This window comes from Pantherophis guttatus, chromosome 7 (assembly GCF_059756535.1).
Source record: "Pantherophis guttatus breed Tessera chromosome 7, ASM5975653v1, whole genome shotgun sequence".
NCBI lineage: Eukaryota > Metazoa > Chordata > Lepidosauria > Squamata > Colubridae > Pantherophis > Pantherophis guttatus.
The window spans coordinates 24474503-24618327 of NC_142069.1; the positions used below are offsets into that span (position 1 = coordinate 24474503).

The 143825-nt window shown below is 38.9% G+C and overlaps 6 protein-coding genes across 16 annotated transcripts in view; 3 read left to right on the forward strand and 3 right to left on the reverse strand.

Annotated features, from left to right (window-relative positions):
* Positions 1–330: 330 nt before the first annotated feature.
* On the reverse strand, positions 331–6421 carry UQCC6 (ubiquinol-cytochrome c reductase complex assembly factor 6). Of its 2 annotated transcripts, none has more exons than XM_087873790.1 (3): positions 6270–6421; positions 3537–3654; positions 331–1727 (listed from the first exon to the last, which is right to left on the reverse strand). In XM_087873790.1, exons 1-3 carry the CDS (start codon positions 6395–6397, stop codon positions 1629–1631), a joined length of 345 nt encoding a protein of 114 aa, XP_087729916.1. In that variant the 5' UTR covers positions 6398–6421; the 3' UTR covers positions 331–1628. The 2 variants fall into 2 exon arrangements, with proteins under 2 accessions (XP_087729916.1, XP_034258686.1); XM_034402795.3 differs by having other exon boundaries at positions 6236–6418.
* A 2871-nt stretch (positions 6422–9292) lies between these two features.
* On the forward strand, positions 9293–23559 carry TDG (thymine DNA glycosylase). Of its 2 annotated transcripts, none has more exons than XM_034402793.2 (10): positions 9293–9383; positions 15118–15260; positions 17936–18174; positions 18862–18931; positions 19509–19644; positions 19727–19809; positions 19894–19988; positions 20251–20422; positions 20741–20869; positions 21561–23559. In XM_034402793.2, exons 2-10 carry the CDS (start codon positions 15170–15172, stop codon positions 21695–21697), a joined length of 1152 nt encoding a protein of 383 aa, XP_034258684.1. In that variant the 5' UTR covers positions 9293–9383; positions 15118–15169; the 3' UTR covers positions 21698–23559. The 2 variants fall into 2 exon arrangements, with proteins under 2 accessions (XP_034258684.1, XP_034258683.1); XM_034402792.2 differs by lacking the exon at positions 9293–9383 and adding an exon at positions 9425–9584.
* On the reverse strand, positions 23446–39278 carry GLT8D2 (glycosyltransferase 8 domain containing 2). The gene is made up of 10 exons (XM_034402794.3): positions 38887–39278; positions 37612–37654; positions 34056–34154; positions 33014–33182; positions 29773–29890; positions 28150–28234; positions 27815–27927; positions 26601–26767; positions 25938–26050; positions 23446–24099 (listed from the first exon to the last, which is right to left on the reverse strand). Exons 2-10 carry the CDS (start codon positions 37628–37630, stop codon positions 23927–23929), a joined length of 1056 nt encoding a protein of 351 aa, XP_034258685.1. The 5' UTR covers positions 37631–37654; positions 38887–39278; the 3' UTR covers positions 23446–23926.
* A 3606-nt stretch (positions 39279–42884) lies between these two features.
* Positions 42885–74690, forward strand: HCFC2 (host cell factor C2). Of its 4 annotated transcripts, XM_034403425.2 has the most exons (16): positions 42885–43083; positions 46357–46505; positions 48771–48931; positions 49630–49838; positions 50823–50907; positions 54671–54774; positions 60389–60577; positions 61315–61500; positions 62679–62725; positions 63673–63790; positions 64312–64491; positions 66466–66530; positions 67899–68039; positions 68835–69020; positions 69746–70031; positions 72386–74682. In XM_034403425.2, exons 1-16 carry the CDS (start codon positions 42918–42920, stop codon positions 72409–72411), a joined length of 2298 nt encoding a protein of 765 aa, XP_034259316.2. In that variant the 5' UTR covers positions 42885–42917; the 3' UTR covers positions 72412–74682. The 4 variants fall into 4 exon arrangements, with proteins under 4 accessions (XP_034259316.2, XP_034259318.2, XP_034259317.2 ...); XM_034403427.2 differs by lacking the exon at positions 64312–64491 and having other exon boundaries at positions 72386–74690; XM_034403426.2 differs by lacking the exons at positions 62679–62725; positions 63673–63790 and having other exon boundaries at positions 72386–74681.
* Positions 74691–79624: 4934 nt separating this feature from the next.
* On the reverse strand, positions 79625–92321 carry NFYB (nuclear transcription factor Y subunit beta). 5 transcript variants are annotated; one of them, XM_087873793.1, is made up of 8 exons: positions 91212–91907; positions 90938–90997; positions 87769–87862; positions 86366–86496; positions 84774–84971; positions 83829–83910; positions 80902–80981; positions 79625–80739 (listed from the first exon to the last, which is right to left on the reverse strand). In XM_087873793.1, exons 3-8 carry the CDS (start codon positions 87860–87862, stop codon positions 80707–80709), a joined length of 618 nt encoding a protein of 205 aa, XP_087729919.1. In that variant the 5' UTR covers positions 90938–90997; positions 91212–91907; the 3' UTR covers positions 79625–80706. The 5 variants fall into 5 exon arrangements, with proteins under 5 accessions (XP_087729919.1, XP_034259658.1, XP_034259657.1 ...); XM_034403767.3 differs by lacking the exons at positions 90938–90997; positions 91212–91907 and adding an exon at positions 91994–92321; XM_034403766.3 differs by lacking the exon at positions 90938–90997 and having other exon boundaries at positions 91212–91973.
* An 8078-nt stretch (positions 92322–100399) lies between these two features.
* The window catches only part of TXNRD1 (thioredoxin reductase 1), a 61123-nt gene continuing 17697 nt past the window's right edge, over positions 100400–143825 (forward strand). The window contains exons 1-10 of one of the 2 annotated variants that reach the window (XM_034403852.3): positions 100400–100756; positions 106134–106235; positions 109329–109489; positions 112779–112839; positions 125549–125658; positions 131936–132055; positions 137478–137550; positions 138824–138943; positions 139536–139681; positions 141886–142001. In XM_034403852.3, the coding sequence (XP_034259743.2) occupies positions 100678–100756; positions 106134–106235; positions 109329–109489; positions 112779–112839; positions 125549–125658; positions 131936–132055; positions 137478–137550; positions 138824–138943; positions 139536–139681; positions 141886–142001 (1088 nt within the window). In that variant the 5' untranslated portion in view covers positions 100400–100677. The remainder of the gene's footprint in view (positions 100757–106133; positions 106236–109328; positions 109490–112778; positions 112840–125548; positions 125659–131935; positions 132056–137477; positions 137551–138823; positions 138944–139535; positions 139682–141885; positions 142002–143825) is intronic. The other variant, XM_087873794.1, reaches the window with a different exon arrangement.

The window sequence follows — 143825 nt, forward strand, 5'->3', positions numbered from 1 at the left end:
GTTCACTAAATGAACTGTTGTAAGTCGAGGACCACCTGTATTGTCTACTAAGTAGTTCTAATAACTGCAATGCAAAATACACAGAAAATTGAGTCATATCTTTACAATAAAATGTTTCTAATTAAATACATCGGATTGTGTATTTTTGAATAGATTGGAAGAGTCAGGCCCTTTTGCAGTTAATGCTGATGCTGAATAAAAACTTTGAAATACATAGCCCAGCTTTCCCCAGCCTAGTGTCCACCAAGTGTGCTGACTACAGTTCCCATAAGTTTCCAGACAAAAAGAATAGTGAATTATGTCTAGAAATAAATTAACATTTACAGAAACTATATTTAAACACTGCATTTAATATGAAAAGTTGATTGTGAAAATTCAAAATAGTCAACAAATATCACTGAAATAAAATTGCTAAGTTATTGACATTGAATGCCTGCTTTGCAGAAAACCATATTGCAGTACAGTAGTGTGGGAGGCTAAACCTAATCTTTACTTTTACTTTTACTTTTTACTTTTATTAGACTTCTATACCGCCCTTCTCCCGAAGGACTCAGGGCGGTGTACAGCCATATTAAAACACATAAAATTTACAAAATTTAAAAACCATTAAAATCAAATATACAAAAATTTGGCCCACAAATTAAAAACTAACATACACCCATTAAAATTCATATTCATGTTAGGCCAGCCCGGCTTGTTGAAACAAGAGGGTCTTCAGGGCACGGCGAAAGGTGCGCAGGTTGGGGATTATACGCACATCTAGGGGCAGCTCATTCCAGAGGGCTGGTGCCCCCACAGAGAAGGCTCTCCCCCTGGGCGTCGCCAGTCGACATTGTTTGGCCGACGGCACCCTGAGGAGCCCCCCTCTGTGGGAGCGTATTGGCCGGTGGGAGGCTGTCAATGGCAGAAGGCGGTCTCGTATATACCCCGGTCCTAAGCCATGGAGTGCTTTAAAGGTGGTAACCAACACTTTTGAGTCGCACCTGGAAGACCACTGAGAGCCAGTGCAGCTCGCGCAGGAGAGGTGTCACGTGGGTGCGACGAGTCGCCCCCATAATCACCCGCGCAGCCGCATTCTGGACCAGTTGGAGCCTCTGAGTGCTCTTCAAGGGGAGCTTCAAATGGATACCTTGTTTAATTAACTTATAGCAAAACATGTTTCCAAACATTTGCTTTTTAAATGGTAATTGAACTAATACAGAGATATCCCAGCATTCTCCAAAACATAATATACCCTGCAAAGAATTTTTAAGGGGAAAAAACTGACATAGCTCTGCAACACTGAGAGCAATTGTAGCGAAGTAAAGGTTACAGGTAGATACAGAAACAAAAGCAATGGCTGAGGAGGAGGTCACCTTTGTAAGGCGGGGAAAAAGGAGCAGACCGTAGGAGAGGCAGTCTTGGACTCAAGAAAACAATACAGATACAAAATAAGTCCTTATAAATATTCATGATTTTCCAGTTGTACGTGTTCAGATTATAAATCCTACTAAGGAACACTTTATGGAGGATGCAACATTTATTTATTTATTTATTTATTTATCAAGAACGTATTAGGTAATAAGTATAAACATGGATTGGATACATAAAATAGATACAAATAGAGGAAACATTAGGACAGGCATGTTTCATGATCGTGGTTGTAAAGGTTGAACTGGCTCATTCGTATTTTTTAGACTTGGCATTTCTGTTCTGAGCTCCCCAGCTTCCAGAGGAATATCTGATGTCTACAAATAAATAATATCCAAAAACAAATCCATCACATGTCCATGTCAACCCACACATTTTAGAATTCAGATTATATTTAGCACTCTTCCTAAACAGCGACTATTCATTCTCAGACTATGACAGTACCACTGCCAGGTGGGTTTCTATCTGGCTGACAAACTCAACATCTAGTTCTCAACGGAACTACATCCACATGGAGGGAAGTAAGTGGTGGGGTACCCCAAGGTTCCGTTTTAGGCCCAGTACTCTTCAATATCTTCATAAACAATCTAGAGGGAATTGAAGAGGAACTCATCAAATTTGCAGATGATACAAAGCGTGCAGGAATAGCCAACATGTCAGAAGACCTCAAGATCCAAAAAGATCTTGACATACTTGAACACTGGACCCTATCAAAATGAAATTCACCATAGATAAAAGTAATACTTTACACTTAGGTAAAAAAAAAACAACCCAACTGTATAGACTACTAGGTGAAACTTGGCTTAATGCCAGTAACTGCAAGTGGGATCTTGAAGTCCTAGTGGACAATCACTTAAATATGAGCCAACTGTGCTGCAGCAACCAAAAATGCAATCCTTGGCTGCGTTAAGAGGGATGAAATCAAGATCACATGAAGTTCTAGTACCACTTTACAAAGACTTAGTAAGATCACACTTAGAATGCTGCATCCAGGTCTGGTCACCACAATATAAAAAAGATATTGAGACTCTGAAAGAATTCAGAGAAGAGCAACAAAAATGATTAGGGAGCTGGAGGCCAAAACATACAAAGAACGGTTACAGGAATTGGGTATGTCTAAGCTAATGAAAAAAACTAGGGGGGGATATGATAGCACTGGTCCAATATTTGAGGGGCTTCTACAAAGACATGGGAGTCAAACTATTTTCCAAAGCACCAAAAAGCAAGACAAGAAACAATGGTTGGAAACTACCCAAGGAGAGAAGCAACCTAGAACTAAGGAGTGAGAGCAATCAACCAATGGAATGGCTTGCCTTCAGAAGTTGTGGGTGCTCCATCACTGAAGGCTTTCAAAAAGAGACTGGACAACCATTTGTCTGAAATGATATAGGATCTCCTGCTTGAGCAGGGGGTTAGATGACCTCCAAGGTTCCTTCCAACTCTATTATTCCATGTTCTATGTTCAATGACTAGCTCCCAGAAGCAACTTGAACTGAAAGTGAAAAATCACCTCAGCTGTGACCACTTAAAACGCTTTTTGGTGCATCTCATACATAGAGAAAATGGAGCACGCCAGGCATCTTTAATAAGCTGTCGACGTCTGAATTGAAAAAAAAAAATCCAAGCTACCAATATTTTCATTTATAATAAAACCATTAATTTATTTAAAAATTGCTATTTCTAGATTTTACAGCCATATTTGCCAAGTCTAGTGCTGAGGGCCAGTTTTGCATTCCCAACCAACTGCTTCATAAGGTTGTTCTATGGATAAAATGGTGGCAGTTCCCGGTTGTACTGCTTTGACCTCCCACTGAAAGATACAGCATATGCTGTCAACTAACACATAAGTAACTTCAATGACACATTTCCAAGTTCTGAGTTTTAAAAAAAAAGGGTGTTTATTTTTTAAAATAAATCTGGATAGAGGTCTAGGGAGAAGAACCTATAGCTAAGCCACAAAAGTAACCTACTACAGACCTCTCATCTCTGCAAAAGACAAAATTGCAAGTAAGGTAAGGCAATCACCAAAGAGCTATGCGATGTATCCTAAGTGGTAGAAGAAAACACCAATTGTATCTGAAGCAGAAGACAAGACAGCAATCAAGAGGAGGGGGAAAGGCACTTACGAGGTCAGGTTTGTAAAATTTGTGGACGGTTTGTGCACCAGCAAGCATGGACAAGAAGGCTGCAGTAAGGATTTTCAAGTATTTGGGCCAACTTACACCGGCAGGCATGGTTCTGGACCTTAGAAGAAAAAAAAGCACGGTAGAAGTTAAGATATGCAGGAATCAAACTTTTAACTAGCCAGAGTTGGGGGAGTGTATAAGAAACTTGGAGAGAAAATAATATTTCAGCAGTCCCAAAGCAGAATTGGGATATATAGATATAGAGCAGACCACTGAAGTCAAAGCAACAATGGACCATGGCAAGAACATATAGTAATCAAGATGGTTTTACAAATCAGGGCTCTTTCTCACAAGCTCACAATAGCACAGAGATGCCCGATTAATCATTTTTAAGAGACATCTTCATGAAGCAACTGTAGTGTTTATTCCCAGCCAACCAAAGGCATACAAAATGTGTCATAGCTGCTAAATAAGGGTTTTCTATCCTCCTCCAGCACTAGGTAGACAGACAGACAGACAGACAGACACATATATATAATCTATAGTGCAGCATTCAGGAACTTGGTGATGATGAGATCAGAGGCTGCAATTTTCTATTGGCTGATTGAGGAGCGATTGGCATGGCCCTTCCCTATGGCTTGAGATGAAGGAAAAGACCACACACCTTGTTTTTACAGAACCTGTAGAATCTGACCTATGCCTTCAAGAGAGTCACTCAGGTATTTTATTTCATTTATTATTTGCTGCTCACCCTGTTTTGAAGTGACTCTGGGAAGCTATATTATTATATGGGATCTTTTTGTTTTGTTTTGTTTTTTGTTTTTTTGTTTTTTCGATTTGATTTATATGCTGCCCTTCTCTGAAAACTCAGGGCGGCTTACAATGCGTTAAGCAATAGCCTTCATACTTTTGTATATTTAATACAAAGTCAGCTTATTGCCCCCACAATCTGGTTCCTCATTTTACCTACCTTAGGTACCTTACCTACCTTAGAAAGGATGGAAGGCTGAGTCAACCTTCCATCCTTCTTAATATACAGGACATCTTCAAGATATACCAGCAATTGGGACAGGGATTGCTGTAGCTAAGTAGTATGGTCATGAAATGCAATATCACATTGCTTAGCAATGACAATCCCAGGACTCCTGCTTACTGTTGTAACCCAAATACGCCTGGTTTGTTAGGCTGTAAATGGCAGGAATCCAAGCACGGGGTGCCATGCCAGGCTGGATAAGTGTCTGGATCATAATCCTGTGATCAGAGGGTTGCTGCAATGTCTGCCACTTTATGATCAGTTTTATGACCATACTTTCAACCCACCATAACTCTGAACAGTTGCTAAACAAATGGACACAGGCCGAGGTCTACCTATAAACTAATGCATCCATCTTTTGGAAGGCCAAGAAGGGTTTCCATGCTTATGTTTTCTACTATTTTAATTACTGGGTAGGAGTATCATTTGCATACTTTAAGGCAGTGGTGAAATCCAAATTTTTTTACTACCGGTTCTGTGGGCATGGTTTGGTGGGCGTGGCAGGGGAAGGATACTGCAAAATCTCCATTCCCACCCTACTCCAGGGAAAGGATATTGCAAAATCTCCATTCCCTCCCCACTCTGGGGCCAGCCAGAGGTGGTATTTGCCAGTTCTCTGAACTGCTCAAAGTTTCCGCTACCGGTTCTCCAGAACCTGCTGGATTTCACCCCTGCTTTAAGGGATATTTGCAGGTCACAGCCAGTTACTGTCAGCACTCTATTACTCTTGGATCACTGATGGACCAGGTTACAGACAGATCATCACAGAGAAAATCTAACTATGTTGTTGCCAAGACTTGATACATAATCAATCAACTAAGGAGCTGGAATATCTGGGAACTGTAGTGAAACAGACAAAAGTTCTATCAGGTTCTATCAGAGCCAAGGCGGCACAGTGGTTAGAGTGCAATACTGCAGCTACTGCAGCTGACTGCTCGTTCAGCAGATCAAATCTCACCGGCTCAAGGTTGACTCAGCCTTCCATCCTTCCGAGGTGGGTAAAATGAGGACCCAGATTGTTGGGGGCAATATGCTATTTAGTTACTGTCTTTGGTGTAAGCCGCCCAGAGTCCTCAGAGAGGCGGCATAGAAATATGACTAATAAAATAAAATAAATAAGTTTCCCCTTCTAGAACAACAAGTGTAAACCTCTATCCCAAAACAGAGATAGGTTTAGCAAAGCCCCAAAGAAATAGGTTTAGTAAAGCACAGGAAATCTTAGCATGAGCTAGGTAGGAGATAACATCCTAGCATGCTGTGACTGTTCCCTCAACACCTGGCCCTGCATTCTTCCCCTGTCAGATGGACTATATTTGGACAAAGAATGTCACTATATAGCTGTGTTAAGAAAGAGCCCAAGCGATCGATTACAAAAGCAAAGTATGAAATTTGAAAAGCGAAGTATGAAATTAATATTAGTAAACTAAGTATTGCCTCGGGTGTAAAGATAGCTGAGTGACCTTGAGCCAGTCACTCTCTTAGCTCTAGGAATGACGCATTGGCAAGCCACTTCTGAAAACTTTACCAAGAAAACTGCAGGGATTAGTCCAGGCAGTCATCAGGAGTCAAGATTTACTAACACGTTGATCGACACACACACACAGTTGTGGATTATTTCCCGCCTCCCGCCGCGAAACAAATATAATACGATAAACTCAGGTCCTACCGAGCAGATTCTCCCTACAAAGGACGCCAGAGACTTGACACGCATCAGCGTTCCAGATCCCCGCAAGAATGAATTCCGAATCCCCGCAAGAACGAAAGAGAGAAGGATCTGCGGATCCCTCCAGGCGGCCAATCGCAAAGGCGGAAGCCAACTTTGCAACATGCAAAGCCACGTGCCAGAGGAGGAGACGTCACCTCTGGATAGACAAAAGAGAGCAAGGAAAGAAGAGAGAGCCGAAAGCGAGGCGGTCGGTAGCGAGAGTTGTGAAGCGTGGATTTTTTGGTTTTAAAGCCGCCTGTATTTTTCTAGATTTGGTGAAAAGGAATACTTGGAACCCTCTGATGTATCAATCCGAAATTGCTCCGCTGTTGTTGACTGTCGTTTGGCTGCCTCTCAATTCAGTGGGTTTTTTTTTTCCCCTTCAAACTTGGGAACTTTAAAATGAGTGGACTTCAACTCCCAGAATTCCTCAGCCAGCACTTCTGCGGTACGCTTGGCTGGGGAATTCTGAGAGTTGAAGTCCACCCATCTTAAAGGGCCAAAGTTTAAAAGAAAAGCACACATTGTTTTAGTTGGTTGCCTTTACCCACAGGCTTCTGCTAAGTTTTCAGGTTATTGTTATAGATTCATTATTCTTCACCGCAGTAAGTCCAGTAGAAGTGAGCCTGCCTACAGAAATCAATGGAAAAATTGGAATGTTATAGTAGTAGTTCTAATGAACTATTATTAGCGGCTGTCTAATCAAACCGTAGGGCCAATTTAACTCGGGTCTCTTTTCTCCTATAACAGTGTTTCTCAACCTTGGAAGCTTGAAGATGGGTGGACTTCAACTCTGAATCCCCCAAGCGCTGCTGGCTGGGGGATTCTGGGAGTTGAAGTCCACCCATCTTCAAGCTACCAAGGTTGAGAAACACTGCCCTATAACATATTGCTTCTTTCCCCTGCGTTTGAAAATAGCCTTTGCATTATCCATCCAGTATCATCATCGTTTCCAAATGTGTCAGCGTGTATTTGCCGCGTGTGAGAGCTTGACGCTGTTCAAAACCATGATCTTCCCCACTTATTGAGCAATGCCTTATTTCTAACTGGAACTGTGCAGGCAGTCCTCAATTTACGACCACAATTGAGCCCAAAATTTATGTTGTTAAGTGAGAATTTGTTAAGTGAGTTTTTGCCCCATTTTACAACATTTCTTGCCACAGTTTTTACTGCAGTTGATAAGTTAGCAACCCAGTTGTTAAGTGAATCTGGCTTTCCCATTGATTTTGCTTGTTAGAAGGTCGCAAAAAGTGATCACCTGACCCTGGGATGCTGCAACGATCATAAGTATGAACCAGTTGCCAATCATCTGAATTTTGATCACATGCTCATGGGGGATGCTACAAAGGTTGTAACTGTGAAAAACAGTCATAAGTCATTTTTTTCAGTATCTTTGTAACTTTGAACAGTCACTAAATTAACTGTTGTAAGTCGAGGATACCTGTATTGTATATGTTTGAACTGGCCTTTCCTCTACTTGGATTGCGAGATTTCGATTTCAACAATCCTCAAAGAATTGGTAGTACAGGGGTTTAAAGCACCCTGTTATTAAGCTGGTTATTAAGACCAGCTGCCTGCAATTATTGCAGGGTTCGAATCTCGCCAAGGCTCAAGGTTGACTTAGCCTTCCATCCTTTCTAAGGTAGGTGAAATGAGGACCCAGTTTGTGGGGGCAATAAGCTGACTTAGTATAAATATACAAAAGGATGAAGGCTATTGCTGAGCACATTGTAAGCCGCCCTGAGTCTTCGGAGAAGGGCGGCATATAAATCAAATTAAAAAAAAAAAAAAAAAGAATGACCAAATTTAGAAGGGAATTATGGGATTCGGAAAGCCGATCCATTTGGAGGTAGCACCTTGAGGCAGGCTCTTTTAAAACTTCCAAGCGAGGAATTCAACTTTTTTTTTTCTTCGCCCTTCATTCACCCTCTGATTTGGCTTCAGATCCTGCCAATATTTCGCTCTTGAATTATAGTGTTGCCTTCCTTGTTGTTAGATGCGAAGTAGTGTCCGACCCATCGCGACCTCATAGACAACGTTCCTCAAGGTCAGGGGTGAAATCCAGCAGGTTCTGGAGAACCGGTAGTGGAAATTTTGAGTAGTTTGAAGAACCAGCAAATACCACCTCTGGCTGGCCCCAGAGTGGGGTGCGAATGGAGATTTTGCAATATCCTTCTCCCAGGAGTGGGGTGGGAATGGAGATTTTGCAGTATCCTTCCCCTGCCATGCCCACCAAGCAGTGCCCACCAAGCCACACCACGCCCACAAGCCACGCACAAGCCACGCCCACAGAACAGGTAGTAAAAAAAATTTGGATTTCACCACTGCTCCAGGCCTTCTTGTCCTCTACCATCCTCTGGAGTCCATTTAAGTTCACACTGACTGCTTCAGTGACTCCATCCAGCCACCTCATTCTCTGTTGTCCCATTCTTCTTTTGCCCGTCAATCTTTCCCAGCATTAGGCTCTTCTCCAGTGAGTCGCTTTCCTACCATGAAGTTATTTTATTTTATTTTATTTTTAAAAAAACAAGTTTTATTGGTTTTTTCTTTTCTCCTCTCCCACCTTCACCCACATTTTTCTTTTTCTTTCTTTTTTTTGAACAGAGTGTTGGTCGTTTCTTATTTTATACAATTAGTCAAATTCAAATACATTTTACTCAGTTACAGTTTTTGTCAATATCGTCTTCCCCCCTTTCCTTTTTTTTAAATATACCTCAGTACTTCTACACTTGCATACGTAAACATCTTCTTCATTTATCCCTAAATTCTAACTTTACTATTTATACATAGTGGTCCTATTTTATTCTTAAATAATTCATTCTTTTCCTTAATATATTTATATTTGTCTGTTCAGAGCTGCCTTTCTTCCACTTCGTGTTTTTTTCTTTTTTAAAAAAAGCTAGGTTTGAGGAGAAAGATTGCTGTACAATTTAAAAAAACAAGGTGAAGTTATTTTATTTTTATTATTTTATTTTTTTTCCCCCTCCCTGAGGAAATCGGAACTTTGCTTTGGTGGACCTCTCTTCCACTTTCCTATCTCTATTGGCTGGCTTAGTCCCCGGCGTGCTGAGTGAGAGTTTAAGGAGGGCGCGCGTGGCGGCGGCGGAAGGTATATATATATTTATATATATAGCGCGGAGGGGGAAGGGGCGCGCGGAGGGGCTGTGCGGGGAGGGGGGCTCGGCTGGGCTCGGCGCTTCTTTCCCGGCCTTCCCCCCGACAGAGGCTCGTTGGCCGGCAGAGCGGACGGCGGGGTGGTGGTTATGATACACCAAAGCTCGGAGATGGAAACCGAGGAGCCCGGGACCAGGTATTGCCTGGGAGTGAACGGGGAGGGGGATATTAACGCTGCTGGGGAGGAAAGGAACGGCAACCTCCCCCTCCCCCTCCTCCTCCTGTCGCCGGGTTGGCGGCTACTACAAAGGGCTTCCGGCTGAGCTCCAGAGGAAGGCCGAAGCCTGAATTTCCTGGGGTTTTTAGGAAGGGAAAAATCCGGACGGTCATCCAAGGGAGGGCAGCCTCGCCTCCGCGCTTGCTTCCATTCCTTTGCTGCTCTCCAGGGCGGCAGATAAATTTTATTATTGTTGTTGTTATTATTATTATTGGTCGCAGTTTGTTTAGACTGGATTTTGCAATTTATTAATTTTTTTTATTTTTTTGCCCGTTGATTAAAATCTTCCCCAGGGATAGGCAGATGTTGTTTAATACAGGGGTCTCCAACCTTGGCGACTTTTAAGCCTGGTGGACTTCAACTCCCAGAATTCCCCAGCCAGCAAAGTTTAATACATATTAAAAGCTTTGCTGGCTGGGGAATTCTGGGAGTTGAAGTCCACCAGGCTTAAAGTTGCCAAGGTTGGAGACCCCTAGTTTAATACACTGCTCAAAAAAATAAAGGGAACACAAGCAGAAGACATCCGAGATCTGAATGAGTGAAATAGCCTTATTAAATACTTTCTTCGTTACATACAGTACTTTTGTGGTCCCTTTAGGTGTTTGAGCAGTGTATAAACTACTGTATGTAACGAAGAAAGTATTTAATAAGGCTATTTCATTCATTCAGATCTCGGATGTCTTCTGCTTGTGTTTCCTTTATTTTTTTGAGCAGTATACATATTAAAGGGATTGTTGCAGGATGGAAGCTTAATACAGGTAGAACTACCTCCTGCAATTGATTTTGTGGCGGATTTTGTCAATGCTAATGATGTTCAAAATGTTTTGGAATGGCACCTAAGGCATCTATTTACTTGTTGGTACGATCTTTGCTTTCTTTTGCCATAGTCTTCTCTTTGCAGGTCTTTACCTCCAATTCTTTCTCCTCTGCAGTATTTTGCTGTCTCCAGGTACAGCAACATCCACTATCCAGACTTTATTTTTTTGTCTTTATCAACATGGTTAAGCGTGCAAACTTTGCGCGGCAGATGCTTGTTGGTTTGAATTCTAAAGTCCCAGAGTACCTCCAGCTTCTTTGTTCTCTATAATCTTGTTTGTTTTGTGGTCCTACCAGTTCTTGCTTGCAGACAAATCCTATTTCTTAGGAAATGTTCCGATGCATCCTTGTGCTACTTTGCCCATGCCATTGTTTGTAATCATTCTGCAATTTTCTTGCAGGTTTCAGCTAGGTGGCCCATCATTTCTTCAGCTTCTTTACATTTGCTGTCTGTTGCTGTCTTCTCAATTCTAGTTTTATATTCATTTGGTTTTAAGGCTTAAACCAGAATTAGCCCCTCTTGCTTGTTTTTTCTACTTTGTTGCTGTTAGCCATTTTCAGGTCTTAGTGTTAATCTATTTTGCGTACTAGGTGTTTTTTTTTTAAAGTACTTATTGGCCATGTAATACTGTGCCTTGCCATGTCTCGTTTCTCTTCTTCATTTTAATTAGGCCAATTTAATCTCTGATATTCAGAAAGCCTTCATGGTGTACTAACTTCAATGTGTCTTCTTCTACATATTTTGCCAATGCTTTTTTTTTTCTTTACCTGTCTGGTGTACTTGCAACATCCCATGGTCATTTATGCTGTTTGATAAATAGTCTGTCAACTTTGCTGTGTGACTGAAGGACAAGATTTATTGTAGTTATTTTTCTGGGCTTCTATTGTAGCTTGAGTCCAGTCCACTATTCCAGGTGTGTGTGTTTGTGCTTCTGTGTATTTTCAAAGGTGTGTGTGTGTATGTGAGAGAGAGAGAGAGAGGAGCAAGTGAGGGCAGGGAGATTACTTTTTAAAGAAAGCTACTGTTATGATTTTATTGTGATTTTACAGTAATGTATTGAAAATCACTGTAAAATGTTTTAAGAATGGGATAAATATCTGACATATGGTCCCTGTAAATCTTGCTAATATTTCAGATCTGCTTTCAAATAGCAGATGATAAAAAGAGTTTACCCTGTATTGCTGATGAGAAATCATTGTAAGAAAGATGAAATATAAAATATAAAATGTCATCCACACCAGACATACAGCTCTCTGTGGAATCTGAGCATCTACTGAAGGTTTATTCAAAGGTGTTCTTTTACAGAGTTTACTTAAAACAAATACCGGTACTTCTCTGGGTGATATTTTTAAGATATTTTTAAGATAAGCTAAGGTAGATGACAAATCATTTTCCACTAAGTATCCTACTTAGGACGCAGCCAGAATAAAGGAAAAAATGTTGACTACTTCTTGGAAATCTTTTAATTCATTCTTCAGGTTTGCACTCTGGTGTACTTACCCGTAGATGATTGTAAGTTTAAATTTTAAGGTTGAGCAGAATTACTCCAGTTCCAGTAATTCCAACTGAATTACTGAACACAGTTCTGGATAAGACTGTCCAACCTCACACAATAACTCTACTAGCTTGATTAAGAAGAGGCTTTTTTCCTATTTTCTTTATCCATACATAAATTGGTGGCAGGAAGTGTTGCCCTTTCTTTCCTCCTTTGCACATTAGGATACCGCTTGCAGAACTTTTACTTTATAACTGCTCAGATTGGTGTAAATCAAGGGTACCCAAACTTGGCAGCTTTAAGACTTGTGGACTTCAACTCCCAGCTATGCTGGCTGGAGAATTCTGGGAGCTGAAGTCCACAAGTCTTAAAGCTGCCGAGTTTGAAGACCTCTGGTGTAAATCATTGTACATGTTCATCATCTTTTTTCCAGAATAACTGATAAAATACTCATAAATTATGTAAGTTATGTATGTATAGTAGCAAATTTTTTAATTAATTTCAGGAATTCATTCTGAATACAGGTAGTCCTCGACTTACAACAGTTTGTTTAGTGACTGTTCAATGTTCCACTGGCACTGGAAAAAGTGACTTATGAATATTTGTCTCACTTACGACCATCGCAGCATCTCCATGGTCATGTGATCAAAAGACACTTAGCAATTGACTCATATTTATGACACTTGCATGTCCCAGTGTCACATGATCACCTTTTGCCAACCTCTGACTAAGTCAATGGAAAAGCCAAATTCACTTAACAGTGTTACTAACTTAACAATTGCAGTGATTCACTTTATAACTGTAGCAAGAAAAGTTGTAAAATGGAGCAGAATTCATTTAACAAATGTTTCGCTTAGCAACAGAAATTTTGGACTCAATTGTGGTTGTAAGTCGAGGACTAACTATATTTTCTAACATTTTTTAAATGGTACTTCAGGATGCATTATCTTCACCTGATAGGCTTACAAAAAGCTGACATGTAATTAATAAATTTCATTAAAACACAGCACAAGCAACAATAGCTTAGTTTTCTTAATATTGACTTCTTGGATTTTTTTTAAAAAAATGTGCATACTGGAAATATGTGTCCTCATTGGGTTGTTGCTTAATAAAGGCATTTATGTCTTGCTGGGGGAAGATTTGATAAATATGAAACCACTGGTGAAAAAACCCTAAGGCAGGAATAGGCAGCTGGTGCATTGTCCAAAAACTGCTGACCTACAATTCCTAGTATGCATTGGCTATTGTTCATGCAGTTAAAGCTGTTGTGAGTTGTAGCTCAGCAGCATCAAGAAGGTAGAGAGAGCCTCTACTGTTTTTAGCCTACATGCAGTATTCACCAGAGGGATGGTGAAAAGAGCCTAAACAGTATTTTTAATGCTTGAATAAACTTTTGGTTAGATATTTCTTCAAATAATCCTTTCTCAGTACCCTTAGCATTGCAGTCCAGAAACAAATAAGCAACTAAAGCTAATGATATGAAATAAGTGTAATATGAGCTGAATATGTAGTTTCATCCTTTGGTATCGGTTGCAGTTTCCAAACAGTTCCCCACAGACTGTATTACTGTCATCCAATCTGCATCGATAAAAAAAACAAGCATCTATATGACTCAATTTTTGCTATGTCATATTATCAAGCCAACCTAAGCTGTTGCAAAATAGTCTGGCCGACCAGAATGACATGTGTTTTAATAGACAGTCCTGGGCATAGATGCTGGGAGGGTATCTATATTGAGACTTAAACTAGGTTTACGAGATCTGGGCTGCAGAAACTGGATGGCAGTAGATCTTTATGTCTTTACTGTAGCACATTGTAGACATTTGTATCTATGCACCACATTGAATGGTGATCTAGTTTTTGCAGCCACATCTGGTAGGCTTGTATAAAGCATGTTGACTTCCAAATTTCACTATATTTGTGATCCTGTAGCAGCAAGGATTGTGAGTGTTAATAAAAAGGTAGGGCAAATGAATTAGACCAAGGGTGTCAAACCCAATCACATCGTGGTCCATATTGTGATGTATCGATCCATATCGTGATGCATTGGGATGTTTTTTGCCTTTGCGGAGTTGGGATGGGCATATCCTGCCTGCAGATCACCAGTTTGAAGGCCTGAATTAGACAGTCATGTTACTGGGTACCATTCACATACTGGGTACCATTCTCATCTATTCTCTGTATGAAAGCATGCACATGTTGATCCAGGGGTGGGTTCTACTTACCTTTACTACCGGTTTGCAACGGGATCGCGCATGGTCACTTCGCACGCGCATGCACCTTGCTTCTGCGCATGCGCAGATTGCCAATGACGACATCTGGGGCGGTGGGTGGGGCCTCCCACCGGTTTTACTATTGGTCCGAACCAGGGGCAACCCACCACTGGTTTGATCCCTATCTTACTTCACTGAGTCCCAGCAGTCTTATCCTCTGTGAGTTGGCCGAATACTTAATTTGACTCAGTTACAGGTAATGCTCAACTTACAATTGAGACCAGAATTTCTGTTACTGAGGCGGTTTTAAATGAGTCATGGCTAATTTTTGCACTCTTGTAATAGTTGCTAAGTGAATCACTGTAATTGTTAACTGAATCATGTGGTCGTTAAGTGAATCTGGCTACCCCTACTGACTTTGCTTATCGGAAGCCAGCTGGAAAGGTCGCAAATGACGATCATATGACCCAGGTATACTACAACTATTGTAAATACATGTTAGTTGCCAAGCACCCAAATGTTGATCACACAACTGTGGGGATACTGGGTTCGTTATCAGCATGAGGACTAGTTGTAAGTCACTTTTTTCAGTGCTGCTGTAATTTTGAAATGGTCACAAAACAAATGGTTGTAAGTCAAGGACAACCAGTATTTAGCCACTTGCTGTTACTGTCAGGAGAAAACTTTTTCTGCCCATTGGCTGACCTGCTTGTAAGGAGAGGGGTGAGAAGCTTTCTGAAGCTGGATTCTTTTTGGTTGTGGGCTCCACACAGTTTTTTGGGCATTCCTGATCTAATATACATGGGTTAAGAATTATACACCATATGAAATGTATTCAGATCAGCTATGCAAATTTATGTCCAATACTATGGGAATTTCCTCCTTAACTTACTATTTAAAATATTTTTTTCTTTTTTTTAAAAAAAGATACTACACTCCTCTTCAACCAGCCTTTTATCCCTTTTCCTACAACCAAACGATGGCTGCAGCTCCTAATCTGGAGTTGATGAATGAGCATGAAGATCTTCAGGAAGACTTGGAACCAAACATTGCTCAGGAACCTATTCAAGGTATCTTTGTTTTTTTTTTTCCACTTGAAATATTGAGCGCAAACTTGCAACAATAATTTCTTCTGGAATTTGTGAAAATTGCAGGATTGTTTTCTTCTCAGAAATGATTCAGTTGTGAAGAGATTTTCTTTAAGATAAAATGTGTGCTTAAATAAATGAACCCTGATGTTAAATGTACATTTTTTATTACCCTTGAGAAACAGCAAGCTATATGGAACATACTTTAAAATAGCACATACTGAATTTTGCCTTTTTTTTCTTACCGAATAATGATATTCCAACAACATGACATTCAAAAATGAGTTAGTTACTTCAGTTAAGATGGTTTCTCATTTAAAAGTTGCATTCGTGTACATATTTGTTCTAAAGAAAGTCTCAAGGGGACTACATTTTGTGATTACCTTGTAAATCTGTTGTTTTCTATGCATATTTCCCAACTGCCTTTCATGTTAGTAGTGCAGTATAGAATTTCATATCTACTAGCATGATGGGGCTTCTCATTTCTCCCATCCCTTACTGAGGTCTTCTCAGTAAAGCTGCACAGGGAATCATAGGTTATTAATTGAAAAGGAAATGTTAATTCCTCTGTGTCCTCTGAAATATACAACTGAGTACACATATCATGCTAAATCACAGTTTTCACTCAAGAAATCACAGGGGCTGAACTCACACAATACATTGAAATTAATGCAATCTTTAAATCAACCACCATTTAATCAGCAGGACCAATTCACTGGATTTCTCCCATGTGTCTCCTGGAAATAGTGATGATACTCTGCCAAAAGTTAAACGGCAATCTTAACCATTCTCCTATTATATGAAAGTAATAGGTTATGATAAAGGTAAAGGTAAAAGTTCCCCTCGCATATATGTGCTAGTCGTTCCCGACTCTAGGGTGCGGTGCTCATCTCTGTTTCAAAGCTGAAGAGCCAGCGCTGTCCAAAGACATCTCCGTGGTCATGTGGCCGGCATGACTAAATGCCAAAGGCACACGGAACACTGTTACCTTCCCACCAAAGGTGACCCCTATTTTTCTACTTCAATTTTTTACATGCTTTCGAAGTGCTAGGTTGGCAGAAGCTGGGACAAGTAATGGGAGCTCACCCCGTTATGCGGCACTAGGGATTCGAACCGCTGAACTGCCAACTTTTTGATCAACAAGCTCAGCGTCTTAGCCACTGAGCCACCGCGTCCCTAGGTTATTGTTAGCTTGCAATTATTGTGCATTATACACATTTTAATAACATTCCATAATATTTTCTAGTAATTACAGGTAGTCTGAGTTACGAATGAAATGGAGCCTGCCCATTCCATTTGTAACCCAAGGATTTGTGGGAGTGAATCTTGTACCTTGAAAAGGATCATTCCCTCCTTTTGCCCATGCATTCACTAATCAAATGTGAGTCTCGTGAAGTGCACATGAGGTATTTCAGGGTGGGGAAGGCCATGGGGGAGCCTACTGATGGAACAGGCCATCTGCCTAAGACTACAGAAGGCCTCCCCGACCCACTGAAATACCTCATGCTCCCCACAATTGCTTCCCCCACCCCCAAACTGCTGTGCCGTGTCATTTACTTTGTGAAAAACTAGCAAACAGTCTCCAGCCTCGTGCACCCCTTTGCAGTTTGGTTCGGGCCTTCGTAGACCTCGCCTGGCAGGTTGGAGCTTCTGATGGGCAAATCCAGCCCTCCGATGCTCCAGACCTCCACAGGCCTCCCCCAGCCCATTGCAAGCCGGAATGGAGCCTCCAGGGGCTGGATCCATTTCAGCCTGCAACAGCCAGGGGAGGGCTGAACGGAGGGTTGAATCCAGCCCCAGAAGCTCCATTTTGGCATGGCAGGGGGAGTCCCGTGGAGGGCCGAACAGAGCGTTGGAGGGACGAATCCCGCCCTCGGAAGCTCACTTTCAGCCCATAACGTCCCAGGTGAAGCCTCTGGACAACTGAAGCTTCTGAGGAGCAGATCCGCCTTTCAGAAGCTCCATTTCAGCCAGCAACATGCAGAATGAATGCTGCAGAGCCTCTATGGTTGTTCATAAGGGCGAACAAGTGCCATGGTACTGCAAGATTTATAATTTTGGACCTCATTCACAAATGCTAGGGGCCGCTTATTGCGTAACTTTGAATGTTCGCTAAGGGAACGCTCGTAACCCAGGGATTACTTGTATTAGTTGGTTTCAGAGACATTTTCAAGGGTGATTTGACTCAGTTGCATTAAAGTTTATGACTTGCCAATTGCCAGTATTTGGGACAATTTAAAGATGACTATTTGTTTGATTAGGGATAAAGATGTGGTGGGGAAGGATCAAACTTTAAGCTTCTTCTGTCCTGTATAGATTTTTTTTAACCTTAGGGTGTGGAAGTTCTTCAAAACACTAAAGAGATTTTTGAGGGATTTTGAAAGGTAGTCCTCTAAGGAATTGTGGTAGGGTGGGAAAGCCCAAGAAATTGTGTATTGAAGACACTGATGAACAATGTAAGAACATGTGGGAGAAGCTGTGTGGAGAGACAATGAAGTTTCTGGTTAGATCTGTGGACCAAAATTTCTCCATTGTTATGTTGGAAGTTGGTAAATTTAACTGAAAATTTTTTTTGATAAATTTGAAGAACATTTCTAAACTTAAAACATACAATTATTCTGCCTTCACTATTAAATAAGATGACTCCTGTCTTTCAGCAACTGCTAAAGGAAGGAAAAGAAGAAATAAATCTACTGAACCCAAAAAATCTGCTGCTAAGCCTAAGCCTAAACCTAAGCCTAAACCTAAACCTGTAAAATCCAAAGGGAAACAGGAAAAAATCACAGATAGTTTCAAAGTCAAAAGAAAAGTTGATCGCTTTAATGGTGTTTCAGAAGCTGAATTGTTGACCAAAACTCTTCCCGATATATTGACCTTCAATTTGGACATTGTAATTGTAAGTCAATTGTACAAATGGTTTAACTGTAGATAATGGTTATGGTCAATTAACTAAGCAATTTGTTGATAAATTCTTGAAGGGTCTTCATGATGCGAGTCTTGGATATGTTTCATTTTTATATGGAAGTATAGAGCTCTACATTGATATTTAATGACCTCCTTATAATATATCATTTCTGGTTTTCCCTTGCTATCTTGAAGAATTTATAGGACTGATTGACCAGACAAAACAGGTTATAATTTGTGGAGATTGAAACTCATGATTCCTTTATTAACTTTGAATTTTAATATACTGTCTTAATCTAATACCCTGCTTTAGGAAACCTAAAGTTATATAATAAAAGGACTCAATTTAATGGAATGCCATTTAATGGATTTTCAGTGCAGCAGGCAGAATTTCCATCTGAGCATGTCTAAAATAAATACAGAATTCATTTGGATGATGTGGACTGGACATGTATTAATTTATATGACAGTATTTCTGTAATTTGTATCATTTGCTTAATGATGTCTTTATGCAAATTATATAAATCACCATGAACAGATGCATTTATTGGACAATCATGAGTGACAGATCCCTTATTTATCCAAGTGGTTTACTTATGTTGTGGTTGTTCTTTTCATTACATCTAATACATTTTTATCATGAACAAAATTATGATTTAATTTATGTATTCCTCCCTAGATTGGTATAAACCCAGGTTTAATGGCAGCCTACAAAGGCCATCATTATCCAGGACCTGGAAACCATTTTTGTGAGTATCCCTTTTCATGAACTCTGGAAATTTTCTTATAATCTAGAATTTTATAGTTGTAGTAACAGAAAGCAATAGGTTATGATTGTAATCAAGAATTGTTATTGCTAGAACAGATTAATCAATATGTTCATATGTCAATGAAGGTAACTCAAACATTTCTTTTGCATAAATTCAAAGCAAATTATGTAACGAATTGCCTGTTAGGACATATAAAAACAAAGCTGAATTTGTTGATACCTGGACAGGGGACCAGTAAACTGGACCACTAAATGAAAAAATATCTTGAAGAGTGCAAAAACCTACCATCAGGTTGACAAGAAAGCTGCATAGATACAACCATGTAGAGACCATCAGTTGAGCTTGATTCAAGAGAGACTTCATTTTTTTCTTTAAATAATAATAAAGATTATGCCATATTATGTTGACTAGCCTCATTTTGCATGATTATTGTTAATTTGCTATTTTTGAAAGTAAAAATAAATATAATTTAATAAATATAATTTAAAAAGAAAATTATAGAGTTTTGATATGTACTGTCCAGAAAATATGACAAATACATTTTTTGGCTCCATAGGGAAATGTCTTTTTATGTCTGGGCTAAGCAACGAACAATTGAATCATATGGATGATCATACTTTGCCACATAAATATGGTATTGGATTTACAAATATGGTGGAAAGGACAACACCGGGTAGCAAAGACCTTTCCAGGTAGGTTTTTTTTTTATCATACAGTATTTATCAGAAAATTATGGTCCTATTTTTTATTTGTGCTATTTTGTCCTCTTTTCAGCAAAGAATTTCGGGAAGGAGGACGTATTCTAGTGCAGAAATTGCAGAAGTATCAACCCAAAATAGCTGTTTTTAATGGAAAATGTAAGTTTTTAAAAATGAGACTCGGGCATTTTGTTGTGGTTAAGTATGTATTATAACTGATGGATGTATTTCCAATTTCACTAGGTATTTATGACATTTTTAGTAAAGAAGTTTTTGGAGTGAAAGTTAAAAAATTAGAATTTGGACTACAGCCACATAAGGTTCCAGATACAGAAACAGTAAGTTCTTATCTTGATTGGAATATAAATTTTTCCCATTTATGGAAGGACTTTTTAAATATATTTATTTCAATATGTAAATCAAACATCTTGCTGTTTAGGATATGAGTCTTCATTTAAAATTACTGCTGTTCTCTTAAGAGTTTAAGTTTTCAGAAAATCTGCCAAAGATCAAAAAGCTCTGTAACAAACAATTTTAGTATTTGAAAATAACCAGTTTGATGACAGTTGGTTGCTTTTTTTCTCCTATTTTTTGGTACAGCTTTGTTATGTCATGCCATCATCCAGTGCAAGATGTGCTCAGTTTCCTCGTGCACAGGATAAAGTTCATTATTACATAAAGCTAAAAGATTTAAGGGATCAATTGAAGGGGGTTGCATCATCTGCTGAAGTCCAGGAAGTACAGTATACATTTGATTTGCAGCTTGCACAAGGTATTCCATGTGAAATCAAAGTAGTAGTTATGAAATACGTAATATGTCAAATCTTCAAAAAGTAAATAAAAGTAGACCCAGACAGTTAATTCGTACTATGAACTAATGGTTTACAGTTCTTACATATTTCAGATTTAATGATTACACAATAATGCAAACTCCATTGTGTGACTTCTTCTGCAAGGCAATTCTTATGGATAGAACAGGATATTTACAAGTTTTCAAGCTGTGATTTGATTTTATTCTGAGATAGGATAACATTGACAAATGGTTCTGTGTTTAAGAACAATTTCAACATTGTGAGTCTGGTTTATGCAGAGGAAGCTAAGAAGATGGCTGTTAAAGAAGAAAAATATGATCCAGGATATGAAGCAGCCTATGGAGGAGCTTATGGTGAGAGAACAACCTCTGAGAATGAACAGTGTATCTTCCCCACAAATGGAACAGGTATAGCATGAAAAAATTCAAATTACGTCTTTATTTTAATCTATTGTCCCCAACTGAGAAGGCAGTAAAATTGTTTCTTGGGCAAGCTGTAATTAGAATGCTCTGATCTTCATGACCCCCATTGACTTCATAATCCTTCTGCCAGTACATTGACTGAAGCGATGGAATAAAAGAAAGCAAAAATAACTCCATTTGTCAGTTTAAGAAATATTCATCTTCTGCATTGTATGCAGTGGGAAGGTATTTATTTAGTACGAAGGGTGGCTCAAAATTTTCTTGTGTTGAAAATATATAAAGCAAGTACAAGAGATTTGGCTTTTGAAGCCAACACCACCTCTAGTTCTGTTTCTTCTCTACAGTGTGGGAATGAGAAAGAGTGCAAAAATATCCTCAAGGAGAGAGAGCAGGAATCTTGGATTGCCTCTTCTGAAATTGGAGCTTTCTTTCCAATCTCAGAAGAGGAATTCCAGCATAGTCTTTGAGGCTTGAAATTGTGTCCCAGAAAGCCAGATTTGCTTAATTTTTTTTTAATCCTTAAAAATAAAAATGCATTTTGAAATTACTATAAACACATGAACAGCATAAATGCTATAAAATATGTGCTTCTATATTCATGTATTTTGCATGTAGTTATGCTTTTTGCTCCCTTAGTTTTAATAGCAACAATTGATGTAGGTTTCTTTTTATGCAGCAACCAACATGGAGTACAGCAGTGGTTCTTCCGCTGGTGAAGTGCCTAATGGACAGTGGATGATGCAAACTTTCACAGATCAGATTCCTGCATTTAGCCTCTCAAGAGCACAAGAAGAAGGAAGAGTCAGTACTTAGAATCAACTCTATATTCTACGGTCATTTTTTTAATGCAGTGGTCAAGAATGGTACCTCAGTTCCACAACTGAAGCATTTGAATAGCATTGTACCTCTTAGTTTTTCTTAGGGTGAGTCATTCTTGGTAGATGAATTAGATTAATTTTAAAAAGTGTCCTTTGTTAGAGAAAATCCCCATTCTTTCTTTTTTTGGTACAAAGTTTCATAGCTAAAATTATTCCATTTTTGCAGTTTTAGCCAAGTGATTTCTCGTTTGTGATGTCCAATGTCTTGTTTTAAATCCATATTTTGTAAGATATTCTGTGAAGTTATATTTTTAAGATATCCTTTCCTGGGTGTTGGGATATACCCTATGTGTGCTCATTTATATGAATTAAAGGGCGGAAATGTTGATTTAAAATTATCAAACAGTAACAATACAAGATAGTAGAAATGCAAGCCTATCCATTAAGAGAAGTAACTCAGACAGAACACCAGGTCCTCTCTTTCCCCAAAAAGGACTAGATTCCTAATTCTCTCTGGGTCTTGTCGCTGGTAATCAAATGTGAAAACTGCCTTTTAAAAAATGTGGGATTTGAGCCACATTTACCTTTAAATTCAAAAATATTTTTCAGGGACCCAAGTCTGTATTTTTTATTTCTGTTTCAGTTGGCATTGCTGGTATCAACAAATGGTTCGCTTTGAGTAAAACAATACTTTTCTATGCAGTTGATATAACTACTTTTGTATTTATCGCTCTAAGTTAGGCTTGGAGAAGGAAAGATAGATGTGAGAACAGGAGTTGCACTATTTTTTCTGTGACACTCCACTGCTTGTGGAGGATATGCACTCTGTTAGAATATTCTGCCTGCTGTGCTAAATTTGCAATGCAACAGATTGTGACCATTGTCTTTTTAAAAACATAGTTCCTACGGAGAATGTTTGTGCTATCTATGCCTTCTTTTCTCCTCCAGCCTGCTTTCTCCTTGAGGGGTAGAGATAAAAGCAATAAAAGAAGTAAACAGAGTTTTTCAGAATCTATTGATTAGGTGCTTTAGATACTTGAATTATGTACCAGAACTCTATTTCAGTGTGTATATAATTTAGATTATCTAACTACTTCACAAATAGCTGGAAATGTTTAAAATGTTTTATTGGCGTTAGGAAGTAGGGTTGTATGGATCAATTTAAAGTCAAACCATAGCTTGCTAGTCACTTTGGAAGTTTTCCAGAGTGTTTTGATTTCTTGCTCATTAAAAGATGAGCATATTTATGACCTGCCACAAAATAATGTACATTAATCCTCCAAGCCAATTCTTTTTAATATTAAGATGTGTATCTAGTTCTGATCATGTTGGTTAGTCTCTGTGGAAACTCCATGTCAATAATCTAGTAAATTCATTTGTAGCACAATCTTAATGCATGTTTATTCAAATTGAGCTCCACGATATTCAACAAGGTTTACTTCCTAGTAAGTGTGCTTAAGCTTGCACACTTATGTGTCACTGTTTACATGGATACTTTTTTGCAAGTGCTTGAAGTGCCTTGCATCAGGGATCTGGAACACTTTTTTAAACAGAGAATTATCTTGCTGCAGATCATGCATAGCTCACTATTATGATGTGAAAAGGGGATGACTTGTTTTGAAAGAAACATCCAGGTTAATGAGATATGAATGCACATCAGTTCTAGAATATGGTGCTTTAAAATGTATTTAATATGTCTGATCTGCCTTTTTTTTTTTTTTTTGCAAAAAAAACAAATTCTTATAATATTTTCTGGTGCTTTATTGTAACATTGTTTAAAAGTCAATGATTAATTGTATTGGTGTTGTTACAACAAAGCAATTTTAAATTATTTGAAATAAAATAATGGATGCTTAATTTTATTGCTTAATTTTATATATAAAAATGTATTTATGGCAAAAAAAAATTATTCAGAAGTATTACACAGTATTTTGGTAAGTTCTTATTTACAGAATTATTTAAATAGAGGCCTTAATGTTATAAAGATTGTTTCCCCTAAACAATGTTTCAGTTTCAGCTCCTGCTAAAAAGATGATAGTGTGCATACTTTGTGGCCTCATTGCACTTGTGGTAAAGTTTCATTTTGACGCTTCTACATCATAGGATTCAATTACACTCTTATACAGTAGAGCCATGTTCACTATAAGAGAAATCTCATCATAAAACAAAAAACCATGATCATGCTGAAAACTGTTCCTGATGTCTTTAAGATAAAATGGCATAATTAGCTGTTAGGACGAATCAGTTTAAAAGTTCCTGAAGGGTCAGGAACAAACCATTTTTCCCAAAAGTCAATGTGTCCGCTAGGGTAGCCCCAAGGCTTATATCTCCCATTCCAATGAAGCAACTTGGCCTCCTGAAGAAAATGCTCTGAGTATCTAGCATCAGGACTCCAGCCTATGAGGGGGGAAAAGGAAGACCTTAGTTTTGACCAAAAAAAATCTTTTGCTTAACAGTAAATTCTATGTAGGTGGCATTTAAAGGTGTCCAATGCTAAACTAGGCTTGTATACCCTGATCTAAGTTATGCTGAATTCAGTGTACTTTGGGATCTGTAGGCATAGTAGTAAATACAGGTGGACCGTGGAGGGGAATCCACCTGTATTCACACAGTGTGTGAGGTGGGCAGCCATATAAATCTGTTACATACATACATACATACATACACACACACATACATACATACATCAGTTCTTTTCAAATGATGCTAGGATTTTTACAATTCCAACCAGACACATCTCAGAAGCTTACAGCCATACAGAGATATGACTAATGGAGCCTGCAGAGCCAGAGCAAACAACTGTTGTAATATAACAGTTGTATATTGCACATGTCATTAAATTATGCAGCTCAACTAATGACCATCCCATCCCATCTCTCCCCAATGAATCATTAAACAAATGTGCATGAGGTAAGTGGAGCACAGAGTGCCTCACAGGTGAGGAAGGCCTTTGGAAGCCCAGACTCTCCTGCCCAAGGCCTTCCTCACTCTCCGAGAAGTCCTGTGCTCTGCTTCCCACCCCTTAGGTCCCCATAGGCCTTTTCCCACACCAGTCGTCCCCTTAGGCACGATTCTCATCCCACCAGGCCAAACACCCTCCTCAGTTAGCTTTTGAGGAGCTCCAAGGCCTTCCATAGGGCTAAAATAGATTGCTTCATTGCACTGACATGATTCCATGGCGTTTCCACTGGCTGAATTGCATTTTGGTATTGCCGCTGCTTCTGGAATAGCACCATGTGGCCCTGCGATAAAGCAATCCATTTCGCTGCCTTAATGTGGTTTACACAGTGCTGCAGAAGCTTTCTACAGCTTTCAGAAGCTTCTGCAGTGCTGTGCAGACTTCATTAGGGCAGCAAAATGGACTACTTTGTTCCCGGGCTGCATGGCGGGCCAAAAGCAACCGCCATTATGTTCCGCCCAAAACATGGTAGCCACTTCTGGGTGACTATCACATGACACAGGGACAAACTGCTTTGCTTTGCTGCCTTACTGGGATCTTAATAGCCCTGCAGAAGCATCTTGCAGCTTTCAGAAGCTTCTGCAACACTGCAGACCTTGTAAGGCAGCAAAACAAAGCGGTTTGTCTGACAGCCACCATTTTGTCCCCACCCACAAGCAGGCGGGACAAAATGGCCTTATTCAGGTTGCCACCACATGACCCAGGAACATCATGGCCTACCTCCTTCCCCAACATGAAGTCTGGAGAGCTTCAAAAGATAAGTAAGGTGGGTGATAGATATGTGAGGAGCAGGATGGAATGATGGATGGAGAGGTGGGGGGGACACTGCGGCATCCTTGTGGTTGGCTGTAATGTTTAATGACCACAGGGTCCAGCCATTGTAATTTTGAAACGACATAAGCAATTTGGGGGCATCTGTTGTAATTTTAAATGTTCATTAAATGATCTGTAATATATCAAGGACTACCTGTATTCAGCAGATATAATAACATTCCATTGTTGTCTTGTAGCAACTGATGTGTCTATACGAAAGTACATAATATTCTGTACTTCTATGAAAGTGGCACAATTTACTAGTTGCAGAGAATACTGTACTGAATATTATATGTGTAAAGTGCAGCAACAGAATATACATGATCATAAACATTCAGTTGAAGATATCTTGCATTTTAATTCTTAAACTAAGCTATATGACAGTGCAAACTTTTTTCTTAAAAAAAATAGCTTAATATAATAAAACAAGATAAAAACATGCTTTATCAGAAATAAATTTTACCTAAATGTCGAATATGCCACAAAGGATTAATAGTTGTATATCTTCCATGGAAAACAATGAGCATTGGAGAAGTGGCCACACCTCCTGCAAGAGTGCTGCTATATAGATTTTCTCTGAAAAAGTTTTTTAGATTGTCAAATGGGTAGAAGATTTATTTTTAAAACAGCTATTTTACTAAATGGGGATGCAGTAAATAAAGCAAAATACAATTCAATTAGAACTGTAGAGAAGTAGAACACGATTTGAAGCTCAGTACAATAGGTGACTGGGCCAATCACGCACCCTCACACTTCCACTTCTAGGTAAACTCAACTTCTTTAGCTTAAAAATTGGCTTTTTTGTTTTTAATCTGAGCATCATCAGAAACTGATCAAACTATTGGTTTGCTATACTAAATACATCCTTCAAAAATATGCAATATTGTTCACATACTTAGTTCAAACACTAATATAATGCTGTAGTGAGAATCACTTTTGGGCTAGTGCAAATTAAACACATTCCAGGGAGTATTGATACCACGTTAGTCTTTGTGGTAGGAGTCTGATTGTTCATAGAGCAGGATAAAATAAATATGGTGTGCGTTTTTACAATCATCACCGGTATATTACCAAATAAACTCAATGGGCAATCAGTTCCTGCTAATAGAAGACTATTGGTACATACGCTACATTTTTCTGCATCCATTTTTCTAACTGCTTTGTGATGCGTTGGTGCTTCCATTCTGTCATGTTGGCCACAATGACACCAGGATTAAATGTACAGGTGCTGGGACTTATACCAAGATCTCGGATTGTTTGTTTTCGATAGTCCAGGAAGCCCATATAAGTGTTCTAGGGAAGAAAGGAATATATGAAATCTCAAAACTATGTGTGCACAATTGGTAGGAGCTATGGGGACAGAGATCAGATGCCTTTTACTACTAATATGGGCTAAGAATTAAAAAAAAAAGATGTGACTAGGACAAAAATCCATTTTGATTTAATAAGGTTATGTTTATGTTATGCAATTTATATTATTTCCATGTATTTAGTTCCCCTTTTCAATAACAAGTATATTAAAATTTGCTGGCCACTTTGGGAGGTATAAATCGTTTCTATTTAGTATTCAGAAGAGCAGATAGAGCAGAAATACGATAGCACATGGTCAATTATACTTATACTCAACCTATCTCACAGTTTCTCTCACAGAGAAATAGAGGGCACATCCATGGAGACAGTTACTGATCATCCACAGCAAAGAGATTTGAATATATAATACCTTTTAATAGTACATAGGATATGCTGCCTGGTTGAAATGATCCTATTAAATATGATGGTTTGAAAAGTCTAATTTATTTATGCTGTGTCATCAAGTCTGTGTCAGTATTCTCCTTGATGATTTGTTCCTAACCTGGTCCTTCAGTTCTTCCAATGGTACTGAAGACCCTAGTCTGTTTTAAATTGAGGGGAGATGTCACATTTATAAACCTTTAAAAGCAGGCAGCATTCATTAAAAATCTCAAGTCTGTTTATAGAGGTCTTTTCTGCCTCAACTTCCTTCCCTTATAGTATTAATGAAGCAGAAAACAAAACAAAACAAATTAACTAGTTAATTCCTCATTCCACATTCCTGCACTAAAAATACATCTCATGTTTGACACTTGAATAATCTATGTAGATTTCTGGGCATCTCTACAGAAGTTCTTCCAAGATAGTTTTATTATTTTTTCACTATCCCAACATATCCTACAGCCTTGTATTCCTGGAGGCCTCTCATCCAAATATAAGCCAACTCTACTAAACCTCTAACCTAGGGTTAAGGCTTTTTAAAGAAAGGACAAATATAATCCCCCCACCACCACCTAATCAAATAATATGTTTTAGATTTTTTTTTTTTACCTGCATTCCTACACTTCTAACCATTTCATGAGTTGAAGGTAGATCACAGTCATCTGAAAAAGCTGCAGCATGTCCTCGGGTTAACTTCGTATCATATAGATCTTGGATGTCTCCTACAGAAAAAGCAAGGTTGTTTCCTCTCTAGAGAAATATTATTATCAATTGCCTTTATATATTCTGATATAACACTTAAAAAGCCTCTAGGAATTTCATTATAAGATCCTTGCAACTACTTTCAAACATTCAGATGTATAAGGCAGAGCAAAGTTGTAACAATGACATAAATATTTTGGAAAGACTATTAGGAAAAAACTGGATTTTTTTTAATCACTTACCTTGTACAATCACATCATCATCAAGATAAATCACTTTTTCATGTTCATGGGTAAGTAGAGGGAGGTAAAATCGAACAAAGTTTAGCTGTTGAATGTTTTAAAAAAATATTAACAAAGTAGACAATAAAAATTCTTTGTATCTAGTTTATTAGATAGTATTATTTAATGTAAACATCTATCTTTCACACAATAATATGTCTAACCTCCACCACAAACAAGCAAACAACCATATAATGTACACCAGTGGAATTTTGGTTGCGTATATATTTGCATGTTGTCAACAAAAAATATAATGTAAATCTGCTGTTGCTAGTCTTGTTCTCTTTTTCTCTTCTTTGATCTACTGAAATCTACCATCTCTAGTGTTTGGGAGATTATCTGAACATATCCCTATTGACAGCCATTTTTGCCAAGAAAAATAAAGAGAATTTCAGGACCCTTCAAATGTATTCAACTTTCATAGCCCCCAAACAATTTTTCTAGCATTCAAGCGGAACCTGCTTTTCTCTAACAAATCCATTATTTCATATCCTGCATTTGGAAAGATGAAAGATGAGAACTGAAGGCTAGTTTGGTTCTACTGGTTAAGGCACCAGGCTAGAAATCAAGAGTATGGGAGTTCTACTCTTATCTTAGGCATGAAAGCCAGCTGGATATCTTTGGGCTGGTCACACTGTCTTAGCCCAACTCACCTCACAAGGTTGTTGTGAGGAAAATAGGAGGAGAAAGGAGTGTTAGATATGTTCGCTGCCTATAATGACAATACAGGCACAATAAAAAATCTTTTTAAAAAATTGCTTGATCTTTGGTTTCTATATTTCAGTGTAATTCTATTGATGTATTTTTTCCCAACTAATTAAAGGGTGGTGTTATATCCCCTCAGTCTTCTTATTCCCAGAGCCCTCAAATTATTTTCAGTTTCTAACTCCTTGGACATCCTTATTGCCCTTCTCTAAACCTATTTCAGTTTATCTGAATCCTGAAAAAAAATGCTCTGAACTGCACTTATACTCAAGGTTGGGTCTGACCAATGCAAAGTTGGGTGGAATTATTACTTCCTCTGATTTTGCAATTATATGTTTAGTATGTACAAATGCCTAAGGTGGCATTTGTATTTTTAGCAATCATATCAATACTGACACATAATAAGTTTTATGATAAGTTTATGAGAGCCGCCTTGAGTCGCCATGTCGAATAGGTGGCAATATAAATTTTCTAAATAAATAAAATAAATTATAATGCAAAAAAGCCACAGTTGCTTTAAACAGTTGCAATCAGGTGCTCTATTCACTCACACACATTTTTTATCTTAAATATGAAGTGCCAACCTAATCCTATTAGCTCCCTTACTCAATTCTGCATCATCAGCAAATCTGATTGGCATTTATTTCTCCTCATCCCAGTCTGTAGTAAAACTGTTGAAGAATACACTGCTAGAACTAAGGTTTGTGGCATGTTTTAAAATTTATAATTTTACCTTATTTACACATTTAAAATTACATTTTAATATGAATTGTTAGAAATCTTTGAGACTACATTAGCATACGCAGTTTCATGAACTTTAAATTATATACCTCCCTTCTTTCATAGGTTTATCTAATAAAGGAAGTTTTGCATACTCACAGGCTGAAGTAATTCAGGACGTGTTGCGTCTGGTCTGATTTTCCCTTTAAGTACCATAGGATTGAATTCCACAATTTTAAACTTGATATCTTTCAGTTTAGAGTTTTCAATCCACTGCCTGAAATGCAGAACAAATAGAAGCATGTTAGGTTTATATAGCAATAAATATAGAGTGGTAAATAGTTGCTATTATTCTTTCATTTCATAAACCTTGGTCTGAGCATTATAGCTTTTCTCTAACTGAATATTGCTCACAGCCTAAGTAGCAAATTGTCATCATTCATTCATTCATTGGCATCCTTCAGTCTCAAAAGACTATGGTATCGTGCTCTGGAAAGAGGTCCTAAAACAGCATCTAGTGTGACTAAAAAGGCCAATTCGAGAGTGGCAATCCCTTCCACACTGAGGGCAGATACATTCTGTCCCCTGCCCAGCCCCCAGATTTCGCTGGGTCCGGGACTGCCTCTTTGCCTCAGCCTGCCGAACAAGTGTCTCTTCGAATTGGAGAAGGCCATGCTGTGTCTTTAGCCTCCAAGCTGAACGATCGGAGATCAAGGTTTCCCAGTTGTTAATGTCCATTCCCAGGGCCTTTAGGTCCCTCTTGCAGATATCCTTATATGGCAGCTGTGGTTTCCCTCTGAGGCGCTTTCCTTGCACTAATTCTCCATACAGGAGATCTTTCGGAATCCGACCATCAGCCATTCTCATTACATGCCCAAGCCAGCGTAGACGTCGCTGTTTCAATAATATATACATGCTAGAAATTCCAGCACGTTCCAAGACTGCTCTATTTGTAACTTTGTCCTGACAGGTGATGCCAAGAATACGTCAGAGACAGTGCATATGAAAGGTGTTCAACTTTCTCTCCTGCCATGCATAAAGGGTCCAAGACTCACTGCAGTACAAGAGTGTGCTCAGGACACAGGATCTTTGTATGTTCCGTCAGCTTCTTATTAAGCCATGCTCTCTTTGTAAGTCTGGAAAATGTGGTGGCCGCTTTACCAATATGTTTATTCAGCTCAGTATCTACAGAGAGAATATCAGAGATAGTTGAGCCGAGGTACACAAAGTCATGGACTTTGTGTAGTAGCAAATTGTACCTTGTTATTATTATTAACACTATAAAATGAGAGATTTTTCTGAATACTTTATATGACATTTGTTAATCATCTAATGTTTCTTAACTTTCCAGTTTACTAAGATAAACTTTCCATAAGATAAAACTCCATATGCAATTTAAATTGGCCACTTGCTCTAATTGCTTATTAGTGCATTAAGTTTTAGAAATCATTTGAATTGTGTGAATACACACTAGCATCTGAAATATAGTAATGACCCAACAACTTCGTGTTCTTTCAACTAAAAAGAAAGCTTCCAGATGGATGATGCCTTGAGCTAGGGATCAAATAACACAGTGAGCTGTTCAGTTTTCCCCTCCCAAACTGATGTTTACAGTACTGAATAAAAAGACAAAAGACAGAAAAAGTGGGCTGGTTACACAGAGGAACAACTTTTTTTAGTGAGCTCTTAACTTTTTTATTATTATTTTTTTTAATTTTTATATGCCGCCCTTCTCCAGAGACTCAGGGCGGCTTACAATGCGTTAAGCAATAGCCTTCATACTTTTGTATATTTTATACAAAGTCAGCTTATTGCCCCCACAAACCGGGTCCTCATTTTACCCACCTTAGAAAGGATGGAAGGCTGAGTCGACCTTGAGCCTGGTGAGAATTGAACTTGCAGTAATTGCAGGCAGCTGGATGTTAAATGCTGCCTTAGTAGGAGGCATTAGCCTCCTACGCCACTCAGCCTCCTCCAGTAACTTTTAATTTAAGTTACTTTTATTTAGTTTTAATTATTGTATTTAGTGGCCTTAATTAGTAATTTTAGTGTTTAGTATCAGAAATTCTAGTAGTGGCTTAAGGCTTTGTAATCCAATAGTCTCAAACATTGATTCATGATACAAGGGAATTGTAGCTTCAAAGCTGTACCAAAAAAACAAATTTGAAAAGAAAGAGCAAAGGGAAGAATAAGTCTTGAGTTTTTGCCAGGAGAAACTTTCAATCATTCAATACAAGCCTCTGGTGACTTCTAGACAGCTACCTTACAGGGATGGTTACACATTAAAGACACAATAGGTAAAATTCTGTAAATATCGGAGAATAATTACACAACAAAGCCATACTAAAAGCACCCTTTCCAGATAAGGCTTTATAGAATTTTACTACAAACACTTTTTAAAAATAATGCCCCTGTTTGTTCCCACCATTTTCCTCCCACGTTTTGTTTGTAGAAAAATAATATATAAAGGAAAGAGAACTGTATGCTGTAATACTGTATATTTGGGTGAAGTAGCCTAGGTGGCCTCTTGTCTGGAAGCCCTCTTAGAGAGTCCTTCACTATCCTTTCCCACCTAATCAGTCCGTGTCCTCCACTGGCCCAGCTGTGCTAAACCTATAAGGTAAAGGTAAAGGTTCCCCTCGCACATATGTGCTAGTCGTTCCTGGCTCTAGGGGGCAGTGCTCATCTCCGTTTCTAATCCAAAGAGCCAGCGCTGTCCGAAGACATCTCCGTGGTCATGTGGCCGGCATGACTAAACGCCAAAGGCACATGGAACGCTGTTACCTTCCTACCAAAGGTGGTCCCTATTTTTCTACTTGCATTTTTAACGTGCTTTCAAACTGCTAGATTGGCAGAAGCTGGGACAAGTAACGGGAGCTCACCCTGTTACATGGCACTAGGGATTCAAACCGCTGAACTGCCGACCTTTCGATCAACAACCTCAGCGTTTTAGCCACTGAGCCACCGTGTCCCTTGCTAAACCTATACTTCTGCCCAATTATAATTATTCCGACACTAGTTCATCACAGCAGATCAATTCCTGGCATTGATACCTAATGAAGATTTTTACTTTAATAATGTTGCTGTTTGGTTTTATGTTGGCTTATTGATATTATTATCCATTACAGTGTTTCTCAACCATGACAACTTTAAGATGTGTGGACTTCAACTCTCAGATATTGGCTAAGGAACTTCTAGCTGGGGAATTCTGGGAACTGAAGTCCAGACATCTTAAAGTTGCCAAGGCTGAAAAACACTGTAAATTTGTTTTAATGGGCTGATAGATTGCCCAGTGCATTGTGTATATTGCAAATAAATAAATAAATATGTAGCATTCAATCCTCCCTGGATAAGGGATTATACTTTCACTCACTTATATTACAGCACTGTGTGATTTTACCTGATATGTGGAATGCTGCTCTTTATCCCAACTATGTAGAACAAGACATTTGAATCCGTGTTGGTATAAATGCTGTTGATTGCAGCTATTGTTGCGCCCATTCTGCCTGCAGGAGCACATAGCACAACTGGAATTTCTTCTTCCATCTCCTCTACGCTCTCCAAATCAACTAATAGTGAGAGTAAGTAATAGCAATGAGAGTAGTAACGGCAGTAGAAGAAACACAAATTATCATATATATTGCAAGTTATTTAGTTCTGTTGCATTAAGCAATAAGCATTTTACAAAAGCCTCTGAATGAGTTGAGAATTTGTTGAAAGCTAATATACTTCTAAGTCTCTGTTAATTACATTAAATGGTCTTGTGTTTCTTATGCAAGCTCACGTATCTGTTCCTAGTTCCATATTCCTTCTGTTACGCCTACCCTACCCCACAGGTTTTACATGCAGCATTTAATGATACAAGCCTTTTTCAACCAGTTGTAGGCACTAAGGTAAAGGTTCCCCATCGCACATATGTGCTAGTCGTTCCCGACTCTAGGGGACGGTGCTCATCTCCGTTTCAAAGCTGAAGAGCCAGCGCTATCCGAAGACGTCTCCGTGGTGATGTGGCCGGCATGACTAAATGCCAAAGGCGCACGGAACGTGTTACCTTCCCACCAAAGGTCATCCCTATTTTTCTACTTGCATTTTTTACATGCTTTCGAACTGCAAGGTTGGCAGAACCTGGGACAAGTAACGGGAGCTCACCCCGTTACATGGCACTAGAGATTCAAATCGCTGAACTGCCGACCTTTTGATCAACAAGCTCAGCATCTTAGCCACTGAGCCACCGTGTCATGTGCTATAATTCTCAGTCTGCAAAGTCAGTAACCATCAAGATGTACAAAATGTTTAGAGGCGTTACTAAAAGAAAGTCAAAGCAGCTCTAATTACGAGGCTCTTTCTGTAGTAGTTTGAAAGGTAATTTTAATATGGGTTATAGTGCTACCAACAAAGCATATGCGGTCTCAATAACATAAAAAATAAAAATAGGTGCTTACTAGATTCATTATTCAGAATAGCAGATGGCATCTTTTGAACTTTATTATACAGAATAACACAGAGAGTCAAAACAAGAAGGAAGAGTAGGATCTGATTAACTGAAACATAAAGAAAGCAGTTCAATCAATCACATATACATAATCTGCAGCAAATATTTTCATTAATATGCTCCCTTACTAATTAATAAATGCAATTGGATTTTAATTTTATATCTTAACTGCATAATTTATTATGTACACTTGGCTACAAACACTGCATTATATTTCAATGAATCTCTAACTGAAGATAAATTTCTACATGTTATAAACTTAAACATTTTCCCATGAAATTATTTCTATTCATATGTAAATACCATGGGATTAAATGAAAGTATTGATGACGCCAAAAGTGAGAGCTCTTTACACAGTTTACCATCATACAATCAACATCTGATTGTAATTTTGTCATAGGAACTTTAAGGACGAGGACAATTTGAATCTGACTCGGAAATCCAATTAATTCCACTAGAATTATTTATAGATCTCAGTTTTTAAAAAAATACTAAATTAGCTACATGTCAAGTCTTAACATGTACATTTTTTTTAATTCCTGCACTATATTTTAGCAGAAAATATATTTCTAAAGGACACTACTATAAGTAGGGAAAGGATAAGGAGATATATGTGTGTGTGCGTGTCTGCGTATGTGTAGCTTTCCAAGTCTATTTTTCCCACACACTAAATCCCCTTCTCTTATCACAATTTAAAATGCCACCTTGCCCAAAGTGTTGAATTAAAATTCTAAATAATTGCCTTGGAAGCAGGGTGCCTATGTGTTACCAACAGTTTTACTTCTATACAGAATTTTAAGTGATATCAGAAAAACAATTGCCAGACATCAAAGGCAAGTGAATGGGAAAGTTGCTTCTGTTCAACAATTGCATCTCTGTAGCTTTGTACCTATGTGGCTATTTTGACAACAACAATGGTGAGAGATGGCTAAGAAGAAGGGCCTTCACATTCTGTCTTTGTGTTTTTCTCCCACATGGCCTATTGTTAATTAAATTAGTTAAGAGTGAGACAAGAAGTTAGTTGAATGGGTCTCTTTTAAACACAAACCCATTTAACTAACTTCTTGTCTCACTCTTCTGTTTTTCTCTCTGCAAAATGTAGTTTAGATAAAAATGAGGCATTTCTACATTAGTATGTCCTAATGAATCTACCTTTACTTCAAATAAAGGTACATTGTAATAATGTGCGTTATGTAATATATATTAGTATTCATAATGAATTCATTAAGTATTACGTAATGTTTATTAGCATTCATTATAGTTACAGCTATTCTCTGCAACCAAGGAAACGAGATTATGAATATTTATCTTTTTTTTCAATGGTACCCAGTTACTTAGTATACTTTCAGCAGTTTGCTTAACTTCAAGAGCTTTTTACTGAATTCAAATCTCCAACACCTTCTTCCTGGACTATTCAAGCAATTCTCTTTTAAAATATTCCAAAGAAAAACTCTTCAGTAAACATGTTTCTTATCTCTTACCCTTGTCAACATCCTCAAATGCTGATGATTTTTGCCTTGGAAATTCTGACATTTAGGGGTGTTTTTTAATAGCCCCAAAGGCAACAAGAGGCACAGTAATTTGGCAAGCTAATGTGTCTCTTGTTGCCTTTGGAGCGATTAAAAAACACCCCTAAACGGCAGAATGAAATGCTAAGATTTGATCACCTCTTACAGTAGCCCTCAAATTATGACCGTAATTGAGCCGGGTTATGGTTGTTAGTTGTGATAGGTGTAAACCAGGTCATCACATGACTGAAGCCAGTTTTGCAACCTTTTTTGCTGTGTTCAATAAGTGAATGTGTCAGTCGTTAAGCAAACCCATTGTTTGCAATGCACCAGTTTTTTTTCATAAACCGGAAGTAAATGCGAGTTTCTGGTAAAACCACATAAATTATGATGATGTGATCATGGGGCCCATTGCCAAGCACCCATAATGACCCCATGTCAAAATTTCAAAACTGGATCATAAGAAGCTTTGGGGGAGTGGGGGGTCCATCATAAGTTTGCACAGTCATTAAACAACCGGTCATAAGTCAAGGACTACTTGTAAGAAGGCAGAAACTTCTTACAAGTGATCAAGAACATGCCTCCAAAAGCTTCAGAATAGTAATGGAGTAACATCTAACAGTATCTGATCTTTGCTCTTGTCATATAATATTAGACTTATCTTGCTTTCTTTTCTGCAGCTCACTCTATATTCTCACTTCTAATGTTTAGCCACCAATTACAGCAAGCATATATGTAAACTGCTCATTTTTACCAATTTGCATGGAAGCACTGACTTCCTCTGAAGACTTCAGTTTTAAACATGGAACCTAAGGATCACCAATATAGTGCATAAAACATTATTTTCATAGCTCCAATTATATGTATTAATTTTAGAAAATACAAACAAAGGATTGGGCACCCCAGCGTATTGGTTGTAAGTGCATTTCTTTTCCATTACAAAAGTTCAGAAATGTAGGACCATGCATTTTATGGAAGGCGGGGTGGGCTAGAGAAGACAACATTTTGATACATCTGTATAACTGGCTCTGCCCTCAATAGAAGCTATCTTGTGGGATGGGAAAGTCCCCTTCCCACAGCCATTTTACAAGAGTGCTCATTACATGTTTACAAAATAGAATAGAATAGAATTCTTTATTGGCCAAGTGTGATTGGACACACAAGGAATTTGTCTTTGGTGCATATTGTTGTGGTCTGCCAGCAGCCTGCAGAGCTGGCAGCAGAGTCGGACAGTGAGGAGGCTGGGGAGGATAATGGGGCCAGTCCTGGAGTCAGGGGAAGGCCCGGACGAGGGCTCTGCATCGGAGGCAGAGATGGGGCCCTGGCCATCTGGGAGCGATGCGCGGACTCCGGAACCTCCAGAGGCAAATAGCAGAGAGGCAGAGGAACAGGAGGAGCCTGTTCCTAGTGCACACATGTGAAGAGCTGCCAGAAGGCAAGAGCACCTAAAGCAAAAGGGACAACTTGGGAGCAAGGCCAGGAGATGATTGGCCCCTCCCAGAAGGCTTAGAAGAGCAGCAACAGCTCTTGCAACATTGCTATATTTGTTCTTGTCAGCATCTCTTGCTTCTGAACTTTTGCCAAGAAAAGCCTTTGGCAGGATGCCAAAGTAGTCAAAGGTTGGTGATAAGGCCAAAGACTGTTTATGAAGAATTTGTTTTGGACTTGATGTGGACTAAGCTGAGAATGAAGTAATTCTCAGCTGTTCTAATAAAATATGTTTGTTTAGGACTGATTTGTGTCTGGTAATAACTACTTGGGCCTAGGTCACAACACATATGCATTCAGTGTAATAAAAAGAAAAGATATATTCATCAAGAATCAAAAGGTACAACACTTAATGATAGTCATAGGGTACAAATAAGCAATCAAATCATACTAGGAAACAATTAATATAAATCGTAAGGATACAAGCAACAAAGTTATAAAAATCTCTAAGAGCAAAAAAAAAAGATATGGACTCTTAAATTACACTATTTTTTTCTGAAGATGTCTTACTTTTTCGTAATAAAGCCATATGGCCCTTTCATTTGGTTGCAACCTGTGGGTGAAATAAGAGGAAAAAAATCAGAAAGTTAAAACATAACAAAAATATCAAATCTACCATAGGTATACTGAGACCTCTACAGGTCTATACTGGTGTGTTTGAACCTGAAATATGTGAACAAAGCTTGAAGGGATGCAGTTTCTTTCTTATTGCACTCCACCATAATTTATTCAACACTTTCTACTTTTTTTTTGTTTATTTCTCTCTCTTCAACAATTAACAACTAACAATGAAGAAGCAAGCGTATATATTCTGTCTGCTAACTACTGTAGCTACAGGTACATCTACATAAATGAAGAGCTGTCTCTCACCGTTCTTTATACTAATGTATTCCAACCTTGACAAATTTAAGATGTGTGGACTTCAACTCCCAGAATTCTCCAGCCAGCATGGACATCTTAAAGTTGCTAAGGTTGAGAAACACTGTTTTATACTATAAAATACTGTAAATAGCAAACTTTAACTTTGCCTCCAATTTATAGTACTCTCCCTCAATCATCTTAGGAAAACTAACTCACGTTTGTATTTAAATAAATTTCAGTGTTCTACATAACATAATACTGAAGAGTAGTTAGTAAAGTAAAGAAAAGGTAAGCATTATTTTGCCATAGTATTAGCAAGAAAATCATGAGAACTATGAAAATTAAATATAGGCCATTATCATAATGGTGATTTTAACCTAAACATTTTTATAATTCCATATTGTCAACTAAGTAATACTGTTAGATCTTGTCATATTTTTTTAGGTTTTGTAACAACCTAAGAAATTAGTATTTGATAATAAATCCATTAAGTAATACTAATAATATTAAATGACATTCACAGAGATTTTACATTTAGGGTCTAGTTCTCAATATAGCAAACATACTCATAATCTAATCATTCATTCCACACACGAAGAATTAATTTCTTTCATTTCTGGTACACATAAGACACATGTTTTTGCTTTTCAACCATCATGCAAAGTTCAAATGCAAATCAAAGTGAATGCAAAACTTTCTGTAAACAGATAATAATTATATCTATAACTAGAAATTTCTAATGCCCACTTTTACTTAATGAAGAGAATTTAAGAACAAAACTAGAGTTTTCATTTTATTAGCTCAGTACTTTGCTGACATTTCAATACTTGGGATTTTTTCCCCTAAAGGCTGACAAACTCTAGACACAATAGTAAGAAAAGAAAACTGTAAATACTCCATTTCCAATAAAATTCAAAGTTTTACCTTTCAAGGCAACAGCAGAGCAAGTGTGGATTTTTTTTCTCCAGAAAAATAACTTCAAGCAAGCAGTTGCTGTGGGTAGCTGGCTGATTCAGTGTAATAAACATTCATGTCAGAACCACTTTTCTCCTGGGATTCCCACTGAAATCCTACATGCGAGATACTTCAAGGTCCTTTTTAGTTTCTTCAAAACTAATTTGAGGCAGAATTGTTTTTTAAAAAAATCTTCGGTGTTTTACTTGGAAATTACTTTTTTCCTTCCTTTCTCCGTGATTACGGAACTGTACAGAATCCAGACTCGGGCCTGTTGGAATGAGAGAGCTACATAAGTAAACTGCTTCCAGATGTGGTGAATAAGGCAGCTCCAGAATTGGTGAACTTTCCTCCTCCCACCCTAGTTTTTCATCAGAAAGAAAATTCCAGAGACAGGAGGGAAAAGATTGTAGGAAAAGCTCAAGTTTAGATTTTGTTTTAAAATGTTGTGTATATTTCAGATCATCGTGAACAAAGAAGCATCTATAAATTTATAAGCATGAAAAATGAGTAACTGTAGAAAACCCACTATTTTATCTAAAATAATAACCCCAGTCTGTGTTTGCACTGAAAAAATAATTACAGGTTCTGCATCTTTTAGAAGATACAGGGCAATGTTCACCCTATAATGTTAAAGTATAGTTGCGGAAAAGTCATACAGAATATATTTCAGCTCTGCGCTCTGAATATTTCAAGAGGTCATTAAAGATGAGAGCAGACCTACAATCTATCAGTGGGAAACACTCAGTGGCCTCCACGGGGAGGCAGTATGTCAGTTCAGGCCCCTTTTTACATGTGTCACAAGTTAAAAAAGAGATTTAAAGATACAATCACAAAAAACATTTTGATTTTTTAAAATTTCCACCCCCATGCAGATACTTCATGATCATCCCCCTTTTGAAAATAACATTTTAAAAAAGAGTTTTAAGAAATCCCGATGACAAAAATGGCTATCTTGCTGTCTTATATTTTTCTGAACCCTGAAATAAGCACTTGGCCTTATTGCCATGCACTCAAAAGCCCGATTGGGCTTATTATCAGGGTGTGTGTGTGTGTGTGTGTGTGTGTGTGTGTGTGTGTGTGTACACTCATTAATGATTCTGTTTATTTCTGAGCTCAGTTCAAGATATTTACTGCTTCTCTTGTGCTTCTGTTGTGGTTGTAACAGTTAAGAAAGTATTGGATTTTAGACTGTGGAGTGGACCCATGGTAGGTCTATTAATTTAGAAAGAAAAGATTAAAATATGTTACTAAACTAGAAATGCAAGATTAAAATATGTTAATAAATTTAAATAATTTTTCAAAGATGTTTAATGGGAAGCTGTATCATTTCAAATGAATACATAAACATTGGTTTAGTCAATTTGGCCCCCTATATGACATGGCCTTGCAGTCTCTTAAAAATGCCAATGTTTAGCATATGTCCCCTAAATTAGGGGTCCCTAACTCCTGGTTCATGAACCAGTACCAGTCTGTGGCCTGTAAAGAACTGGGTCATGCAAGCTGCAGGTGAATGAGCAAAGCTTCAGCTGTGCATGCATGGGATCTAGCTTACGTGTCAAACACTCATTACAACCTCCATCGGTGGAAAACAATTTTTCTTCCGAAACTAATTCCTTAGTGCCAGGAAGATTGAAGGCTGCTGTTCTAAATAATATATAGAGCAATGTTTGTATTGTATGGTAGTGTGCAGATGCATGTGTTAAAGGCACAATTTTGCACTCCCAGGAACCAATCTAGTCTTCAGCTAAAGGCATATGATGCTGGCTGGCATCCATCACTATTTGGACAGGTCCTCAGGCACGTATGTGTGGTGGCATTTTGAGCACCATTTTTTAGACAAGCCAGAGCTGTGTGTCTCCCTCAAGGTACAACCTCCAATGCACCTAAGCCACCTCTAAGGCCACACTACACCAATGACAAATGCTAAAGTAAGAACAAAAAGATACAGATTTTAGAGTCCAGACTAGATGGATTAGACATACTTCCTGTTGTGATGTTTGCTTACAGAAATGAGCTCAATCACCCTGAAAACATCTTGATGCAACATGTATAGTATAATTACAAGAAAACTGTTGCCTTCTGGTGATTGACTCGGTTTTTGCAACCCAGATTTCATATCTCCATGTACATCTGCATTTATGAAGTGATAGGAAAACTGCATTATGCCCTTTTTCAGGGTCTGGGTCCTCATTTACCCACCTTGTGAGGATGGAAGGCTGAGTCAACCTTGAACCTTGTGAGATTTGAACTGTCAAATTGCAGGCAGCCCGGCCGTCAGCAGAAGTAGCCTACAGTACAGCACTCTAACCACTGCACCACTGTGGCTAATGATGGGTTTCCCTCTTGAGAGGGAAATGATGCCTTAAATCTTGAATCTGAATGGTTTTTTTACATCTCCAGATAGATTAGCTTATAACCATTTTGCTCTTCCTCAGTAGAAGCAATGAATGGCAATTGCGCAAGTACTCAAGAAGACTACAGGTTGAGTAATTTAACACAGTACCTTTAGGGTACAACAGTTGCCAAATAATCTATTCATACCAAGACCTTGCCCTCAGATAACATCTCAAAGAAATTTAGGATTTAGCATTCATTTTCTGCTTAGCTGATACCGAGAAGCATATTCACAAAACTGCAGACAAATTGTGACCATTTTGTGACCTTCCCAACAAACTCATTGTTTGATGGTGTTAAAGGTATCCTCGCAGGATGCAAGATGTTCTAATTATTATTATTATGGTCGGCCATATTATTATTATTATTATTATTATTATTATTATTATTATTATTATTATATTCATTAAACACAAAACTCAGTCAACTAAACATTTAAAAATGTGTCACAAATATGATTGACTGGTGCTAATAGTTGATACGAATTGCTGCCAGCGTCCTAGGTATCAACCAAGTATCTTCTTAAAATATATGATGTTCTGACTAGCGCAGTTCCGCTGGTGTTATTGCAGGAAGCTGCAATTTGATGCGTTTTGGAAAATTTTTGGACATGGTACCAAGGGCCCTAATGACAATGGGTATCACTGTTGCATGTTCCATAACCGTGTAGTTTTGATGGCTAGGTCATGATATTTTGTGATTTTTTTCCAGTTCTTTTTCTTCGACTCTGGTATCTCCTGGTATCAATTTATGTCAATAAATTGTATGTTTCGATTTTTGACAACTGTGATATCTGGCGTGTTATGTTCCAAGTGACGATCCTTCTCATTTTCTTGTGGGACTTTTCGATTACTTTGGAACACAACATTTATTAAATATGAAACTCAGTCAACTGAACATTAAAAAATGCATCACAAATACCATTGACTGGTGCTAATGGTTGATACCGGGTGCTGCCAGCATCCTAGTTATCAACCAAGTACCTTCTTAAGATGTATGATGTTCCAAGTAGCGCGTTTTTTTGCAGTTCCGCTGGTGTTATTGCAGGAAGCTGCAATTTGCTGATGTATATTATAAAATTCTTGGACATGGTACCAAGTGCCCTGATGACAATGGGTATCACGGTTACATGTTTCATCCATATCCGTGTAGTTTCGATGGCCAGGTCGCGATATTTCATGATTATTTCCAGTTCTTTTTCTTCAGCTCTGGCATCTCCTGGTATTATTATTATTATTATTATTATTATTATTATTATTATTATTACTACTACTACTACTACTACTACTACTACTACTACTACTACTATTACTATTATTATTATTATCTCTTTTATTCATTAAACATGAAACTCAGTCAACTGAACATTTAAAAATTTGTCACAAATACGAGTGACTATTCCTAATGGTTGATACGGGTTGCTGCCAGCGTCCTAGGTATCAGCCAAGTATCATCATCTTCTTCTCCTTTTCCTTCTCCTTCTCACAGCTTCATTCCACGCACTTTTTCCCCAGGCCGGCCCGTCCCAGCTCGGTTTCCTCGCCAAACTCCCCAGCAGCTGCTTCAGGCCCCGCCGCGGTGCATTGTGGGCGTGGGCGGATAAAATGGCGGCAGGCGCCGCTGTCCTGAATTGGAAGCGCGTTTCTTCTTTCACGGGGCCGGTCCCCAGATCCCGGCATGGCCATCGCGCCGTGGCGATCCGCGAGCTGGTCATCATCTTCGGCGGCGGCAACGAAGGCATCGCCGATGAGCTGCACGTGTACAATACCGGTGCGGATCGGGGAGGGAGGAAGAAGGGGAAGGAAAAGCAGGGCGGGCTCGGTTGCCCCTGGCGGGGCGCTTTCCCCTTCAGCAGTAACTGCTGCTGCTTCGCTACCCGCGAAAAGGCCTTCGGCGTGGTGGCCTCAGGGTCGGGTTGGACGAGAGGGAGGACGTCTCTGCGAAACTGGGGTAGTGGTGGGGGGCGCCCGGGGATGCTGGGCTTGGGAGTTTGCAACGGGGTTTCAGCCTTCTGCCCTGGCGTAGCTTCGTGACGGACGGAAATGCCTGCCCTCGTTACCTGTTGGGTTTTAAGGGGACACGGGGGACGTGTGTATTCGCCGACACGGAGCCGGCCTTCTGCGCTTAACCGAAGGGAAGAGGCTCCGAAGCCGTTTTGGCTCAAGGGCATCCACGGAGGTTTAGTCCTCGTTCTCTGGGCTGAACTTGTTGTGTAGCCCTTTTCCTTCTTTTATAACCTCGGTGGGGGTGCAGATTGGCGACCGAAGGATGGGAAACAGTCTTGTCAGGTTTTCCCCTGCAAGGTTCAGTCAACCACAAATTTCAGCTTAATGGGTTGGCCATAAAGTGCACCAACGTAGAAAATTGAGTCAACGCAGAAAATTGAGTTAAACTGGTTAATTCCGTTGGTACATTAACTTTGGGTGTGTTGCTTTATATTTGCTTTCTAGTTCCTATCTCCAAGGGCATAATCTTAATCCCTGCATGCAGCTTTATTTTTTGTTATAATGACCTATTCAAGCAGGGAATTACTGTCTTAGTATAGTAGAAGCAGGGAATGAAGGTTTTTAGAGTCTGGGATATACTGTATATATCTTTTTGTGCTGTGTGTATTTTGTGCACACAAGATAAGTACTAGTGAGGACTAGCTATATAAATCTGCAGACTTCTGTTCCTAACGTATAGCATACATCTGTTAGATGAGGATGGAGTAACTTTTGTCTTTCATAATTTTGCCTGATGGTGATGCTAATCAGATAATCAGAGATATGTGGTCTGAATAAAGATGAGTATAACAGTAAAAAAAAAGTCATTGTATCCAGAGATAAGGAAGATTCATATAAAGTAGTGCAACATGAGCAATGTAGGTGTATAAATTATAGATACAATGTAAAGATAAAAGTATGTCAAGAACTGCAAAGTCATCAAAACACTTTTTCTGTTAAGTTTAGTTGACTATGTAAAATACTTATAATTTATAATGCTTTCATCATGGAGGGATTGTGAGTTATTGAATGATTTATTTCAATTAAGCTTTCCAATAAAAATGCTTTGGATCAGTGGAGAAATGAAAAGATATTGTGAATCTATATTAAAAATGGATGATAGTGCTATAAGCATGGGTCAGGAAGTGGCAAAATATTTGGTGAGAATATGTGAAAGCATTTGAAACTGTATTAAGATGTAAAGTAGAATGTTGAGTTCTAGGAAAAGATGATGTGTGCCCAGCAATTTTGCATTGAAATGTTATGAATGGAAAGTATAATTTGTTTGGAAATTTGCACATGATAAATGAGGGAAGTAGTTCGAAGGTATATAGGCAGTAACAGATTTGAATCTTGATTATAGGCCACCAAATTGGTATTTACAAGTAGTCCTTGACTTACAACCTTTTGTTTAGTAACCATTTGAAATTCCAATGGCACTGAAAAAAGTGATTTATGAATGTTTTCACATGACTGTTGTAGCATCCTCATGGTCATGTGATGAAAATTGGGATATTTGGCAACTGCTATGCATTTATGACAGTTAGAATGTCCCAGAGTCACCTTTTGCAACCTCCTGACAAGCAAAGTCAATGGGGAAGCCAGATTTATTTAACAACTGCAGTGATTCACTTAACAACTGTAGCAAGAAAGGTCTTAAAATGGGGCAAAACTCACTTAACAGCTGTTTTGCTTAGCAGTGGAAATGTTGGGCCAATTATGGCCATAAGTTGAAGATTATCTGTAATAAAGTTGTTCAAAGTATAGACTGTGATAACCAATTAGGTTTGCTGAAATTGGGATATCACGGGTGTAATTAGCCTAGCTCTGTGATGGCAAACCTATGGCATGTGTGCCCGAAGTGGCACATAGAACCATGTTGCCTGGCACGTATGGCGTCTCCTGTTTCTTTTCCGGGTTTCTTGCACGCATGCGCGTGCAATAATCAACTGGCCTCTTTGCATGCGGCAGTCCCAGAAACTAGAAGAGCTGGTCTTCTGTTTTCCTGCATGAGCATGCGCACTGGCCAGCTGATCGTTGCGTGCTCATACATGCCAGAAACCCGGAAGAGTAGCTGGCTGAAACCAGAAGTTCAGCAGCTGAAACCGGAAGTTTGTTTTTGGGTGCACGCATGCACCCTGGGCAGCTCCTCTTCTGGGTTCAGGTCCAGGTGCGCGCATGCGCACACTCTCTTTTCAGCACTCAGTGCTGAAAAGGTTTGCCATCACTGGCCTAGCTAGTAAATTTAGAGGTAGACAATAGCACGAATGTATTGCTAGTTTGGGAATGAGGCTCTAGATGTATGAGATGTATTTGTACACTTTGAAAACTTCATGATCCAATCCATTTTGGTAAGGATGAATGTAGGAACATTTTTTTCATAAAACAGGGTTTTATCAAGTGAATCTTTGTGCTGAGGGAAAGAAAGAGACCATACTGAAATTAGATGTGGGAAAGTTATGAGAATAATAGTTTTTACACTGCAAATGAAATATAGAAATAGTTTTGGGTGCAGAACCTGATCATATTACATTTCTTTTTTTAATATTAATTTTTAATATACTGCTTGATGGGAAAGTTGGCAAAAAATAAATTGGGGCCTGTTGATTTTTCTGCAATACTTTGCATGGAGTTTTGAAGTTCAAAATTGTGTGATCAAATTATCCCAACTCCTGCCTTAAGTTATTCGGTTAAAATGAAAACTGTCTGGTATTTTGGTATAGATATTTACATAAAAATATAGTTACCTCTGTTTTACTTAAACAGTTATTATATCAATGTTTTATTACAGAACTGCCTATCTTTTGCACCAGGTTCTAACTGGCAGATCTTGAGACTGATTGGAAAGTAAAGAATCAAACAATTTTCACTTTCCAGATGAAGAAAGGATTTGTTTAAGAATGCAAGGTTTAAAACCTAATAATTAATGAATATTAAAGTCCCATTATTAAATGTAGCGATTCTGTGTTTAAATTTGTGGATGTCTTGTTTAGAAGTAGCATCAGGCTCATGCTATTAATTCTGACCTAGGTCCATTTTTGTATGTCTTTTGCTGCAGCCACAAATCAATGGTTTCTTCCTGCTGTCAGAGGAGATATTCCACCAGGGTGTGCAGCCCATGGATTTGTCTGTGATGGTACCAGAATATTAGTGTTTGGAGGAATGGTTGAATATGGAAGATATAGTAATGATGTGTATGAACTGCAGGTACTGTATGATTGATTTTCACAATTGTTTAACTAGGTCGAGAATCTTGGTATCGTTTAATAAATTCTTAAATGGGTGCCTATATATTGTACATATTAAGATTGGAAGAGGTTGATGTAATAGCAATAGCACTTAGACTTATATCACTTTATATTAATGGTTAAGACCAGGGTGGATTTGATTTAAATTGAGCTGATTTAAATCACAATTTAAATCATGATTTAAATCACAATTTAAATCATGATTTAAATCACTAGTAAAAAGGCTTGATTTAAATCAACTTGATTTAAATCATAATTTTTAAAGAGCAACTGTCATCTCTGCTACTCCTTTGACCCACTGTTGACTCACCGATAGTCCCAGTGTTGCAGAATATACAGCCTCATGCTACATAACTAAGCTCCATTTCATGCTGAATAAACTAAATTATTTATGTATCTTAAATAGAAAACTATCTTACGATAGATTTTTACCCCAAAAGTTTTTTATTAAAATAAATTCAATAAAAAAAAAATCCGATTTAAATCAAAAAAATCTGATTTTTTTGATTTTTTTAAAAAAATCATTGATTTTTATCCACCCTGGTTAAGACACCAGGCTAGAAAAAAAAGGGAAACTATGAATCCTGCCTTAACTGCAAAGCCAACTGGGTAACCTTGGGCTAGTCAGTCTCTCAGCCCTAGGAAGGAGGCAATAATAAACCTGTAAAACCTTGCTAAGAAGATTGCAAGGACATAACTACCCATAATATCAGGCTGATTTGGGATTTCCTTTGAAATTCCAGATAGAATTCTGATTTCTGGAAGGTAAAATAAGCAAATCCTTATCTTCTGGATCTTGGAATGACATCTGTAGATTACAATGCACTTTCTCACACATTCTTTGGTGACTACTAGTACTTTAAAAAAAAGTATCTAAAGTATGCTACCATACTTTAAAAAAAAAAGAATGTGAAAGCTAGCATGCTGGAAATGAAAGAATTAGCTCTATCGTAACATTTATTCCCATTAAAGTCTCTGGTCCTCACATAGTTTCTAGAGGCATTTTTAGAAAATTAATTGACTGAAGAACAGTGCTTGCTTGCTTACTTACTACATTCAGTTTTGGTCGCCACGATGTAAAAAAGATGTCGAGACTCTAGAAAGAGCGCAGAGAAGAGCAACAAAGATGATTAGGAGACTGGAGGCTAAAACATAAGAACGGTTGCAGGAACTAGGTATGTCTAGTTCAATGAAAAGAAGGGCTACGGGAGACATGATAGCAGTGTTCCAATATCTCAGGTGCTGCCACAAAGAAGAAGAAGTCAAGCTGTTCTCCAAAGCACCTGAGGGTAGGACAAGAAGCAATGGGTGGAAACTAATCAAGGAGAGAAGCAACTTAGAACTAAGGAGAAATTTCCTGACACTTAGAACAATTAATCAGTGAAACAACTTGCCTCCAGAAGTTGTGAATGCGCCAACACTGGTGTTCTGTCCCCCGTCCTCACACAGACAAATGCAATATCAAACACGCCTGCCAATAATTTATTGTATAAACAGACCAGAATTCCTGGCAGACGAGTTCTGGCAGCTAACTGTAAAATGCCTGCCAAGTCCAATTAGTACTCCCAAAAAGCAGGAAAGGCCTTATCTGCAGTCCGTTTCCAAAGCGACAAATTATCCACAAGAGTTTAGTCCAAAAGATATCTGAGCTGAAGTGCAGGATTCACGATGTGACTCTTTAGAGTTTAAACTTTTGTCCGTCACAAAGCCTGCCGAGCAATCATGCCCCCTTTTATCCCTTATGGGGCGTGACTCAGTGACTCAGCTCAATCCCTGGCCCTCCCACGCCTCTTCCTTTGCTGCGCACGCTTCTCCCTCCGATGCTGCCTGGGATCAAGCCAGGATTCATCATTATTACTCTCTATCAATGGGTGCTCCGAAATGCTTTCCTCCTAGCCTTCGGATGGAACCTGAGGCATTGCCAGAGAGGAGGGTCCTGGAGAGGGAGGCCTTGTCAGTTCCTCCCCCTCACCTTCTGAGTCCTCTTCCTCCATGAGGACAGGCTCGGGAGTCGGAGTCACAACAACTGGAAGTTTTTATGAAGATGTTGGATAACCATTTGTCTGAAGTGGTGTAGGGTTTCCTGCCTAAGCAGGGGGTTGGACTAGAAGACCTCCAAGGTCCCTTCCAACTTTGTTATTCTATTCTATTGACTTCTGTTGGATGAGAGTTTTGCAGCCACAATAGTAGTAATTTCGTAACATGCTCTTTTTCCATCTACAAGGCAAGTCGATGGCTGTGGAAAAAAATGAGACCCCAGCCCCCTTCAGCAGGTTTGCCTCCATGCCCTCGCCTTGGCCATAGCTTCTGTCTATACGGCAACAAGTGTTACTTATTTGGTGGACTGGCAAATGAGAGCGAAGACACAAACAATAACATTCCCAGGTATGTGGATGAGTTTGGAACAGAATATTTAGTATGATTTGTTTAGGTTTTCTCACTTTTAATCAGCTATACGGTAAAATCAGAATGTACATAGTAAGCCTATTTAGTATTCAAATCTATTCATAATTACTAATATCAAAGAGGAAGATTAGCAATGAACTGTCAAACTGATCATTCTTAAATCCAGAAATATGAAGCTCGATGCTTGAAAATAACAGCAAAAACATGCTTACTAGTAGCATTTGGAGCAGTTTACATTAAGTTTATCTTGGTTTAATGGTTCATTGATCAGAGCTAATGAATGACATTTTAAAACCTCTTAATGTTGCTTTAGCACCCTTAAGTTGCAGTGTCTGTACATATTTCAGTTTGTTTGTTATTTAGCCTATAGTTAAACTAATCTAAAAGTTGGCGCTCCACCCCATACATTTTAAAATTGGCATAGTGAAAAAAAAAAGTTTTAAAATGCTTCTGGAAGACATATGGTAGTTTTGACAAATCTCCAGGTGAGGAAAATTCCTCATTTTTTTTCTTTTTGAAATCTGTTTTTTTTTTTACAAACATTTAATATACTGTATCCTTTGCAAAAAAAGGCTTTGTTGTGTAAAAACCTGGGGATTGCATTTACAGGTTGAAATTTCTTTATGGTAGTGCCATAGAAAGTTATTGGTGTTTTCTGTATTTATAACCCTCTTTAGATATTTAAATGATTTCTATGAATTGGAGTTACAGCATGGATCAGGAGTCATAGGCTGGAGTATTCCATTGACCAGAGGAGTTTTGCCATCTCCCAGGGAATCCCACACAGCTGTTATATACTGTAAAAAAGACTTGGGAAATCCAAAAATGTTTATGTTTGGAGGGATGTCTGGTTGCCGGCTTAATGACCTTTGGGAGCTTGATATAGGTGAGTACAATTGCAAGTAAAGTTGTGTGAGTTATTTTTTTAAAAATACACTAAGGAATAATTAATTCTGAAGGATTTGTTGTGTGATGGGAAAGTTTGCATCACCTTGTAAATTTATTCTTAAACTTCAGCTCTATCTGAATGCTATTTCTTACAGCACACAGTAAAATAAGCAGTTTGACCTAATGGATTGTAGCCATTTCTAAGTTTCATCAAAAGTATTTGTTACATCAAAAGTATTTGTTGCATTATGTTTTAATACTGATAACATGACAAGTATTTTTTAAACTACAATTTTAAAAAAAGAATTTCAAAATATTGTTTCTTTGAGTGATTATTTAAAAACAAAATAGTCTTGAAATAGTATTTAGTCAAAACAAGACTAAAGACTTGTTTTGAGAGATGGCTTTGTCCTTTAACACTTGTTTTGCAAATACAATAATAATTGCTAGGATATCACAGACTCTAGAATTGAAGGTGGGCAATAATCACAGGTGATAAGAAAAGTTCCATTTCCATAACTCAAAGATCTTGTTTGAGGGATGAAATGCAAGTGTAAAACTAGTGATGGCAATTTTTCTTTTTATTTTGCTTGTAACCTTGCATAAAACTTTATATTTGGAATTTGGATTCTGAAAAGTCTAAGGAAGATTACCAATTTTCATCGCATGTGGCACTGAAAAATAAGTGCTCCACCATTTAAAATACCACCTTCCTGTATGTTGTAACTAACTTTTGGTGCCTACAAATATACTTTTCAAAAATAACCCTCCTTAGCATCTGTCTGTGCACAACAAATTTCCTGAAGTCTGAAAAACAATATCTTACAAGTGTGTTTTACATAAATGTTCATGGAGTAATAAAATATTCATAGAGGTTTTTTTATTGGGAGCCGCCTAGAGTTGGTTAGAACATGGATGGCTGTATAAATGTTATAAATAAATAATCCCTTCTATATGCTTTCTCTGTTTTTTCCCTTAATAGAGACAATGACTTGGTCGAAACCAGAAACTAAAGGGACAGTGCCACTTCCCCGTAGTCTCCATACAGCCAGTGTAATAGGAAACAAGTATGTCTGTTGTTAAAAGCTCACCTATAGAAAGGTACACCTAGTAGGAGACCATTACTCTAGTGTTTGTATTTAGGGATCCTGCTTGTATGTGGAATGTAGTAAGCATCAACCCTGTGAGAAACACTGCCTGCAGATTAGGGGAGCTAACAATAGACCTCCAGGAAACCAAAATGGATTTCTTAAACATATGTTTTTTATTTGGGGACATATAATCTTCTGCGCATGACTTCAAATTTAATTAGAAAGCCCAATACATCTTTTAGAAAGGAAAAGAAAAAGACAAAGAGCTTTGAAAATCGGAAAAGGCTTACTTACGCATTGATATATTTATTATATGTTGGTGCATTCGGAGGGCAAAAAACTTTATAGTATAAGTAGCATAAGAGTAATGCTAATGTCTTATTTCTAGAAGTTGCAATTTAATATTGTAACCAATCCATATAGTTTGTTTAAGATGTTGCAGAATTATTCATTATAAATAAGAATTTGTAGTTGATTGCTATTATTGATAATACTGCTTTTTTATAACTTAGGTGTTTTCTAGCTCTATTATTTCATTGAAGATTGCGGCTATACATTATAGCATATATTCTGGCGTCTATTTAACTTTATCCCTCAAGATACATTTTTGGGGCATTACATTTCTATTTAAGTTGGAGTCATGTGATCTCCATACCACCCCTGCTAATGTGATGCTCAATTTGTATATAAAATTCAGATGAGTTCAGAAACACGATAGATAGAATATTTGTTTCCCTACAATCACTGTGCATGAACTGTTGCTAGAAATCTGACCAGAACTCAGGGCAAGGAGATTTGCATCTGAATTCCACCACTATAAGCACTGGACACCAAACGTTTGTTCTGTAATGAAAATTACCCTACATTATGCACTTTATTTATTTATTTGATTTATATACAGTAGTTGCCTATGAGTGGTGCAGTGGCCTAGAGGTGGAGCTCTCACCTCACAATCAGGAGGCTGTGAGTTCAATCCTAGGTAGAGGCAGATATTTCTCTCTCTGGGCACAATGACAATATATCTGCTGAATATAACTCCGCATTGGCGACAGGAAGGGCATCTGGCCAGTAAACACTCAGCTCTATTCAGTTGCCCATAGACAGTAATCCACTCACCACACAAAAAAATCATCAATAACAACAGAAGTCCCCTATTCATCTGACTCAAATACTTGGGAAAACAGCCAGCTCTTCAGTGCCTTATGAAAGGCTAACAGGGTTGGGTCCATTTAAATCTCTACAGCAGTGTTTTTTTCAACCTTGGCAACTTTAAGATCTTTGGACTTCAGTCTCAGAATTCTTCATGTTGGCTGGTGAATTCTGGGAGTTGAAGTCCAGATGTCCTAAGGTTGAGAAACATTACTCCAGAGGGATGCTATTCCACAGGGCAAGTACTGCCACTGAGAAGGCACAACTCCAGGGTCCAACAAGATGACATTGTTTGATAGAAGGCCCCTGTTGGAGCATGCCCTCTTTACTAAATTTGGTGGGCCAAACAGAAGCAATGGGAAAAAGATGATCCCACAAGAAGCTGGCCCTATGCTATGAGAGCTTTATAGATAACAACCAGCAACTTGAATTGCACCTGGAAGCCTCCTCAGAGCCAATGCCACTTGTAGAGCAATAGTATTTGAGGGGCATAACGAAAAATACCAAAAACTGCCTACATTCGGCTACATTCTGGACCAGCTGCAGTTTCTGAATGTTCTTCAAGGGTAGCCCCATCTAGAATAAATTACAGTAATCCAAACAGGAGGTGACTAATGGATGGATCACCGTGAGCAAGGCTTCTAGGCTCAGTAATGGGTAGAACTGGAACACTAGATGAGTCTGTATAAAAGCATCCTGGCAACGGCTGCCAAATGTTCTTTGAGCTCCCTCAATCTTCATTTCTGCATTGCATGAATATTATCTTCTTATATGAAACTCCCAAACTAATTATTGATTAGCTACATTGCTACAGAATCAAATGGCCTCATATCCTTTACTAGATTTTCATGTTTCATTTGATTTACAGAATGAAAAAGCGATATATCCATAACCATTCATTGGATATAATCCCTTCTTGTCACCCACTCATAACTGAAGAGCATGGTTAAAATTAAATATGTACTGTATAATGTTGACATTAAATGTGTATAATTGTGCCATGAGAGAATGTATCTAATGATCTAATGTATCAATGATTAGGTTTAGTAATAGATGACGACAGATACTGTGATTGCTTGCCATGGTGTTTATGTGGACCTCCAAATCAGCCTTGACTCCAGGTAGTTGCCTAGACAAGTCCCTGCAGTTTTCTTGACAACATTTTTGAATGTGGTTTGCTCTTGCCTCCTTCCTTAGGGAGTGTCTAGCCCAAAGTTCCACAGCTGACTTTATACCTAAGAAAGACTAGAATTCAGTTTCATGTCTCATGCTTTTAACCAGTCCACCATATTGTGTGTCTACTGTGTCACAAATAAAGATAGTGGACTGTGGACTTCACCTGCCTCGTGAGGGAAATTATGCACTATCTACATTATCATGTTCTTCATTAGTATCGCCTAGTAGTTGTTTTAAGATTGGCTTGTTGCTAGAGATGATCAGATTTTAAAACAGTTTATAGCACCATTCAGAAGGCATGTAGTAATTCTGTATTCTTTTAAAAAAATAATTTTCTGTTTGGAAAAAAAGATTAAAAATAAGGGAAAGATAGTATTAGGACCTCCCTCTCCATAAAATTCTAAATGAAACACAGTAATTTCATGATTTGAAAATATTGTTTGAAAGAAGCTGAGTCCTCTTTCAGTTAGCCCAGTATAACTCTGTATTAATTTACTGTCGAAATACTATGATGTTTTAATATATGTTTTTATAGTAATTCATGCTTATGGCACAATGTAGGTTCACCCATCATGCTAAGGTACAATGTGATGTTTGCTTTAAGCTTACAGAAGTATAAACCATTGCTTTATGGCTCAACATATTCATAATTTCAAAAGGGACAGAGTGGCTCAATGGCTAAGACACTGAGCTTGTTGATCGAAAGGTCGGCAGTTCAGCAGTTCGAATCCCTAGTGCCGCATAATGGGGTGAGGTCCCGTTACGTGTCCCAGCTTCTGCCAACCTAGCAGTTCGAAAGCACGTTAAAAATGCAAGTAGAAAAATAGGGACCACCTTTGTTGGGAAGTTAACAGCATTCCGTGTGCCTTTGGCATTTAGTCATGCCGGCCACATGACCACGGAGACATCTTTGGACAGCGTTGGCTCTTCGGCTTTGAAACGGAGATGAGCACCTCCCCCTAGAATTGGGAACAACTAGCACATATGTGCAAGAGGAACCTTTACCTTTTTATTCATAATTTTAATAAATAATGGCTGAATAAGCCATAGACTAATGCAATTTATGAAGCCAATTGAAATTGTTCTATCCTTTCAAAGCTAAGATACTACACAAATAAATTAACAATACATTATTTTAATGCAGCTTCTAAAGCAACTTTAGTAATCAGTTTTGTATTTTGTATTAATGTCTTCTTTAAAATCTAGTAAGCAAAGACATTATTGGTTATTCATTTCTCTGAATGTATGGCTTGAGAGGACTGGAGAAATGGGAAAGGGGGTAAGATCAAGTTTTAGTTAGGAACTAGTAGTTTCTGTATAATTTGTAAGATGAAACGAAGCTCAGAAATTAATTGTGCTTATATCCTCCCCCACTTTGTTCCTGTCTTCACCCTCCATGTTCTTATATTTGCAGAATGTACGTTTTTGGTGGATGGATCCCACAGAGTACAGATGAGAGCCTCCCTGCTCAAGATGGGGAATGGAAATGTACTGGTTCATTTTCTTACTTAAATTTAGGTTAGTATACTTCATTTTTTATCACTTACAGAGTAACTGTGTACCACTTACGTCTGCATGGGACATAATCTGCCATCACTTTTCTACCTTATGCGTAGCAGGGATTCCACTACATTGGATAACCCTGCAGACAGTAGATCTCTGCAAATAATATGGCTGTGTTCTTAAAATAATACTGGAAATTGCAACAAATGTTAAAAACAATACACTTAACCTATATCACTTAATTTTATAATAAGTGATTATGGCTCTGTGTTGCTTTGTTATGGAGCAGCTCCAGGGAAGAGGCCAATGGAGCAGTTGTGAATGTAGGTTGCCACTCCACAAGGCAGACTTCAGGTTTATAGTCCCCATCACTTTCAGTGAAAGGTGGCTCTTTGTATGTATGTACCGTATTTTCCGGCGTATAAGACGACTGGGCGTATAAGACGACCCCCAACTTTTCCTGTTAAAATATAGGGTTTGGGCTATACTCGCCATATAAGACTGCCCCTCTTCCAATGCACACCAAATAAAAATTAAAAAACATCAACTGGCTCACCTACAATGTAAAAGCAGCTGTGCTAGACCCAAAATGGCCCCTGTAACAAGCAGGAACCTCACACAGCCACAAAAAGCCCCCCCAAAAAACTTTCACACTCTAAACACACACAACACAACACAACTGGCTCACCCACAATGTAAAAGCAGCTGTGCTAGACCCAAAATGGCCCCTGCAACAAGCAGGAACCTCACACAGCCACAAAAAGTCCAAAAAACCAACTTTCACACTTTACACACACAAAATTCCACATACAGCTTTGTGAGATTTTGTGTGTTTGTGTAGTTGGAGTGAAACACTACAGAAACACACTAAATCTCAGAAAGCTGCACAAATATTATTTTATTTTATTTTATTTTTATTTTTATATGAAAGCTAAATTTAAAACTTCCTAAACTTTAAATGGCTAGGTCTAAAAAAGAACAACTAAAAAAACCCCAATTGACTATTTTTTTTAAAGCTCCCAAAGAGGAAAAAAACTTACCCAATAGAACAGGGGTCTCCAACTTTGGCAACTTTAAGACTTGTAGACTTCAACTCCCAGAATTCCTCAGCCAGCTTTGCTTTGCTGGCTGAGGAATTCTGGGAGTTGAAGTCCACAACTAACTCCTTGCTTGATTGCAGGCAGGGAGTTGCTTGCTTGCCTGAATAGATTCAGGCAAGCAAAGCAAGGCAAGCGTTGCGACTAGCAGCTGAGGTAAGCAAGCTGGAGGGGGAAAACTTTTTCCCTTTTACATGGCTCTGGCCATCCCAGCTGAGTTGCAGGGAACTCAGCTGGGATCGTCAGAGCTGGGATCCTCAGAGTAAAAGGTAAAAAACTTTTTCCCTTTTACGTGGTTTCTGGCGATCCCAGCTGAGTTGCAGGGAACTCAGCTGGGATCGTCAGAGCTGGGATCCTCAGAGTAAAAGGTAAAAAACTTTTTCCCTTTTACGTGGTTTCTGGCGATCCCAGCTGAGTTGCAGGGAACTCAGCTGGGATCCTCAGAGCTGGGATCCTCAGAGTAAAAGGTAAAAAACTTTTTCCCTTTTACGTGGTTTCTGGCGATCCCAGCTGAGTTGCAGGGAACTCAGCTGGGATCCTCAGAGCTGGGATCCTCAGAGTAAAAGGTAAAAAACTTTTTCCCTTTTACGTGGTTTCTGGCGATCCCAGCTGAGTTGCAGGGAACTCAGCTGGGATCGTCAGAGCTAGGATCCACAGAGTAAAAGGGAAAAAACTTTTTTCCTTTCACGTGGTTTCTGGCGATCCCAGCTGAGTTGCAGGGAACTCAGCTGGGATTGTCAGAGCTGGGATCCTCAGAGCTGGGATCCTCAGAGTAAAAGGTAAAAAACTTTTTCCCTTTTACGTGGTTTCTGGCGATCCCAGCTGAGTTGCAGGGAACTCAGCTGGGATCGTCAGAGCTAGGATCCACAGAGTAAAAGGGAAAAAACTTTTTTCCTTTCACGTGGTTTCTGGCGATCCCAGCTGAGTTGCAGGGAACTCAGCTGGGATTGTCAGAGCTGGGATCGCCAGAGCTGGGATCGCCAGAGCCATTTAAGGCTCATCAGAGCCTTTCGGGCTGGTCTGCCTGGTTACAGGAGAACTACACCCGGCGTATAAGACGACCCCCGACTTTTGAGAAGATTTTCATGTGTTAAAAAGTCGTCTTATACGCCGAAAAATACGGTATGTATGTATGTAAAAAAAGTCAGATTTTTTCAAGCTCTGCCCTCTGCTTTGAGATAAAAGCCTGGGTGGCGCAGTGGTTAGAGTGCAGTATTGCAGGCTACTTCTGCTGACTGCCGGCTGCCTGCAATTTGGCAGTTCAAATCCCACCAGGCTCAAGGTTGACCCAGGCTTCCATCCTTCCGAGATGGGTAAAATGAGGACCCAAAATTGTTGGGGGCAATATGCTGACTCTGTAAACCGCTTAGAGAGTGCTGTAAAGCACTGTAAAGTGGTATATAAATCTAAGTGCTATTGCTAAAAGAGATTTAGTCCTTTTGAAACTCAGGCTAGAACTTGGCAAAAGTCTGTGGAGCCCATTTGCAAATAGTGGGATTCTCCATCTCTCCTGCAGACTCTAAATAACATGTGGCACCTCAAGAAGCTGTGGAGGTTCAGGGAATTTAAGCAAGGAAAAAATATACTTCAGGTAGTTGCTATTCCTGTAGAAACAAATCACATGTTTAACCAAGAATTAACATTAGGTTTATGATTCCTTTGCTGCGTTATGCCGAGTCTTAAGTCTCTGGCTCTGTACATCAATTATGAAATATGATGTTTGATGCCAGCCTTCATGCATATCTCAAGTTATGTACATGAAGCTAATATTCTTATGATCCATTATACTTCTTGTGTGATCCATACAATCATGGGCAGATACTTTTCCATTTGTAGGACAATAGTATCGTCTTGTGGTCTTTCTAGAGTACTGTCTTTTCTTTTGGATTTTGATCTTTTTCACAAGTTATTAGTGGTGGTATATGGTGATATGCACAGCTTTGTAATTTATCTTCTTCAACATTGAACGGTTGCATTTTAATACTCAAAATTGTGATTTCTTATATTTTCTCTTTTCTTTTAATTTCTTTTAATAAAGATTGTGTTTATATCTCCTGTGGTATTGCTGTATCTCCCAAGAGGGCCGAAGAATCTAGTCACTGTCACTATGATATACTTCCAGGAGATAGCATTAATGAAATGATTTCCTTGTTTTACATTTTGACTTTTTAATTGCCAGAAAAATAGCATACTGTAGGTTGTGAGAACTCTATCCAATTAAATATACCGTATATACTCGAGTATAAGCCGACCCAAATATAAGCCGAGGCACCTAATTTTATCACAAAAAACTGGGAAAACTTATTGACTCGAGTATAAGCCTAGGGTGGGAAATGCAGCAGCTACTGGTAAATTTCAAAATAAAGATAGATACCAATAAAATTACATTAATTGAGGCATCAGTAGGTTAAATGTTTTTGAATATTGATTTCAAAGAAAAACAGTAAACTAGCTCTGTAAGTGGAAAAGAGGATCAACAAAAACAATATGGTATCAACAATAACTTTAAAAGTACTGTATATGAGTTGGGTAGCTATATAAATTTGTTTAATAAATACAATGGGAAAGATCTTTGGGGATTCCAGAATTTACATGGCACTAATTGGATTTTTGATCTCCCTTTTATTTTGAGACATAATAGACTAGTTTTACACTATAAAAAAATTACACAAGAGAATTTTGCTTCCAGGGGGCTGCAGGGAGTCTTGCTAGGCACCCCCCTCATGCCCCTAGCAAGCCTCCCTGCAGCCACTGGGAGCCAAAAAGGGCCCCACCCCACCCCCATGCCCCATTTTACCTTTAGCAAGCCTCCCTGCAGCCCCTGGGAGTCAAAACGGTTGCAGGAAAAAAGGCATTTTTTCCTTACTCAAGTATAAGCTGAGGGGGGCTTTCTTCAGCATAAAAAATGTGCTCAAAAACTCGGCTTATACTCGAGTATATATGGTATGTGCTGCTGAAGCAAGTAGGGAGAGGCATACCAGAGGAAGGGGAGGATGACAAGTGAGGTACCTTTTGGAAATTAATTAATGGCAACAGGAATTACCAAACTGCTATCCCAAAGTAGAGGTCAAGGCCAATGTGTGAGGACCCAGAGGGCTTCTAGGGGGAAAAAAAACCTACTCAAATGTACTTGAAAGACTGGACAAGGGATTTTCTTTGTTGAAAATATAAAACATGTGAGAGTTCTTTGATATGGTCCTGTGTGTCAGGGTTCCAAGTAACACACCCATAGCAATCAGAACTCAGAGGTAGTTGGATTCCTCAAAGAATAGATTTATTGGATATGTCATATTGGCATGAGGTGGTGAAAACCGACTCTAAATGTTCCCGTGGTTTTCACCTAATTAAAAGTAAAAGTTATTTTACTTTTTTTTTTTTAATTTGATTTATATGCCGCCCTTCTCCGGAGACTCAGGGCGGCTTACAATGCGTTAAGCAATAGCCTTCATACTTTTGTATATTTATACAAAGTCAGCTTATTGCCCCCACAAACTGGGTCCTCATTTAACCTACCTTAGAAAGGATGGAAGGTTGAGTCAACCTTGAGCCTGGTGAGATTCGAACTTGCAATAATTGCAGGCAGCTGGTGTTAATCACAATGCTTTTAGTCTGCTGAGCCACCAGGCCCTACTTTCTCCAAACAATCAGTCACATGGTCCAAGCAGGATACAGTCCAGTCCCCTCCTTCTGGACACCTGGTAGGAATGTCCTTGGTTCCCAAGAGAAAGTATTTTATTTTGGCTACAGCACCCCAGCTATCTCTACTTTCCCCTCCCTTTCCCACAGCTCCAGTTGTGGCAGCACTGAAGCCCCAAAATGGCCACAGCTGGGTCAGCTTCAGGGTTGACACTGTGATCAATTGGTACTTTTTGGGAATGGTGTTTAACACATGTAAGTAGATTAATGGGAAAATCTTCAAATGTTAAAGATGTCATTGTGAGGCTGAATTTGAAATTTCAAAGCTTTGGAATCAAACCGCTTATCAGGAATTATGGCTGTATCATATGAGGAAGGTGGGAGTGGCTAAAATGAAGATCAGGTTTTGAATCTCTAGCTTCCTACCTTCTAGGACTTGCTGGATCTAAAGGGCAAATGATGAAACATAGTATCTTCATCTCATCAATGCCATAATTATGTACTTGCATCAGGCATTGGGATGCAAGTAAATAATCATTCATCTGATGATTTTACATACAAGTTATTTTTTATTTCATTGTGCTTTGCTATGGATGCTGCTGTGTGTTATATAGTTTAAATATGTGAATAGGGTGAAAAAAACAAACCATTATATCTTTTAAGCCAATAAACTACTATTGACAGACTTGTTGCTAGTTTAACTCTAGTTAATAATTATGTGCATTACATAGATTTTATAGGATTTCCTGGTTTATTTTGTTTTTCTACCTCCAAGAAGCAGTGGTAAGAATGAATTTGCTCATTATGAGTTAGAGTATATTAAGGAGTCGGTGTAGAGTTACTTTGATTAAATCCTAATGCAGTCAAATATTTTTTTTAATTTAATTTGTTATCAGATACTTTAGAATGGATAAATCTAATCCCAGATTGCCAAGAAGATAAAAACAATGTGTTACCAGGTCCAAGAGCTGGCCACTGCACAGTCATTGTTGGCTCTCGCTTGTATATATGGAGTGGCAGAGACGGCTACAGGAAAGCTTGGAACAATCAAGTGTGTTGCAAAGATCTTTGGTATCTAGATACAGGTGAGCAGTCTACCTAATACTTTCTGATAACATTATTGATGGTGATTAAAAACCTGCTCAGATTTAAATGTATTTGCTTTTCTGTTTTTGAAATTTTTAAAAAATCAGCCCAGTAATGTAAATATGCAAGAATTGCTCTGTTCTGAGACTCCACACTTAGGTTGGATTTACACAATCCACAAGGCTGAAACATGGTTAGTTTGTTGTTTAGTGTTATGAGAACCCAGGCAGTTAAATTAGTTCAGTAAATTACGACTCGCTTAATGATGGATTCTGTGATTGATTCCATTTTAACATTTCAATTCTAACATTTCTGCCCTGCAGTTTGAAGAATTAAGAAAATACTTTAAACCTCCTTTTCCTTCCCAGTTTACATATTTGAGCAAACCATCATTTTCTATTGTATCAAAATTGTCCAAACAAAGGATATTAAGGAATTTTGTGCCTATAGATTCGGGCATCAGGAGGGAATCTCTGGGGGAATTCTGGAAGTTGAACTCTAAAGTTGTTGAGATTGAGATACACTCTCTTAGAGCTTTTGACACCAGGTATCAGATAGGCTTGGACTATCCTTAGAATATTAATGTATGTTCCTTCTCTTCATTTGAGAGCTTGCTGGAATAAATACTTTTTTTTCTGTAGCATGCTGTGTACATAATTCTTGTATTAGAAAATTTTAAATCTCCTTTAAAAAGGTTTACATTTTATTGTAATTGAATGCATTCTTCTCTTTTAAGAGAAACCACCAGCACCATCACAAGTACAGCTGATCAGAGCTACAACTAATTCATTTCAAGTTAAATGGGACGAAGTTCCTACTGTTGAAGGATACCTTCTTCAACTAAATTTAGATGTGCCCACACCGGTTCCAGCTGATGTACACTTTACTGTGACGCCTGAACTACAGTCATCCTGTGTGCAAGGTAAAGCAGCACATTTTCCAAAATTAAAGCAAGTTTATAAATTACATGAGTAAAACAGTTGCATAACTCTTCTTTTTCTGGAATGTCTCTTGTTGTTTGGGATTGATTCTGGCCTAACTTCTGTTCTAGGATCTTGCTTATCTGTTGTAGGTTGGTGCATGTAATCACCTAACCTGTCTTCCTCGGGTCAGGTCATAGCAAGCAAAGCATAAAGTGACAAAAGGACCCAATTTGTCTTACAAAGATTGATTTTATAGTGTACCTTTCAAATGTCAGAGGAGACTTGAAGTCTTACAACAAACCAAAAGATTTCACAGATGGAAAGAAAGCATAATATGGATATTTTGAAGCAACCTGAACCTACAGGTTCTGAACAATGCTCTTTCTTAAAGAAACTTAAAAAGTCAAAACTGCAAATATTAAAAAAATGTTATTTCAGCTTCAGATCAACCCATCATACATCAGACCTGGGCATTTTGGCTGTCCCTTTCTGGCCCATGTGAGGCCACTTGGAAGTTACAAAATAAAATGTAAATAAGAATGCTGGAGGGGCAGGAGAAGAAGACAAGTGTGCTCCTTTAGTTGACTGGCAAGAGAAAGAACTTTTCTGCACTTGCGGCAGAAGCAGCCGGGCTGAAGCGAGGCTCCATGTTCCCTCCTCCCTCAACACATTGGCACCAGCAGCAGAATTAAGTTCGGCCTATTGATTTGGCCTTTATAATAGTCCCAGTTTCTAATGTGGCCCCTTGGGAAAATTAATTGCCCATCTAGATATATGTCAACAAAATAATCATAATTGATCAAGCTCCATGTTTTGGAGATGACTAATTTCTTTATCAATCTTCATTCCAGGATTGGGGTTGGCTGATTGTTTTTGGCAGAAAATTAAAAAATGAAAGGCAAAATGAAGTTGTCTCCTTTCCTTTTAAACAATAATCACCTGAGATGGAAAATTTTCTGGTCCTGATTGATAATTTAGAATTAAACTTTCCCTGGCTTTACTGAATTGTGCCCACTATCTAGATTGAGTCATTCATCCATCCATCTCAGAATCAATGGGAGGGTCTTTTCTCCTTTAATTCCTTTAACTATTTGTACCTTTACATAGAAGAGCATCCCCTCTCCCCCTTTTCTTAGGCAGCAAATTCTAAAATTAATGAATATTGTCCTTCTTCCAGGAACTAAACTGGATCTCCACCCCAAAACTCTCAGTGCCTCAAGCAATGTAAGTTAATACTGTGAAGAATATTATTAGGAATTTTCCAAATAATATGACTATGTGCTCAAAAAATTATAATGTAATTGGTCTATATGTTTATTAGCAAACAAAACCCTTATTACCTAGTAGCTGTTCTAAAGCCAAAATACTAATTTTGCCCAATCAAATCTCCCTAGTGTTGACTAACTAGGATAATTAACATGCAAACGCTACATATCCAAGGATTCAGCAGTATGGTGATGCCACTCACACTGGTACCCAACCATCCAGCCTATCACACCTTTTTTCCCATTGCTTTCCTAAGCAACAGAAGCATCATCTGGTAGACCATGCCTATGTACCCACTTTAAAGGGCTCTTGTAACACTTGTTCCTCATCCCAAGTTAAGATCTCCCAAGCTTCTTTTTATCCTACCTAAAGTAGCACCAAATCCAAGCTTGCCAGCAGACCCACTGGAGAGATATTAAGCCCCTGGACCCAGTTGCTAGATGGATTTTTTTTTTAAAAGGGATCACTATATCACCATTACATATATCACTACCACATTAGAAGTATAATTCAATGACAATTTTTAGAGTGGATTTGGGGGACCAATCCAAGACTTTGTGTATAGGTTGTGCATCCTGCTTTTGGGAGCCAGTTTTCCCCTCACACAGCAGCATATGGGAGGATGTAGTAATAGACACTAGTGTTCATGTGATTAGGGGCCCAAGGGGATATTCTCCCCATTCTTCAGCAGAATGAGTTCAGAACCTATGTTGACTCACACTCCCCCCCCCAAAAAAGTTCAGATATTAGTTCCTACATAAACCATAAAATCTATAGAGACTATTGGGTGAAAGATTCATAAAGCTGTTGTTCCCACCTGAAGCAGAATCACGAGTCCTTAGATGCCGAAATCCATAAACGTAGTGGTTACTACAGAGAAATTGGTGCTTGTCTTCTCTGTCTAGGTGCAAATTTCCATTTCAGAGGCTAAAGCCAAGATTCCAGAAACTGAAAATATGAAGAAAAACCGTTCCGTTTCCAAAGAGTCCAATGTCCCTTTATGTTTGCCTGCTAGCACTTTAGGTAAGCAGCACTAAGTTGAAACTTATTTGTCAGATGTGGTTCCAGGTGTATGCGGGATAAGAATGGATGTTAATGCTTCAATTTTTATTAATACATTTTTATTATTATTATTGTCAATGGAAATGATGTCGAAGCAACAGTGGCGGATAACATTTATCACAGAGAGTTATTCTATGTGGAATTGTCCCATGGCGAGTTGTCCCACAGCGAGTTGGTTGTGGCAAGATGGCTGCGGCGAGTTGTCCCATTCCATAAAAATGAGCATACTAGACAAAACCATGTAGAGACACCCCCTCTTTGATTTTGTTTTTAATAAGTTTTTAAAATAGATTTAATGCGAGTAAACATTCAAAACGGATATCTCATATACCCTGAAGACCTAAAACCATGTTATTAAACCAGTTTGCTGCATGGACATCCCAGCTACATCTGAAGGAAAAGAATTTCTGTAGAAAACAAACATCTATTAATTTCTGTCTTGGGATCATATGTGATGGGCTTTTGCTTTTCTCTCCTTTCAGATCCTCAGAGGTCAGCAAATCTAAATGAATCACTTGACTTTGATTCAAGATCTTCCCAAATAGATACTTCTACATCTAGCATAGCCTCCACCACACAAAACATAGTAACCCAGCAGACTGTTAGAACCAATTCGTCAAACGGGGCAGTTGCAAAAGATGAAACTTCATTATTATCAACAGGTAGTTCAAACCTGGAAGTCAGAGCGTGTCACATTTTGTATTTTGAATCACATTCATTATGGGGTTTTTTTTTTCATGCTTGTTATAGAATTCCATTTCTTGAATAGCATCAAGATGTACACATCTAACATTTTTAACCAAGCTATAAATAGGTTTTTATAACACATGCAGGCAGTGCCTTTGCTTGAATCAATAAATCATATATTAAGCTTAATTCCTCATTTCATTCAGACTGAGGAAAGATGGTTTCCTGGTTTATACCAAGCCAGGCCATTAAGCCAGCTTTAAATTGTAGATGAATATTAATTTATTGTAGATGAATATTAATAAATTGTAGATGAATATTAGTTTAATGGCCTGGCTTGGCATATTCATATTTTTGAAGTTTAGATGAAATGGGAAGCTAGGGTAGATAGAACAATTTCCAGTTTTTCAGCATGTGTGCAGGTATAAAGATTTGTTTATGCAATGACTTATAAAGCAAAACAGTGATAAAATGAGTTCTTTAAGATGCAGATAAGCATATCTGCTCCTAAGGAAGGTGAGGACATCTTAGGCCAGTCTAAACCATAAGGGTATCTTTAAGTTTGCCTTTTCTTTAACCAGATGATCTATATTTTGAGATCTCAACATGAACTGTTTAGTTCTTGGTGTAATAATTTTATTTAGCCTTTCCCTTATTGTTCTTATACCCTTGTGGATTAAAAAAAAACACATTAGAATGTTAGGTTTCTTTTGGTTTTCTTCTCAATTGGAAATAATATTTAATTTGGATTGAATGCAGATATTATTATTTTTGCAATTTTTTAACTTCCGATACATATGCAGTATATGAAATTATCATGCTGTATGAATGAAGTTTTAGATATTTGAGTTACAAATAACTCTTTTTAAAACTGCATTTTTCAAAAAACAATGGTGGAGATTTGTTGCAGGCCAGATCAATTATTTGTTTCCATATATTTAGTTTATATTTTGAATGAAGTTGGGCTATAAATATTCCAAGTTTTAATTAAATCACTGGCATCTAAAATTACAATTTTAACTATTCACAATACTTAATATTATTAAGCATATTAATATTCATTGTGCCATATATTTTTAATATGTTCCAAAAAATGTAGGAGAAGGAATATGTTTGTTTGTTTTTTTAAAAAAGGCTGGAATCTGGTAAATGTACAATATCTTGCCGAAGATGCCACATCAAAATATAGAATTTTGAACCTTGGTAGCCCTTGATTACTGTATTTTTCAGAGTATAAGATGCACCTTTCCCCCCAAAAAAAGAGGGTGAAAATCTGGGTGCGTCTTATGCTCCGAATGTAGCCCTGCCCAGCTTCTCAAACTGAGGTTTCTGAAAAAAGCATCAGAAATGAAGCTTCAGAAAAGAAGCCCCCAACAGAGCTTCAGAGGCTTTTTTTCTGAAGCTCTGTTTCAGAGGCTTTCAGAGGCAGGAAAAAGTTTTTTCTGAAACAGAGTTTCAGAGGCAGAAAAAAAAGCAAAAAAAAGCAAGGCACAGAGCTCACAACTAAGGAGCCTGTTGCTAAAATTCACCTCTGGGAACAGCTGATTGGGGGTATTCTGGGAGGCCGATATACCTGCCAATCAGCTTTTTCCTTATTTTTCTCCCCAAAAACTAAGGTGCGTCTTATACTCCGATGCGTCTTATACTCAGAAAAATACGGTACTTTTTAAAAATGAAGCTATTTTTATTTAATTTTGCATGGTCTAAATTGAATTCAAGTTTATTTTTTTCATTCAGCCTATATTTATCTGTTCTTGATAGTCATGCATTACAGGTAGTTTGTCAGTTGCTTTCCAAGTAAAAAGCCAGCATTTTGCTTCCTGCCTGTAGAACAGAAATGTTATGAAACTTTATCTCTGAAAGTGATAACGAGATTTCCACTGTTGATGGATTTCTTTTTGAAAGTGTTTGTAATTGTAGTAAAAGAATTTCAAATGTGTTTCTCCTAGTTAAAGAGTCTCCAGTGCCCTCAACTAGAATTATTAACCCTCTTGATTCAGCTATACAATCACCTGTAAGTACATGACACATTTTGAGCAGCAGATATTGCCAATACGATTTATCGCTTAGATAATCAGAGGTGGGCTTCACATACTGTAGCAATTGGTTTGCTCAGCACTGGAAATGTGAGCGCTTGCGTGCGGTGTCACAAAACACAATAATTCACTCGCATGCGGCGTCCACAATGCACGCAACATCAAACAACACAGCAATTTGCTCGTGTGCACCGCCCAAACATACGTGCAGCGTCAAAAACACAGCAATATAGGACGGGATTGCGCCCGGGCAGGTGGGCGGGGGTGGGCCCACCCGCAGGTCGCCACTACTGGTTCGCCCGAACTGGCTGAATACCACCTCTGTAGAGAATGATCAGTATTTATGTTATCAGTTTCCTCAGTTAGTTGGAAACTGAGTCAGTCATGCCATTTGCAGACTTGACAACTTTTATTCTGTATATGCCTTAATTGCTCATTCTATAAAAAGCATTAGTTTAACGTAGCATCGGCAACTATGACATCAGATTGATTTCAGTTGCTATCTTGACTTTTCTGCAGCATGCAGTTATATTAACAATATTTCACAGAGGGCTAGAATAAGCGGTTGGATGACTTTAAATACATTGGGAGTGGTGCAGTGGCCTAGAGGTGGAGCTCTCGCCTCACAATCAGGAGGTTAGAGGCAGATATTTCTCTCTCTGAGCAAACTGAGAATATATCTGCTGAACAAAACTCCACATTGGCAACAGGAAGGGCATCCGGCCATTAAAGCACTCTGCTAGCTCCATTCAGTTGCCCAGACTCCGCCCCACAAGGGATTATGGGGTCGTTAAAAGAAGATGATGACTTTAAATACATTGTACAAGCAGACTTATAACCACAATTGGGATTGGAATTTTCCACAAGTCGTTGCAGTCCTAAAGTGCATCAGGCCTGCTTTTATGATAGTTTTTACACTAGTCATTCAGTGAATCCAGCTCAGTGGGTGTTTTTTGCTGGAAATAATCGTAAGCACGTAGCCGCAGGACATTGCAACTGGTCATAAATGTCAGCTGAGTGCCCAAGTTGCAGTCACATGACAATGAGAGTCATTTTACAGTTGTAAATGGAAGTATAGGTTGTGAGTTACTTTTTCCAAGGCCATTGTAACTTTGAACAGTCTTTAAATGAATGGTCGTAAATCAAGGACTACCCGTGTCAATGGAAATTGACATGTGTAGTACTATCACATAATCTGCTCTCTCCTACTATTGGTAAGGCTGTCATTATAGGATGGGGAGATTTAATTCCTTCCACATTCAGGTCTCCAAGACTGAATTGTATATTAGACTCTTGATGTGGAGAACGTCCATACTTTTAACTACTGCCTGCTCTTTGAATTATAGAAAACTTCACCACCAAAGCAGAATGCAAGAGTGAGGACACAAGAACGAAAGTGGAATGATGTTGGGATTTTTCAAAGCAATACGGCATTAGTGAGCCAGTTTTATTTGCTGCAAGAAGAAAAGATTCTTTCCAGCAAGAAGGTCTGTTGGATTTTCCTATTAAATAGTAACAACAAAATTAAGTAGGGATGTGACTGGATCTTGGAAGCTGAGATGAAGGAATTAGTATCTTATGTAAAGAACTAAACAAACCTGTGCCCTATGCCATTCTAGTTATTGTGGTTATGGGTTTGTTGTATTTACATCAGGGGTGGGTTCTACTTACATTTACTACCGGTTCCTAACGGGAGCACACACACTTCTGCGCAGGTGCAGATTGCCAAGTACGATGTCAGGGTGGGTGGGCAGACCTTCCCACTACTTTAACTACCGGTTCTCAAGAACCAGACAGAACCAGGAGCAACCCAACACTGATTTACATAGTCTTTTTCTGTCGCCAGTTAATTTTAAAAATTTCCTCTTTCAATTTGGGAACTCTGTTTTTTTTTTAAGGCAGAGAGTTGCATCGGCTTTTATAAAAATGAAATTCAGTGTCCCATCATGTATCATGTTCCACTCTCCCATTTACATCCATGGATCTTAAAAACATTCAAAGCTGTTTTTGCTTAATGGGCAGCTGTGCTGGAAAGCTCTTCCTAATAGGAAATTCAATCTAGAACAGGGGTGTCAAAGTCGCAGCATCACGGCGGCGTCTCATGACATACCACAACTTTTTCCCCTTCGCTAAACCAGGTGTGGGCATGGCCAGCGCATGACGCATCCGGCCCGTGGGCCGCGAGTTTGACACCCTTGATCTAGAACATAAGGAGTCTTTAGCACCTGTGTTTTAAGAAAAGCAAATAATTATTTATTTCTTTTCATGTTACTTATGTTTAGGGAGACAATACAGATATTCCAAACGCCAGTTTATTTAAGAAACAGGATCTCGTTCCTGGCACTTTATACAGGTTCAGGGTTGCTGCAATTAATGGATGCGGTGTAGGGCCTTTCAGCAAAATCAGTGAATTTAAGACATGCATCCCTGGATTTCCCGGAGCACCTTCAATTGTCAAAATTAGCAAGGTAATCATTCTTCCTTCTTTCTTCCTTCTCTGTAAATCTGAATAGGGAACTCATGAAAGGCTTAGAGAAATGAATGTTCCTTGGAAAAGCCGGCAGTGGTAAAATATGGCATTGTGAGCAAAGTTAAGCAATTTTGAGTTGACCAAAAAAACCCACCTCTGAGTAGTCATCAGACTTTTGTTACAGTGGTTAACAATATGGATTCTTAATGGAAAAATCTTGCTGTTAAATCCAAGATTGGATCTTGGAGCAGCCCTTAGTCATGATGTAACTTCTATTTTCATATATAGAACCTTATATATATATATAGTACATTATAATAATGTACCTTACAGGGTTACTGGAGTTATAACTGAAACACTGTAAAATCTCATAATCTCAACATAGACATGTGTTTTGAAGGACAGTATTTAATCCCGGATTGGCATATCATGCGAAGCCTGTTTTATTTAACCATGTTTTATTGAATAAACCATCGGTTACTCCGTTCTCAGATCACACTCAGAAACACAGTATATTTGCAGTCTTGAACTGAATTTTCATAACACGCTAACCCGGAAAGCTATATTATGGCTCAGTACAATGTATGAGCTGAAGAGTGCCTCTGCGTTTTTCGCTCAGTATTGAGCAACAAAGTAATCTGCACATACCAGAAATTAGAGAACAAAATTACAGTTTCTCTCTCTAGAATTGTAAAGGGAGGGGTTTTTTTGCTTCTTCCTTAGAGCGCAGACTGTATTCATCTTTCATGGGAGCCTCCAGTTTCCCCTTCGGGAAATATCTTGGAATATTCCGCTTATTTGGCAATAAGAACCACCCAGCTTCATGAAAATCCTAATCAACTTATGTTCATGAAAATCTATTGTGGCCTTAAGACCTCATGTACAGTGACTGATGCCCAGCTTGCAAACGCTCACGTTGATCATACATCCAAGCCGGCCATTGTGTTTAGGATTTCGGCCAAGAATGAGAGGGGGTACGGACCAGCCACACAGGTTCGATGGCTCCAAGGTAAATTGAGTGGTTGAACCAAATCTTTCTCAATACAGGTAGTCCTCAATTTATGACCACAATTGAGCCCAGAGTTTATGTTGTTAAGTGAGAAATTTGTTAAGTGAATTTTATTTATTTATTTATTTATTGGTTCGATTTATATGACGCCCTTCTCCGGAGACTCAGGGCAGCTTACAATGCATTAAGCAATAGCCTTCATACTTTTGTATATACCTGCTTAGTAGGGCTTTCGGCCTCCCCTAAGTGGTGTTCTTTTTTTTATACAAAGTCAGCTTATTGCCCCCACAATCCGGATCCTCATTTTACCTACCTCGAAAGGATGGAAGGCTGAGTCAACCTTGAGCCTGGTGAGATTTGAACTTGCAGTAATTGCAGGCAGCTGGTGTTACTTAACAGCGCTGTAGTCTGCTGTGCCACCAAAGCTCTTTGGGAATTTTGCCCCATTCTATGATTTTTCTTGCCATATTTGTTAAGTGAATCACTGCAGCTGTTAAATTTAGTAACACGGTTGTTAAGTGATCTATCTTGATCCGTTCCATTCGGGTTTCAGACCTGGGTATAGCACGAAAACGGCATTGGTCGCATTGGTTGATGATCTCTGGAGGGCTCGGGATAGGGGTTTTTCCTCTATCCTGGTCCTATTAGATCTCTCAGCAGCTTTTGATACCATCGACCATGGTATCATGCTGCGTTGGTTAGAGGGGTTACGAGTGGGAGGCACCGTGCTGCGGTGGTTCTCCTCCTTTCTCTCTGACTGGTCGCAGTTTGTGTTGACAGGGGGCCAGAAGTCGACCTCGAGGCGCCTCATGTGTGGGATGCCGCAATGGTCGGTCCTCTCACCTCTTCTGTTCAACATTTATGTGAAGCCACTGGGTGAGATCATCCGTTGTTTCGGGGTGCAGTTCCACCAGTACGCTGATGACACCCAGCTGTACATCTCCACCCCGGACCACCCCAATGATGCCCTTGATGTGATGTCCCAGTGTCTGGAGGCTGTGCGGATCTGGATGGGGAGAAACAGGCTCAAGCTCAACCCGTCCAAGACTGAGTGGCTGTGGCTTCCGGCGTCCCGATATAGTCAGGTGGTGCCATCTCTGACTATTGGGGACGAGTCGTTGGCCCCCACGGAGAGGGCTCGCAACTTGGGTGTCCTCCTGGATGCACGGCTGTCCTTAGAAGAACATGTGACGGCTGTGGCCACGGGGGCTTTTTATCAGGTTCGCCTGATCCGCCTGTTGCGTCCCTTTCTGGATCAGGACTCCCTATGCACGGTCACTCATGCCCTCATCACTTCCCACCTGGACTATTGTAATGCTCTCTACATGGGGCTCCCCCGAAGAGCACCCGGAGGCTCCAACTGGTCCAGAATGCGGCTGCGCGGGTGGTTATGGGAGCGTCATGGCGCTCCATGTAACACCTCTCCTGCACAAGCTGCACTGGTTCCCGGTGGTCCTCCAGGTGCGATTCAAGGTATTGGTTACCACCTTTAGAGTGCTCTATGGCTTAGGACCCGGGTATTTACAAGACCGCCTGCTGCTACCAATAGCCTCCCACCGGCCAGTTCGCTCCCACAGAGAGGGGCTCCTCCGGGTGCCATCGGCCAAGCAATGTCGGCTGGCGACCCCCAGGGGCAGAGCCTTCTCTGTGGGGGCTCCTGCCCTCTGGAACGAATTGCCCCCTGAGATGCAGAGGATTCCCGACTTGCGCACCTTCTGCCGGGCCCTCAAGACACTTCTATTTCAACAAGCCGGGCTGGCCTAATTTTTAAATTTTAATTGTTAATTCTTTTTTAAACACTTAAATTGGGTTGTTTATTTTAATTATATGGGCCAAACTATTTAATATTTTTAAACTATTTTTTAAATTTTATATTTGTGGGTTTTATGCTGGCTGTACACCGCCCTGAGTCCCTTTGGGAGAAGGGCGGTATATAAATTAAATTAATAACAATAAAAAATAATAATAAATCTGGCTTCCCTGTTAATTTTGCTTGTCAGAAGGCCGCCAAAGGTGATCACATGACCCTGGGACACTGCAGCCGTCATAAATATGAACCAGTTGTCAAGCATCAGAAGATAAATCACATGACCATGGGGATGCTGCAGTGGTCATAAGTGTGACCGTTAGCGCCGTTGTAGCTTTGAACAGTCACTAAATGAACTGTTATAAATCAAGGACTATTGAAATATGTGAAAAAATATTTTTCAAGAATATATATGATAAATTTTCAGTTTTAGCTCTATATAATGTAGCTTTAGTTAGCCTTGACAATATTTCTTTGTTCAAACAGTTAACCAACAAATCAAATAAGTATGCTTGAAGATGTAACAAAACTTTCTCTTTCCTTACAGAAATGAAAACATCAAGCTCAAAGTAGAAGCAGGATATTACACTGCGGATTATGAATTGGCAGTTAGTACTCTTGAAGTTTTATGGATCTTCCAAATATTTCATTTTATGCCAGCTTGAGATCAGCATGGTACAGTCTTGAAAAACTAGGCCTATAGTGATCATATTTTTTGGTAGTACTTTATCCAGCATGGTCACTGGCTACTATCCAGAAGGTTAAGTAATAATCTGAATTTTTGGAGAGTCTTCCTTACAACATCTCCTAACACAGGGATCCCCAGTTGTGTTAGCTTCCAACACATAGGGAAGGGCCATAGCTCAATGACTGAGCATGGGCCTTGCATGTGAAAGGTGCCAAGGGAAAATCTCTGGCTAGTCCAGCTGGGGTTGAGAAAGGCCCTGTCTGAAAGCTCAGAGAATTGCTCGTGATTAATGTAGACAATCTTGAGTTAGATTATGGTTTGAATAAGGCTCTTTGTGTTCCTAAACATAGGTGCTCAATTACTGCTTAAATTTCATTAAATTTAAAAAGCAAATTTGTGATGTGTTATGAAAATTGCTTAAAGAGAAATTTACCAGAGGAGGAGGAAGAATAATAATGTGTTTAAGTCACATAATTGGTGAGATGGGAGGCATAAAAAGTATATAAATAGTAATTTCTCTTTAAATTATTTTCAGGACAGATTTATAAATGTTTAAGATAGAACTCAGAGGTTTGCTTGGGGAGCAAATAAGCAAGTCCCCAAAAACTTTGCTTGTGTTCAGATCCTCATGGATGATGGTCTGTAAAACTATTGTAGAATGAGCTGTTTGAAGACTGTCGTAAATATAAAGCATCAGAGATGCTGAAAGTGAATTATTTGGTGTTCAACAGCATAATAATGGCCTTTTTTATCATTAATACTGGTTAATTGAGTTACCTTTTTACAATAGTAACTATTTCAGAGAAAAGTGATTTGTCTTAGGCTTTTATTCGTTCATTTTTGTGCCATAAGTAGGGCTGCTTTTGATGTACAGCTTTATTCATGGGTATGAGTTTCATCACTTATCAAAAAAATTAGGAAACAAGGCAGTATGTATCCTTGTCAAACAAGAGTTGTTTCCCTACCTAATTACTCACATGTTTTCAAAAGTATTTGTAGGAGTGACTTGGAGGGAATGAAAGCCATCATATAAAAATTATCTCTGTAGAATGAATTATAGTTTTGTGCTGAGACAGCGTACAGCAGTGTGCCTTTGTCCAGTGAGAGGTTAAAAGACTCTTGAGTTAACATGATGGCCAGCCTAAGAATGAAAAACAACTTCAACAAGCAGAGGCTATACTCAAGTTACTATTGTGGACACCACAATCAACTGGTTACATTCATTCATTTAAAGCTGCAGTTGTGCAGAATCTACAAGCCCACACAGTTCTGTTGCCCGTATTTCTGTAGCATCAAGATACAGTGCTTACCAAAATTCAGCATTGTTAATTTTTGATAGTGCATTTTTTTCTGGTTTTAATAAAGGGCTAAAACTAGTGCTTTAACGCCTTCTTACCTGCTGCCTGAGAAGCAAATGGAAAATGTCTCCATTAATTCCCTGGCAGGTTCCTGTCTTTCTAGTATCCACAAAAAAATGCAACCCAGGCTGCAAAACACCAGACTGTGCAATGGGTATAAATCCCATTGAGTTGAGTAGAGCTTATTTCTGAACAATTTTGCATAAAGAATTTTTTTAATGCTACCCATAATGGATAGGTTAATGACCTAATTTTGGAACGAAGGCAAAGCTGATGTGATGCCGTAGGTCAGTACAGGGCTTCCAGCAAACTCTGGCCATTTGGCTTAATACAATGACATTATAAGGTAGAACCCAAAAGATAAGCATCAAATGCAGTCCCCCAAGTATGACAAATCATAAGTGAGCAGATGATGCTCCTGTTCCACCTGAATTTGATATATATGCAGATTTGTTCTTCTCTGGCTTATATTTTGTATTCATGTTTAGTGTAACAAAGATACTTTTGTTTACAGTAACTTAAAATGTATAGAATATTTTAATATATTCATTTTTGTAAAGATTTTTCTAGTGTTTACAAACACATATTCTAATCTTTGAGAATATCCTAATATGCAAATTGCTAAACTAGTCACTTCTGTTATGAAAAGCAAACTCTGTGTAAATGCACTACTATTAATTTCTCATGGGCATAGAAATGTTAAAATCTGTAGAAAGTTTGAACGTATACAAAAGTACTCCATAATGAATGCATCACATACCCCCCCACACACAAAAAAAAAACCCGAAGAAAAAAAAGGGAAAGAATCCTACGCTTTGTTTTGGCATAATCATGCTATTTTGCACTAGTAAGAATTGTAACATTTTTGTGTTGCTTCCAGAAACTAACTATATTGATCTAAAGTTAAAGCAGATTTGCACATCTTTGCATTGCTTTTCCAACACAAGTTTTTCATGACTTTCCTCAAAGGCTTGGGATTTTATTTTGCTAATTGCCTTAGTTTCCTATCATAATATTGGATTTCTGTAACATTTTTATCTTAATCATGTTATGACTAATGTGCCAGCTGCTTCATTGCCCTTCACAGTTTTTCTACATGAGACAGCAAAATAGTGCAAGTGCACCAAAAAGTAATAATCTAGACTTATGTTCAGAATGCCAGTGTGCACTTTTATCTACCACCTTATGTAGCAAAAATGTGTATGAAGCACTTACTGGGAATGTTAATCTGTTCCTAAGCACACAAGTGTATTAAATAGAGGCATTTAGATGCCGTTTTATACATGAGTAATTGTTTATCATAATATAGCATAAAGTGGCTAAATTGTGCCAGTATATAATATAGGTGGTGAATAGAGCTTAATGATGCATCCCACAGGGATATTTCTGTGAACAATAGTGTTTTTTACATTAATTTGCATGGACCTTATACAGGTTCCTGTGGATTGCATCCTTTGGCATCTAAATAAAATGATTTTTTTAAAAAAAATAATCTCTATTTTGAAACCTGATTTAGTGCATATGTGCAATAAAATGAATATTTTGCACTTCAGTTTTCCATCAATGCATAAGAATTAAGATGGGAATCACTTGATCTGCAAGGATCAATTTTAAAGTGGATTATGATAATACTAATGCTTTACTATCATTCCATGTTCACAGTTACAAAACATCTTTGAGAAGGCCCGTTGTAACCCATTCTTAGGTAGATCAAACTGGGATAAATTCATTTGAAGAAAGTCTGTTTTGGCTTAGTTCCTAGTAAACCATAAGATGATTGGATATATGAATTATTGCTTATGATATATTAATTAAGCCACTGTGATTTTCATGGTTTATGGCTTAATATAAGACAAACCATTATGGCTTCCACAAAACGGTTTAGCATACCAGTGAGTTCGTGGTTTGGATAGAATTAGGACCCAACTCCCCCACTTTTATCTCTGGTACTTATGAATAATCTTCTTCCGGATATATTTGAATAACAGTGGCAAACAGTTTGATGTATGGGAACAGGTGGTTTGTCCCTCAGATGTGTGGGGACTGAAATTTCCAGAATAGTGGCTAAAAGCTTCAGTCTTAAGACATCAGGAGAGAGGCAGGTGGAGAAAGCCACCCTAAGATAATAAAATTCTAACTTTACAATAATCATATTGATGCAGCACAATCTGTGATGCCGTGAAAAGTAGCGGCCTACTTGTTAAAAGCTTTCTAATAAATTAGAAATTAAGTAGCACTTTTTACTGGCTACTCTCTAAGAAGGAATAAGTTCCATCAACAAACTTTTGTGTACATTAGTCAGCTGACAGTAACTTTTGCTTACTGGGTTTTTCCTGAGATAAATATTTGCCGTGTGATATAAAGAGAATGGGATGGGATGTCAGTTATACTACCTATACAACCCTGTGTCTATTTGTGGCATAATAATACAGATGCTCAGAGTGAAACTAACATACTCTTTCATGCACCTTATATGTACCCTTTCCTAAGGCAAGTATGTAACGACACCCCAGAGAAAATATATGTTGCAGCCATAAAATTCTGGTTGTTCTTAGCAATTAAAAATCACTCAAGCGAACATTAGATTTTTGAAACGAGTACTGTGAAATGGAAACTTCAAAAATCTATAAATACATTCTTCAAAGTTGAAGGTAATATTTCCTGAGAAGGTCCATTTTAGATGCTCGGAGAATTTCAGCTCTTCCTTGAATTGTCATAAGAAATGTGCTTCCTTTCACTTTACCTGCCACATACTTCCAACTCTGGATTGAATCCAGATATCCCAGTGGTTACAGGGTCAAAGAGAAGTACCTTTAAGAACTCACTCAACATAGTTGTAGTGTTTTGTTTTCTATAACTTTTTTGAACTAGGAGGCCTACTGTGACAGAATGTGAGAATTATATGGCTATTAATAACTTTTGATTGTAGATACCTTACTTAACAATATGATCTGTTGAGTATATCTGTGAGTATTTTGCACTTTTGAGTTCATATATTTCTGCACTTGTTTTAAGAGTATGTCATGATTACCAAAGGTAAAAATTGTCATGGTGTTAATTCAGACCTGAGATTCAGTGTACATGTGCTTATGCCAATAGGCTATTATGATTTAACCACAATTCAGCAGTTTTCCATATAGAACTAGATTAGTAACAAGTGTAGAATTTCTTTGGTAGCCTCACCCATACATTGTGTAGCTATTTTTGCAGCCTGATTCTCTTAATAGCACTTAAAATGTATTTCATCCAACTATAAATTTATATTTGAACCATATTCTGTTTAAAAGTATCAATATATTTGGATAAATGTGTCAACCTAAGTTCATTTAAAATATATATAAAATCAGACTATTTGGGAAACTGGTTGTTGGTTTGTTTTTTTGCTTGCTTTTGTAAATATATGTATAACAATCTTGTATCAATTAGTCCATCCTGTTCCAATTTCAATAATAGACTTAGTATCAATCTTTATACATGGAAAAGTCTGTTGCTGTTTATTCAACTTCAGTTTTGTTTGTGACATGGAGTGTGAATAAAACTTTGGCATGGTTCAGAGGGTCATATATGTATTTAATAAACTGATACAAATAAGCCTTTTGCCTATGTATGCGGATTGCAGTTCCACATAACTGCTTAACCAGTCTTAGAATAAAATTGAAGTATGAAAATCAGCTTTATGGTTTCATACACTGGTTGTTCTAAAACATATACTCATATGCTGGATTTAGTAAAATGGAATACACCAATTAATTTGACATTTTTCCCATTGACCTACTGAATAAAATACAGTACTTAAGTGTTGTAAAAATGCTGAGTAATTATTCAGTAAGATATATAAGAATGAGGAAAAAAGGCTCATGTGTCTGTTTGTTTACTAAAGTAATGTGACCATCTGAATGCAGCCATTTTTACATATGATTTATAGCAATATTTGACCATAGTTTTGAAGTAGGCTGAACCAGTAAATCAGTCTTTAACAAAAATGACACCACAGTTAACTGGAATTCTGAAGTGATGGTTAAAGCCAGCTATTTATGGTCTTATGATCTGCAGCTGAAATGTCTTGAGAGAAATCCAATATTTTCTATAATAAAAGTAGCATTGTTATTTGTAATAAAGTGATTTGTCCTAATGTTTTTGTTTTTTTTTAAACCTATAGTATTAGTTAAATCAATGCAACTTTCAATAGTAATAATTATATTTAGAAATAAACGTTTCACATATTCACATTGCAGAGTGGAGTTTAGTGTTCTAAGAAGCTAAATCCTGCAATATGTTATTTTGGCTTTAGTGCAGGGGAAAACAAGGTGATCTGTGTGGGGTTGATTTTTAAGTATAATAAAACTTTATGATTATCTCAACTCAACCTGAATCATGTGAACAAATCTAATTAAGCTGTGGATAGAGATGTAGAATGTTTAAATACACCTCAAGTTTAGCATGTTAGATTTGCTTCATTTCTTAAACAGATTTAATACCGCAAGTTCAGTATTTATAATAGGATTGATATTAATACTATAATCCGGATAGTTACATTTATCACAAAGCCCATGTTTAACTATAGAACCAATAAAACGCTGAACAGATTTCCCCCCCTTCTAGGAATTCAAGGGAGCATATTTTTTTCTCTCTTTATCACCTTGTGAAATAAGTTGAGCTGAAAGTAACTGGCTCAAAGTAATAAAGTGATCCTTTGTGGCTGCAAGTGGATTTGCATCTCCACTGTCTTAGTAAGTGCACTGCAAATTCATATATGCAAGCTTGTTTATCAAATGTTTGGTAGCTTCATAAATGTGTCTCTTTACTGGATTGCTACACTTCAATTTCATTTGAGACTTGTATTGCACAATGCAATGACTTAAGCTTTATTAAAAGGTAATTATTCACATTTTTCCCAAATCACTTAATCAGTTTGATTTCACATGAGGTGAATCATGTTAATTCTGATTATAACATTTGATAACCAATATCAAATAAATTAACTTTCTAGAAAATTAATTTGGTAATTTGCATTCCAAGTTTCCAACAGCTTTTCAGATTCTCCCACATTTGTTTTTATTGCACCATATCTACAGCTTTCCAAAAACAAAAATGTGTATTAATTTCTCTTAACCTGTTGCAACTAATGAGAGAGATGCTTTCTCTATTGGTGCTATTTTTTTAAATAAATCATCGTGGATGATAATATCCCAAATGTGCTTTTTCAGGAGGAAACTGGACTTTCATGTTTTTTCTTTGAAGATGTTTCGTTTCTCATCCAAGGAGCTTCTTCAGCTCTGACAGTGGGGAATGGAAGGATTTATATTCCTTGCAGGATTTATAATCCTTCCATTTCTCATTAACCTGTCAGAGCTGAAGAAGCTAAACGTCTTCAAAGAAAAAACAAAGTCCAGTTGCCTCCTGAAAAAACACCTTTGGGACAACCATGACCTGGATGACTGAGAATCTCTTTGTGAGCAAAAATTATGTGAGGTTTCTGTTTTTCCAATGTTAAATGCTACTGGAATGTGTTAATTCGATGTGTTAGATTTAGAGGATTTTTGCCATCATGATTTAAAATAGAGACCAGTTCACACGGAGGGATGAGCATCAGATTTTCACATTTTTCTTTTCATGGTTTAGAATTCAGCCCTTTTTTGTTGTCCAATTTTTTCCAGGACAAAGCTTTGCTGATCAACCATTTTATTTTCAAGTTCTCAGTGGCATTTGTTCACTTATTATCATTCTACAAATCACAATATTTTTAGGTATCTTAAAATTTATTGCAGCAACAGGAAACAGCCAAATAGATGCTCAAACCTTCCACTTACATCCCTGGAAATACATGCCCCTCTTAACTTCCACAGTAATTAAGATCCAAGTTCCCACGCATCATGACTATGAAGATGTTAAAGAGGTAATCTGACAAAGTATCAAACAGAATCTGGCTTCTTTCAAAAGAAATCATAAATTAAAAGCAATTTATTTCAAAAGTAGCAAGATGAATATCCCTAGTTCAATGATCAACCAAAAAATCCCTTTTACTACATACTTCTAATTGTTGCAAAACAGGGACTGCACTACCAGATACAGTTAACACTGATACTGGGTACCAGACAATCCACAGAACTAATTCTGCATACAAGACAACAGTTCATGACAAACCCACCTTCATTCTTTTACAGCTTGTGCAAAATAGTTCCCAGGGACCATGACCCAAGGTTATAATGCTAGGATCCAAAGATTGGTTACTTCTAGATTCCCATTATTTAAAGTATTATATTAAAAGTACTGGGAGCACTTATTTTGAACTGTGGGCATTTGAGGAATTTCAAGTTAAATATTAATAAATATTTAATTCAACTCATGCAAGACAGATACAAAACAAAAGGTCATCTCAATTTTTATAATAAAGGCAACTTGCATTCTAAATGAACTGTACCCTTATGTTTTATTCAAAGGGTAAACGTGAATTAAACCCAGCTGTTTACTTGAATTACAAAAGTAACATGATTCAATATGAAAATAAGAAACTGTCTACAAATCTCTTGACAGTAGTAAATTGCAATATACAATGCATATAGGAGTTATACAGAGCAACAAACTCTTGTACAAAACAAAAAAAATATTTTAATACCTTTAAAATCCAATTTCTTTTAAAATCACTCCTGAAAAAAGGTTTGAATCAGAGTTCACATCTCAGTTAGTCAAGCCTCAGGAAGCTACATTACAACTATTGAATATACAAAGTGACATTTCTTTCTTCGCTAGCCAATTCAAATTCAAGTTCTCTTTTCTTTAGCATTCCTTGTTAATATTTCTTACTTGTCTAAAGCCTTCAAGTCATGAGAACTGAATTTGCTGAACACCAGGAATCTAGAGAATAGAAAACAAATACACATTAATTTCCAAAATCAATCCAAAAACTCATTTGTTTGTGAGATCTATTGTAGTGATCTTAGCAATAACACACTTTTTCATTGTACTGATGGAAATATTTTAAAAAATTAAGGAGTGGGGAGGAAGGAAATGCAGTACCTGTTGATAGGACGTTGTATAAACCATGACATTTTGTTGTTGGCCATCTGTAGTTATCAAACCTGCTGGCAACTGGTTAGCTAAGTGAGAAAAATAGCATTGTTAGAAGATTTCTGCTCATGTAGAATTAAATACCAAATCTAAGTTAAGTATCTACCATTAGACAGTGTCAAATCTGATCTCTTTCACTAATATGTACTGGAACTGCAACCTGATAGTACCAGATGAATGTTAGACCTTCCTAACAAGAAACTGAGAGTTCCACTATGAACTAATTTGGAAGATAAAAATACACAGTAGTATGAATAAAAACATTAAATAATATATTAACTGTCTCACCTTACAGTTGGAAGACAGATTGATTCTTTACAGTGCATTTTAATATTTTCAGTTTTTTAAAACACGACTGTTTTGAAGTACATCATCGTACTTTAACGGAAACATGTGCTCAAAGGTTCTCTATCCTCTTTTATAATTGTTTGTCTATGTCTGGCAAATATTTTTTGAATAACACACACACACAAAACAGAACAGAACAAAACAAATATGCCTGATCAGTCAACAGGGCAAGTTCCATCAAATGCAACAACCTTGTCAAATTACATGCAATGTTTCTGACAAAACAGCCTGGTTTCAAAGATATACATCTACTAACTTCAGTCATCAAGTTTCACATACTTGCTGCTCCATGTTCTATCTTCCACCAATCTACTCCCAAAGTTTCTCTGAGCATTTTAAAATTCTAATAAAATACAGGTAGTCCTCCACTTACAATTGAGCCCAAAATTTATGTTGCTAAGTGAGGCATTTGCTAAGTGAATTTTGCCCCCATTTTATGACCTTGCCACATTTGTTAAGTGAATCACTGCAGTTGTTAAGCTAGTAACACAGTTGTAAAATGCATCTGGCTTCCCTATTGACTTTGCTTGTCAGGAGCAAAAGGTGATCACATGATCCCAGGACACTACAACCATCATAAATGAGTCAATTGTCAAGCATCTGAATTTTAATCACATGACCATTGAGATGCCACAATAATTGTGTGAAAAATGGTCATAAATCACTTTTTTCAATGCTGTTGTTAACTTTGAATGTTCACTAAACGGACTATTGTAAGTTGAGGACTACTGGAGAGAGAGGAACACCATGATTAAAAATTAGACACTTTTTTTTTATAGTGTTTATATAAAGGTCTCTCTGCCTTACTTTCAAACATTCTTCCTCTCATTCAGGAGGATCATCTAACCTTCAGATGAACCTTTTTGGGCAATAGGAAGAGAGGAAGTAAGCTTCTATCAGCAATGCTTTGATCTGCATTCAAACAATCCTCTAATCAGTATAGGGATTTTTTTAATTCAGTCAATACTTGGAATATAATTCAGTGAAGAAAACAACTGCAATTAATGCAGTTCCGTTGTGATAAAGTTTTATCAGAGAATTCCTCCTTTCCTGCCCGATTAGATTTTCTACCAGAACTATGTACAATTAATAATTATCTTCAGCCACTCAAAAGTATCTGTATTCTACTGGAAAAAATGCAAAGTACAAAACGAGTGGAAGATATCTAATTAAAAGCTCAATGAACTCTATGCAAAAGAGAGAGACAGCTGTTATCAAAATGCAAAGAATGCTATTAAAAAATGCTTTACAATGGGATCTTTCTTGTGAGACATCAGAACTCTGCATAGTTTAAATATAACCCATAATGAAAGAAACATTTGTTTTCTACAGAAACTTTTATTAAAACAATTCTGTCTTACAATAAGAATGCAGTTAGTTTTAGGTAAATTACACCACTGTTACCGTCTATCAAGTTTCAGGTAAACAACTGTGTATTTTAAACCGAGTATTTCAAATTAATTTTCAATTTAATTTTACATAGTTGTATTGTTTCATTATCTTTTCTTCATTATAATCAGCATGAGATTCTCTGGACAGGACATAACTATTTCAAATAAATAACAATGCTGACTTGAGATCAAAGACTACTATTTGTGAATGAGGGATATTTGAAAAAATAACATTGTTTCTATATGCTTCAGTAAACAATCCAACAGCAGCAGAAGAATTGCTTTGTCTCTGTGTTTTCATTAAGGAATAAATCTTCATGCATCAAAATTTATGTTATACTATCTCACATGTAATTTTCAATGGAAATTCTCCTCATTGGTAAATCATTTATAGTGATGGCAACAAGTGAAGTACATCAATATGAAATCTTGCTCAAAAATTGTAAATCACTCAATATAATTCCTTGTTCATTTCGTTTCAATCTTGTTTTCAAGGATTCATGAACAAGCTAAGGTTTGTGTCCATTTGTTCAGTGAACTGTTCAAGATTACAGTGGTGCTGAAAAAAATGGATGTATAACCAATCCTCAAAGTTCTGGCCACTGCAGCGTCCCTGCAGTCACTTGATCACACTCGACTGCCTAACTCACACTTATAACATTGCAGGGAGCCACGGTCACGTGATTGCCATTTGCAACCTTCCCTGCCAGTTTCCCACAAGCAAAGTCAATGTGAAAGTTGGCAGGGAAGGACACAGATGGGTCCAGCTCCCTGGCCACCCTGGACTCATGTGCAGCCTGCGCTGGATCTCCTCCTCTACCCATGCTACTTACCTGGGACTCCTGCCACTTTTTGCTTAATGATCTGGAACTTGGAATTATTATGGCAACTGGAAATGATAGCAACTGGATTGCTATCACTAAGTGATGAGGTCACATGACTGCGCTTTGCCCAGTCCCTAACCCAAGTACTACCTACATATAGCATCAATATTTTGTGGGCTGCATGTACTTTGCCATTAAACTGTCACATAAATACTGGCTATAGTTCAATACAATTAACAAGCCTATTTAATTGTAAGTATTAAGCAACAATTACCACATCTGCCCCAGTCAGTATTAGAAATACAGTACTTACTAAATGCTTCCTCTGTGAGCTCCTCACTAAGGCCGTCTGCTGTGGTAACTGTTCCACCAATGCCTTTTTCTCCCTTCATTGCCTTGAAAAACAGTAATGGTTTACATATAATACATGCATTTTCTGCAATTCACAATACAATCGAATAAGTTTGAAATCTCTCTTTCTCTCTTATGCAAAAGACTTTTCCTAATAGGAGCCTGTTGATTTTGCCTCATCACTGATCATATTAAATATTCATCTAGTAGGTTTTCTGGACAAGCTTCTTGGACAAAATGGCAAATTAGGCAGATGTTTTGAGAAATTTTCCCATACTACTGCCAGCTCAGTCTGTCTTAACCAGAGGCTGATGTGAGGTTCTGTCTTCCAACTTGCTATGAATAGCTATTTATAGAGAGAAACTGCAACAATAAGCACCATTCCTTATTATGAGATACATATGTATCAACTCTGCTCCACTCTGTTCATTCTTATCATTATGGTAAACAAAGTACAAATAAAACAGATGTGAAGTAAGGCCACAAAACCTCCTCCGCAATAAAACAGTGCAAATAAGAGAGGGAAGAGAAGAAAGGATGTGCTGTGTCACCATTTATATATTTTAGTTTGATTTCTTGGAGATTCTCATCCATTTTCTTCTCAGAACCTAACATGTTAAATTAGGTTCTGTTTTGCACTAACTGCAAATGTTGATTAACCCACATTGTTAAAGCAACAAATTGGTAAATACAAGCTGCTTTTTTAGTCTAGTCCGTGTGATACAAACAATAGGAATATTTTTTCTACTATAAATATATACACTTGTATAGTAAAGAAAAAATACTGCAGTACAGGTAAAAAGTGATCTTTTCCAATAGGAACACATACAAATTACCCAGCTATCTTTACTTCCAATACAAATACATTTAAGCATACAATGAAACAGTTGCAAATAGAATTACAAACCTCTCTAAACTTCTGAAGATACAACTTCAATGGTTCAACATAGCTATCAAACCCCAGAGTAGACATAGCAAAGAGAATATCTTCTCCATTTATTGTCTTCCGTTTCTCTTGATGACACCTCTCACTTGCTTCTGATGTAATAAAACTGATGAATTCACTGACACACTCCTGCACACATTCCTTTGCATCTTTAGCAATCTAAAATATACACAATGTACATTAACGTATTTTTAAACTATCATTTTCCAAAAAGATAAAAATTATAATAACCCCCTCCAAAACATAATAAAAATATATAAAAGGCATAATAATGGAGCATGTCTAAAATATAAAAACAAGGCAGGCAGATACAGGGAGGTAATGTTCTTTCAGACATTTAAGCCCAAAAATATTTTGATCTTTAAAGATCAAATGAGGCATTCATATGGACTGGGAATCAAATCAGCAACCCATTCAGCTTCTCCAGGATCAATGTAACATAATCAAGTCTGCCTGAACCTGTTAGAAATGTACACATCTTCCATAATAGCTGACATTTTCCATTATCAGAGATAATGGTCAACCAACCTTATGTAAGGATAGTTAAAGCTGGTAAAGACTCCTCCTGTTAATAAAATTAGTGCGGTCCCAAACAATGCATTTAGATCAAGAACAACCAAATGACACATCTTCTGTTCAAGAGGAAAATAGGGTATGTAACAGATTCCTGGACACAGGAAACTTCTATAAAGGCATCTATTCTACTGGAGTTTTGCTTTGGTTTGCTGATTCTCATCCATGTTGTTACTAGATCCAAGTACTAGTGACATCTTACTTGATTTAACCAGTGTCCCATCTGATTCAGATGACAAGCAGATCAGAGCTGAATATTAAAATATTGATATCTTTGTGCCAAATTTCCCAGTTGTACTTCTTAACAGAAGTACCATGTACTCTAACAGAAATGTTGCAGAACCATTTTTAGAAGCTCACCCTGCCCCATGAATGGACATTGATGCCTAATCAAAGAGCCAATCTAGCTAGTTATCAATCCCTATTATATTAAAAGCCATTAATGTTTAAAATAATATAATAAATAAAGCATATTCTCCAGCTTAATCTCAATTAATTCTTAAGTATACTAAGAAAACTAACAAAACATGCATTTTATACAGAGAATTGGAAAGTGGAAAATATTTTTAAGAGCAAAACACTTCCAAAATAAGCAAAGTAATCCATTTGCAAAGCAACCATATTGAAAATGGTTGAAACTCAAAACACTTTGCGTGCCATTAAATGAAAAATAAATGTTATTTTATTGAAGGAATGCTTCTGAGAATTATTAATTATTGACATTTTTTTTCTCAATATGAAAAATTACCTGGCAATTTCCTTTTAAGAGAATGAAACTGTCCCAGAATTTAAAACTTATTTTCCCTCACAAGAGAAAAATGCAAACTTCTATCCTGGACAAGATGGAATTGTAACTAACCACAAGATATGACACTTTTGCCTGTTAACAGAGACTAATAACTCAGCAATACCAGATCCAAAATCCTTAATCTGGATTTGAAATATGGAATACTATCAAAAATTTATTTTACATATATTACCTTTCCTGTCTGAGGTATAGCATTCTTCATTATCCTTGCCACGTTTGCAATAGGAAGATATATATCTTGTTCTCTAAAACTCTCTTTGGAACCATTTGTATCTTCATGATCATTCATGCTGTCCTCAGTATCTAAGAAAACACATTAATTACATAATCAGGAATGTTAATCAATGCACTGATACCCAACTGAAAAACCTACACTTATACTTTGTTATAGGTAGTCCTTGAGTTACAACAATAATGAAGCCTGCTCATCAAGGTTGTAAAAGTTTTTTTATTTTATAAATAAACAATACATAATCAGTCATTCAATATATCTTCTAAATACATCTTTTAAGTTTTCTTTTTGCTCCTCCAATATTTATCATATCTTAATATTATAAACAAACAATACATAGTCAATCATTCAATATATCTTCTGAATACATCTTTTAAGTCTTCTTTTTACTCCTCCAATATTACTCCTCCAATATTTATCATATTTATCATATCTTAATATTGTCATTTCCTTTATTATAACATTTCCCCCACTTTACTTACTTCCCTATTAATACCTTAATCTATCTTTTAATTTTATTAAAAATTAGACAACCATTTTATCCCCACACAACCTTCAACCAACCCCCCCCCCCAAGCCACTCGGTCTTGGAGGGGTTGAGTCTGAGCCTGTTTCTACCCATCCAGACCCGTACCGCCTCCAGGCACTTAGACATCACAGAAAGGGCATCCCTGGGTTGGTCACATGATGGAGAGTGGCAGCCATCAGAACTTCAAATCTGGATTGTAAGTACCTCCAGGAAGGTGCATTGTAACTTTGAATGTTTGCTAAGCTACTGGTCATAAGTCAAGGGCTACCTGGATTCTTCTTTAAGTGCTTTAAAGAAACTACTAGTTTTTCTTTCATATTTTTACACAACATTTCAGCATTTTAAGAAAGAAAAGATCATGCCACTAGCCTAATACAACCAGCAATATTAAGCCTGCGGCTTAATTTATATCAAAGATGGGATGCTCAGCCTATGAGCAAGATGTCATGAATAGAATAGAATAGAATAGAATAGAATAGAATAGAATAGAATAGAATAGAATAGAATAGAATAGAATAGAATAGAATAGAATAGAATTCTTTATTGGCCAAGTGTGATTGGATACCCAAGGAATTTGTCTTAGGTGTATATGCTCTCAGTGTACTAATTTTATGCAGTGTTTGGCCTTCCTTCAAAAGTTCTTTACAACATTTTAATTTAAACACTAAAACAAATCATTTATATCTTCCCTGTCAGCCTCCTGTACAGGAAGAAAGAAAAAGGCATTTCAAACAGAACGGGATACCAAGAAAGGAGAGAATGGGCAATTCTAACTGTTGAAGAATCAATAGATTCTGTTCAACATATTACTTACCATCATGAGGCTGGATCACATAGTGACTACCACCAATATAATCTCCAGCAATTCCCAGCTGTGAAGCATCTGTTGTAGAATTATCACCATCCATCTATAATAATAAGATAATTGTTAAACAGAACATTGACTATATATACACATTACCACCATCATGAATGGCAATATATATAATATCAATAATCTTCTATACCTGAACTTGAACTTTCAGGTATATTAAGAAAAAAATCCCACTGCCATTTCTTATTATTCAGTTCAATTTATCTGCTAAATTGTTTTAGCACGCCAGGATACTATTATTCATGTGTAATGGTATGGCATTTCTTTTATCATCCCCAGGCAGCCAACTTTATTCTTTTGTGGGGCACTTATGCAAACTGAAGTATTTCAGAAGTTATCAAACACATATCAAATGTTAAAGACTTGCACATAAATAATTAATTATCCACTATTTCAAATAACTGTTTCTCAGTGCATTAAGTTCTGTACAATAGAGGCCATTGTTCATTAGGCAATGATAAACTCTTCACAAAACAATGTTGTTACTCTTTGTGTAAATATTTCATGCTTTGGCTCCACTTCAAGAAGCATTATACTGAATTACAAAGAGAATTACTGCCACTTCCATAAATAAGGATTGTAATAAAATTACATAAATTTAATAATTTGGGGGGGAGGTTCCTTCTTTTTGAAAATTTATGCGTGTATGTATCTCAATCAATATTATATTTGTTTTGGTCCTTTTTTGTTATTAATTGAAAAGCAACAAAATAATCTCAATTCCCCCCCTGCCAAGGAAGCATCATCTACTGCTGTTTTACTAGGCCAATATTGGAATAAAACTAATCTAACCTGAGAAGGGGCTTTCTGCTCTGAGTAGTTCACACTTGAAGCAGACAAAGTGGATGGAAGTAGGAAGACAGCCACCCTGTGACTCAAAGGGTGCCCAGAGAGGAGTGTGAAAGAAGTGGGCTGAAAGGGATGGGCATTCAGTTAAAGAGCTGCTTTGATCACATGCCAAATTACAGCAGTCTTTCCCTTGCAAACTGAAGAGGGATACAGCACCAGACCACTGAACAAACTGCTTTGGATTGCTTGACAAGAGCCAGACATTTGTACCAGAGTAGTTCTCTGTCATTCCAGCTGGAAGAGAATGGTCAGCTCTGCACTGGTATCCCTAACATAATGCCAGGGCACATTCACCCATGTTTCTCTGCTCAGAGAATGGCTGCAAATGATCCAGCCTGTCCACCCAAGTGATTACAGTCAATAGGAAGAGAGTGAAGACATGATCATAGCAGCAAGAGGAAGAAGACATGTCAACAAACCATGACAGATTATTGTCAGAACTGATTCTCTAATGCAGATAATGCTTCTGGATATGTCCACATAGACCACGTCGTCTAGTGACCTATCACAACTTTTTCCACCTTTGCTAAACCGGGGTGGGCGTGGTCAACATGTGATGCATCCAGCTTGTGGGCTATGAGTTTGATACCCCTGACATAGACTATTTGATATCACTAGAAAAGTGGCATCCCTCTGGGATATTTTTTCCTAACATCTGTAGCTTGCAGTCCTGGGCCTTCCTAGTACAGTATTTCAGTCAAGTCCTGTGTAGTGTCTATTCAAGTGTTCAAGATGTGTTAAAATCAGCTATCACGTCTGAAAGTGCCAAAAGTGTCCTTATCATATTTTCATCAATCTTAATTTATAATACAATTATTAAATTTCTATTATGCAATTAGGTAGGGAAAGCATTTTTACATTTTGAGAAATGTACTTTGAAAAGTTAGATGTGAGATATTACAGTTCTAATCCAACACATTGTTATCTATGGATTTCATCAAGGTCAACTAGACTTAACTTCTAAGAAAATGTATCCCATTGTGAAGATAATCAATCTTTGATATCTTTCTTCAACTATATCATGAATTCATGTATAGAATTGCAATGTTAGATAAACTAACATAAACTGTCTTTTCAATAACACTAATAGTACATTAACAGTATATTAATTTATTTTATATAAATCTAAGTACATATATTTTGAGTTATTTTTAAAGACAATAATGTACATTGCTTATTAGTAACTATATTGAATATTATCCCTTCCAGTTTTCTATGCCCTTTTAAAATTATATTTGACAAATGATGCAATTATTCCAAGTTTCATATGTTTGGAATGTTATTAATTGCAAAAGCATCTCTGTGTGTGCGTGTGTTGGAAGGTCAGTATTTTAGGGGGCAAAAAAGGAACAAGAGCCAATAAGCATATAAAGGTAGTCCTCAACTTACAATCACAATTGAGCCCAAAATTTATGTTGCTAAAACATTTGTTAAGTGAGTTTTGCCCCATTTTATAACCATTCTTCCACAGTTGTTAAGTGGATCCCTGCAGTTGTTAAGATAGTAACACAGTTAAATTGACTTTGCTTGCCAGACAATCACAAAAGGTAATCACATGACACTGCAACTGTCATAAATACAAGTCAATTGGCAGGCTTCTGAATTTTTATCATGTGACCATGGAAATACCGCAATGGTCATATTACTTTTTCAGTGCCATTATTAATTTTGAATTGTAACTAAATGCTATTGTAAGTCAAGGACTACCTGCATTAATCTCAAGTCTAACAAAGTACAGACAATTGGACAGATTAATTGGTATATATTTTGTCATCCAGTGAATGATTTATGCTGAAACTTTTAATAACCTCACTTGAGATCCATGACTTGCTTTTGAACCGTTATAGTCTTTGTTATTCATTTGCTTTACCAATGAGCAGAACACCAGAAAGGATCCGTATCAGACCTACGAATTTTCTAATAAATATCGATCAGTAATTCTGGGAACTAACAGGCCGTACACATTCTGCGTAGCGGATCAAACTAATCAATACTAATAATTTCTGTCTAAATCAATTAACACAAACATAACCCAGAGAAAAAACATGCAAGGCTCCCTTATATATATAAAAAAAAAAGTCAGAGAAATCCGATGAAATATTTGCACTTTTGATAGGTTCACAAGCATTTACTCACATGGTCCCACCTTAAAATTAGGCAGGCTGGCTGGCAAAACAACAACAAAACCCTGATCCCACAACACCCATCTGCCGTAGTTGTGTGTATGTTTTAGACAGGGGAAGAAAAAAAAAAGAATTACTCATAAGTGGACATCCAATTGGGTACGTTGAATCCTTTCAGGCCGGGAGCGATAAAGGCCCTTTGACAACGAGGGAAGGTGGGTGGGTGGAGGAAGACGCACGTGGGAGACGTAACAAGAGAAAACAACAGCAACGTCTGAATGCTAATAAATGCGCAGAGAAAAACACGAGACCCAGAAGGAGGAAAGGAAGAAAAAAAAAAAGCTTTCGGACAATTAAAATAGCAGCCCCATGCCGCCCCCCACCCACCCACCCTCCACCACCACCACCCACCTTTTAGGGCCGCCGTGCCCGGACGAATGCATCATCTGGCTGGGGGGGACTGCGGGAGCCCTTTTATGACAGCGTCCCATTTCCCCTTCTTGGAACCGCCAAAAGCGCAGAGGAGCAGCGCGACGGAGGGTCGGTCGGGGCAGGCGAGGGGGGGGGCCCACAAACCCCGCACCCCCTCTTCTTTTTAGGCCGAGAAGCAGACAAAGCGGGTCGGCTTAAAAATAAAGCCCAACTCCACCCGAGGAGGGAAACGGGGGGGGGGGAGAAACGGGGAGGAGGCAGCCCCCCCCTTGTTACGATAGTCCCCCCTCAAATAGCAAGAGGGGGGGTCCTCGCCGTTGGGGAAAACCCCCCCCCACTCGGGAAGAGGGCGCGGAAAAAAAAAGGGGGGGGAAGGCGAGGACGGGTTTGCCCCGCAGGCGACCCAGGATGAGGCACCGCCGCCGCCGCCTCGCTCGGGCCTCGCTCTGCCCCCCACCCCGCTCTCCGCGTTTCCAAGGCCCGGCCGGCCGGCCGGCTGGCCAGCGCCGCCATCTCGGCTTCTCCTCCCCTCGCGGCGAGAGCAGAAGACGCGGCACAAAGAAGCGGGCCCGGCGTGGGCTCCGCTCAGCTCCGGCCGCTCGTCTTTTTTTTTTTTTTTCCAGGCTCCCCCCCCCCCACACTTCCTGGTCCCCTCAGCGGCGGCGCGGCGGCAACGCCGGAGCCCGGGGAGGGAGACGGACATTTCATTCGAGCCTGCAGTGGAACCGGTTAGCAATCATTGGCCGGAGCCAGGCACAAACCTCCAGTGCGGCCCTGGTTGGCTCCCTCCACAAATCGGCTGTTTGGTTGGACAGAAAATGGCTGCGAAGGAACCAGTCCCAGCGCGGAGCACCGCTTCCCGAAGCCGGCCTGCCCTCCCTCCGCGCCGCCTCCTGCCCGCCCCCCTCCCGCCGCGGGAGGCTGTTCCCGCTGAAGGGTTCCCCTCCCGCCGCCTGCCTTGAGATCAGCCGCCAAAACACCGCCGGCGGCCTCTCAGGGAACGGCGTTGCCTTGACCTCGGCTCTTTATACGCCCGAAGGCAGCTGCCGTCTCTCCCCCACCACACACACCCCGTCTGTCGAACCAAGCTGAGAGGAACAACGTGGCAGTCTGTTTTTTCCAGTGGGTTTTTTTTTTTTTGGTACCCTTTTCCCTCCTTTTTTTTTTTTTTTTAACAGGCTAGGGACCTTTTCTCGCGGAAATACAAGAGATATTATATTCACATGACATGCGAAACCATGGTTTAAGACAGAGGTCTTCAAACTTGGCAGGTTTAAGACTTGTGGACTTCAACTCCCAGAATTCCTCAGCCAGCAAAGCTGGCTGAGGAATTCTGGGAGTTGAAGTCCACAAGTCTTAAATCTGCCAAGGTTGGAGACCCCTGGTTTAAGAATTGGCTACAGGGGTGAAATCTAGCAGGTTCTGACAGGTTCTGGAGAACCGGTAGCGGAAATTTTGAGTAGTTTGGAGAACCAGTAGCGGAACCGGCAAATACCACTTCTGACTGGCTCCAGAGTGTGGAGGGAATGGAGATTTTGCAGTATTCTTCCCCTGGAGTGGGGTGGGAATGGAAATTCTGCAGTATCCTTCCCCTGCCACGCCCACCAAGCCACACCACTCCCACCAAGCCATGCCCACAGGAACCGGTAGTAGAAAAATTTGGATTTCACCACCGATTGGCTACCTTGCAGATCCACCGCAGTAGCTGCATTCACAATATATGTTCTGCCGCAAGGAAATCAGGTGTTGGAATAGAATATAAAGTTTATTACGGTCATCGACCAGCAATAGACATAGTAATTTAAAAATAATACTGACATTAATCGTGAATAATAACATCCCTGTTATGAAAATACATGAAATACTTCGTGAGTTAAGATGGTGTTAGAACTGTTCTTTCCAAAGGCACAGTATAAGATGAGTTGTTTGGAGGTACAGGTAGTCCTCAAATTACGACCACAATTGAGCCCAAAATTTATGTTGTTAAGTAAGTAATTTAAGTGAGTCTTGCCCCATTTTACGACCTTGTTAAGTGAATCGCTGCAGTTATTAAACTAGTAATACAGATGTTAGGTGAATCTGGTTTCCCCATTGACTTTGTCAGAAGTTTGCAGAAGGTGGATCACATGACCCCCCTAGGACACTGCAAAACTCATAAATCAGTTGTCAAGCATCCAAATGTATATCCAAATGTAAATCATGTGACCGTGGGGATGCTGCAAAGGTCATAAGCGTGAAAAATGGTCACGAGTACCTTTTTTCAATGCCGTTGTAACTTTGAATGGTCACTAAGCGAACTGTTGTAAGTGGAGGACTACCTGTACATGTCAATCCCTCCCCTAGTTTCTTGTATAGGAACATTTTCCATTGCTCCTTGAAAGTGCCTGAATAGAGTCCATCTTCGAAAGTACAACTAGCCTAATGGCCAAAAGGGAGCGCCCTGCTGGGCTTGTGGTTTTTGCCTTTTAAAGGCTTATGGTTTTTGGCTTTGGAAACAAAGAGCCTCATTGTTTATGAAATGGGGAAGTTTCAGATAGAGAGGAAAAGCCTCTGATAGCCTAAACACATTTTATTTGAGAAGTCTGACGCCCTTTCTTATCTTGCTAATTTCAACCTTGCTGATAAATCCTTTTAAGTGTAATTCTAATAATTCGTCCTGAAAATAGTTGAAAGGTTGGATGGCCCAAGAGTGAATGAATGGTGGGGGAGGCTTAGTTTCCTTTCTGCAGTGGATACAACCTATATACAGTAATTGACACCTAGGCTTTGGGATATATCCCATAAGGAAAATACAATTTTAGCTAATTTTACAGTGTAAAATAAATCCTTGGCCAGAGTTCACTAACTAACCTACAATTGCTGAGTTGAGGTAAATGGTTTTCCTCAAGCTGAGTTCACCCTGGAACTTCATGGACATGTCCCTCATGACCATCAGCAGGAGGGCAAGGAGAGGAAAGGATGTTTGCATCATGAAAAGGACATGCCTAATTTACTAGTGTCACACACCATGATATCATTATATACTCATATTTGCACACTGTGATGCCATGTATCATCAACTGGATGTCATGATGGCTAGTTATTGGCTCTGTTGAGGTCCTAGTGATTTTCTTGGGAATGATTCTGGAGCAATTTCCCATTTCTATCTTCTGGAGTACCTGAAATACTTCTGGAGTAACAGAAAATAACAGAATAACAGAGTTGGAAGGGACCTTGAAGGTCTTCTAGTCAGTCCACAACCTTTGTGGCTTGGTGGCCTGGCTGGGGGGGAGAGGGGAACTGGGTCGTGTAAGTGGCAGGCTGGTGCATGCACGGATACACACAGCTCAACTTGTGTGAGCAGCAGGCCAACGTGCACTTACGAGTGCCCGCTAGTCCGCTACTTGCGCAAGTTGAGTTGTGTGCATGCGTGTTCTGGCCAACCCCTTGCACAGCCCAGTTCCATGGCCTGGTAGTGGGGCACTGCCCAAAGGTTGGGAACCCCTGTTCTAGTCCAACCCCCTGCTCAAGTACTTTCTAAAAATCCATTTTCTAAACATCGATCTTGATGATCAGCTATATGATAAACCACACACACAAAAATGTGTGTTGCGACTTCATAGCACAAATCCAAATTGCGTTTATGCCCTGATTTTGGATGCAAATCTTGAGTCATGGTTTGTATTACAACAGGGGTGTCAAACTCGATTTCATTGAGGGCCGCATCAAGTTGCGTTTGACCTCAGGGGGGCATGGTGGGCATGGCCAGTTTGACATCACTCGTGTCAGGGGTGCCTGTGGTGGAAAATGAAACCAACAGTCTAGTGCAGGTATCTCCAACCGTGGCGACTTTAAGACATGTAGACTTCAACTCTCAGAATTCCCCAGCCAGCAAAGCTGGGAATTGAAGTCCACAACATTTGCTGGCTAGGGAATTCTGGGAATTGAAGTCCACAACCTTTGCTGGCTGGGGAATTCTGAGAATTGAAATCCACAAGTCTTTGCTGGCTGGGGAATTCTGGGAATTGAAGTCCACAACCTTTGCTGGCTGGGGAATTCTGGGAATTGAAGTCCACAATCTTTGCTGGCAGGACAATTCTGGGAATTGAAATCCACAAGTCTTTGCTGGCAGGACAATTCTGGGAATTGAAATCCACAAGTCTTTGCTGCCTGGGGAATTCTGGGAATTGAAGTCCACAACCTTTGCTGCCTGGGGAATTCTAAGAATTTAAGTCCACAAGCCTTTGCTGGCTGGGGAATTCTGGGAATTTAAGTCCACAAGCCTTTGCTGGCTGGGGAATTCTGGGAATTTAAGTCCACAAGCCTTTGCTGGCTGGGGAATTCTGGGAATTGTAGCCCACAAGCCTTTGCTGGCTGGGGAATTCTGGGAATTGAAGCCCACAAGCCTTTGCTGGCTGGGGAATTCTGGGAATTGTAGCCCACAAGCCTTTGCTGGCTGGGGAATTCTGGGAATTTAAGTCCACAAGCCTTTGCTGGCTGGGGAATTCTGGGAATTGAAGGCCACAAGTCTTTGCTGGCTGGGGAATTCTGGGAATTGTAGCCCACAAGTCTTTGCTGGCTGGGGAATTCTGGGAATTGAAGCCCACAAGCCTTTGCTGGCTGGGGAATTCTGGGAGTTGAAGTCCACAAGCCTTTGCTGGCTGGGGAATTCTGGGAATTGAAGTCCACAAGTCTTAAAGTTGCCGAAGTTGGACACCTCTGGTCTAGTGTTACTTTCCACTTCCAGCTCATTCTTCATTCCTAGATCTGGGAAGCCAACTTGCTGGTGACCTAGACCTCAGATGTGTCTGGATTCATGCCAGCTCTGTCTACAGTAAAACAATGATTCTTAAACTTGTAGTAGATGAGCAGAAAGGGTTGGCATCTGTTACCAAGGCTTGAATGGGCGACCACAGTGATGTAGAGTTCTTACCCAATGGATTTGTGGGAAGGAATGAGCAGAGACATCTATGACCTGGTTACACTACATAGATAAAATCACTCACATTTACTAGGGTCTTAATTCCTCATGCTTCTTTGCTGTTGTCCCAGTGCCAACAGCCTTCCTGAGACACAAGCAAGATTGGATATCAACCAGCTGCCAATTTCCTCTCTTTACGTAAGGTTGTTCCAATTATAGAATGCCTTGGAGGAAATTATCTGGATTCTTTTCAGTTAGGGAGTAAATTTCTGTGATCTGGATGACAGGAGTGCATCGCTCTTGGTCCCCTTTCATCTCTTGATAGCTTTCAATATCTGTTCTGCCCCAGCTCCGGATTTCCAAGGATATTGATACACACCAACAGTCCTTATCAAATTTATTAAGTAGCAAGAATAAACAAGACCGGCAAAGGTTGGCAACCAGCCCTGAAAACAAGATATGATAAACCAAAATACTCTAATAAAATACAAGTTGTTTCCAGCAAGAAAGCACTAGCTGCATGTGACTTAAATAGGCTAAGGGAGTGGCCAATTATCCTCAAGCCCTACTCTCGAGTAGACCTCCTCCTCCTGAGTAGCCACTCCTGCCTTTTGGCAGCCCTGCGTGCTCGAGCTTTGAGGAGAGGCTCCTCCACTTCGCTCTCTCCACTTGAAGGAACCTCTGGAGGTTCTGAAGGCCCTGGCTGAGTCTCTGCCTCTGGCACCACATCCTCTTCAGCCTCCTCGCTGGCCGATGCGAGCGCTGGCTGTGCAGGCTGCTGGCGCAACACACCAGCCTCCTCTTCGTCGGGATCAGCCATGATCCGCGCAGGCCGCTGGCGGGCCACAACAATATCTTCTGCCATGATATCCTTCTGGATTGCCAGCCAGCAATAATGATTAGAGACATTTTCAGAGATTCTGCTGTTTTCTAACCAGGCAGTACCAGACGGTGGTGGTGACATCAGTCCCATGGGTATTCCATTACAGGTAGTCCTCGACTTACAACCAAAATTGAGCCAAAAATTTCTATTGGTGAGACATTTGTTATGTGAGTTTTGCCCCATTTTACGACTTTTCTTGTCACAGTTGTTAAGTGAATCACTGCAGTTGTTAAGTTAATCACATGGTTGTTAAGTGAATCTGGCTTCCTCATTGACTTTGCTCGTCAGAAGGTCACAAAGGTGATCACAAGAGCCCGGAACACTGCAACAGTCATAAGTATGAGTCAGTTGCCAAGCGTCTGAATTTTGATCACGTGCCCATAGGGATGCTGCAACCGACGTGTGAAAAATGGTCACTTTTTTCAGTGCCGTTGTAACTTCAAACAGTCACTAAATGAACTGTTGTAAGTTAAGGACTACCTGTTCTACAGGGGCTGATTTTCTCACTTTGCTATTTAGTATCTATATGAGGCTGCTGAGATAAGTCATTAATCAGATCAGGAGATATCACCAGCATATTGATGATACCCTGGAAGCTTTGTAGATCTGGATAGGATCAAGTAAGCTGAGGTTGAAACCAGACAAAATGGAGCTGCTGCTTATCCAGATACCATCTAGTTCTTTGCTTTTTTTTTTTTAAATCAAATTTTATTGGTCCCCCCCCCCCCAAATTCACCCACATCTTTTTTAAACAGAGTATTGGCCATATCTTATCTTATACAATTTATCAAATTCAAATACATTTTACTCAATTACAATTTTTGCCACAATTTTCTTTTTTTCCCATTTTTTAATCATATCTCAATATTTCTTTGCTTACTTATATAAACAACATCTTCGTTCGCCCTCAAATTCTAATTTTCCTGCTTATTCATATTTATTCTCTTTCGTTTTTTAACCATTCATCCTTTATCTTAGTATATTTATATATGTTCGGAGTTTAGTTCTCTGCTTTGATGGTTACTCCAGACAATAGCGTTTTATCTAAAAGAGCAGATCAGCTGCTTGGGTACCTCCTGGATTCATGCTGCTGCTGAGCAGGTGGAGGCTATGGCTTGGGTGAGAGGGCATATAACTCATGTTTTTACCAACATCCTTTCAATATGCTGTATATGAAATTATTTTTGGAAAGCCATACCGGATGAAGAATTCAGCAATCTGCATGCTGACATGTGAGAGTCATTATAACAATATTGTGGGTGGTGAACTGTGCCACAAGGCTCCTAGGTAAAATTCAAACTGTTCTTTTTCGTCATTAAACCCTTGGCTAGTATGCTTTTGCAGGATTCCTAATATAGTACTGACCCATCTTGTATGTTCATCCTGTATAAAAATGTTACAGGCCGCCATGCTACATCTGGTGAAGTTCGTGGGGACCCAGAGACTGTGGTCTGTTTGGTGGATGCCTCTGCCATGCAGAACAGCTACAGGAGATCAAATCTGTGCCCACCCTGGCTTCGTTTCTGAAGGCAGCCCAGATAGAATTATTCTCAAGAGTCTTTAAAAGTTCGTGCTTCCAGCTGTAAACTGCAGGAGTCTCTGAATTCTGTAATATATAAATGTGGAAAATAAATATTCTGCATATGTTAATATTTTAACCGAGTTCCTTTTTTTTTTTTTTGCCAGTCATTTTACAAATAGCTGCTTTTTTTCTGTCTGGCTAAGCCTGCCAAATGAAATGTAGACACCGCTTGACAACAGATTACATGAATTAATTGATTTTTAATCCATAAATAGATGAAATGGAGTCTCATCTCAAATTTATGAATATGTTTATGTATTCCCAAAGGCTGGAGACTTGTATTCTAGATCAGGGGTCTCCAACCTTGGCAACTTTAAGCCTGGTGGACTTCAACTCTCAGAATTCTAGGAGTTGAAGTCCGCCAGGCTTAAAGTTGCCAAGGTTGGAGAGCTCTGTTCTAGATACAGATAGTCCTCGACTTATAACCACAATTGAACCCAAAATTTCCATTGCTAAGTGAGGCAGTTGTTAAAATGAGCTGTGCCTCATTTTACAACCTTTTTTTGCCACAGTTGTTAAGGGAATGGCTGCAGTTGTTAAATGAATCACGCCATCGTTAATCTGGTTTACTGGATTTGCTTTGCTTGTCGGAAGCAGCCTAGGAAGGCTGCAAATGGTTATCGCATGATCCCCCAGGCCATTTGCCGAGCACCTGAATTTTGATTACGTGAACATGAGGATGCTGCAATGGTCTTAAAAGTGTGAAAATTGATTATAAGTCACTTTTTTCAGTATTGTTGTACTTCAAATTACTGTCAGAATAATTTAATATTTTTTATGACTTGTAGTGTCATTTGTGTGTTTGTGTGTGTGCGTGCATGCGTGCGTTATCTGTCATTGTTTTCAATATGAGTTGACAACTAAGGCTTCTAGTCGATACGGCACATGCACTCCTGTACTAATTTATCTAATGAAAGCCTGAGATCGTAGGACATACAAGGAAAGAAACTAACCTCACAAGCACACATCAGTTTCATTGCATGAAATATTCCATAATTTCATGGAATAATAAATATTCCATAAAATATAAATTGCCTAGCCAACTCAGATAACTCAGGCCATGCTGGGGGAAAATACACCCATCCTTCATTAGCCTTTCCAGGAGCAACCATCCATCTCACCTTTTTCCATTATTTTATTTTATTTTTTATTTATTTTCTTTGTCAAGCAGATGTAAGATAACAGATAAAAGTGAATGATTATGAATACAGGAAATGGATACGAATAAACGGAGACAGGGATGGTAGGCACGTTGGTGCACTTCTTAGGAATGGGGTGAAGTCAGTGGTGGGTTGCCCCTGGTTCGGACCGGTTCGCAAGAACTGGTAATAAAACCAGCGGGTGGCCCCGCCCACTGCCCCAGATGTCATTGGTGATCTGCGCATGTGCAGAAGCAAGGCGCGCACGCGTGATCCCATTGCGAACCGATAGTAAAGGTAAGTAGAACCCACCCCTGGGTGAAGTCAACAGTGGACAGTCTAAGGTTAAATAATGCTTCCCTCAATCTACCAGGGGAAATGGGGGGGGGGGGGGGAAAGGCCTTCTCCTTTTTCACGGCTGGTGTTAAAGATCAACGCTATGAAACACCTTCCCGAAGACTAGATACATTATAACTACAGCATTTTTCAGTCTATTAATCTAGACACTTTGTTCTCCCCCCCACAAAGTATATTTTGTCCAACCATTTTTAACAAACCCTTCTACTGTGCTTCTACCATGTTCTGATCATCTTGTTCTTCCCTTGCAAATTCAGTTACACCCTTTCAGCCAGCAGGGGTCGCACGACCCCTTTCGGAATTCAGAACTTCATTCTTTCGCTTCAGGTTCTATTCCCATCGCAACCGGCTGGCGACCGTCAAACCCGCTCTGGCTGCCCGCCGGGGTCTGCAAACGCCAAGAGCCGCAAACTTCGCAGACCTCGGGGCTCCTTCCGTTGTTTTTTTTTACAGGACTCTTCCCAGCTCAGGATCAATTGCCACGCGGAGGGAGAGGAGAAAGGAGAGTCTACAGTTCCGGGCACCTGACGTTTCGCTTAGCGGCCAACAGAGATCGCAAGAGGCGGGGAGACAGGAGCCGCGACATGGGCAACTCAGCGGCGAAGGGCAGAGTTGTCGAGCAGGCACCCGAGGAGCAGCGGAGCAGCGCCACGCCCTTCGAAGGTGGGTTGTGCTGGCAGGCGAAGTGGATGCTTACCAGAGCAAAAGAATGAAGTGGGTTAAGCTCCGTGGTTTGGTTGGCTTTTTAGCTGGGCGTGGGGTGTGAATTTAGAACCACTGGCTTTTTTTTTCAAGCCGGTTGTGATTAAATCATAGCTGGCATGATGCTTGAAATCAACTGCGGGCACTATTCACAGGATATACACACTAGCCATGAATGCATGTTCCACGATGCCATTAGTTGACGGGCCAGTGCAGAGTTTTGCAAATTGGGTCCACTAAATTATAGCCATATTAATCACGGGTAAGCGTGATGTGCAAATAGGCCTCCCATTTTACAGACGGTGCTTCAAAGCAAGCTGCTTCTTTATTACTCCACTGCCTCTTTAAAGAAATGTCCTGGGGATCTGGCTCTTTGCCTGATTTCTCCTCCCCACCCGCCTCTGGTCCCTCTGAAAATCTGCCTAAGGAGAAAAAGTTTAGTAAGGAACACTTCTCAGTCTCAAAGCTCTCCGAATCTGTTTCTAATCCAGTGTTATTTTTTCCTCCCAGCACTTTTCCTAAAAAAAACTGCATTTACAGCTACAGCCTCTTTTATGGATGATAAACATCAGTGTCTTGTAGGTACTCTTTCTTTATCTTCCTATTTCCTCTTTTCTCCAAAGAGCCCAACGCAACATAAAATATTACTTTCTCACAACAGGTGGGAAAAAACAAGTGGTTTCTTCTTGATCACAAAGATCAAGAATTTTAGAGTTGATCAAATGATGTTCATGTTGGAATTTCTCACCACTTTTTTCCCATCCCCCATTCTCAGGGTTTGCAGCTCAGCCTAGAGCACAGGTTTGGAAGGAAGAAAATCCCAGAAGGCTGGTTAGAAAGTAAGGCGATTGAATTCAATAAATACAATAACACACTCGGGAGGTAAAAAGGTAGAAAGACAGGTAGCTTTCTTTCTTCCCAAACACATCTGCTGTACTCAAAGCAACAGCACCCTAGTTAGGGACTGGATAGCTACGGTATGGATGCAATGCAACATGCCAAGATCAAAAAGTGAGGTGCACATGCTGCCGTGTTAGAAACCGTTATATATGTCTCATTAATCAAGGCTGGTGCTTTAGTAATTTAGTCTGTTTCGTGACTAAGGCAGGACCTGCCATTTGAGGTTTCTGGGGACCAAGGTTTGTAATCTACCACAAACTTTGGGTATCAACAGTGGTTTCAAATCTATTAGTGTTTTATGTTTAGGCAACTTAGCAACCCACACATTGTGTTTAAAAAGCCATGCCACGTGGTTACTTTGGTGTGTGCATATGTGTTGGCAGCAAACATGCTTCTCAATCAATCTTTTTAGTGCAGCATGGTGTATATGATGCTTCTCCATTGAATAAAGAGTAAAATATAGTATTTTTGTTTAGCGGTGCAAAACTCAGCAGGCCTCCTAAGGGTAAATGGCCTGCCCATTCATTCATCTGATCCTTCCCTCCAAGCTTATTTAGACCTATGGATGAACACACCTTGAGCCCGGTCATTAATTGTTTGCAAATCCATCTAATTCTATTCTATCACTGTAAGAAAATTATTATGAAAGCCTTCTGTCAAAGGCTTTGCTGTTGTTCAGGTATATTATGCTTCTGGTGTTCCTCTGATCTACTCTATTAAAAAAAAAGATGCCCAGGTAAACTGGCATGATTTGTTTCTAACAATTTCATACTACCTCTTGTTAATTGTAGCATGCAGACATGCTGTTTGATAATCTGAGGATGTCACCTGGTATGAAAAGTCTGTGGTTTCCTGGAATTTCTTTCTCCTTCCTGAAGACAATATTTGCTCTTCTCCAACACTCTTGAGACCTTACCAGACCACCAGTTTTCAAAGTTTGCCAACAGTTTACCCACTCTGCTGGTTTTCTTTACTGTCATAAAATATAATTCCTTTGGTTCCAGAGATTAAATTTATTTACATTATCTAACACTCTTATGAGCACCTTTGTTTATCCTAAATTTCAGTTCCCTCATTCACTCAGCAACTTAATGATGCCAGAGTGTAACTTCTCTTCTGGCAGAAGACAAAAACAAAACAAAACAAAACAAGTGGTCCTTGATTTACAACCACAATTGGGATAGGAATTTCCATTGTAAGTCATTGCAGTCATAAGTCGAATTGGACCTGGTGTTATTGCAATTTTTACAGTGGTGGTTAAGCAAATCCAGCTTCTCAATGGCCATTTTTGGCCTTATTTTTGTTGGAAATCATCAAACAAAGGTCACAAATTGCGACCACATGATCGCAGGAGACTACAACCAGTTGCAAGCACGTTCCCATTGGGGTGGTGCAATGGTCATAAAAGTGAGTACAGTTCATCAGTTACATTTTCCCAAGACCTTCATAACTTTGAATGATTGTTAAACAAACAGTTGTAAATTGAGGATTACCTGTAGGATTAAGAAATTCAGTCTTTTCACTATAGTGCATTGCCAGCTAACCTCTTTCTCCTTTGTTTTTCTTTCTGTTTCTAACATACCCAAAGAATCTTCTTTTGTTCTTTTTGTTATCTTCCATTCATTCTGAGCATTAGCATTAGCAATTTCTGCAGATCTTATATTTTTCTTTGATCCCGTGTGTCTCCTTGATGTGCCTCCCTGCATGCCCTTCTTTTTCTTCATCATTTTGGAGAGCTGCATGTGGTGTGAACCTTTGCCCCATAAATTTCTCATACATCACTAAGTCCAAAAATCACACAGCTAATTTTTGAGTGGTTCTTGGTGCTGAGGTTGGTTGGTTGGTTTCTTGCAGATGTTTCATTACCCAAATTAGGTAACATCATCAGTGCTCGTCCGCAATGAAACACAAACATCTGAAAGAAGACCACCAAGCTCAGAGAGCACCAAAGACCCCTAATTTCAACCCTGAGCTACAAATATTCTCCTTTATTGAAGCCATTTTTTAAAAAACAAATTCATGACATGTGAATCCAACCACTTTCTATATTTTCTTTTTAGTGCTGAAGTGCCAAAGTAAAGGTGCAAAGGGCATTTGTTTTACAACTGAGCTGTTTCTAATAGCACAAGTCTACTTGCCCAAATATTCCCAACATATAAGAGCGGTGTGTGTGCTCCAAGATCTTCTATGTTCCAATGAGTGGCAACCAAAAAGCAGAAAGGACCAGAGGGTGCCATATCAAAAAATTTGCAGCAAAACAAGCAGGAATGATTCACCAGTTGTGCGCTCTTGTGCCACATTCAATGTAGGAGAAAAGCCAATAGAATTTTTGCTTAGGGGAAAATAATTCTGCACTCCAGACATGAAGATCGGTCCTAAATGTGATATGTAAGACTCTGTCAGTTATATTTAAGAGATTTTATAACTATATTTGTAATTTTGTTATTGGGCTATGCCCATTTGATTTTCACTTTTTTAAAGATTTGGACTGGGAAATAAAACTTGGGTTAGCAAATATTGCTACCTTGGCCTAGTGGTTTAGCTACCAGACTAAACCATCCTTCATCCTTTTCCTCTTTTGCAGCTACAGTTTTTCTTAATAAGCAGTACAAAGAATGGCCACAAAACATATAAAACCCACAATCTAAATAACAATATGCTTCTTGACTTCCATCTGATTTTGGACAAACATTTAATAACTTTATCCAACTACATTTCTAGGCTTACCTACATTGCACATCCCGAAATATGGGAGACCAAATGCACTCGAAGTATGTGAACCTGGATTAAATCATCCCTTTCAACAGATAATCAGTCTTCATTTGTAATTTTGATTATAAATAGAAAAGCAGATATATAAATGAGGAAAGAAAAGAATTTCAGAAGCTCAGGTATTGAAAGGGTATAACAGGGTGGTATAACCCACCCCTTTCATTTTCGTAGCCTTTAGAAGCATGTCATCTATCAGACCATCCAATGCACAACCTATTTCCTGCATTGAAATAGGACTGCATAGTGGTGGCCTAGTGGTGAAGACACTCACCTCCGAGTTAAGAGTTCAATCCTATGTCACGGTAGATGTTTCTTTCCTAGGGCGCAAAGAAAAAATATATGGTACAAATGCCATGTAGACATCAGGGAGGGCATCCAGCCAGCCAGTAAATGCTCGCTCCATCCAGTTGCCCCGCTTTACCTTGAATAGGGACTGCAAGGGAGATTACATGTCCAGTAAGACATGTAAGAAACCAAGGGACTGTGAATTCTGTCTAGTCCTGCCCTAGTCATGACAGCTGGCTGGGTGACTTTGGACCAGTCAGTCTCTTTCAGCCCAGACCACCTCACAAGGTTGTGGTTGTGGGGAAAAGAGGAAGAGGAAGGAATATTAGATATGGTTGCTGCCATTATTTATAAAAGTAATGAATAGAATAGAATGGAATGGAATGGAATGGAATGGAATGGAATGGAATAGAATAGAATAGAATAGAATAGAATAGAATAGAATAGAATAGAATAGAATAGAATAGAATAGACACACAAGGAATTTGTCTCTAGTGCATAAACTTTCAATGTACATACAAACAACAAAGTGACATAATCATAAGATACCAATAGGAGAAGGTAACTGGAAAGATGAGAAGGATAATAGTAATACAGCCCTACTACACGGGTAAATATCCTTAGCCATAAGATAGTGCTGTGGTGTGGGAATTAGGTGTTCAACAGAGTGATGACATGGGGGGAGAAACTGTCTTTGTGTCTAATGGTTTTGGCATGCAATGTCCTATAGTAGCATCCTGAGGTGAGAAATTGAAACAGTTTATGTCCAGGATGTGAGGGGTCTGCAGTTTTTTTTCTCGGCCTTCCTTCTGACCCTGCAATATACAGGTCTATGGAAGGCAGGCTGGTTGCAATTGTTTTTCCTGCAGTCTTAACTATCTATTGGAATTGGTACTTGCCCTGTTTAGTTGTGCCAAACCAGACAGTTATAGAAGTACAAATGACAGACTCAGTAATTCCTCTGTAGAACGCTATCAGCAGCATAACAGCAGGATACAAGCAAATAAGCAAATACGTTCTGCTTATTTGTCAAATTACTCCTCTGAGGTTTGACTTTGGTGGCTATTACTAACAATGTGTCGTTTTGTAACTGCTAGGGATTTTTTTTTGTTTCCTTCACTGAAAGGAGTTTTCAGAATTTTTAAAGAAAATGCCTTGGAAAAGGAGGGGATTTTTTTTCATGTCAGCATTTAAGTGGTACCTCAAGAAGGAAGCATGAAAGTGCAAAGAGCAGAATTTTGTCGTCCTAATTTGAATAGAAAAGTCTATAATTTAGGCATGTTTATGTCAGTAGGTGCTAGATAAATAAGTCCTAATGTATCAAGCAACAGGAGATAGAAAATTGGCATAAAATATTATTTTTTTCTGATTCAAAACACAGTCATATGCAGATGCTGTCAAGAAACCTTTTGCATAGAGAGCATTCGACTTTTCCCATACGGTGCAAAGCAGAGAGGATACCACGGTGTCAATGAGGAATCAAGTGAGTGCAGATAAAAAGGAGCAGAGCCTTTTTTTTTTAATGAAAAGAGACAGCTGAATTACAACAATATAGTTTAGGTATTATTTTGAAAGTATGACAGATGTGATTGGGTAATTTTCAGATTTAAAACAAAACAGCACTTAATAAATATCCTGTAATTATTTAAATTTAAATAGTATCTATTTAAATTTAAATTATCTAATTTAAATAGTAAATTAATAGTATAAAGAATGTATCTGCCCTCAGTGTGGAAGGGATTGCCACTCTTGAATTGGCCTTTTTAGTCATACTAGATGCTGTTTTAGGATCTCTTTCCAGAGCACAATACCATAGTCTCTTGAGACTGAAGGATGCCAATGAAATAGTATACTACTGTTGGCATTATTGGGACGCGATGGCTCAGTGGCTAAGACGTTGAGCTTGTTGATCGAAAGGTCGGCAGTTCAGTGGTTTAAATCCCTAGTGCCGCGTAACGGGGTGAGCTCCCGTTACTTGTCCCAGCTTCTGCCAACCTAGCAGTTTGAAAGCACGTAAAAAATGCAAGTAGAAAAATAGGGACCACCTTTGGTGGGAAGGTAACAGCGTTCCTTACACCTTTGGCGTTTAATCATGCCGGCCACATGACCACGGAGACATCTTCGGATAGCGCTGGCTCTTCAGCTTTGAAACGGAGATGAGCACCACCCCCTAGAGCCGGAAACGACTAGCACATATGTGCAAGGGGAACCTTTACCTTTTACCTTACTAGGCATTGTCCTGTGCGTTTGAGTTAAAACTCTGTGCAGGGCTATACATTGTGTAGAACATCTAAGATCAGCTGTCCAGCTGCTTATTTAACCTTTTATTTTAAAGTAGGTAAGAGACAATTACCGTATTTTGTCAGGCGCATCAATATTACTCTTGAGTCTTGCCACTTATCCACTTGGCATCCTGGATTTGTTGTGTATGTCTGGAATTTAGGCCAGATTTCCTTGACCCTGATTATCAGAATGACCAGTAGGGGGCACCCAAAGATAGTTCTACTGTCTTTCCACATTTAAATACTGGCAAGTGAGCTAATACACTAAACCATATAAGGAAAGACCATTGATTTCAGGATCCAAAAATCATCCAACCCACTGTTAAACATTTTGAAGAAGGAAAGAACTAGACTTCTTTCTGTAGACTTAATAGTAAGCAGGCAGAAGAGTAGATCAGTCTAGGAACAGGATATTTAGCGGGAAGAAAAATTACAATCACCTCACGAGTGTTATTACTCAAAATCACAGCTGCCCTCACTATTGCCCTCTTTTGATACAAAACATGAACTGTCATTCTGGTTGCTGAAATCCACAAATGGTTTCAGGTACCGATTCAATAGACCAAATCTACAAGTAATATTTTCCCTTGACTCTAAATCTGTCCCTGATCTACCTAGGTATTTACCTAATCAGAACACCAGTTGTTTCAAAGAAACAAAACTGAGCGTATTCTGGAAAAACTGGATTTATTTGGCTGGATCTTGTTCTACCGCTAGGAATGTGTAATTTAGATTGTGAATACTGATAGAAATGTCTCAAGGTTAAAACCTAATTTCTTTAGGTGCACAAAACAACTCAATTAACTTTAATTGGAGCTGCATAACCAAATTCCTATATACCTGTCAGAAGAGAAGCCAGTGGCGACTTTATGGTAATGCTCAGCTGGCTATGATTAATGCATCATGCTTGTATTGTGGTGTTTGGGCCTAAGGGATACATGATACTTTCTGGAGAATGCCCTCATTGTGACATCAAGCTATATTACAGTATCTACTCTGAAAAATTATCTATAATTTTCATCCTTTTCCTCTTTTGCAGCTACAGTTTTTCTTAATAAGCAGTACAAAGAATGGCCACAAAACATATAAAACCCACAATCTAAATAACAATATGCTTCTTGACTTCCATCTGATTTTGGACAAACATTTAATAACTTTATCCAACTACATTTCTAGGCTTACCTACATTGCACATCCCGAAATATGGGAGACCAAATGCACTCGAAGTATGTGAACCTGGATTAAATCATCCCTTTCAACAGATAATCAGTCTTCATTTGTAATTTTGATTATAAATAGAAAAGCAGATATATAAATGAGGAAAGAAAAGAATTTCAGAAGCTCAGGTATTGAAAGGGTATAACAGGGTGGTATAACCCACCCCTTTCATTTTCGTAGCCTTTAGAAGCATGTCATCTATCAGACCATCCAATGCACAACCTATTTCCTGCATTGAAATAGGACTGCATAGTGGTGGCCTAGTGGTGAAGACACTCACCTCCGAGTTAAGAGTTCAATCCTATGTCACGGTAGATGTTTCTTTCCTAGGGCGCAAAGAAAAAATATATGGTACAAATGCCATGTAGACATCAGGGAGGGCATCCAGCCAGCCAGTAAATGCTCGCTCCATCCAGTTGCCCCGCTTTACCTTGAATAGGGACTGCAAGGGAGATTACATGTCCAGTAAGACATGTCATAAAAACAGTTCTATTGGTCTAGTTGTATTTTCCCATATAATGCTTTAAATGTCTTTCCAGAAATATCTACAACCTCATAGTCGTAGACTTTACATTATTAAAAAAAAAGAATAATTTAAAACATTCATATCCCCCATACCAAAAGTTTTAGCCCACTTTGTATCATTGTCTATTTTGGGGGGCCTTTTACTCCTAGTAATGTTAGATATAATTCCATAGCACTGACATTTAGCCTATCTTTAACTTTTTTTTCTTACTTTTTTTTTTTTTGCTGATTAAATTCCCATACTGTGGGTTTTATTCTGAATAAAATTCTCCATCTGGTTTTACAGAAACAAAAAATAATGCATCTAAACCAAACTCTCCCATGCCTTGGCTAGACTCACTTTAATTAGTAGAATCTTTAATTTGCAGTGAAAGTTAACAGTAAACTTCCTTGATACCTAGGCTTCTCTAATCCCTCATATTCCATATATTTTTGGATTTCTCAATCAGTAATTCTGGAAATGGCTGTTGCAATACATCTGGATGGTATTAAATTCAGGAAAAGAGCTGTAATTTAGTTTATTACAATAATAATATTCATTTTTCTTGCAGCCACCAAAAATGCTACAAAGAAGGCATTCCAAATTCATGGCAAAGGAAAAAATGTGGAGGCTGCTATTAATAAGAAAGATTGGAAATTAGCGATCCAGACACTCATTGATGAAAACAATGTCATGATTTTCAGCGATACCACCTGCAAATTCTGTGCAAAGGTAATGCATTTGTTTTCAGGTGCAAAGATGCAGAATGTGTATCTAAATCGGGGGTGGTGAACTATGGCCCTTTTATGATTTGTTGACTTCAACTCCCAGAATTTCTGACCCAACCATGCTGGCTCAGGAATTCTGGGAGTTGAAGTTCACAAGTCATAAAAGGGCCATAAGTCTGTAGACATTCTCAATCATCCAGGTCATGGTTGTCCCAAAGGTGTTTTTTCAGGAGGATAGTGGGGAATGGAAGGATTTATATTCCTTACAGACAGCTAGAAATTTGCATCCTTTTAGAGCAGCGGTCACCAACTGGTGGTCCGTGGACCACTGGTGGTCAGTGAGAAAATTTTGGTGGTCTGCAGAAAAATTATTTGCATTTTTAATATTGCATTAAATCAGGGGTCCTCAAACTACGGTCCCTGGGCCGGATACGTGCAATGAACGTTTGTGTTGCTGCAGAGAGTCTCTCCCTTCGGGGTCTTTTTGTGTGGGTCGGAGGGGGCAGAAAAATTCCAATTTGGGGTCTGCTTCAGCCTCCTGGTGCGGGGCTTTGGGCAAAGGCTGGAGGGAAGCGCCGCTGGTGGCAAAGAGCCAGAAGGCCTCGTTCCAGTGGGACTGCATCATGGCCTGGAACTGGCTGACCATCTCAGCCCGCTGAGCCTTCAGGTGCCGGTACCTGGCCTTGTACTCCCGCAGGACTTCCCTCTGCTTGGAAAGCCTATGCTCGTAGTCCTCAGTGAGGTGCTTGTGCTGAACCTCCTTCTCGGTCAGATCCAATTTGAACTGAGCCAACTGTTTTGCCAGTTTATGGTTACAGACCCCTCCCTTATATAGATCTCAGTGAAATTTATTTCATAAAGATGGAAATTGCACTACAGGTAGTCTTTGACTTACTGTATGACCACAATTGAGTCCAAAACTTCTATTGCTAAGCAAGACCATTGTTAAGTGAGTTTACTTCCATTTTACGATTTTTCCTACCATAGTTTTTAAGTGAATCCCTGCAGATGTTATATCAGTAAAACGATTTTTAAACAAATCTGAATTCCCCATTGAGTTTGCTTGTCAGAAGGTCACAAAAGATGATCACATAACCCTAGGACACTGCAACTGTCATAAATATCTGCCAGTTGCCAAGTGTCACATGACCACAGGGATACTGCAATGGTCAGAAGTGTGATAAGTCCTAAGTCACTTTTTTCAGTGCCATGGTACCTTTGAACGGTCACTAAACGAATGGCTGTAAGTTGAAGACTATCAGGAAGGAAAAATATTTTCATTCGCTTATTAAATTAATAAGAAAGATCCAATGAATGTGGGAGATGTTTTCTAAGTAGTATACAATTAGACTGTACCACCAGTCATTTTCATCTATTTATTTTATTTCACTAAAATAGGTGGAATTCCAGTTTAATTATCTTAGAGGAGACCCATAAATTAGATTTATGTGCGTTTTCATTTATTTCAGTGATTGTATCTCTCCCTTTAAACCCAATCCTGAAGCTGCAATCTGTTGAGCTAAACATCTTCACTTTAATTCAAATTAAATGAATATATTTTAAATAAAACCTACATCCTCAGCGCTATTTATGCTGATCCAACTCAGGTGACTGGGAAGGAAGGAACCAGGGGAGCGCCAACCCGCTTCAGCAGACTGCCTGTCGTAATCTGAGAATTAAAAGGACAATATGAAAAGATCAATTCCTAGAAAAGAAATTCCACGATTTCAATGTCACTGCAAAGGCAAAAGGCCACTCCCCTCTTTGCGAGTCTATGATAATTCGCCACGGCCAACTCACTGCAGGACAAAAGTTACAGTAATATTAAAGAACGAATGGAATAGAATCATTAAAGAAAGGATGCAAAAAGAGGGAAGGAATGAAATGTGAATGGCAAAAATTAAAATATTTTTAAATTTTATTTTAAATAATTAAATAGAATTGTTAAATTTCCCCGCAGTAGGTTGCCCCACAGTGAATTGGCTATGGCGAATTGTCCTGCAGCAAGTTGGCCATGGTGAGTTGGCCATAGCAAGTTGGCCATGGCAATTTGGCCACAGTGAGTTGGCTGTCCCATTCCACCTCTTTCCATATGGCATTCAATTGATGGGCTACCTACATGTGGCTCTGAGTGCCCTTACTTGGAGGGCCCTGTGTGGCATTCAAAAATATTAGATATGGCCACTAAAAGTTGTTTCCATTTGTGAGGTTTTGTGAAAGGAGAGAAACCTTCTGAAGTATAGGGCCAGAGAGGAACATACAGTAACTGTATTTGATTTATCTATTTACTTAAAGTACTGTATTTTTCGAAGTATAAGATGCACCGGACTATAAGACGCACCTATCTTTTTTGGTAAGGAAAAGAAGAAAAAGAAATCTCCCTCTGCCTCTGAACAATTTTGCCTCATTGCAGCAAGGGAAAGCTTGATTTGCACAAGGGAAAAAAAATCTGCTCCAGCAATTTTCTTCCTTGCAGCAAGCAGCAGAGCCCTACGCAAAACAGCTGAGACCAAATCAGCTGAGAGTCAGGAGGTCGCTCTAATCAACTTGTGCTAATTAGGCTGAGGTGAAGCGGAAAGGAGCTGTTTTTTCTTGCTGTTTACTGTAAGGAGGTAACTGCTGGTGGACAGAGGCTAAAGAGGGGGGGCAGTGGGTGGGTGGGGCTACATTCGGTGTATAAGACACACCTAAATTTTCATCCTCTTTTAGCAGTGGTGGGATTCAGCCAGTTCGTACCACTTCGGGAGAACCGGTTGTTAACTTTCTGAGCAGTTTGGTGAACTGGTTGTTGGAAGAAATCATTCCAACACCATCACCCTATTGGGGGTTCCAACAACTTGTGACCCAAAGGAGTGGGGAAAGAGTATTTAATGTTAATTAAATATGAATTTCATGAAACTTATGCAGTACCATCCTTAACATACAACTAAGAAGCCAAACATGATCCCTAGTAAAAGTTGTGGATTTTGTTATTCTAAACAGCAGGCTCACACAATTTTCTTTATAAAACCTATGCTACAATATCTTACAATATAAAAACATGTTTTAAAAGAAAGGCAACTATGGTCATCATTTCCAAAGCTATATTTAAGCAATAGCTTTAGTTAGTAAACTTGCATGGCATACAGACTTTTGAGTTCTATTTAACACTTCATCAAGAAAAATGGTGCAAGAGAAGAAGAAATTGCTGTTGTTCTCATTGTATATTGATTATAATATTAACCCGCAAAATGGGAGGGTATGTTTTAAAAATTCTAGTTGCTAATCTTAATGAAATGTTGTGCTTTATGTAGGTGAAGGATCTGTTCAAGTCCATGGATGTTTCTTATTTCGTTCTTGAACTTGACCAAATTGGTAAGATTATTCATATTCAAGTATCATTATACTTAAATAAAAATTTCTATCCTAATGTCCTTCATATATGTTAGGTCATCCTCTTCCATAAAAAAATCTTGTTTAACATGTTTTGAAGGCCATCACATGGAAAAATGAATGTAAATGCAACACTAAGAGCCTTGGTAGTACAGTGGTCTAAGGCACCCTGTTATTAAGCTAGTTATTAAGACCAGCTGCCTGCAATTACTGCAGGTTTGAATCTCGCCAAGGCTCAAGGTTGACTCAGCCTTCCATCCTTTCTAAGGTAGGTAAATTGAGGACCCAGTTGTGGGGGCAATAAGCTGACTTTGTATAAATATACAAAAGGATGAAGGCTATTGCTGAGCACATTGTAAGCCACCCTGAGTCTCCGGAGAAGGGTGGCATATAAATCAAATTAAAAAAAAAAACAAAAAAAAAACACTAAGGCCAGACTGCCCATTTTCTCAAACTGAAGGATTAATTTTTCATTCAAAGTGAGAATGATGAGCACTCAAGACATACAGACTTGAGTTACACATCATGGTAGGTCATCTGACTTAAAAAATGGTTAGTGGAACAAGATGCATTCATCTGGATTCATATAAAAGGCAAGCTATTAAGTATAATAACTGGGTTTATACAACACGTTAAGTCAAAATTAAACACAGTAAATCACTATGATTTAGCCTGATAAGCCAGCGTAAATATATGGGAGAAGCTAATTTTCTAGTTGTTGCTGTACTACAACATTCAGATGTCAGCCAAAAGGGCCATTAGTGAGAAATGCTGAAAGTTGTACTTCAGCATCATCTGTTGAGCCAATATGTTTATACAAAGGGGTAATCTTTTTCAAGATTTTTGTGATAAAGAGATGGTGTTATTCCTCTTGTAACTGTTCATAGTTAAAAAGATTAATTGAAAGAAGTGAACTTTAACATCTATACTAAAATCAAGAGAGTGTTTCTTTTATAATAATATTCCTTTTTGGGTGATTTGAAGCCAAAAGAGAAAAGGGGAGAAAGAGAATGAGAGAGAGAAAGCAATATCCAAGGGCCAAGCAAGTGTGATGCAGTAATACAAGCAGTTAAGGAAAACAGTTTTTTTGGTTGCTTCTGAGAGGGAATTAGAGTGAACACTCAGACAGTGTAATGGTATGTGGGAATGACCTTGGAGAGAGAAGGAAGAGCCATAGACCAGGACAGGGGTGTCAAACTCAAGGCCCGTGGGCCAGATCCGGCCTGCAGAGTGCTTAGATCTGGCCCGTGGGGCTGCCCTGGGAACAGCGAAGGACTGGTCCGTGATGCCTCTGCCAGGAAAAACGGAGCTCGGGAGGACCGCATGTGCCCCCCTGAGCTCCGTTTTTACTGGCAGAGGGCTGCAGGAGGCTGTCATGGCCAAAAATGGAGCTTGGGGGGAGCATGCGTGGCCCTCCTGAACTGTTTTCTCTGGCAGAGGGCTGCAGGAGACCGTTGCAACCGAAAATGGACATCGAGCTGGCCATGCCCACCCTGGCCAGTCCCCCCAGCCCAGCGGAGGTCAAACACAACCCTGATGCGGCCCTCAATGAAATCGAGTTTGACACTCCTGGACTAGGCAATGGTTATATAAGAGGTAGCTGAGCCTGGGGGCATGGCAGATGTCTTAAAAGAGACCCTCCCTGGTTTCTTGAACTGAAGAGGCCACGGAGGAGAAATGTCCTCTTAGCCTTGCAAGCTTTTGTTAATGTTACCTTACAATAAAGATACAGAGCAAGTACTTCTGGGTGTGCTTCTTGTCTGAACTACGTCTCAAGGCTGACAGACAGGATCAAATGGATTCATTAAGTCATCTTCACTCTGTCCACCGCCATCTTAAAAATTACATCACCCAAAAAAGGATTTTTTTACTTAAAAAAATATTGAATATAGGTAGTCCTCAATGTACAGCTTTTAGTGACCGTTCGAATTTACAACGGCTCCGAACAAAGTGACTTGTGACCATTTTTCACATTTACAGCCATTGCAGCATCCCCCTGGTCACATGATCAAATTCAGGCACTTGGCAACTGGCAGGTATTTATGACAGTTGCACTGGGGTCATGTGATCATCGTTTATAACCTTCCTAACTGGTTTCTGACAAGCAAAGTCAATTGTGTATAGGGAGGGGGAGCCAGATTCACTTAATGATTCACTTCACTAGTGTCTCACTTAATGAGACACTAAGCAAGTGTCTTGCTTAGCAACAGACATTTTGGCCTTGATTCAGGTTATAAGTTGAAGACTACCTGTATTGGCAATATCATGTTTTGTTGCTCAGAAGGTCATATGTGGAGAGCCAGCTAGGCCCTCATCTTCTGAAGAGAAGGAATTCTACTCTTTGAGAAAGACACGGGAGAAAGTTCCTCTTACGGGCCTTTGGTTTAATGCTAGTTCAGAAAGGGAGGAGTCTCCTCTGAGGAACAAATGACTATTTAAGCCAGGGGTCCCCAAACTTGGCAGCTTTAAGACTTGTGGACTTCAACTCCCAGAATTCTCCAGCCAGCTAGAGCCAGCTGGCTGGAGAATTCTGGGAGTTGAAGTCCACAAGTCTTAAAGCTGCCAAGTTTGAAGACTTCTGATTTAAGCAGTGACTCAGGTGGCATGACTGCCATGTTAAACTCTTCCTGCATAGCAGTTTTGGTGGCATGACATTCAGGCCGAGGTTACTTCTTCAGCTTTTGACCTGAGATAGTGAAGAAACTGGTTCAGGACTCATGATATTAGGCCAAGTTCCAGCCTTAGCCCTGAAGGTGCCTCATGAAGCCCAGGGTGCTATAATTAGATGCTGTGCTAATTACAGACAGTCTGAGCAGGATTAATGAGATGGTGGTGGTGGTGGTGGTATGATTTTAATCAACAGCTGAAATGCTGACTATATATATATATATATATAAATGTGCCAGCTTTTTCTTTATATGGATTTCCCTCCATTTTATTTTCTGGATGTCAGTAGCTGTCCCCAATTCTGGTGCTCTTTGAATGTATTGAATTACTAATTTGATTATCCACGCAGGCTAAAAAGTTGAAAGAAGTTGATGGCCAGAACATGTGGAGGCGAATGCAACTAGATACAAATGTTCAACCAGAGGCTCAAAAACCAGTTTATGTTTTAGAGTAGGAACTAGACAAATAAGGTTATCAAATAGCCAGTACACCTTTATACGATCTCTTAAACCTTAGGACATCATGTTGCAAATAGTAGTTGCTAGAAATACTAGGTAGGATACCATGCTTAAGGTGTGTGTGTGTGTGTATGTGTGCATGCATGCGTGAGATTTTCCTCAGCCACTTGATCCAGGAGGATCTTCTTGCAGTTTTAAGAACTTTTGTTGTAAAGGCTGAAGTTCAGCTACCTATTTTTGATCCAAAAGACCTTTCCTAGTAAATGAAATTGAGAACAGAAATAGGAAGTACAGTACAGAAATTGCTCAATTGTTTCAGAGTGCTAATATTATCAGGCAGGAAACGCCTTAAAGGGAAAAGAATTCACACACAGCAGTACAGAACACACTTCTTTAGTGAGCACCTTTGATAAATTATTTTTGCACTGTCATGCTGCCACTGGCAGTTTGCACAATGCATAGGGGTGGCACTGTGAAAATTCCACACTAGGCTGTCACAGCATTTCTACGCAGGAACATATTTTATGGGGAGAGGTGAAACATTTTATTTAAAATTGTTTCACAGGAAAGTTCTTCAGATAAATAACAAAAAACCCGATATATACTTCTAAGAAGGATTTAAAATCCAGGCCGTTGAAATAGCCTTAGACATAAAGCCTTAGTTTTGTTATTGTTGTTGTTGTATTTATCAGAAAAATTTACTGTACTTTTTAAAAGGTATGTGTGCATGTGTGTGTATGAATGACATTATTACAGTCTCACAAAATGTTATTAACTTCTTATTTAGTAACTGGTATGCTGATGAAACCAGTTATACATCTCTAGACTGGCCCGAACATTTGATTGTTGTCAAGAACTCTTCCTAGTGCCCGAAGGCTGTGAGGGTCAGGATCAGGGGTATCAAATTCGCGTTGTCATGGCTGTGTCACGTGAGATATCGCGACTTTTCTCCCCTTCGCTAAACCGGATGTGGGTGTGGCCAGCACGTGACACGTCTGGGCTGCGGGCCGCGAGTTTGACACCCCTGGTCTGGATAAAGGAGAAAAAGCTTCAGCTCAATCCTGGCAAGGCTGAGTGGCTGTGGATTTTAAGGTTTTCTGGTTCTCAGGATTTTCCATCTTTAACTCTGGCTGGAGATGTATAAGTAGTCCTTGATGTAGTGACTGTTGGAAATTACAACAGCACTGAAAAAAGTGATCGTTTTTCACACTTATGACCATTGCAGCATCCCCATAATCATGTGATCAAAATTCAGATACTTGGTAACTGACTCATATTTGTGACGGTTGCTGTGTTCTGGGGTCATGTGATCCCCTTTTGCGACCTTCTGACAAGCAGTGAAGCCAGATTCACTTAACAACCATGTGACTAATTTAACTACTGCTGTGGTTCATTTAACAATACAGGTCATAAAATGGGATGAGAAAGGTCGTAAATGGGGACAAAACTTACTTAATGGTCTCACTTAGCAACAGAAATTTTGGACTTTATTGTGGTCGTAAATCAAGGACCACTTTTATATCCTTGGCCAGAGTTGGTACACTGTTTTAGGGTCATCATGAATCTCAGCTCCTGCTCAGTGTATATAAATAGATTAATGAGAGAATTTTAAATATTAAAGATGTCATTGTGATGTTGAATTATATACTAAAACTTTATCAGGAATTATGGCTGTATTGTGCTGGGGGTGGAGGTGGAAGTAGCTAAAGGAATTATATTGAGATTTGGGAAAAGTTAACATTATTCCAGATGTTAAGGAATGGCTTTTAGAAATGCATGATTCTCCTAACTTGGAAAAGGCAACATTTCCTACTAATCAAAGGAAAAATCTATATGCACTATTTGCCAAAGCTTTTATGATACTTTTCAATCATTTTCATCATATATTTTGCATTGATCGTACTGTAGTATTATATGGTATAAATTAGTAAGACAGTGACTATTCATATGTTTAATATCTGATTTTAATAACTAAGTTTTTAATATACATTTTATGAGTTTTTTTCTTTTCATTATTAAAAAAAATCCTTTTAAAAACCTCTCTGGGAGGGGACTCCATTTTTTTTTTTCATTTTAAAGATTATTATATTTAGCTGTTGTTCTTTTTTTGTCTTCTGGAAATATTCTGTATTTTATAAAATACAATGAACATTACAAAACCAGACAAATCCTGAAGACCTGGCTGTTTCCCCGGGCATTTGGATCAGGTGATTAGATGAGCTTTGCTGTGCTTTTTTCCGCTGTGAGTCTGGTTATTGTTTGTCTTTAGATGCCTGAGGTTATGTCATGGGGTTTGTGTGTGTGTGCGCGTGTGTGCGCGGACGCATATGTATGTGTAAGTGTGTGTGTGTGTGTTTCCAATCCTTACATGCAAGCCAGTGACTTGTATGAGATGGGAGTCTTTATAAATCATATAAATAAACTAAATAAACAAATAACACCATACCACCATCCTCGGCCCAGCATGTTTTTTTGATGATACAAAGATGGTTACCTCTCTCATCCACAATTAAATTCTGGAGGAGGCCAGCTTTATTTCAGCTTTATAGACTTCTTTATTGGCCAAGTATGATTGGACACACAAGGAATTTGTCTTTGGTGCATATGTTCTCAGTGTACATAAAAAGACAACATACATTTGTCAAGAATCATAAGATACAACACTTAATGATAGTCATAGGGTACAAATAAGCAATCAAATCATACTAGGAAACAATATAAATCATATGAATACAAGCAACAAAGTTACAGTCATGCAGTCATAAGTGGGAGGAGATGGGTGATAGGAACGATGAGAAGATTAATAATAATAGTAATGCAGACTTAGTGAATAGTTTGACAGTGTTGAGGAAATTATTTGTTTAGCAGAGTGATGGCATTCGGGAAAAAATTGTTCTTGTGTCTAATTGTTCTGGTGTGCTATAGCGTTGTTTTGAGAGTAGGAGTTGAAACAATTTACGTCCAGGATGCAAGAGGTCTGTAAATATTTTCATAGCCCTCTTTTTGACTCGTGCTGTGTACAGGTGCTCAATGGAAGGCAGGTTGGTAGTAATTGTTTTTTCTAAAGTTCTAATTATCCTCTGAAGTCTGTGTCTGTCTTGTTGGGTTGCAGAACCAAACCAGACAGTTATAGAGGTGCAGATGACAGACTCAGATATGACGATGCATTAAGTAGCAACTCCTGGAAGCCAGAATTTCTGGTGTCCTGGTTAACTGACTTTGGGTCATAGCAGAAAGGTCTGGAAGACAATAGTGATACTAAATACTAAGGTTGCCTTCCCCAAGAATGGTGCACCCTCTGTCTCCCACCATATCTCCCTCTATCCATCCCCATCCTATTAGTTTACCTGCCCCTTCTCACCACTCCCCAATCTCCCCCAACCCTAGCTGTTCCACCCTCATTGCCAAAGGCTCCATCACTCCATCCAGCATATCAACCGTGCAGACAGAGATGAGCACCAAACTCAGAGAGGCTTCTGCCTCGCCCTCAGCACTCCTTATGCCTAAACTAAGGAGTGCTGAGTAGCACCAGCTACTTTATCACTCTCTTCCATGAACTTGCATCAACTTACAACCAGTGGTGAAATGTAAAATTTGTTACTACCGGTTCTGTGGGCGTGGCTTGGTGGGGGGTATAATGTGGGCATGGCCAACTTTTTTTTAAAAAAAACTTTTAAAACCATTTTTTTCTGCAACCTTTTTGGCCAAAGAGGTTGTAAAAAATGCTTTTGAAAGCCTCTGACGATCCCAGCTGAGTTGCCTGATCGGCAGAGGCTTTTTTTTTTTTAAAAAAATTCTTCTACAACCTCTTTGGCCAAAGAGGTTATAAAAAAAAAAAAGACTTTTAAAAGTCTTTGCCGATCAGGCAACTCAGCTGGGATCGTCAGAGGCTTTTAAAAACATTTTTTTCTACAACCTCTTCAGCTGAAGAGGTTGTAAAAAATGTTTTAAAAAACCTCTGACGATCCCAGCTGAGTTGCCTGATCGGCAGAGGCTATTTTTTTTTTACTTTTAAAAGCATTTTTTTAGCCGAAGAGGTTGTAGAAAAAATGCTTTTAAAAATAAAAAAAAAGCCTATGATGATTGTGCGGCTCAGCATGGGAGGGCAGGGATTTTTGCTACCGGTTCCCCGAACCACCCGCCTCCATCGCTACCGGATTGGGTGATCTGGTCCGAACCGGGAGCATTTCACCCGTGCTTACAACCCTAACCAAAATAGAAAAAGGGAACTGAATGGAAAGGATTTTGTTACTCTGCAAGATGGAACAAAAGAACCAGGTGTGGATATCGTTGAAATTGGCAAAAGGGCTACACAATCCTGGTCAAGTTAAGCCAAAATAGTGCAAAAGTATCCCAGCAAACCAAAAAGAACAAGACAAAACTCCAAGTTACACCAAGGGTAGTATAGAGATGGCTCTATACTATAAATTTAAAAGCCTACATTATTTTTTTCCCCTGCCATTATATACTAGTCAGAATGCCCTAGTTATAAGGCAGAGAGCTGAAAGTTATTGTAGGTTCAAAACAGAAGTATGCTTTTATGTGAGAATTATGTGATACATTGGGCAGCCTGGAATACTGAGGGATGTACTCCCCCATTTTGCAATTGCTATACATATGCCACTGAAATTTTGGGGGGGGGGGAATTGCCATGGGTTTTTTAAAAAGAAAAAATAAGAGTGGAAATGAATGTGTGAAACTTCCCTTTAGTCCCGTCTCTGTCTTTCAATATGAATGCCTCTAAATTGTTCAACCCTGCTGTGTACAAACACAGCATTGCAGATCAGTTCACTTGGTGATGTTAAACAAACCAAGAGTTTTTAGTCTTTCAGTTAAAAAATGGAACTCATTTAAAACTGTTCTACTTTGCCAGCTTGCACTTCAGTAAGAATGATTTGAGATAATGACTGTGGAATGCTTTAAATTTAAAGCTTAAACACACATGGAATGTTGCTATCTATCAATCTTATCTATCCAGGGGTTTTGGTAGGGAGAGATTAAAAAATGATGCCCCCCCCTCCACCTTGCATTTGAAGCCTGACCATTTTTTACACGTAGTGCAATGCAGAAAAAGGACTGAGGCTTGGATCTCATGGCTGTGACTGCCATCCTGACTTTTTTGACCATCTATGCAACTGTCATTTCACAATGCACTGTAAGAATTGCCATAATAATAATAATGGAAATGCCTATATAGGTAGCCCTCGATTTACAACTATTTGTTTAGGGACCATTCAAAGTTACAACAGCACTGAAAAAAGTACTGGTCCTCACGCTTACAATTGTTCATTCCCCCAGTCATGTAATCAAAATGAGTGCTTGGCAGCCATCCTATATTTACAATTGTTGCAGCCTCCCAGGGTCATTAAATCATCATTTGTGACCTTCCCAGTTGGCTTCTAACAAGCAAGGTTAATGGGGCGGGGGGGGGGAGGTGGATTCGCTTAATGGCTGTGTGATTCACTTAACACTGCAGTGATTTGCTTAACAACCATGGCAAAAGTCATAACATCGAGTATACTTAACTGCGCACTTTAAGAATGGAAATTCTAGTCCTAATTGCAGTTTTAAGCTGAGGACTACCGTAGTGGCCAAAATTGTGGAAACCTTTTGGGAAAAGTGTATTTTTGAGGTTTGATGGCTAATAACACTTTTTTGGGGGAGTTTCAATATAATCATATTCCACTGCTGGAATGGCCTGGGAATAGCCCAGACATTAACCCAATTGAAAAATCTATGGAGCCGACTAAAGAAATTTGTTAGTCAGAAGCGACTCAGCAATAAAACTCACTTAATAAAAGCAATCATTCAATCTTGGCTTTTATTTATTTGTTTGTTTGTTTGTTTGTTTGTCATATTTCTATGCCGCCCACTCTCCAAGGACTTTGGGCGACTTACACCAAAGACGGTATACTAAATAGCATATTGCCCCCAACAATCTGGGTCCTCATTTTACCCACCTTGGAAGGATGAAAGGCTGAGTCAACCTTGAGCCGGTGAGATTTGATCCGCTGATCTGCTGAACTAGCAGTCAGCTGAAGTAGCACTCTAACCACTCTGCCACCTCGACTGTTCACATTATAACAGCTGCAGAACTAAAAGACTTGGTTCACTCCATGGGAAGACGTTGTAAGGCTGTAACTGATGCTAAAGGTTACTCAACTATTAACTGACATGGTGATATTTTTTGTATATCTCATTTTTTCTACGTTTCACTTTTCTTCTTCATACTGAAACTGCTATTCTAATAGCAAATCCTTCATAAAAGTTATTACATTAGATTCTTGATTAAATTATCTTTCCATTGATATATAATTTTATGGTACTACTCAAAAAAAAAGTGATGTTACCGTGTTCCCCCAAAAGTAAGAACCAACAGGAAAACAAGTCCTAGCATGATTTTTCAGGATGCTCGTAATATACTGTAAGCCCTATCCCCAGAAAATAAGCCCTAATGCGTCTTTTGGAGCAAAAATTAATACAAGACCAGGTCTTATTTTTGGGAAAACACGATATTAGTTAGTTTTAGAAAATACATATTTCCCAAAAGGTTTCTACAATTTTGGCCACTACTGTAACTGTATGTTCCTCCTTTCTTATATTTATGGGATAAATGAAGTTGTGTCCTTTTGATCTGGGAGCTGGCTACTGTTATAAGCATTTTTTGTTTTGTTTTGTTTTTTTGTTTTTTCATACAGCTGCTGGCAGAGCTGGCCCAGTTCAAAACAGAATTGCAGTTCAAAACAGAATAGCATGATTAAAAACCTTCATACAGTGTAGTGCTTTATATCCCTGTGTGTCTTCCTCTGTTCTGCAATTTCAGGAAGGTGACAGAAAATTGCTTAATTAAAACAAGTTCATTGAGTGTACAAATATTTGCCAGTTGTAAAACTGTTTACATAATGTGAAGCTTTATATGTTTCCCATCTCCTGACTTGGCCACCAATAGTTGAAAGTAACTTCCTTTTAGCAATTTGAAGTTAAAAATCACCCTATGGATGAAATTGATTTATACTAAAGTTGTGGATCTCATATAAAAGTTCCAGTTGTAGAAAATAATTTTCTAAACAATAACTCAGATGAAGACTACCAGCAGCACAATGATTTTCTTCATTTGATGTGTACATATGTATCCAGCAGATTAAACTGAGATTAAGCCACAGGAGAAACAGCCCCTGTAGCAAGGAAAAAGAATGTTTGGAGTCACAGGATCTCATTCCTAGCTTGAGTGTCTTGAATTTTCTCAAAAAAATGGAGCCAAGGAAAAAAGATTTTCTTTTTACCACATCCTGTACTGGGGGATAAACAGTCACAAACAATCCATTCACCAGAAGCCAGCTGGTAAGGTTTTCTTCCTGACACTTCCCTGATCTACCCCACCCTGTAATCTACCCCAAACTTACTACTTTTGCCCCTTTGTCTGGTTGGATTGCATCACCCAGTGTGTTTGCTTTCTGTAAATGGCTGTTGGACCTGGAAGCATTCTTAGAAAATGAAAGGTATGGTAGAAGCTTCCTATTTTAATTTTTTTTTACATTTGTAATTAGAGAGGAATAAATATATAATCATCAACAAAGCATCCTCCTCCTATCACCTATGATACATCATCAGGAGTGGAGGTGTCCGTGTCCATGTGTCCGTCCATGTGTGTGTGTGTGTGTGTGTGTGTGTGTGTGTGTAAGATGTTAGCCACAATATTCTGATTGACAAACGTAGTTGGGGGCTGGACTTTAACAGTGTGATTGCAGCTTCCATTTTAACTTCTTTAACCTTCTCTGGATGTCCCAAAGGCATATTTGGTGTTCAGGATTATTCCATAATGCTAACTAACTAATACTAGCATATTCCAAGGCATCTATCCCTTTAATACATTTTATACTACAGTTCATCTTTGTATCCAGGATAACGTATAATTAATTTGTACATTTTTTTCCCCTCTGTCAGCCTCCCGTGCATCAGCTGGGAGGGCTGCATGGACAATCAGCAGTACAGGTAGTCCTTGACTTACGACCACAGTTGAGCCCAAAATTTATGTTGTTAAGTGAGAATTTGTTAAGTGAGTTTTGCCCCATGTTACAACCTTTCTTGCCACGGTTGTTAAGTGAATCATTACAGTTGTTAATAACATTGTTGTTAAACGAATCTGGATTCTCCATTGACTTTGCTTGTCAGAAGGTCACAAAAGCTGATCACCTGATCCCTGGACACTGCAAACTTCATAAATATGAACCAGATGCCAAGCATCCAAATTTTGATCACATGACCATGGGGATGCTCCATGGTCGTAAGTGTGAAGAACGGTCATAAGTCCCTTTTTTCAGTGCTGTTATAACTCTGAACAGTCACTAAATGAACTGTTGTAATTCGAGGACTACCTATAGTTATTTACCCTTAGCAAACCACGCTGTCTGATCACAGCCATTGCTCTATTGCCAATTATTTTGGTGCCAGTATGCCTGACTGTTACCTCTCTATCAACATCTCACAATCTGCATCTTTTTGGTCTTGCTCTTTCTTCAATAAAACGGTTAGTATTAAAAGAACGCCTCTATATCAATGATATTTTTGTATGATCTTTACTGTTATTTTTGTCCTTTTGAAGGTATTTTCTCTGACGGCACACTTTTTGTTAACTTTGGTTCATAGTGTTTTGTATATACAGTTAGTTGTTGGTCAGAAACTTAACATGTTATGTGAACTCAGCCAACTGCAACTCATTGAATAAATCATGGTAAACCGCAACTTGTCATATGACATGAACATGTGCATCATTCTACGCTATAATGTACTTTGTCTTGTTTTGGCTTAGTGTGTTGAATGAACACAGCCTCTATACTCTTCGGTAGGAAAACATTCTGATTTCATAGTATTTTGTTAGGAGGAGAAAATGCCAGACTTCAAGCTCTGTCCAAAGAGATTAACATCCCAAATCCTCAAGAGAATTTTTTTTTTTAAAAAAATGTCTTTTTTATGCCAGAAAAGAAATTGGCCAAATTGCACATTCCAGCTTGCTGGTTCGTGGGTACAGAAATGCAGCCTTAGTACAGCATATGCTAGGCGTGGTTTGGAGTGCAAAGCCCATAATCCCCAGCCAGTATGTCTCAAAGAGTTGTGGGAAATGGATTCCAACAGTTCAAGCCGGTCCTCTTCTTGAACTCAAAGGGTTCCGCTTCCGAACGGCCCGGTGGGCGCGCAAAATTGCAGGTCAGCTGCGCTTGGAAATGGCTACTATAGGATGACGCCTACATTGCTGGGGCTTCTGCAATTGCCCCAAAGCGCAAAGTACAGTCTTGAAATCTGAAGTTGGGAGATCAGATTTGTGACGTGAAGCAAGGAGGGGGGGAAAAAATAAAACAAAAACCAGCAAGTCATGCTTACTGGCGAGTGACTCACGGACGCCTTTTAAGTAACTTTGCCAAGAATCGCGGCCGGCGCAAGAGCGAAAGGTTGGGCGGGGAGAGTCCCGCCCCCGCCCCCTCCCGGCGGGGCCTCTACCGTCTAATCCATAAAAAGGCGGAGCTCCTAGCCGGCGCGTTTCTTCCTCTCTCGCCTGTTTTGTGTTGCAGAACATGGGCATCAACTGAGAAACGCGCTCTTTGAACTCACGATGGAGCCTTCCTTGCCTGCCGTGTTTCTCCGAAAGCAGTACGTAGGCGGCTACGACCGGACTGTGAAGGTAGGGGACCGCGGTGATTGAGTGTGCGGTGGGGGTTGGCTCTACTACCCCTCTCAACTTGGGGTTTCCCAGATGTTTGGGGCGACAGCTCCCGTTTATAGCACGCTGGGTTGAGATGTTGAAGTAAAACGATCGGATGGAGGGGGGGGGGAGAAGCAGCTGGCTTAATGCTACGTACGTTCTAGCCGAACTAAGTCTCAAGCAACCTTCGTTGATTTCGGGGTCGTTACCTTCCGCTTTTCCTTGAAGGTACGGGTCCCATTGAACTCCATGGGACTTCTGATAGGAGTTCAGAGAAAGGTGGCTTTCCCCCCTCCTGCCAATCTGCTTTGAGTGATCTGCCCTCTCTAACGGATCTGTCCAGGGGTGAAATCCAGCAGGTTCTGACGGATTCTGGAGAACCGGTAGTGGAAATTTTGAGCAATTCAGAGAACCAATAGCGGACATTTTGAGTAGTTCAGGAAACTGGCAAATACCATCTCTGGCTGGTCCCAGAGTGGGGGGGGGGAATGGAGATTTTGCAATATCCTTCCCCTAGGAGGAGGAATGGGGAGGGAATGGGGATTTTGCAGTATCCTTCCCCTGGAGTGGGGTGGGAATGGAGATTTTGCGGTATCCTTCCCCTGGAGTGGGGTGGGAATGGAGATTTTGCAGTATCTTTCCCCTGCCATGCCCACCAAGCCACAACACGCCCACCAAACCACACCCACAGAACCGGTAGTAAAAAAAAATTGGATTTCACCACTGGATCTGCCCTCCTGCTCTCCAGAGGTTGTAATTAAGAGTCCAGAGTCACAGCTCTTTGGACACTTGACGCTGTAGAGTAGACACTCTGCAGGCATTTGGGGGGGGGGAGGATGTACAGGCTTTCAAACCTTTTACAAAGTAAATTGGTTGCTGATGCCACATCTGTACGCATAAGTTCTGAGAGAACCAAAGGCATAGTAAAGAGAGTAACAGGTTGGTAGCAATTTGAGTTTCAGGACGATGTGGAACAATACTGGGCTGTTCAAGATTTTGAAGGAGCTAAAAGGTTGCATTACACCTTAATTGGTTAGGATGCTCCAATATTACTTTGTCCTTATTTTGGGTCCTGATGTCAAGCCTGGGTCCATTGATTCTTTTGCACAAAACTTGGGCCTTTTAGTAAAATGCATTAGTCCGGAAAAACTGCTACTATATTTCTGGGGTTTTTTAGTAGTACATAGTATTTGCATATCTTAAAATGTCCCATTCCATTTCATGTCTTAATAAAAATACTGCTAAATTACACAGTTCATACTTGGTCTATAAATTGGCTTGTAGTTGTGTGTGTGTGTATGGGGGGGGGCAGGAGCACATTTATGTATACTTTATAATTCTTCATTCCTTTCACGCAGCAAACACAACTGCCTTGGTCTTTGGTATAATGAATTTTAGGTCCATTTTCCTTAGTGCATCATAGACACAATCTTAACAATATTCACTGCAAATTATTAGGATTCTTAGCCAATACCCTGGCACCATCTGCCTTCAAAAATGCAGTACATATACCTTCATACCTCCAATCCCACAGGACTTCTAACATCGCCCAAGCATCCCTTATACAGTTATCCACAAATACATTAAACAATCACCCTGGCCTTATTTCTTATTGTGATTGGTCAGTTGCTAAGTTGTGTCCAACTCTTTGCAAACCCATGGACCATAGCACTCCAGGACCCTCCTCCATTGTCTCTCAGAGTTTGCTCAAATTCATGTTTGTTGACTTGATATTATCTAACCATCTTCTGCCATCCACTTTTCCATTTGCTTCCACTTTTTCCCAACATCAGGGTCTTTTCCATTGAGTCCTCTCGTCTCATTTGGTGGCCACAGTATTTGAGCTTCAGCTTCCCTGCTCAGTACCAATCAATTTATAAAACATCTTGTTTATTCTCACTCATGCTTTACTCCCATTGTATACTACCTGTATCCCATTCAACAGCCAACCTTGATTCTATGTTTGTGCTTAATATTCTGTCAGACAGACTTATTTCATTCATCACATGGTTTCTTTACAATGTGCAATATTTTCTCATATCCATACTTTTCACAGTGATCTGTTGAAGCTCCAAAATATCTCTGGCATAATGTCACTCTATTCTCCAAATTTTGCATATTGTCATAATCTTTTGTACCTTTCAATCACAGTCCTGCCAAAGCCCTTGTTTGGGCACAAGGCCGCCTGGAAACAGTGAAGGACCGACCGGCACACGGTGCCTCTGGCAGCAAAATCGGAGCTCGGCAAGGCCTGCCGGGCTCTGTTTTCAGCCGCAATGGCCTCCTGCAGCCCTCTGGCAGCAAAAACAGAGCCTGGGGAGTGACGTCAAGCTGGCGATGTCCACCCCGGCCCCCTAAGATCAAACACAACCCTGATGCGGTCCTCAATGAAATCGAGTTTGACACCCCTGCTATAGGCCATTCAATTTATAATTAAACCTGCATATCATTTCTGCTTACAATCAGGCCACCCTTAGATCTATGCTTTCCTTTCCTTTCTTTTACTTTTGTGGACACAAAGCCTACCTATTTTTTTCCCCATTCTGTTTACTCTTTCATGTCTTTTACCACTTCATCCTCTTGCTTTCCAAAGTTCCATATATCACTGTCATAAGATAAGCTTATTATCATAACTTTGTGTAGTGCTTTTTCATAAGATAAATGAAATAAGGGGTGTATCAGTCAGTTTTGCCAATTTTGTTTAGTATCTTACAGGTACAACCAAATTTAAATTTATATGCTGCCCATCTCATTACCCAACCAGCTCTGGGTGGTTGACAACACAATAAAAACAAGAATATATATTAAAAAAACACTTTAAAAATATCTACTACAAAGGGTGATATGTCAATATGCAGCTACATTGCTGACTTTATAGGTGTAATTGCTGATTTAATCTTGGGGGTTGTGGAAATTAGTGGAAGACTTTATCTGTTCAAAAGGATATTTATTGAAAGATAATTTTTAAAAAGAAGAATGGCAGCTAATTTATCTACATGGATTAAGAGCCAAATTCTTCTTTGATTTAGCACTGCACCTTGAGTTAATCAGGTTTGTGAAGCATGAGCAAATATTTCTACTTTTATAGAGTATTTTTATATGAATCGTTCCTTAAAACTACACTGAACTCTCTCTTTTACCAGTCAGTTAAGTCTTTCCCCCCCATAAACATTTCCTTTCTTCACCAAACAACTTGGGTCTATGACATCTTCCTTACTCTTTCATATTAATCCCATGACTTCTAGGAGAAGCATATTAAGTCTTCATGTGCATATCAAAGAATTAACATTATGGAAGCATTTTTTACACCAGCTTTTGACCAAGTGCCTGCAGCTATTGGAAAATGCACGGGATATACCTCAGACTACAATCCCTACTCTGGTAAACTAGATACTCAAGCTTGGTAATTATTTAGGATGCCTTGATATTCCTGAGATACAATCCCACTTTGTTTATGGATGCAATGAGTCAGTGAAGTGAATTATATTTAAGATTAATAACCCATTCTCTCTTCTGCTTACCAGTGTTTTTGCAAAGGAAATTGTAGACCAGAATTACAGCCTTATGGATGCAGGTGCACCTACCTTTCCCTGTATAAACCATTTAAAGAGGCTGCTGATTATCAGAGGAGAGAAGTAGAGGCGGAAAGGAAAATATTGATTAAATCTTAGGGAGGAAGGGCTGTACTTGATTGGAATCGCTCTTCCTAGCTTCCTTCCTGTTTGAACAGTGTGGAACAGTAAAATAATATATCTAAACATATATAAGTTTTGTTAAAACAAGTTTCTAAACAGAGTAATTGCCCATAAACTTTTTATTTTATAGCTGATCCTGGTAAGGTACAGTTGCATTCCCAGTGGAAGTTTTGGAAGTTTAAGGAGCTTCCTTCCCAGAGATACCCCTTAGTGGAGTTTGATTTTAGAGGCTTCTCCTGTTACGCATTACAATGGGGCCAAGCCAGGGGTGAAATGGTTTAGACCGGATCGCCTGATCCGGTAGCGATGGAGGCAGGTGGTTTGGAGAACCGGTAGCAAAAATCCCTGCCCCCCCTCCCCATTGCCCAGCTGAGCCGCGCAATCATCAGAGGCTTTTAAAAAAAATTTAAAAGCATTTTTTACAACCTCTTTGGCCGAAAAAAAATGCTTTTAAAAGTAAAAAAAAAAGCCTCTGATGATCGCGCCACTCAGCTGGGATCATCAGAGGCTTTTAAAAGCATTTTTTCTACAACCTCTTTGGCCGAAGAGGTTATAGAAAACATGTTTTTAAAAGGAAAAAAGCCTCTGCCGATCAGGCAAGTCAGCTGGGATCGTCAGAGGCTTTAAAAGCATTTTTTAAAATGAAAAAATGGTTTTAAAAGTAAAAAAAAAAAAAGTTGGCCACGCCCACTCAGTCATTTTACCCCCAAGCCATGCTCACAGAACCGGTAGTAACAAATTTTACATTTTATCACTGGGCCAAGTTCCTTTTAGCTCTCATCTATCTAAGACGGGTGTCAAACTCACATCGTAATATCATCGTCAAGTGACATATCACGACTTTCCCCTCCTTCTCTAAACCAGGGGTGGGAGAGGCCAGCATGTCACGCATCCGGCCCGCAGCCCACGAGTTTGATACCCCTGATCTAAGAGATTATTTCTTGGCAAATGACAACATTTCTGAGTACTGTATATAGAGCATCATTCAAAAACAAAATGAGAAAACAGCATTATTTAAAGATACATCGCTGTATATATGTTCAGGCTATAAAATGCATATATATAATATATAAAATATAAACTGCTTTTTTGTTATTTCAAGGGTTTATGGAAGCTGTATCTTGTATCAACTGAAATATTTTTGTCTGCAGAAACAGAGAGGCACCATAAGTTAAAAAAGACTAAATGGGTAACCAAAAGGCTAAACCATATAATGAACAATTGAGGGAATTAGTTATGTTTAGTCCAACAAAGAGAAGGACTAATAGTGACATGATAGTAGAATTTCAGTACTGAGGAACTATCACAGAGAAGAGTGGGTTGACCTATTCTTTAAAGCATCTGAGGGCAAGATAAGTAATGGATGGAAGGTCATTAAACAGAGATCCAATCTAGAACTAGGGAGAAATTTCCTGACAGTGAGAACAATTAACCAGTGGAACAGCTTGCCTCCAGAAGTTTGTGGGTGTTACATCCCTGGGGGTTTTGAAGAAGAGATTGGACAGCCATTTGTCCAGAATAGTATAGGGCAGTGATAGCAAACCTTTTTGCCATTGCATGCCAAAAGCAGGGGGAGTGCGGGGAGGTCATCCACGTGTGCGCCCACACCCATAATTTGGTGCTCCCCACCCCTGCGCATGCGCACGTGCCCCCACTGCTTTTAGCACGTGATGACACAGTGGGCCCGGTAGGCCCGTTTTTCACCATCCCCAGGCTCCAGAGGCTTTCTAGGAGCCTGGGGAGGGCGAAAACGGCCTCCCCCCCCCCGAAGGCCCTCCGGAGGCCGGAAACAGCCCATTTCCCAACTTCCGATGGGACTGAAAGGTCCAAATATCAGCTGGCCGGCACACACATACGTGCTGGAGTTGAACTACAGCAACGCTTGCGTGCCCACTGATATGGCTCCGTGTGCCACATGGGGCACCCGTGCCATAGGTTCACCATCATGGGTATAGGGTCTCCCGTTCAAGCATGGGGTTGAACCAGATCTTCAAGGTCCCTTCCAATCCTATTATGCTATGTTCTATCAAAGAGCAGTATTTATATAACTAATGCATGTAGAACCTCAAACTAATATGCAGAACCTCAATCCATTTATTTGGAGCATTTAAGGAATGAGCTACACATGATGTAAATCACTGTAGGCTGGGATGACATATCTACCTTGCAGGTATTTGGAAAGCAAGATGGTAGAGAAGTCTTCACGTTTGTCTCACAATAGTTCAAATAAAGATGGAATTAAACATTGCCAGTTGTTCAGGGGTGAGAAATGATTTTCACGTAGAAGACTTTAGGCCCAATTTCTAGAGACATTGGGAGTTATGAGAGTAGAGCACAAATGTAATTTGGAAAGTACCAAAAGTTGGGGAGATTGCATTCAATTGCATTAAGCCAGGTAGTTTAATGATCTTTTCCTAGTAGTGTCCAAATTACTCCCCACCTCTAAGTTCACCTTTTTTCCCCTCCTGATTTCTTTTCATGAAGTAGTAATTTTTCCACTTCACCTTTGAGTTATAGTGCTGCTTTGGACATTGATCAGTTTCTATATTTTCTGTGTTCAGGCACACCGTGAAGGAGCTTTTCTTAAACTACTTGAAGGAAACAGGCAAACAAAACAGGCTTCATATGACTACGATCTGATTGTCATTGGAGGAGGTTCTGGTGGATTGGCAGCTTCAAAGGTAAGATCAGCCAAGCTAGATTCACAAAAAACATTCTGATAGCTAGAATTTGTTCCAATATGTTTTAGCAAAGTCTAGAAAATGAGCTCTCTCTAGATAAGCTACAGATTGGTTTGTGGAATGCAGAATACATTTTACAGTCAATTCAGACAGCTTTCCTAATTGGCTTCCAGCCATCTAGGTTAGCTGTACTAAGAAATCCAGTAATTTTAATTGCAACACATCTGGAAGACACCAGATTGGAGAACTGTGCTATATAATCAATGTGGCAGGGGAAGTTACTATACAGTCTTGTGGAAAACCTCAAACGATTCCATATAGAATAGATCCATGTAAAGGAGTGTTTCTCAAATACTGTGAGAATCCCTCTGAAAAAAAATGATACAAACCCAACGAAAGAGCAGAATTACATTAAACTGAAATCTAGCCATGTCTCCTGATAATTACCAGTTGAATATATATTAAGGTCTGCCCTTCTCAGCCTTCCAGATATTTTAGCAATGGCTTTCCACCATAATCTTTGGCAACTGGAGAGCAAAAGACTGGAAAAACTGATCTAAAGAGAATTATTTGAAACATATTTAATTAATAAACCATTCATCTTGTTTTAGAATCTGTTAAAATAAATGAAAAATAATTAGCTGTCTATTATTTTACCTTCGTGGGGAAATGTGTAACAATATTTTCCTTTTAATTGTTTTGGTATGAATAAAATGTGCAATGTATTAATAGTTTTGAAGGATAAAAGATTTGAATTCCCTTTTCATCTAAAGTATTGTATTTATATTTTTAAATAAAATATGTATCCAGCTGCATTGGAAACATGGTTGCCAGCAATAAATGCCTGAAGTGGGACAGATTGAAAATAAAAATTGAAATATACCAACAGCCCTTGTTAAATAGCACAGCAGCTATATTATCTTTGATCCTTAGTACAATGTAATTTTCTAGAAGAAACTTTCTTGCTTCATTTATATTCTCCTTCCCAATAGTAATTAAAATGGACTTATGGGTATTGGTGGTCCAGATGAGGTTCATGCTCTTCTAGAGTTGTGGTTGATAGCTTGAAAGATTAGTCTGGTTGATTCATTATAATGTCTTGTGTATTTCATTGGGGTTTTGGTGTATTTTGGTTTGTTGGAGAAAGCAAACTATTTCAACCTACTACTAGAATGTGAAACTCTCCTCCTGAACTTTGTTCATCTTTAAATCCTTCCATCAACTAGAAGACCAATTCAAAGTTAACATAAAACCATAGCATTATATTTCAATAATATGTTAAGTTAATATATATTGAGTTGGACCATCTAATTTAGAATTGCTTACGGAAAGTGCCTCAGGATTTCAGGCAGGAAATCTTTTCAGTGCTAATTAAAGAAGTCAGAACTTGATCCTTCAACCATTCATACGTAGACGGAGTAGTCCATGACTAAATTATGGCTTTGCAATTTTCCAAGCTTGGATAGACGTAAAATATTAAAGCTAGAAGCGTACTTCCTTCATAAATTGTCCATTTTATACAGTCATGGTCATAACTCTTCTATCATCCCTAGCATAACACTTGTAGTGACGATATCCATTCTAAGCCAGTTCTACAGATATTTTACTGTAGTGGCTTTGTTCCCAACATAAAAATAATACAGAAACTCATGTTTCAAATAGAGCTCCTGCAGCATTTTTAAAGAATATAACAAATATATTTGCTGGCAAGGTAGTAATCCTTCTGAATTTGCCAGGATCCCTGTTTCTGCCTCTGAATCTGAAGCTAGTTTGATTTTCAAAGAATAACCAGATAGGATATAACATCAGTACTACTCCTAAAATAGGAGAGCCATCAAAATAATAAACATTTGCCGTAGTTAAGTAGGAAGAATGGGTATTCTGGAAAATACAGGCGTTATGATAGCTTTTAGCTTCTTGCTGAGTTAGTGATTGTGATCCCAGGTACTTTGAAAATACAGGAAGCAGTATTTGCTTTTGGGCTTCCCATATATCTAGAAGTTACCTTGTAAGTAACCAAACTGGACAGGTTTTCTGCCAATAAACAAGCAACATGACATCCCTACAAAATACAAGTTAGTGGGAAGCATTTTTGTCTCTGGATTTTCTAGGAGATCTAGGCCACATTTTAGTTCCAAACAAAGGATGGGTTGACTTTCAAAGGGAGGCTGCTACATCAAACTGCTGAGTTAGTATCATATCTGCAAGCTTGGGTTTAACTAAGATTAGCTTGATTAGCTTCCCACTAAAATTAATTGTCCCTTTTTAAATTGTGGTATAACATAAAATAGATGTCTTGCCTTTGTTTGTTCCATAGTAATTAACAAGGATCACAGGGTTTTTTTTCCTTTTTGTGTGTTTAGATTTTTTTTGGTTGCATAATAACGTGGGACTCCTGTCTCTTGTATTATTGTCTACCCTGATTCTCCTTTTTTTATATAACTGCATATAACTGGCTTGTATATCAATAGCCAGATTAGACATACATTTAATAAAATAGGCCCTGATCTTCAAAATTTAAGCCACAATAAACATGGCGACTTTTACTATTGGGCTGATACGTGTATGCTTTTTTTGTTTTTGGCTGCAATGATGAATTCTTCAGGAATTTGAAACGTCCACATCCCGTCAGAGTCTCATGGATGGGTGGGGAAGGAAGAACGATTCCTTCCATTTGTCAGTGAATGTAGCTTTGTTTAGAAACTTGGTTTAGATCCAAGTTTCAAGAGTCCTTTGTCAAAATGCTGCATCAGTTGCTCTTATCAGCATACCCATATTTATGCGCATGGCAGCAACTGTGTTGTGAACTGCCTAGACTAGGAATCATTGGTCAACTTTTCAATTTTCCATGAAGCTAAGTTATTTTGAAGGGCTGTTACCTAGCTACAAACTAAACTAATAACCTACCTAGCTGCTTGGTATGCACAAATGGAAAAGGGGTAATGCACAATTATGAACTTGTATTTCACTTCATGATGTGATGGACTCAAATTATATACTTTATGATTTGTCCAATGACTTCATGATGCATGCGTTGTCATTAAAGTGTTCATATGACTTTGATTAGATGCACATGATTTACTCCTGGAAGTCTAGACAACGTTGGTTCTGGAACATCTGCCTGGTAGATGCCAATAGATGTTGGAACAATTCTTAGAAATAACAAGTATTAGACTTTTAAATAGTCCCTAATTCTATCAAATACCTTTGATACCTATTAAAGCCCAATTAAATATTCCACTTGTTAGACGGGAAATGAGTATACTTAATATCTTTCTTTTCCAAATAATTGTGATATGATAGTCAAGGTATTACTCCCAATGTGAACCGAGGACCCATATCAGTTGTCTGTTTAAAATCTTCATGACCCCTGTCTGTTAAGATGCTTTTTATTGCAAACAAGGTGAGGACGTGTTAGTAATTCAGGTATTGGACTGGAACCTGTAAGACTCAGATTGTATGTCTCACTCACAGAGGTTCATTCTCTGACTTCAGACTGGTCACAATTTATCAACCCAACCTCCTTCATAGGATGTAAGAAAAAATAGGAGTATTGGGCATGTAACTGAAATACTTTGGCCACCTAATGAGAAGGAAGGACTCACTGGAGAAGAGCCTAATTGCTGGGAAAGATTGAGGGCAAAAGAAGAAGGGGACGACAGAAATTGAGGTGGCTGGATGGAGTCACTGAAGCAGTAGGCGTGAGCTTAAATGGACTCCAGTGGATGGTAGAGGACAGGAAAGCCTGGAGGAACATTGTCCATGGGGTCGCCATGGGTTGGACATGACTTTGCAACTAACAACAACAATTGGCCATGTAGCCTTGACTGCTGTAAGAAAGATGGGATAGAAAACTAACAAAGAGAAATGTGGGAAGTGATTAGGAGCTTTTCCCAAACCAAGGATTGGCAGCTTCATTTTTTTCCAAACATGGTTCCTTTGAGGATTGACTTTTAAAAAGGAAAGAGAAGAAACACTGACTAATGAGCAGTTTGTTCCTCTAACTTGTGGTAAACCATTTGGGATTAGCATATTCACCATTGCTGGGTGGGTTTATATGTAATGATTCATCTGAATTTGTAGGTGAAGGCAAATACTGAGGTCACCTGCCAAATACCTCAGGGGTCAAAGGTATTTGACTCCTTTATGTCTCACGATAAAGCTCATTTTAAACAGTGTTTTGGAGTATTGTCATTTTATATAGCATGTGACCTAGTTAGTGGAAAGACTTCTCATCCTTTGATAGAATTGTGGTAATTTAGGCAGGCAAATTATTGCTTGACATTTAATTACTACTGAGTTGTTAGATTAGTTGTTAGTTGTTAGATTCCCAGCCCCCCAATTTCTTTGCCACCACAATGCTCAGCTAACAATTGCTGTTCTCACTCAAGTAAATGCTATGAATCTTAAAGAGAAGATGGAAAGGAGGAATTGTTAGAACCTCACAGTGCTAGAAGACTTCCGATCAAGTCAATCTGATGAGCCTGTTTTGTCTATTTTGTAAATATACTTTACAAAAGTATATTTTAATAAGATAGTTTAAAAGTAACTTTAGTTGGAGAGAGCATTGGCTTGTTGTGGTGATTGTGGAGTAATCTAACATTTAAACAAACCTTTGTAATAATGTTGTACCAGTATGGGTCAGGAGCTTATATATTTCAAACAGCTTTCCCCAATTCAGAGTTCTGTAGTTCCCAGCCAACACAAACTTTTAACTACAACACATCTGAAGAGCTACAATTTATAGGAGTCTAATCCAGAATAACAGCACTTGGATAGTAATGATGTATTATGACCATTGTACCAAACTGTTATAGTGGAATTATATCTTCCATTTTTGATTGGCGTGCTCAGTTTTTCCACTGGCAACTCATCCTTATTTTCACAATTACTTGTTCTTGAGAAAGAATGGATGTTTTCAATTTTCAAAATAGAGTGGATAATTTGTGGCCTTAAAGTAGAAAACAGAAGGAAGGAGATATTAGAAGAGAAGAAAGATAAGGTATGAATGATACCTACTGGAGTAATAAAATGTCTATGAGCAAACAAACAACCTTAGAGAGTACCAAGAACTCCACAGTTCATCTTCGAGTTACAAATATATCCGTCTGTTAAATAGATGAGGGAAATTAACAGTTTTACAACTCAGTTATTAGACACACATCGATAAACTCATTTTCCAAAATAACAATATCGTCTATGCATCAGAGATATCAACAGATTTGAGATAATTTAGAGTTTTGTTAAAAATAAATTTTAAAAACCCTTCAAGAAAAAGTGAGGAAATGATTGTGTGAACATGTTTATAAACATCAGATATAAATCAATTCGAGGTGGTAGGGAGGGAAAAAAGAAAAATCAGGAATAGAGGGCAGTGGCATGGCCACTTCACATTTTTCTCTTTATTGGTTTTTTTTTTTAGGAAGCAGCCATACTTGGCAAGAATGTATTGGTTCTGGATTTTGTCGTCCCTACTCCTTTAGGAACAACTTGGGGTAAGTTGATGGCTCTCAGTCTTAGTACAAATAAGTACCCCAAATCAGTTTTGATTTTACAACATTAAGTATTGTACCTTATGATTCTTGACGAATGTATCTTGTCTTTTTATGTACACTGAGAGCATATGCACCAAAGACAAATTCCTTGTGTGTCCAATCACACTTGGCCAATAAAGAATTCTATTCTGTTCTATTCTGTTCTATTCTGTTCTGTTCTATTCTATTCTATTCTATTCTATTCTATTCTATTCTATTCTATTCTATTCTATTCTATTCTATTCTATTCTATTCTATTCTTTCTTATTCCTTATACTTCTGAACAATTTTTGTGTTTCATCTGCACATTACAGAAATAAGGTATGAAGAAATACCACATTGGGCTGTGCTCATACATTACACTAATTTACTTTGCTTGGTTTTGACCTATAATATCCCAGGCACCGTAGTTTGTAAACTATGATTTATACTTAATAGCATGTTGCATGAATTCAGCAAATTGCTATTTATTCAACAGACCTTGTACACTCTGGATTAATGCAATATGTGAAACCAGCTACATTCTTCGGGATTTTTTTATTAGATTCATATCTGACTTTTGTATAGAAGCTGAAGGCAGCATTTATTTATTGGTTTGATTTATATGCCACCCTTTCTCTGGAGACTCAGGGCAGCTTACAATGCGTTAAACAATAGCCTTCATACTTTTGTATATACCTGCTTAGTAGGGCTTTCGGCACCCCCTAAGTGGTGTTCTTTTTTATACAAAGTCAGCTTATTGTCCCCACAATACGGGTCCTCATTTTACCTACCTCGAAAGGATGGAAGGCTGAGTCAACCTTGAGCCTGGTGAGATTTGAACTTGCAGTAATTACAGGCAGCTGGTGCTACTTAATAGCACTTTAGTCTGCTGCGCCACCAAGGAGGAATGAGCGTACATCATTCCTCCTCCCAGTTCCTCCCCACAGTAATAATTCTGTGAGGTAGATTGGGTTGAGAGACGGTGGCTGGTTCAAAGTCACCCAGTGAACTTTCCTGGCTGATTAGAATGAGAAGTGGATTAGAATTTGGGTTTCCCTGCTCCCAATCCAGCACCTTAACCATTGTACCACACTGGCTCTCAAGAGTTCAGCTTGGCTTTCATATGACAGAACTGAAAGGTCTCCCCCATAGCTTGGATGTTGGAGATTCTCACCTACAAAGTTGTCAGTGAATTACTTCCCTGTTTTCTGCATTGTACACCTGGATGATCCTGGTATGCTTCCTTTTACAGGTCTTGGAGGAACTTGTGTAAATGTAGGCTGCATCCCTAAAAAGCTGATGCATCAGACAGCTTTGCTTGGCCAAGCCATAAAAGATGCACCCATGTTTGGGTGGCAGCTGGGTGACAAACGTAAGGATGTAAAATTCCATTTCTGTGAATGTTATACTATTATTTGGGGGGAATGACATGGGAATAGGAAGATGGTGGGTGGGATGCACAGTGGGATAAAAGGCAAAATTAAAGTGCAGGGAGAAGGGATTGGTTGAATGAACGGTGTGTGGGTTACGTTTAATTTAAAGATTTAATACCATAGGCATAAATGCCACCTCCGAACTGGGGTATACAGAAGCAATTCTCCAATGTGCTTAAAGCACAGAGCTCAGTGCAGAGCCCTCACAAATGTTATGAAAACTGATAACTATCTCTGTAATAATTTATTTGAAGCAAGCATGAAATAAAATCTTGAGTGGCTTAAGAGGAAGATGGCTCACTACTTGCACATTTCTGACTATATTTACCAATATTATTCTTTGCACCATGTCAGCAAAGCTTAATAAACCAGGGAGAATTTAATATAATTTTCAGAAAGGAAAGCACTACCAAAATCATATGTACCTGCAGTGATATCATCATGTAACACTCTAATGAGGTTTTTAGTTGCAGAAAGTTAAAGACTCGGGTGAATGCTAGATTCTTTTTTTTTTTCTCCTTTGATCCTTAGCCATAAAGCACAGCTGGAGCTCTTTGACAGAAGCTGTTCAGAATCATATTGGCTCTCTGAATTGGGGGTATAGAGTGTCCCTCCGAGAGAATAAGGTCACATATGAAAATGCTTACGGAGAGTTCATTGGACCACACACAATTAAGGTACTAGATTTCTTTTGAAAGCTTTGTTACATTACTTGTTTTCCATTGGATCTCTTATATTTTTTTTACTTGTGTGGGAAGTTGGTGTGGAGCGTATCTGTTAAATGACAAGATCCTACTGTACTTCCAGATAAGCCATGCTTGTCTGATACCAGGGATTCTTCTCCATTTTCTGAAAGAATAGACTGAAGGTATCTTTCTATCAGTTGGGCCAATTCAGTGAATTGGCTTCTGTTATTTAGCAGCAAGGAAGTGCCTTAATTCTTTGTCTGATCTTGGGTTAATTGTCAAAGCAAAGCTGGGTTCAAGATCTTAAGTCTTAGGAACCAGAATCAGCATAGAGTCTTGGGACCATTTTTTTTCCTTCTGCTCAGTTGTGTTTGATTCTTGGAGATTTCCTGGTCAAGTGCTTTTTCTTGGCAAGGATTTTCAGAAAAGGTTCAGAAACTGCCTGTTTCCAAAGGCTGAGAGAAAAGTAGTTTGGTGTAGTGGTTAATGCATCGGGTCAGAAACCAGGAAATTGTGAGTTCTAATTCCATCTTAGACAGCTGGGTGACCTTGGGCCAGTCATTCTTAGTCCTAGGAAGTAGGCAAATGGCAAGGTTGAGGCCAAATTACTGCATCTTATTGCTGACTTGGCAATATACACACCCAGTGCATGTGCATAGAGAAAAAATGTATAGGAGATAAAATTCAATGGAGCTGCTGGCATTTAGAGCCGTGGTGGTGCAGTGGTTAGAATCCAGTATTGCTGGCTGACTCTGCCCACTGCCAGGAATTCGATCCTCATCGGCTCAAGGTTGACTCAACCTTCCATCCTTCTGAGGTCAATAAAATGAGGATCCAGATTGTAAACCACTTAGAGAATGCTGAAAAGCACTATGTATATAAGCCTAAGTGCAATTGCTATTGCTATTTGGTATAGCTGTTAAAAAGTACGTAGCAAAAATATTAATGCTAACAAATATCTGTATCAAAGGTGGACAGCAGAGACCTCTGGATTTTCTTATAGAGCAATTTCTCTATGATTTACTGTAGATGAGCAAGAATTCTCCATACACCATAAAAAAAAAAAGCTGGGCATGGATATAACTGGAATTGAATGTTTAGCTGGAAAAAATGGGAGTTTGGTTTAGTTGGAGTACTCAGAAAATATTTTTTAGATCAGAATTCTTTTGTCCAAAGGGGATATTGTTGTGTTTGGCTGTGCTTGTCGAAGCATTTGGCTTCTAATACAAAACAAGAGAGATTCTCCAAAGCTGAAGGCTAACTGGCCCAGTCTTCCCTTTGTGGGGAAGACACTGCTTGTTGATCAGAAAGGTCGGCAGTTCAGCAGTTCAAATCCCTAGTACAGGTCTCCTGCATGAGGGGAGTACATGATCTCCAAGGTCCCTTCCAACTCTGTTACTGTTAAACTGTTTTTCCTGAGCCATGAACATTTTACTTGCTTTAAAAAACTGCCTTCTGATCTAAAATAGTACGTCCTCAGCCTATAATTACAGCATAATGGAAAAAGAATGGCCTAGCCAGGTCCTAGATCTTGCCATAAACTGAAATACCAACTAGTCTCTATCCATGTAGGCATCACTCTTAATAACATCATCTGTATCTTCAAAGTAGGTTCATTCATCTGCCTGTCTTAACATTAGTTATTTAGGAAATGTGTCTGCTGCCCAATCCCTTAATAGTTCTGGGCAGCCTTTGAGGTATATAATGTATACTATTAGTTGCCAGCAGTATCTTTATGTAATTTCAGCTGGAGGGCCAAATCAGTCTCTATGGAAAAGAAATAATGGATGCAGCTGACAACAATGTGGTTGATGCCCATAAATTTGGAGGTGGTGGGAGAGATTTTATACTTTGAAAAAAGCTAGTTTAATAATTCTGGGGAAGGAAGACTACAGAAGGAAGATGAACTTGCAACAGGGCTAATGCAATGAAAGAGTTTTCAAGATTTGCTGCCATGGGAGGTAAAGAGTAGATGGGGAATATTTCCTTCTTTGTTACTACCAGAATGTCTGAGTATAGTTTTTAAGCCATGTCAATTGATTTCCTTGGGCAAATGTCTTATTTGTGTCAGTAGCTATGTCTACAGACAGCCTTTTGTCTAATCTTGGCTCAATGAAAAGTGAGTTTGCTGCATTATAAGGAGAATGATTTCCTATCTCAGGGTCCAGACAAAAAACTTGCTCTGTTATTTACAGACAACAAATAATAAAGGGGTAGAGAAAACTTACACAGCAGAAAGATTCCTGATTGCCACTGGAGAAAGACCTCGCTATCTCAACATTCCAGGAGACAAAGAATATTGCATCACCAGGTAACATAAAATAAATGAATTTATGTGTTTTGTACTGCCTGACGGCACTCAAGGCAATTGAGTAAAATGTAGCATTTGGGAGACAAGGTTGCTCCTTAATAGAACTCTTGTGGTAAAATTGTTCCTTATTGAAAATATTTCTTTTTCATCCTCAGAGGACCAGTTTTCAGGTCTTTTCTTGGAGATGCTATTGTGGAGTACCATAAATTGCATTTGAGGACTTTCATAAAATAACCTGGAGATTGTAACTGAGAATTTTGAAGGTTACAGTCCCAAGAAATCATTAAAACAAAGCCATGTGACTAACCTTCTGAATTTGTCTACCAACATTTAAAGCCATTTTTGCATCGGCTGTATGCGTAGAACCTACCTTGCTCATCTCCATTAAAAATACATATTCGGTTTCTACAAAGGTCTATTTTGTACAGCCAAAAGCAAAATGCATAAAGGAGGGGGAGGTGAGGGAAGGGGAAAAGCTGAGTTATATTTGCATCGTTCAAAAATTCCAGGAGTGAGAAAATTGCCCTGCATTAATGGATATAAAAAGTAATGGCATGCAAAATGTTGAGAATTTGTAATGTGTTGAGCTTTCAGGTTTGAAACAACTGTTTTGAGCTTGAAAGAGTCTCATTATGAGCTTGCAATACTGGTTTCCAGATTAAAATAATGCTGTTTTGAGCTCAGAGCCCTTCCAATAAGGTTGGAACAACCTGTTTTGAAACAGATATTTTCCAAATGAAAACTTGATGCATGCACCTTTTGAAAAGGCAAGGGAGATGGCTAGGCTCCAGTTCAGAATATACAGCCTATGGGACACACTTAGCTTTCAAGTCCCGTCTTGGTGATCTCTAGGTTACATCACTGAAATTCAAAGGTGAGCATCAAATTGCAACTTAAAAAGTTTCTAATAGGTCTAATAAGATAAAAAAAGCAGGTTCTAAAATAGAGTGGAAGAGGAGATTTATAATTCTAGCTCTCTAGCTCTCTTCAGTCCAATGTTATTGTTCTAGACCAGTGTTTCTCAACCTTGGCAACTTTCAGACTAGGAGACTTCAACTCCCAGAACTCTCCAGGCAGCCAGGCTGGCTGAGAAATTCTGGCAATTGAAGTCCATGTATCTGAAAGTTGCCAAGGTTGAGAAATGCTGGTCTAGACATTGACCAAAATAGTCCATTTTTATTCCTCTGCCAAAGACATTTCCTCAGGCTCTATGACGTTACTCACCGGGAGATAAACAACAATCCCCAAATAAAGAAATAGTTAGAAAACAGGGCTCTTACTGATGGTCATAGAAAGTTGTTAAGTTTTGAAAGAGAGGAGTGGTGCCAGAAAAATAACACCGTGACATTTTTTTTGATTAGAGCAAAGTTATACAGAACATTTGTCTCTGTAAAATACAACAGCAAAGCATCCAGATTGATTGTCTTTGAAAATATATTTCTTGAAATTATTCAAAGATTCTACCAAATGCCACCAGAAAAATATTCAGCATAGAAATGAACTTGGAGAAGGGTGTCCTTTTGATCAGTTTTATCCCTGGAAGGATAAGCCATCTGTCTGTTGACTTCAAAATCATCTGGAAATAAAATTTCCCATCTGTCCCTTCAGGAGGGCAGAAAACTTTGATGAAAGAAAAGGCAACCAGGGACTCTTCAGTTGGTGAATGGCAATTCCTGTATCTATGACTTTATCCCTGGTTCCAAGGGATGATTGAAATTTGCAGTTCAAAGAGAAATATAATAACCTTACTTTAACTGTTGAATCCTCTATTTCAGGGGTGTCAACTCGATTTCCTTGAAGGCCGCGTCAGGGTTGTGTTTGACC

Excerpts from the sequence above, each read along its gene's own strand:
- UQCC6 (XM_087873790.1), bottom strand. The coding sequence starts at position 6,397 with ATGTTGCAAAGTTGGCTTCCGCCTTTGCGATTGGCCGCCTGGAGGGAT. Across the intron at positions 3,655-6,269 it reads GGAACGCTGATGCGTGTCAA|GTCCAGAACCATGCCTGCCG; the intron begins GTCTCTGGCGTC and ends TTTTCTTCTAAG. Across the intron at positions 1,728-3,536 it reads AATTTTACAAACCTGACCTC|ACATCAGATATTCCTCTGGA; the intron begins GTAAGTGCCTTT and ends ATTTATTTGTAG.
- TDG (XM_034402792.2), top strand. The coding sequence starts at position 9,538 with ATGATACACCAAAGCTCGGAGATGGAAACCGAGGAGCCCGGGACCAG. Across the intron at positions 18,175-18,861 it reads TCAATTTGGACATTGTAATT|ATTGGTATAAACCCAGGTTT; the intron begins GTAAGTCAATTG and ends ATTCCTCCCTAG. Across the intron at positions 19,645-19,726 it reads GGTAGCAAAGACCTTTCCAG|CAAAGAATTTCGGGAAGGAG; the intron begins GTAGGTTTTTTT and ends TCCTCTTTTCAG.
- GLT8D2 (XM_034402794.3), bottom strand. Across the intron at positions 26,768-27,814 it reads TTAGAAGTGTAGGAATGCAG|AACACTTATATGGGCTTCCT; the intron begins GTAAAAAAAAAA and ends TTTCTTCCCTAG. Across the intron at positions 26,051-26,600 it reads TGGATGCAGAAAAATGTAGC|AGAAAATCTATATAGCAGCA; the intron begins GTATGTACCAAT and ends AAACTTTTTCAG.
- HCFC2 (XM_034403425.2), top strand. The coding sequence starts at position 42,918 with ATGGCGGCAGGCGCCGCTGTCCTGAATTGGAAGCGCGTTTCTTCTTTC. Across the intron at positions 50,908-54,670 it reads GCCAGTGTAATAGGAAACAA|AATGTACGTTTTTGGTGGAT; the intron begins GTATGTCTGTTG and ends TTATATTTGCAG. Across the intron at positions 61,501-62,678 it reads ACAGTCATCCTGTGTGCAAG|GAACTAAACTGGATCTCCAC; the intron begins GTAAAGCAGCAC and ends TCCTTCTTCCAG.
- NFYB (XM_034403767.3), bottom strand. The coding sequence starts at position 87,862 with ATGGATGGTGATAATTCTACAACAGATGCTTCACAGCTGGGAATTGCT. Across the intron at positions 86,497-87,768 it reads TGTGATCCAGCCTCATGATG|ATACTGAGGACAGCATGAAT; the intron begins GTAAGTAATATG and ends GTGTTTTCTTAG. Across the intron at positions 84,972-86,365 it reads CTATACCTCAGACAGGAAAG|ATTGCTAAAGATGCAAAGGA; the intron begins GTAATATATGTA and ends TGTATATTTTAG.